This window comes from Glycine max, chromosome 19 (genome assembly GCF_000004515.6).
Source record: "Glycine max cultivar Williams 82 chromosome 19, Glycine_max_v4.0, whole genome shotgun sequence".
Lineage (NCBI taxonomy): Eukaryota > Viridiplantae > Streptophyta > Magnoliopsida > Fabales > Fabaceae > Glycine > Glycine max.
This window is the reverse complement of record NC_038255.2, coordinates 992110-1136288: the sequence shown is the minus strand read 5'-3', so window position 1 is coordinate 1136288 and position 144179 is coordinate 992110. Positions and strand designations below refer to the sequence as shown.

At 30.7% G+C, this 144179-nt stretch overlaps 14 protein-coding genes and 1 pseudogene across 26 annotated transcripts in view; 5 read left to right on the top strand and 10 right to left on the bottom strand.

The window, feature by feature from the left end:
• LOC100797235 (alpha-dioxygenase 1) overlaps positions 1-7395 on the bottom strand; it is an 8083-nt gene extending 688 nt beyond the window's left edge. Inside the window, exons 1-9 of the mRNA XM_003553894.4 lie at positions 7172-7395; positions 6662-6925; positions 5592-5741; positions 3960-4093; positions 3171-3384; positions 1452-1597; positions 823-1050; positions 511-713; positions 175-418 (exon numbers count right to left, since the gene is read on the bottom strand). Of these exons, the coding sequence (XP_003553942.1) occupies positions 175-418; positions 511-713; positions 823-1050; positions 1452-1597; positions 3171-3384; positions 3960-4093; positions 5592-5741; positions 6662-6925; positions 7172-7294 (1706 nt within the window). The 5' untranslated portion in view covers positions 7295-7395. The remainder of the gene's footprint in view (positions 1-174; positions 419-510; positions 714-822; positions 1051-1451; positions 1598-3170; positions 3385-3959; positions 4094-5591; positions 5742-6661; positions 6926-7171) is intronic.
• A 3911-nt stretch (positions 7396-11306) lies between these two features.
• LOC100794600 (alpha-dioxygenase 1) lies at positions 11307-18643 on the bottom strand. Its single transcript, XM_003553889.5, has 10 exons — positions 18333-18643; positions 17778-18041; positions 16952-17101; positions 16174-16307; positions 14056-14269; positions 13695-13840; positions 13021-13248; positions 12674-12876; positions 12174-12417; positions 11307-11763 (listed from the first exon to the last, which is right to left on the bottom strand). Exons 1-10 carry the CDS (start codon positions 18453-18455, stop codon positions 11538-11540), a joined length of 1932 nt encoding a protein of 643 aa, XP_003553937.1. The 5' UTR covers positions 18456-18643; the 3' UTR covers positions 11307-11537.
• Positions 18644-25740: 7097 nt separating this feature from the next.
• Positions 25741-30389, bottom strand: LOC100791805 (WAT1-related protein At3g28050). Of its 4 annotated transcripts, none has more exons than XM_006603766.4 (7): positions 30136-30389; positions 29971-30036; positions 29774-29887; positions 28642-28888; positions 27916-28074; positions 27673-27824; positions 25741-26035 (listed from the first exon to the last, which is right to left on the bottom strand). In XM_006603766.4, the coding sequence occupies exons 1-7, from the start codon at positions 30327-30329 to the stop codon at positions 25936-25938; spliced, it is 1032 nt and encodes a 343-aa protein (XP_006603829.1). In that variant the 5' UTR covers positions 30330-30389; the 3' UTR covers positions 25741-25935. The 4 variants fall into 4 exon arrangements, with proteins under 4 accessions (XP_006603829.1, XP_003553931.1, XP_006603827.1 ...); XM_003553883.5 differs by lacking the exon at positions 25741-26035 and adding an exon at positions 26320-26823; XM_006603764.3 differs by lacking the exon at positions 25741-26035 and adding an exon at positions 26961-27351.
• A 5808-nt stretch (positions 30390-36197) lies between these two features.
• Positions 36198-39965, bottom strand: LOC100790743 (WAT1-related protein At3g28050). 2 transcript variants are annotated; one of them, XM_014771932.2, is made up of 7 exons: positions 39660-39965; positions 39491-39562; positions 39263-39338; positions 38323-38421; positions 37868-38026; positions 37618-37769; positions 36198-36930 (listed from the first exon to the last, which is right to left on the bottom strand). In XM_014771932.2, exons 1-7 carry the CDS (start codon positions 39851-39853, stop codon positions 36768-36770), a joined length of 915 nt encoding a protein of 304 aa, XP_014627418.1. In that variant the 5' UTR covers positions 39854-39965; the 3' UTR covers positions 36198-36767. The 2 variants fall into 2 exon arrangements, with proteins under 2 accessions (XP_014627418.1, XP_003553929.1); XM_003553881.5 differs by having other exon boundaries at positions 38323-38569; positions 39225-39338; positions 39660-39961.
• A 1390-nt stretch (positions 39966-41355) lies between these two features.
• Positions 41356-42347, bottom strand: HSP22.3 (low molecular weight heat shock protein Hsp22.3). 2 transcript variants are annotated; one of them, NM_001402611.1, is made up of 1 exon: positions 41356-42347. In NM_001402611.1, the coding sequence occupies exon 1, from the start codon at positions 42275-42277 to the stop codon at positions 41684-41686; it is 594 nt and encodes a 197-aa protein (NP_001389540.1). In that variant the 5' UTR covers positions 42278-42347; the 3' UTR covers positions 41356-41683. The 2 variants fall into 2 exon arrangements, with proteins under 2 accessions (NP_001389540.1, NP_001235147.1); NM_001248218.1 differs by having other exon boundaries at positions 41557-42315.
• Positions 42348-45056: 2709 nt separating this feature from the next.
• On the bottom strand, positions 45057-48321 carry LOC100794437 (WAT1-related protein At3g28050). The gene is made up of 7 exons (XM_014771417.3): positions 48035-48321; positions 47858-47923; positions 47330-47443; positions 46688-46937; positions 46145-46264; positions 45932-46026; positions 45057-45426 (listed from the first exon to the last, which is right to left on the bottom strand). The coding sequence occupies exons 1-7, from the start codon at positions 48226-48228 to the stop codon at positions 45276-45278; spliced, it is 990 nt and encodes a 329-aa protein (XP_014626903.1). The 5' UTR covers positions 48229-48321; the 3' UTR covers positions 45057-45275.
• A 7972-nt stretch (positions 48322-56293) lies between these two features.
• On the top strand, positions 56294-59218 carry LOC100787206 (RING-H2 finger protein ATL46). Of its 5 annotated transcripts, none has more exons than XM_041012818.1 (2): positions 56294-58173; positions 59048-59218. In XM_041012818.1, exon 1 carries the CDS (start codon positions 56953-56955, stop codon positions 58168-58170), a length of 1218 nt encoding a protein of 405 aa, XP_040868752.1. In that variant the 5' UTR covers positions 56294-56952; the 3' UTR covers positions 58171-58173; positions 59048-59218. The 5 variants fall into 5 exon arrangements, with proteins under 5 accessions (XP_040868752.1, XP_006603824.1, XP_006603823.1 ...); XM_006603761.4 differs by having other exon boundaries at positions 59044-59218; XM_006603760.4 differs by having other exon boundaries at positions 59041-59218.
• Positions 59219-82141: 22923 nt separating this feature from the next.
• LOC100793916 (uncharacterized) lies at positions 82142-86842 on the bottom strand. Of its 2 annotated transcripts, none has more exons than XM_006603758.3 (7): positions 86398-86842; positions 86207-86299; positions 85736-85912; positions 84560-84730; positions 83961-84179; positions 83779-83867; positions 82142-83191 (listed from the first exon to the last, which is right to left on the bottom strand). In XM_006603758.3, the coding sequence occupies exons 3-7, from the start codon at positions 85893-85895 to the stop codon at positions 82418-82420; spliced, it is 1413 nt and encodes a 470-aa protein (XP_006603821.1). In that variant the 5' UTR covers positions 85896-85912; positions 86207-86299; positions 86398-86842; the 3' UTR covers positions 82142-82417. The 2 variants fall into 2 exon arrangements, with proteins under 2 accessions (XP_006603821.1, XP_006603820.1); XM_006603757.3 differs by having other exon boundaries at positions 86419-86842.
• A 3718-nt stretch (positions 86843-90560) lies between these two features.
• Positions 90561-97900, bottom strand: LOC100793387 (potassium transporter 8). The gene is made up of 8 exons (XM_006603756.4): positions 97328-97900; positions 96557-97049; positions 96147-96200; positions 93923-94183; positions 93776-93828; positions 93012-93135; positions 92661-92915; positions 90561-92122 (listed from the first exon to the last, which is right to left on the bottom strand). The coding sequence occupies exons 1-8, from the start codon at positions 97364-97366 to the stop codon at positions 91059-91061; spliced, it is 2343 nt and encodes a 780-aa protein (XP_006603819.1). The 5' UTR covers positions 97367-97900; the 3' UTR covers positions 90561-91058.
• Positions 97901-116423: 18523 nt separating this feature from the next.
• Positions 116424-120517, top strand: LOC100792866 (benzaldehyde dehydrogenase, mitochondrial-like; annotated as a pseudogene).
• A 136-nt stretch (positions 120518-120653) lies between these two features.
• LOC102663798 (probable serine/threonine-protein kinase PBL21) lies at positions 120654-123718 on the bottom strand. The gene is made up of 7 exons (XM_006604889.2): positions 123151-123718; positions 122822-122929; positions 122616-122729; positions 122068-122289; positions 121857-121972; positions 121318-121578; positions 120654-121216 (listed from the first exon to the last, which is right to left on the bottom strand). The coding sequence occupies exons 1-7, from the start codon at positions 123716-123718 to the stop codon at positions 120977-120979; spliced, it is 1629 nt and encodes a 542-aa protein (XP_006604952.1). The 3' UTR covers positions 120654-120976.
• A 1349-nt stretch (positions 123719-125067) lies between these two features.
• On the top strand, positions 125068-129476 carry LOC100778650 (pentatricopeptide repeat-containing protein At3g61360). The gene is made up of 4 exons (XM_003553860.4): positions 125068-125361; positions 126030-127581; positions 128344-128442; positions 129052-129476. Exons 1-4 carry the CDS (start codon positions 125173-125175, stop codon positions 129060-129062), a joined length of 1851 nt encoding a protein of 616 aa, XP_003553908.2. The 5' UTR covers positions 125068-125172; the 3' UTR covers positions 129063-129476.
• A 979-nt stretch (positions 129477-130455) lies between these two features.
• On the top strand, positions 130456-133269 carry LOC100500114 (VMA21-like domain containg protein). 3 transcript variants are annotated; one of them, XM_026126941.2, is made up of 3 exons: positions 130456-130627; positions 130774-130885; positions 132641-133161. In XM_026126941.2, the coding sequence occupies exons 2-3, from the start codon at positions 130792-130794 to the stop codon at positions 132859-132861; spliced, it is 315 nt and encodes a 104-aa protein (XP_025982726.1). In that variant the 5' UTR covers positions 130456-130627; positions 130774-130791; the 3' UTR covers positions 132862-133161. The 3 variants fall into 3 exon arrangements, with proteins under 3 accessions (XP_025982726.1, NP_001336996.1, XP_025982727.1); NM_001350067.1 differs by having other exon boundaries at positions 130457-130636; positions 132641-133269; XM_026126942.2 differs by having other exon boundaries at positions 130460-130630.
• Positions 133270-133874: 605 nt separating this feature from the next.
• Positions 133875-135211, bottom strand: LOC102660713 (RING-H2 finger protein ATL48). The gene has a single exon (XM_014771718.3). It carries the CDS (start codon positions 134727-134729, stop codon positions 134175-134177), a length of 555 nt encoding a protein of 184 aa, XP_014627204.1. The 5' UTR covers positions 134730-135211; the 3' UTR covers positions 133875-134174.
• Positions 135212-136805: 1594 nt separating this feature from the next.
• LOC100819460 (uncharacterized) lies at positions 136806-140916 on the top strand. The gene is made up of 3 exons (XM_003553851.5): positions 136806-137265; positions 137622-137671; positions 140548-140916. The coding sequence occupies exons 1-3, from the start codon at positions 136965-136967 to the stop codon at positions 140713-140715; spliced, it is 519 nt and encodes a 172-aa protein (XP_003553899.1). The 5' UTR covers positions 136806-136964; the 3' UTR covers positions 140716-140916.
• Positions 140917-144179: the final 3263 nt, after the last annotated feature.

Below are 144179 nucleotides of genomic sequence, written 5' to 3'. Positions count from 1 at the left end.
GATAAACCACTATCAATATTGTCAGGTTTTTTTTTCGAATCATAATATTGATATAAAGTAATTTCAATTAAAAATGATGATTAACATTGGTCGAACTTTCTATTCCTAACAATTAGAAGTATTAAGCCAATGTAGGTATAAATAGTTAAAAACAGTGCTTTTATTTGTTTTTACCTGCTTGACATGAATATGAATATTGTAAAAGCTGTCTCGCTAATTGCAAAACCCTTTATTTTCTTCTCTGCCATGAGGCCTACTAGTAGATCTAACTCTTCAATGTCATCACCATATACCTCTTCCAATACTTGAATTGCTTCTTGGTCATCTGTTAGATCTTCCCACTTGGAGATAGGTATCAACAATAAAGCCCTTCTGAATTGGTTATATCTAGCCACACTCCTCTCTCTATCCCTGTAAACTGCATCATATTGTTGGGTTATTTCCTAGCCTCTCATAATTAAAAAGAGGGTGTTTATTGTTTAAGAATAAAATTGCATTGACTTATCCTACTTTCAAGAGCAGCAAGATCTATATGATCTTTCCTTTCGGTTCCATCTATGTTCTGTGGTACAAGATCTCTGAGCCACAATGGATAGTTCCAAAGCTCTAGGGCCCCACAAGCTTGATGACCCATTGACACAAGTTGCCTTTCAACTCCTATTTTTGTCAATGCTTCTTCTCCTTGCACTCCAATCAAATTTTTCATAGGAATCCTATATATCAACAAATGCCAGAGATTTTCCTTTGTAAGCATTTCAAGAAAAAAAAAAAAAAGACTTTTTTTAATAGATGCTCACATGAAATATTGTAATATTATCATACTCTTTGATTAATGGTGGAGATTTGTTAGGTCCTGGGGTAGCAGATATGTCTCTCAATTGCAAGTTATCAGGCAAGAGTGAGTGTATTCTATAAGCACTCACAAATTCCTCAGTTAAAGAGTATGTGACACCATGATTTTCTGGTCTCTTAAGACCCACTAGTCCACCCAAGGCGGCTCCACCAACATGCCCAAATGTATCCTTAAATGTCTTCCCCAATAATCCATACCTGAAAATTAAAAAAAATTAAAAAATCAAATCCAAAGTATATATTGGACTTAACTTTTTCAGAAATAAATCATGCTTCATTTTAATCATCTTAAAAGTTTGTATAAAATAGCAGCTTTTTATTTCAGCTAACTATCGATTAACATCATCAAGTATTTTCAAAACAAAAGACACCATTGTTAAATATTTCCATATATGTTATGATATTTATTAAAATATATATAATATGTTATAATTTCTTTACAAATTAAATTATCTTTTTAATATAAATTAAAATACAAGTAAACAATTATTATATTAAGAAGATATAATCTATAAGTTATTGTTTTACGTCTACGAATAAGATACAAATACATTTTTTTTTTTGTGTGTGTGTGAGAACTATAGTGTTTAGAGTCTTACCAATTAGCATGCATTGCTGCTAGTAAAGTGTCAGTTTTAAGGAGCTCTACGGTCCAATCGATAGTATGAACCTTTGCAATCACAGCTGAGGTCACCAATCTTGCATGACGATAAACTTCTTCATCTTCCAAGTGAGGATAATTACTCTGAAGGAGCAAATTTTCACGAAGATAATTGCATATAGTTAGTATTTCCTTTTCCTTATTTTTAAAATATAGAAAAAATAATATTATATAAAATAAAATATTTTAAATTATTACATATTTTAATAATATAATTTATATCAACTTAAAAATGTATAATACATTTTAGATTAATTTAATAGAATTTTGTTAGATAAATTCTCTTTTTAAGATTATTTTTAAGACAATGATATTTTACATTTAAGCACCTGGTTTTATTAATTAAGTTATCATTTTAAGATTACTTTTATTTTTGAAATTAATTCAAAACATTTATGATTATATCTACAAATTAAAAAACTATAATATTAACTTTGTAAGAGAAAAAAATTATTTTAAAATGATTGTGATTTTAATTTTTTCACTTATATCTCTTATAATATTAATGATGAACAATAAAATCTATAAATTATTCAATAATGATATAAGAGCATCTACAATGTATTGTTATGTAAATGGTTGCTTATCAGAATTGTATGTCGTCTTATAATTTCACATAAATTTAAATATTTTACATGAAATTCACTTTAACATTAACGTTGTTGAAGTGAATATTAGTTTAATGTTACGGTCTTACCATACTTAAAAATATTCTATTTATGGTATAAATTTGTTAAGCAATTTATATAAACAACAATGCTTATATAAGCAACATCATGCCATCTGTTCCAATGGAGAAAACAAATTAAGCAATGATATTTAAAATTAAACAACTCATGTAAGCAATCTCATTAGAAATTTTCTAAGGTTAATTTTATAAAATTATTTTTTTCTTTCCTTTTTTATTACTTTTTTTTATCTGTGTAAAATAATACGAAACCAATATTATATTGTACGAAGGAAGTAGTATCTCTTGTGAAATAGTAACTATTTATCTTTTAGCACTTCTTGATTGATTGTAATGTTTTCTGAAGGATTATTTTCAATATTAGCATAGGTTATTAAGACGAAACTTTAATTATGATTGTAAAACAATACCAAAAACAATTATTTAAGAGGTTGATTTTTTGATACCCTTATATTTTTTCTTTATATCTTTTTTTTTTATCAAATTATATCATCATCTAAAAGAAATCAAATTATATCATCTATTATACTTACATTTTTTTTCTCTCAAAATGTCAATTAACATTGGGTGTCAATTTTTTTTTTTCGAAACTACATCTTAAAGTTCTGCCATTGTTTTTAATTAGCACTTGTTACATTCACACAAAGCTAGCGGTTTGAGGGATTTTGTTGGTGGGATTCTCTCCCTAACATCATTGCTCGTTTTTTGTACGTGATAGACAATGTTTTTTTTTTTTTTTTTTTTTTTCTAACTATAGGTTTAGGTAGTATTGTCTTAGTGTTTCAAGCTTCCTTTGCTTTGGTTCATGTCCTCCTAAGTTACTTTACTACTTATTATTTGTTATTAATAAATTCCCGGCTTATTCCTCATAATAGGGGTTTGGTGTGGTGCCAACCTAGTTGGGATAACTTCTTAAAATGACCAAACAAACATAAGCTAATTGTGTTATTCAAATGCTTCAACTCGTACCTTGAGAGCATCACATACTGCATTGTGCTCTTGAGTGAAAAGTGCCTGCAAGGTTGAAACACCAGCCCAACTATTCCGGACATCACCTGAAATTGCTGTTCCATTTTCGTTATGGAGAAGATGACCATCCTTTGATATCTTTATCTTCCCATCTTTGAAAGTTCTCACTTTCTCTAAAACTTCTCTATTGCTTCCATATATGACGCTTCCATCCCTTTTAATTATAACCAAATCCATGCAAGTTAATTGTCATATTAGATCGACTAATAACTTAATAACGGCTGATTTTAATCAACATAATTATATATAGAATAATAATACACATACATTTCATTATTTTAAACATCCTTTTCAGCATCTTTTATTTCTCTCTTCCTATGTAAATTCTAATATACATATATTTTTTCTCTTTTTTTTTTCATCACTCTAGTTATCAAATAACATATTAGATGTTTCATGTAACATTTTTCTTATATATATTAGTCTACTCTTCAAACGTCATATTGAAGCTATATATAATTCTCTCTCACACACATAACTTTTTAACTTTAAGCAAATTTTCGGTCTTCTACAAATTATTTTGGCTCATTTTTCCCCCCACGTATGCCGTAAATATCATTTTTTTTTTTTGGGTAGACAAATAAGTTTTATTATAAACACTCTGTATCACAAGTAGTATACAGGTAAAATACAAGTTACCATATAGCACAAGGCCATTGGCTCTCTCTATCGACCAAGCACTAAATGCCGCAGATATCATTGCTAAGCACAAAAAAAATAAAATCTTACCACCAAGGTGTACGGATGTTTGACGATCCGGATTTGATCTCAAAGAAGCCAGTGGGAATTTCCTTTGTCTTGTAGAACTTGAAAGATTTGAGAGGGCATTGGCTTGCAACTTCTCTTGGTGCGATGAGTTCAATCTGTATATATATGCATGTATGACAGTTCCACGAAAAGATAAATATCATCTTGATTATCTCTTAAAAAAATAATCTTCACGATTATCAGAACATGGAGTAAATAAAAAGAGCATATATAATTTTTATGTGCGTGTAAATTTTTTTATATTATGCTTTGTTGTTCTAAAGTTTCACAAAATCAACTAAAGGGAAGCAATGTTGAACGATTTGGCCGGTGTGCTTGCGAAAGAGACAACAACAATTACAAGGGAATTGAAGCAATGTTGAAAGGATGTTGGGTAAAGAAACAATGTAGATTATCGATAGATGATGCTAATTGTATAATTAAGTTCACTAACTCCATGTGTTATGTAAGACCATACATTAAGAACAATATTATTTGTTGTAGTAACTAAACTGAAGAGATGATCTCTATATTTTCAGGGGAATTTAGCATGAGATAGCTTACAAAGTTTGGTGAGGTGCCTTTGAAACACATAACATGCTTTATTTCCAAACACGCCATTTTTGCTACTAAGCTTTAAGATTAACTTTGTAACGCACCAGAGATCCTTGAATGTTACAAAGTTAATCTTAAAGCTTAGTAGCAAAAATGGCGTGTTTGGAAATAAAGCATGTTATGTGTTTCAAAGGGCAAAGCGAACTAGAGACAATTTTCCCTCAAGTAACCATAAGGTTTTTAGTAGTTTGAAATGGTTCACTGTGATTTACGGGACTCTACACAACTCCATTCTCTTGTGATGCTTATTGTTTCTTTTTACTATCATAGATTAATTGTCTCTAACAGTCTGGATCTACCTGTAACTTGCTACTTGATAAAATATAAGTTCACAAGCTTTGTTGAATTTTATTGCTCTGATAGAAAGATAATATTAGAAGCAAATTAAAACGACTCAGAATGATAATGGAACAAAATTCACATGTTTAAAGACAATTTGTTAAGCATAAATAGAATTGTGTTTAGAACATCATGCATTATGTAAAGGAAGCCCCCTATAAAATGGTCGGGTTGAAACCTATATCAATCTCTTTCTGGGTTGAGTAGACCTTAATTGTTGGATATATCTAAAATAAATAGAACACCAACGTCACACTCTTGAATGGTAAAACTCCATTTAAGATGCTCAATGGAGAACCATCTTCACATGCTTATCTAAGGGTATTTGGTTTTCTATGTTATGCATACAGAATGGAAAAAAAGAAGAAGCAATAAGTCTGCTAGCTGAAGCCAAAAAAAAAAAAAAAAAAAAGTGTTCGAGAGGTACCATGCTAGAGCTAGATAAAGGATATGGAAGTTATTTAATCTAGAAAATAACATTTATTTTATGTTAAAAGACATTGACTTCTCTCAGAATGAGTTTCCCTTTTGCCTAATCTAGCTTAATGGATGATATTAGGATTGTGACCAACTCACTTCCTATTAAATAATTTTTTGAAAAGTGTTTTTTTAAATGTTTGAAAATTTAATTATCGCTATACTAAGTATAATTATAAGCACCTGATTGGTGTCCTCTAGATGATCGATCCAATCATGAATCATAAACTGAATCCAAGAAGCTGCTATCACATTGAATTGCTTCCCAGTGTCCTTGTATGTCCTCCTAGCTAGTAGTTTCGTGGCTACCACCATTGGATCAGGCTTCAACAGCTGCACACAAGATTATGCTTTCAAATTAAATTCACCACCTTGTAAGGGCTCGACAAAATAAATTAATAACAAATTAAATTAATGATAGGCTCATCAACTGAAACAATTAAAATTAAACTTAATTAACACTAATAATTTTCATGTTCATAATTAATTTTTTGTCACCTTAATATTTGTGCGAATTTGTTTATTAAAGATTAATCTTTACTGGAAGGCTTTACTAATCACTTTAAGTAGAATTTCTTTATTCAAAATATTTATATTCAAGATTTTGTTTAAGGAAATCAAACATAATTAGTAATAATTTAAGATCTTAACTTAGTGGGGGCAACAAAAGTAGTTAGTAGCTATTATTATTGGAAAAAACATAATTTTTTTTAAATCAAATACTTGAAAAAAAAAAAGAAATTGAGAAGTGGTGGATTTAAATATAATAAACTAGAGAGGATAAAATACAAACACTTTTTTCTCAAAATATAGTCTCAACCAATTAGTTGCAGCTCATAAAAACTATCCATAATTCTATTAAGATTTAATTATATTTTTAGTCACTCAAATTAAAAAATAAATATTTATTTAGTCTGCAAATAAAGTTTTATATTTTTATTCTTTCAAATTAAATAAAATATTCTTTTTAGTTTCTCTCCTCAAATAAAAATTTGTATTTCTTAGTTCCTTAAATTTAACGTAACATTTCTATTTTATTTTAAGAGACTAAACCTTTTTATTTGAGAGACTTATAACATAATTAAACCTTCTATATTAAAATTAGAATTTAGGATAAAAAATTGTTATATTTCCCGCATAATCATTTTTTTAATAAAAAATAGTTTTAATTAGGACTGATATTATTTTTTTTTTTATAAAATTCATTAGCTTAATTGTATACATGTTTGTAGGATGAGATGTAAATTGTGGACCTTGTTTTTATGATCTACAGGGAGAATATTTCTGCCAAAGAAAGACCCTTGGCTGCCAGCAACTTCGTTGAAAGGGTCATTATATTTTCCATCATCTGTTCTGTATGGAAAATCAGAAGGGTTGAACCTAATTCCTACTGGTGTTGTTCCAACGTTGAAGAGGTTGTATTGTTGTTGAAGGTGACGACGAATGCCCAAGTATAATAGTCCAAAGAAAACAGGCAAACGATGCCATAACCCCAACTTGTCTATGGAGTGTACAATCTGCGTATGCCACATGCAAAGGAAAAAAAACGGAAGGAAGAATTAGAATAATAACCATGCAATCATGATCGTATATAAATTCATTAGATCAATTACTTCTACTAGCTAGGACATGAATACACATGCACAAACACATTAGAAATTAATCATGTAATAAATGATAATATAAACATAAGATTTAACGAAAATATAGAGATTAAAAACATTTTATTTTAAATGATAATTAAGATGAAGAAGGGATTGCACGATGAAGAGAAAAGCGTCTATTATTGTCATCCTAGCCACTGCTTCATGGAAATCTTTATGGATGAGTTGGTGTATAACTCTTGCTGCAAGAGCTCTAATGAGATCCGTTACTAGAGACCACATGATATTGCTCTCTTGTGAGATCGATGACACAACAGGGCTAATTCTGGCTAGGGCTAAGTTTGATGAAATGTAATAAGTATATATGTGTCTATGTTCATCATTATCTAAGGTCTCATCTGTATTTATAAGGGTTAGAGTAAGAAGTTTTACTGCCAATATTTTTAATTGCTTCGTGGCTATCAACTGACCATATATCTTCAAATATTGAGTTCAATGATCGCAACAAGTTGTTGAAAACCCCAGCTGGTTTTATTATTTGATTTTCTTTTTAATTCAAAACATGTTAAACATTTATAAAATGTTATATATTAGAAAATATTTTAATTTTTCTACATCATTTTTCTCTTACACTTATTTCATCTCCTTTTTCTTTTTTTTCCATCTCACTCTTCTATTACGTCATTTACTTTTTTCTCTATTTTTTTCCCTTTTTTTTTCTTTCTTTCTTTTCTTTTCATGCATTGACAGAGTTTATGGAGTGTGAAACATTATTTTTAAATGAGATTAAATTAAAAAATTAGTTCAAACACTTGACGTCGTTTTATTTTATTTTATTTTAGTTCTTCCATAAAAAAACTCGAGAGCTAGCTGTTGTTGCTAATAATTAATTCAGAAACACAGCAGAGTTCGAACCATTTAAAATTTAAAACAAATAAATTAATTAATGGATCAATATGTAATTGCATGTTGTTTAGTCAGCTATAGAAAACAAGAACAAAAGAGTTAATTAACAGTGCCAAACTAACATGCATGATAAATAAAGAGATTATATATTGTTAATTACTATTCAATGAGTATTAAAAATAGGAGAAAATGTAATAATGTACCTCTAATTTATGGTTTCTACTGCGATATTTGTAAATAATTTATTCTCGTATGAATTTAAACAGTGGAAACTCTATTTTGTTGACTAATGTTGAACTTAATTAAATTTTTAGGCTAAAGAAGAGAAGATTTTGAAATGTTGCTGAATGACTTGCTCAGCGAGCTATATTGGCTAAGCGAGACTCATTCGCTTAGCGAAGAAGTTAGACTCGCTTAGCGAGAACAAAACCCTAAAGAATGTTGAGTCAGAGAGCAATGCGTTCAGCGCGTCCAAACCCGCTTAGCGCACAACCACTAATTCTTGCTCAGCAAGACATGCTTGCTGATCGCGTCTTTGTAAGTCGAGAAACCCAAAAGTCTTTAAAACACTAAGAAAAAAAAAAGAGGGGGGGAGGGGGGGGAGAAAGCAACGTGGGAAAGAAGGAAGAAGACACCAAGGCGGAAGAGAAGACATTTTCTTCACATCTTTACCATTTCCTTTCATTCCTACATCATTTTTACCCTTGTATTAAGTCCTCCTTGTTAATGGAGGACTAAACACTTCATTGTTGGAGAGTTTTTCTACTGAACACTCTTGATGTAAAACTTCTAATTATCTATTTAATGTTATTGCTAGTGTTCTCTGCTTCTATCTATGTTTATTTTACATATTTGTGACTTGATCACCCATTTATATGCTTTGTTAGGTTTTGAGTATTAGAAAATGCTTAAAGTCCTTAGAATTTGGTAGAGCAACTAGAAGTTTGTATTTCTAGGAATAGTGTGCAGTAATTTAGTAAATATTGCATCTTGTGCGTAGTGCAGTTCGCTTAGAATGAGTTTGTTGAGGAATAAAAAATGAAACTAGGAAGACTAGACTCTTTCATGTGAGGAATTATGGTTAGAGTAATTTAACGGTGCAGGAACATTAGAGTAATATTAAATAGAGAAAAATTTATTTAGTTACATAAAGAGAAAATTCAGTAGACTCCCTGATGTTTTTATCTTGATATTTGTTCGATTATATAGTTTTGTGCTTGTCTTGTCATGTGTTTTTAAGTTTAGAAAAATTAATTCAAGAATTTAAAACATGAATGAGTCCCTCTACTTTATTTTACTGCAATTAAAAATGTTTACAAACTTACCGTTTTAATTATTACTTATGCGAATTGGTACAATTGCCAATATATACTTAACCAGTACACATTTCTTATATCTAAACAAAACTAGTACACATTAACACATACTATTTTATCCTGAGTAAAGAAAAATACAATTAATATTTTCACATATTTTTTGCCGTTTTAGTTTGATAATGTCATGGTGGAAAGTGCAATTAATTATATGAACGAAGACTTGTCGTGATGGCTTTAAAAATCCAAAGAAAGAAAGAAAAACTAATACACATACATACAATATTTTCTTTTTTGATGAGTACACATAAACTATTTTATCCTGAATAAAGAAAAATATAACTAATATTTTCACATATTCATTGCAGTTTCAGTTTCATAATGTCATGGTGGAAAGTGCAATTAATTATATGAACGTAAACTTGTCGTGATGGCTTTAAAAACCCAAAGAAAGAATGCAAAGCAAAACAAAAGACTTTTGATAACAACGATATTATACTTGATATTAATTGAGAAAATAACGTATCTGAATCAATTTAGTTATTTTGTAGAAATATTTGTTCTTTAATTTTAATCGCAGTTTTTAAAAAAATATTTTCTTCAAAAATAATTCTTACTGAAATATGCACTACATACATGCAATATATACACGAGTTTGTTAGAGGTGTTTCGTATATAAAGCCCTCGTGGTTCCTAGTTGTAATTTGTACGTAGAAGCAAGGTAATTTTCAATGATACTTATCTGGGAATACTTATTTTAGTTGACATTTATACTTTCATATTAATTACTTTTAACATATCATAAATACTAATGCAATACATGTACGTCAACAACCTTTGTCAACAAAAACTACTTTCATGGATGTAACTAGCTCTCTTAAAGAGTACCTATATATTCAACGGTAGGTGACACAATCTACGTATGTAGTATAAGCTTCAAGCTAATTCCAATACTTTACAAATCAGTCTACTTTGTACAATTTAATATACTACGTAACACTTACCCCTCTTTTACGTTCATTGTTTAATAACCTCTTCCAATACTTCTTCCTCTTTCTTCTTTTTTCTTCTTCTTCTTTTTAGTAAAACAATTTATTAGATGAAAAGAAACAAAGCTTGAACACATATATACCAAAGCTAAGTGGTATATATATAGTTTGAGACAGAGATCGACATAAAAAAGGCTAAGGTTTGAGCAATATATATAACGCTACTTAAACAGAATAGCAAGATACAATTTTTTTTTGAACACATCAAGATACAGATAAACCATTATCCATCAACTAAAAGTATTATTGTTTGAGAAATGGAGTTGCTGGAAATGGGGTCGCTTACTTGTCAAGATTTTTAGAATATAGTACAATAGCTTAGTTTACAGATTTTAATTTATTCTTTTTGGTAGGTGTCAATGTATATGCTTGGTTGAGTTAGAATCAGAGATAAGAGGGGGGAATGTTGCTATAAATCAGTAATAAGAAAATCTGGCTGGTCAGGGTATGTATTTGTAGCACTTGTGCTTAACAAGTTTGTAAATGTCGGGTAACCCTTATACCTTTTTCCTCTTCTTTAATGAATGACTAATTTTTTGCTGATAAAAAAAATTGTTTGAGAAAATTAAATACAAGCACATAAATAGATTGAATTTCAGAGTACAAATTGTTGTCCTTTGAGGCTTGACGCTGATGAAGCGCGAGTTTAAAGTCTAAAGACTACGTATGTATACACATTATTTTTAAGGATTTAATCAAAAACTGACCAGAAAAAAAAAAAGAAAAAGAAGAGAACCTTGGAGAAAAGTTTTTTTTCTCAATGTGTCAAAGTATAGGGAGAATGTCCCTTTTTTCAATGTGTCAATGTGAAAAACCATTATATTATTTCCGGTGATAGGGGATAAATAATTATATTAATTTTGATTAACCAAAAATAATGTCATTAGCAAAGCCTATTAAATTAGACGTTGGAAAACAGTTTAAAATAGTGACCAAACCATTTAAATTGTAAAATTATGCAACATGTACATACTTAAAAAAAAACAATTAACTAAATACATTTTTTTGTTGTTGAATACATCAAGATACAAACAGACTATTATTCATCCATAAACTCAAATGCATCAAAATATTGTTTAAGAAGACTAAATACAAGCACCTAAGTGGGCTGAATTTTGGGATAGAGATAAGATAAAGTATACACGAGTTAACTCAAATACAACAAAAGGATATAAACCGAAATACAAACACCCAAAATAGACCCAATGATTAAATTAAAGGCATTAATGGCAAAGAGATATTGTGAGGGCAAACAAATTAGTGAGGAACACGAAGATAGAGAGGTATATGATTTTGAGAGTTTGGTGGTGAGTCCCAAACAGAGAAAGCACTAGAAGAGTTTAACCACTTGTGTGACATTTCAGGATAGTGACGATCAATAACATCCTTTAGGCTCTCAGTTGTATTCACCCATTCCAGTCCTTTCTTGGTATATGTCTCTTCATTAAAGTTGCTTGTGAAGAACCTGTCAGCTTCTAACCTCCTGCAAATGGGCAAAACTTATTATTCATTACTATAATTTGCTTTACAAAATCCTTCACAAAAGCTCAAAGATCTTAGGCTATATGTCACACCCAATATGTATCCTTTAGAATTAAGAGCAAAAATTGAAGATTTTTATTTTTATTTTTATTTTGTATAGAAGAAACAATTTATAACCTACTAGTATTTTGTTTACTACCATGAAATGCTATAAAATAAGAAATTTCACATTTTTCCCACTGATCCTTTTATACACTGTTCAACTAATTAGTTCCACTGCTAATTATGCCTTCAATATTTCTATTACTAGTAAAGCTTACAACCTAGAACTGATATGATTGTTGGAAGCATTCAATTTGGAAGGCGTATATAAACATGAGTTAAAAAAAGGGTGCTTTTAATTGCTCTTACCTGGTTGCCATGAGTAGGAATATAACAAAAGCTGTCTCACTGATTGCAAAACCCTTTATTTTCTTTTCCGCCATGAGGCCTACCAGTACATCAAGCTCTTCAACATCATCACCGTATACCTCTTCCAATACTTGAATTGCTTCCTTGTCATCTGTTAAATCTTCCCACTTGGAGATAGGTATCAACAGTAATGCCCTCCTGAATTGGTTGTATCTAGCCACACTCCTCTCTCTATCTCTATAAACTGCAACATTTATATCTTATTATTGAGAGATATAAGCTGGGTAGGGTGATTTAGAGGGAATGAAAGAGGAAAAAAGTATGGATTCCATTTCTTTTACTAATAAAAACTAACGATATTAATAATTAATATTTATCCATAAAAAAATAAATAAATTTATATCATATTATTGGATTAGTTCCTACTTCCTAATCCCTTGTGCACATAATTTAATAATAAAGAGTGATTAAGATTAGATTAGAATGAAACTTTAACATACTTTCAAGAGCAGCTAGATCCACATGATCAGGCCTATCTGTGCCATCTATGTTTTGTGGTACGAGGTCTCTGAGCCACTCTGGGTAGTTCCAAAGCTCTAATGCCCCACAAGCTTGGTGACCCATTGACACAAGTTGCCTTGCAACTCCTATTTCAGATAATGTTTTTTCTCCTTGCAGTCCAATCAAATTCTTCATAGGAATTCTACAATACCAAATAAGAAAGATTTTTTTTATTAAGCATTCAGAGGAATTAAACTAACTATTTTTTAGGAGTGGTGCTCATATGAAATATTGTAATATATATGGGGGGGAAATTGTGATGCTATATAAAATGTTATTATCATACTCTTTGACTAATGGAGGAGATTTGTTGGGTCCTGGAGTAGCGGATATGTCTCTTAGCTGTAGGTTATCAGGTAGGAGTGAGTGCATTCTATAAACAGTCACAAATTCCTCTGTTAGAGAGTATGTGACACCATGATTTTCTGGTCTCTTAAGACCCACTAATCCTCCCAAGATGACTCCACCAACATGCCCAAATGTATCCTTAAATTTCTTCCCTAATAATCCATACCTGAAAAAACAAACTATATGTTAGACTAACAATTTTTTTTAGAAATAAATTATATGTTATTTTCATTATCTTAATGTTTGTCAAAATAATACTTAAGTTTGCCTCACTTTTTATTTATACTAAATGTGGATTGAAATCACCAAGTATTAATTTTCAAAACAGAAAAGGCATTGTTAAATACTTTTTTTCTACAAATATTAAAATTAAGTATATAATCTTATGGTTTTTTTCTTTACAAAATTAATTTGTTCATATAAAATAATATGACTTAAAAATATTATGAAGAGCACATAATATTTTTAATTTAATTTGTACATTCTGTGAAAAACGAAAATCTTGTATTTTTCTTGCTTGATTTTTTTATAGTATTCCAAATGAAAATATAATTTTGATCCATAAATTTTTTAAAAAGATACAAAGTTAACTTGTGGCATTCTGAGTCTTACCAATTGGCACGCATGCCTGCAAGTAAAGTATCAGTTTTAAGGAGCTCTACAGTCCAATCAATGGTATGAACCTTTGCAATCACAGCTGAGGTCACCAATCTGGCATGGCGATAAAGTTCTTCATCTCCCAATTGAGGATAATGTTTCTGAATGAGTGCATTAAAATAGAGATGGATGTACATAGTTAGTATATATTTTCTTTACATCTGTTTATATATAGTAATTGTGACATTAATTTTGATATGTATTGTTGGTGTTTAATAAAAAAAAAAATTAGCCAAATTAATGTAACCTTAATTAGTGTTCCTCTTCACCTTATTAAGGGTGTTAATTAAATGCCTCAATATATATATACACACACCTTGAGATTGTCACAAACTGCATTGTGTTCTTGAATGAAAAGGGCCTGCAAGGTTGAAACACCAGCCCAACTATTGCGGATGTCACCTGCAATTGCTGTTCCATTTTCATTATGAAGAAGGTGGCCATCCTTTGATATCTTTATCTTTCCATCTTTGAAAGTTCTCACTCTCTGTAAAACTTCTCCATTGCTTCCATATACTGCGCTTGCATCCCTATTTTTTTACAACAAAATCCATGCAAAGTTAAAGGTCTTATTCAGAGAGCTACAAGTTAATTTAATAATTTACTTCTAGTTTAAATTAATAGAACTATATACATAAATCTCAGCTCTTCAAAAGTCATAATGAAGCTATACATAAATTTACAGCACATGTATTATGTTGTCATTGTCATACATATATACTAAGTGATTCCAGATGATGAAATAAAATACAAGGTGCAAGGCTGCAAGCATAGTTAAAAAAATCATGTTGCGCACTAAAAATTCTATTTATTAATAGTTAGTTGTTTGATTTGGTTTGATTGATATAATATTTTATTAATAAAAATAAAATAAGACATTACATCATTACTAGTACTAGTATTTTGTTTTTTTAGAGAAAATAGTAGTATTTTGTTATTGAAAAAAAAAATACATTACATCATATCATTAGCATTGAGTTATTATATTTATATTGATAGTTTTGTTTTTAGTCGACAATTTTTATATCAACAAATTGAACAAGTTTAACAACTAAACATTTATATGTGATTTCTTTTTTGTTTTGTTTTCGACGTTAATAATTTGGTCATGTATTATTTTAATTTATCTTGGTAATATAGTTTAATCAGCATCTTGTATAAACTTCATATGGATTAATTATTAACAATTGTCAGAATTTATTAATTTTATCGATTCAAGTAATTTGTTAAGAATTAAGCTATGGATATTAATTTGATTCCTATTATTGCTCCCATCCCTTTTCCGTTTTTCATGAGGGTAGTCATCTTCCTATTCTTTCTAATGAAAACCTATGTGGAAATCCTCATTTTCCATGTTTTAAAGGCTTAATCAATGTTTTATTCTCAATTTTTTTGACAAATTTTACATTTTTTAATTTATCTATCAATAAGCACAAAAGTTAGGGGTAAAATATACCCCAAAAATATAAAAAGTTAAGACTAAAGTTTGCTAAAAAAAATTAAAAATTAGGGATACATTTGTCAAAAAAACTATAAGTTAGGGTAAAAAAATCTAATATGTTAGTAGTAAAATAATCAAAGGTAAAACGTGTTAAATTAAAAATTTGGATAAAATTTTATCAAAAATTAAAAAGTTGAAAGTAAATATTACAATTAAGTTTTTTGTTTTTTAAATTCCTTGGGCCGCCAATAATACTTTTCAACCCGTGTAGTATCTTTTTGTGACGTTCAACTCGCTCCACGACATTAATATCTTCAAACACGTTACAAGATGCAGATGCATGCACGTAGTATTAAACTTAAAAAGTACCCTTGAATCACAATTAATCTGTGACCAAGGTATGTATCAGATCAATCATGATAATAAAAAACAACCGTATTACATAAGCATATTATTACTTTCGGCCACCCCAAAAGAATAAACCTTTTTGTAGCATCCAAATGTTATTAATATTTATTTTTTGTTCCCTCATATTATATAAGCATATTAAACATGCATGTACACCTAAAGAAACAAACCACTATACAAGTGGCATTTTAACTTAAACTACTTTTGTTCATCTAAGTTATTATTGCTTTTCATATATATTCACACAGCGCACAAATTCATTTATTTGTATACATATACAATAACTACTTTAGTGATTATTTACGTATAATTTTAAAAAAAAAATCATACGAAGCGGTTAATTTTACCCTGAATAAAACGTATTGCATGATTATTTACTACTATAATGGTTCTTATCTAAAGATTACTCTTTGATTTAATCATTTTAAATAACCTGCCATAATAATAATGGAAAGTAAAACACAACCGGCAGAAGAAGTTACTATGTTTTATTGGTAGTGTGAGTTTCTTTATATCCTTTGATAGATTAATTGAGGCACGTGCGCCACCATAGATATAATTGCTTAAGAGAATTAAAAATCTTACCACCAAGGTGTACGGATGTTTGATGATCCGGATTTAATCTCAAAGAAGCCAGTGGGAATTTCCTTTGTCTTGTAGAATTTGAAAGATTTGAGAGGGCATTGCCTTGCAACTTCTCTTGGTGCGATGAGTTCAATCTATATAAACATGTATGAAAATTCCACGACATGTTAAATATCTTCTTGATTAATTATCACAAGATTAAGTAAATAAAAAGGCATAATTTTTATGTGTATTGATTTTAGTATTACTTTTTTGCACTATCATGCAATTGAAAATCACTTTACACTTGACTTTTAATAATCTTTTCATGCTTAATATAAAAAAAAATTATATTTCCATTGCATTTGAATGCTTTAATTTTTTTCCAAAAAAATAAAAATAAATTACATTTTCAGTTCATTCTAATCAAATTCGTGCTGATAAAAAAAAATTCTAATTAAATTCATTTAAAAACATTCTTATTTGTTTCCAAAATGTTTTGATATATGTAATGTCATAAATCTTATAAGAACAATTTAAGGTGGTTTATTTTTTGCCCAGTGGGCTAGTGGTAGTGGTTGATGATTGCATCATTGCATAGTTGACAGTCTAATATATATAATATATTACACTTGTGTGTGACGTGTTTGACTAGGTGAGATGTATATAAGACTTGAAAAATTCTGGACATAGATACGATCATACGAGAAAAAGATAATATATATATATATATATATATATATATATATATATATATATATATATATATATATATATATATATAATATAATATAAGGACCTGGTTTGTGTCCTCAAGATGATCGATCCAATCATGAATCATAAATTGAATCCAAGAAGCTGCTATCACATTAAATTGCTTTCCAGTATCCTTGTATGTCCTCCTAGCAAGTAGTTTCGTGGCTACCACCATTGGATCAGGTTTCAATAGCTGCACATGTACACAAAAGATTATACTTTCAGATTCCCCATCTTGAGAGGGATAGACAAAATTAAAAATTAAAATAATAGACTCATCAACTGAAATAGTTAAAATTAAGTTCAACTAGTAGTCTGAAATAATTGATGCATAGAAAAACATTATTTTTTTTGGATAAGCCAAAGATATTCATTGAATATGCACATGATGACGCAATACATGCATGCCCTAGTTGAAACCTCCAGCCCCACTAACAGAATTGTCTACAATCCAACATGTACGTATCAATTCCTTCCCCACACATCATGAGAACCAGCTTATGCAATTCAAATGTCTAGAACATTTACATAAAGATAATATACCATCCGAAGCTAGAAAATACAAGTATACCGAATCTTAACATATACAATCAAATCATGAGCAGACGCATATCCTAATGAAAATTCTAGAACAGTAATCTTTTTCTTTCTTATCATTTATTTTCTTGTCTAAAATATCTGGTATTTAGAATATATTAAAGCTTTTATAAATTAAAATATCTGGTATTTAGAATATATTAGTACTTTTTAATAAAATTATTTCACTATTAATTAGTTGAATCAGGTATATTTTAGGACTGATATTAAAAAAAATTACAAAATTTGTTAGCTTTGTATGTATATAGGGTGAGATATTAGTTATTGTGGACCTTTTTTTTCTGATCCACAGGGAGAATATTTCTGCCAAAGAAAGTCCCATGGCTGCCAGCAACTTCGTTGAAAGGGTCATTATATTTTCCATCAGCTGTTCTGTATGGAAAATCAGAATGGTTAAACCTAACCCCCACCGGTGTTGTTCCAACGTTGAAGAGGTTGTACTCCTGATGAAGCCGCCGCCGAATCGCCAGGTACAATAGCCCTAAGAAAACCGGCAAGCGTGGCCATATCCCCAACTTATCAATGGAGTGCACAATCTGTGTAAGCCATGCAAGTAACAAACATAAAAATAACCATTAATGATAATCATATATAAATTGTCAAGTAGTTAATCACTTTATTTATTTACAATTTCTCCTAATATCAAGAATTACAACAAAATTATAAATGCAAAAGCAATCATAATTTAAAACCTGGATAAAAAAAACACATTAGAAATCAACCAGATGATCAATGAACATATATCATATTATTGCTGTAATATGTATGTATATATATATATATATATCAAGGTAACAAGTATAATAAGATGGAGAGGGGGGTTGTACAACGAAGAGGAAAGCATCTATTATGGTCATTCTGGCCACTGCTTCATGGAAGTCTTTGTGGATGAAATGGCGGAGAAAATTTGCAAAAAAAGCTCTAATGGGATCTGTTACTGCAGACCACATGGTTGCTACTCTTTTAGATGAAACAAGAAGGCTAAGTTTGACGAAATGTAAATATGAATGTGTGTGTATCTTTGGCTAAGGTTGCATTTGTATTTATAGGCACAATTGGGTAAGAAGTTTAACACTTGCAATTTAGCCTCATGGCTACAAGGCTGACCATGTCTTCAGTCTTGAGTTCAAATTACCTACGCCATTGAAAGCCATAGCTGATCTTATTTTATTTTCTTTTTTGTTGAAAATATGTAAAATATTTATAAAATATCATTATATATTAAAAAAAGACTTTGATTTTTCTATATACCCCTTACTTTCTTTCTTTCTTTTTTCTCTGTTATCTCTATATTCTTTTCATTCATTTTACATTAATTTTTCACCTTTTGTGAGGAGTGAAATAAACATTATTTTAAGAAAAAATTTAAATTAAAAATTTAATCCCTCCATTTAACACCATCTTTATTTTACTGTTTTTACGCCAAAAAAAAAACCCTACATTTTATTGGTTCATACATGGAAAAACACTTTTCTTTAGAGGACATGAAAAAACCCTTTATGACTTGATATCGCCTTTGTCAAAATTTTAATATTAAATTTGGTCATATATTTGATACTACTTTTCGTATTAGTCATTTTAAGCCGTACATAAAAGAATATTCTAAATTCTGTTGTCTTTGTTTCACACATTATTTTTCATTTTAATACTTACATAAATAGAAATCCTGATAATACCGTTTATAATTTTAATAAATGATATGAATTAATTCTTCATGTAATGTTTCATGTAGAAACTAATCAATGAAAATGTAACTTTTCATATACATAACTAAATTTTTAATTTATCCTTGAAAAAACAGAAGGATAATATTAAGGACTAGTTGCCTTCCCTTGTTCATGGGTTTCGTTCAACCTGCACGAGGATCCGGTACGCCATTTTCTATTGGCAATGAATAGTGTTAAATTTGTAATTTTCCCTTAGAAAAACCTTAATATAAAGATTAGTTCACTATTATTTATTCATTGATTATAACCACAAAGATCAGGACTAATTAGCCAATTTACTATAAACAATATTGTTTTAGGGTGTGTTTGATGAACTTCCAATAGAATCACATGCAACCACATTGAACGCCAATCTGTCAGTTTTTTTTTTTTTTTTTTATATATAATTTATTTCCTTTCACCTTGTGGTGCTCTGCATTGAACTTATATTAATCCTAAGTCCAAACACACTGTAATTATAATTCACAGATTAAATTTTGTTTACTGCCACTAGGGGCTGCTGTTAATAATTTTTTACTCTTTCGATTCCATTATTGATTGTCGCATAAAAAGTTATATGTTCTAAAATTATTATTATTTAAAATTTTTAATGTAATATTAATTTTTTAATTGTGTCACTTTATTAATGATAAATTGATGATCTATGAAATCTAAAAATAATTAACTCTTTCATCTATTTTTTATTTATATAAACAATTTAAGATGATAACTATTTTAAAACTAACGAAGTATTTCGTAACATAGGAGAGGAGAGTTCGAGCCGTTTAGTTAGTGTAAAGAAAATTAATGCGAGGTACAATTGTACTTTAGGGAGCAATAATAGAAAAAAAATACCTAGTACAAAGAATCAAGTGATTGGACAAATTAAAATTAAATTATTTAAGTATTAGTTAAATTTAATTCTTAATAAAAAAATATTTTTTTATTACATTTTTTTTATTTATTGATCGAATTTTAAATTAATTAAAAAACTTTCTGTATAGGAAGTTTAAGAATGAAACAAAAGAATTACTCAGTACAAACAAAAAGCAGGTCCGGGTCAATAACGAACGCCGTGAGGAACTCACGTGCATAAAGCCAAGTTGCATTGCTATTTGCTAAGAACCCACGTGGGCTTGGGTTCTTTTTCTAATTCACCCGCCCAATATTTTTTGGGCTTGGTGCGTATGAATGGATTTAGGATAGACTCTGATATCAAAAAGAAATCTGGATCTAACTCAACCCCTAAAAGTTAATTCATATGGTGAAGATTGTCCTCACCTTATATTCTTTATCACACTATCTCTCGTCAATGTGGGACTTGAGTTTTTTTTTTAATTATAAATACCTATTTTTGACACATTTATGTATCACTTTTTCTTCTTTTAAAAAATGTGTTTTTAAATTTGGATTTTTCTTACCAAACTTTATTTTGGCTTTATATTTTTAAATTGATAAATTTATTCTTTTAAATTAAAAAATATGAATTTAGTTCCTCAACTTTCTAGCAATAAAAAAACACTATAAAATATTAAATTTAAACATGTAGAGGGACTAAATTTATATATTGGTTAAAAAAATTGTCAATATTAAATATAGGACCAAAATTAAGTTTAAGCAAAGATAAAAATACTAAAAACATATTTTTTTGCTTTTTTTTATATATAATTTCTTTGTAGAAAAATACTATTTGATAACTTTTTCTTTTTTCCAATGCTACAGACAGCCTGCAGAGAAACCTGGGGCTGCAGACTGAGGAAAGACGATTAGAGACGAAGAGTCATGAAATGAATAAGTCAAAGTCAAACGCACAATATCACCAAGTTTATCATAAAATCTAGCATCCAGCGGAAGCAAAACCTCTCATTCTTTTTCTTTTTCTTAGCACACACGTTTATAAAAATATTTATGCTATGTAGGTCAGCCTCAGCAGGACTTTAAAATCATACTTCAAAAATTCGGTAGATTTTAGAGTTTAAATAAATTTTTCTTAATTAAATAATATTAGTTATATATTTATATATAATAAATAAATATATAATTTTAAATTTTTTAATATATATTATATTAAATCGAATCAATGAATAATTCACTGGTTAGAACGGATCACTCATGAGATCGAATTTCTTAACTTTAGTTAAAATGTTGTGTGAGGGGATGGGGCTAGGGCACGTGTTGGGGGTAGGTGGGGTGTGAGTCTTATCATTTTAAAATAAATAAGTCATTTTAATACTCTTATCATTTTGAAATAAATATCATAGGTTATTTTACACAACAATTAATAAATAGATAAAAATAATAATTTTACAAAACAATCTTATTAAATAAATAAATAAGAATAGTATTAACATTAGATTAAAAAACTAAAGTAATATAAAAGAGATAATATTGTTTAAGAATAATATTAATATTTGACTGCAATCACTGCTTTTCTAATGGAGAAAACATGCAACTTTCACCTTATAAGTAATATAAAATAGATAATATTGTTTAAGAATAATATTAATATTTGACGGCAATCATTACTTTCTTTCATGAAAAAACATGTAACTTTCACCTAATATAAAATAGATAATATTGTTTAAGATTTTGTTCTTTTTAATTGTTAAATGATATCTAGGGTTATCTTACTTATCCATCCATTTAATTACACTTAATATTTTCATGGTTAGTATTTAAAAGATTGAAATAAATCTCAATGGAAATTTTGAAACTATAAGATTTGAAACATGCTACAATTATATTTAATTTACTTCATTTATGGTGTGATTTTAATGCATAAATTAATAATTGTTCTTGTATTGATGCAGGATCAAAAAAGTATTAATTGATACTCTCTTGACATTTGAAGGGGCAGAACAGTCACTCTATTAGAATAATCGTATGATAATTTTGAAATATGACACAGCTAAAATGCTTCAAATTTTGAAAGCGTTTAAATTGAGTGTATAAAAAAATCAAACAAAAACAAACAAGCTAAGGACGAAAGAGTTAGATATTACAAGTGGTGCAACTTGAATAATGAATACTAAGAATACGACAAAGCTGTTTTGACCTCAATATGTATTTTGAAAATAGTATAAGACGAAGCAAGAAAAACGGGCAAAATCAAATTAAATGAGAAGAAACAAATTAAATAAATTAAAGATAATGACAGAAAAAACAAAATTAGGAAATGTATTTTATTAAAAGCATTCCAAAGCATAGAGCACCAGTACTGCAACAAATTAATGGAATCAAAGGGCAAAATTACATCTTCCATGACCGGGTACGAGGCTACTACATATGTTTATTATTTTTTGTTTAGATAATGACTAATATTATTATATAATCGATCATAAACTTGTTCTTTATAGAAAATTAGTATTAAATTTGTGTCAGATAAGAGACACATGTTTGATTATAAATTTACAAATATTTATAAAGTTGCATGAGAAATTTATGTTTAAGAATTAAGTTATGTTAAATTTAAATACTTTTGCATTTTCAGAATGTAAAATGATAAAATAATTTAATTATTTTATATCTATATTGTAAATAAAATAAAAAAATTATTTATTTAGTAATATTAAAATTTTGTAAATAATATTTTGAATTATTTAAAATATAAAAATTAATTAAATTAGATGAAAACCATTAAATCACATATTTATTAAAATAAATTAATTGTTATTTTACTTTTAAATAGAAATTTTTTATTTCATCAGCATTTGTGTAGGATGAAATGTTATAGATGTTTGGTATTATCTTCTACTAATGAGACAAAAATGAGCTAATAATGTAGGTATTTTTTCCCTTAATATAATCAGGCAATATTAGCTACTTAGAAAAGTATATTAGTTATAATAAATTTTCAAAAAGAGTGATTTTTAAAAAAATATTTCAATCAATTTTCCATTAGAATTTTTAATAATATTATATGTTGTAAGTATATTTAAACTAACATAATATAAAATTAAATTAAATCTTAATATAAGATATTTTAATTTACTGTAAAATTATATACTTTATTGGGAAAAAATATATTACAGTATGTGCAATTGTAGTAGTATAAGTGCTTAATAATCATATTTTTAATTTTTAATTTTTTGTATAGAATAAAGATATTACATTAATTTAAATTATTAATAATGTTATATATTTTTGTGTTATATACTAAAAATCATTATACACATAAGTCTTATATTAATCATGGATAATATAAATTTTCATACATTTTTAACTGAGTTTACCATTTCAATGGTATATAAATATTTAAATAATGTAATATATATATATATATATATATCATTAATAATATATTCAAAAACATAAATTAGCTTTATGCTACCTCCATTTTTATTTATAATAAGCAAATAAAATAACTAATTTCTTGTGATTTCTTAATACCAATTTTTAACTTCATCTTATGTTTTTTTTACTTCATGGAAATTTGTTTTGAAGGTTCATTTTGCTAAAAATGAAATAAATAAATAAAATTAACATTGATAAATTCAAATGTATAGAGGTGGTAAAGCGAGCTAACCCACCTTGACGTGCCTTAAGTAGGGTGGGTTGGTCATTAGAAACTGGTAATAAAATAGAGAATTGACTAGCCAAAAACTTACTTACGAGAAAGAAAAGAAAAATAATAGAAAATAACATTAAAAAAAATATTGATTCATCTATAATTAATTCGAAAATTATCAATCTCAATACAAGTATTAAAAGAAACCTGTACAACTTTAACCCATAGACTAACTGTCCATTTGGCAGAGGAAAGAAATAAAGTGAAGAGAAATAATTAGTGAAAATAGAAATACAAAAGAAGGTTGATTTGTATGATTTGAAAGAAAGAAAGTAAAAATAAAATGCTAAAGTTGTATGGTTTAAACGAAATGAGAGAAATGTATTTAATAAAGATATATAAATACTTCCTCAATAAAAAAAGAAAGATAAAAATACTATAATATTCCTGACATCTTTAATGCAAGATATTGACTTTTTTTTTTTTACTTTATTCAATCGATTAAACGAATACTAGTATATTTAATCGATTAAGATTGTCAAATAATCATATATGAGTGATCCTGATATGCTATTAGCCTATTATTAACATAATTTAATTGTTTTTTCTTTAAAAAAATAATTTGACCGATTATAAAAAATGGTCAATAGTCGATTAAATTTCTATAACGAAGATAAACAAGGCTGTTACAGCCCACCTTCGACCTAATTCACACTAGTTTTTGGTTTTTCTATTACAGAAAACAGTCATTTCCATATGATGTAAATAAAAGCAAGATCTGAGAATCAGGTGCTCTTAGAATCATTTTGACCTGTTGCTTTGCTAGATAAAAGTGTAATGGTGTGTTCATTTGTAGAAAAAAAAAAGTGAAAAATGGAAGAAATAACATTAAAATGCTATGAGATTCATCTTTTTACACTCTATTTTGATTTAAAATTTTCATCTCAATTCATTTTCAGTGACGGCTCTAACTGTTCTTAGGTGTGATGACACAAGATCCACAACTAAAAGAGGTCCAAGAAATTTAAAAAAATTCTATGGTTGTATAATAATTTTTTAATATTATTTGATGTTTTTATAATTAAATTGAAATTATTATTTTATTTCATATTCCTCTTGTTTAAATTAAGATGTGGCATGTGATTAATTAAAAGATATTATCGTGTTGGTTATTTTTTTAATTATCTTCATAAGTTTATATTCATAATAGATTTGTTAAAACCGAGATCGTGATAACAGATTTGTTACAATCGAAAAGAGTCCAACTTTATTATTTCACCTAGAACCTATAAAATCTTAGGACTCTTTTTGTTTTCTTTTCATTTCTTTTGACTCGGTCGATGGGGTCCCAAAAGAAAAAGAAAAAAAAAAAAAGAAGGAGCATGGCATTGAAGTTTCATGGTCCTAAATTAAACCACGACCTTCTCCTTATGAGTTTCATTGCTTTTTAATCATCTCCACAATTTCAACTGAATTGGCGTGTAATTGATAAACTGATAAAGAATTTATGTTGATATCAATCATAAAAACTTTGATAATCTGTAATTGTGAGTGTTGAGTAAGAAAGAATCACAAGTAAAAACGTGAGTTAGAATGAAATTCTATATTTTTAAAAGAATTTAAAATCTCATTATTTTAATCAATCAAAATGATTCATAAAAATACCGAAAATTAAATCTCCTTTCAAATACTCTATCTAAATATTTGAAATTTTGAGTATAAACTATTTTCTTTAAGTGACATCACGGCTGAGACCTCAAATTTTATATATTTGGAGATAAAGTAGCAAAAGGAACCTAAGAAATCCTCCAACTTGAAATTCATACTATATAAGTTAGTCTTTCCTTGAGTCCCCCATCATTCAATTTCATATCTTTAAACATTTTCATGATGTAATTTGTCTTTCATTTTAGTAACTACTTTGGTTACACTTCCAATTTTTTTGACGGTTTTTTTGCTTTGCCCATATCACTCATCTTTCTCAAGTTTAAATGTTAGGGACCAAACAACAAAAAACACCAGTAAACAGTAATTGGAGGAATGTGTGTATTATTCACTGATAAAATAAGGAAATAATTCCATGCCACATAGCAAAGCTCCTTCAGTGAGGCTAATGCCCTCTGTCCATAACTGAATTCTAATATTCTGATACCTCTCCCTATCAACAACATTTCCCTGAATACCCTCAGATCCCCTCTCACGATTCTGGCAATTCTATTATGCCAGTTCATCCCTTCTTTTCTCACCCTTGTTTCTCCTAGCACACACCCTCCATATCTTGGGCCTCCCTCCTACTTCCAAGTCCAGACTTCCAGTCCTATCATTCAATTACATGAAGATATCAAAAAATATTTTCACAAAAAATAGAAGGATAACAAATAAAGGGTGGGAGAGGACTCAAGAGTCATTCTAGGAAAAAAAATGTGTACATTTACAAATAAACTCCTCCTAGCCTAGACACTTTCTTTAGTCCTTATTTTAAGTTTCATTCACTTCCATTCTTGAAATCACTAAACCTCAACATTTCACATCTGTTTCTTTTTTCCCCAATCAGAATCTACTCCTTTCATGTTTTGAAAAGAAATTATGAACTTATGATACTTCTTTGGGGCTTCATTCCTTAGAAATATTGACTATTGTATCTGAAGTATAAAGGTACATGATGCTCCCATTGTCTAGGCTGCTTCTGCAACTAGAACCTATAGTAAGTATGGGAGAATTGTATTTTCATAAATTACTGAAAGTTACAATGTGCTGTTCTGTGACAAAAAATGGTCTCTATGATTTTCTACAATGTCAAGACTAAAGAGGTGCAAACAGTTTATATTTGTCTTCTATACACTTCCACCTGTCTTCTATTCAGAATTTACAAATTTTTTGGTTTTGCAGAAGAGGAAACTTCTCATTTCAGCTGTCTATACACTTCCATCTATTTTCTTCGTAGAATTTACAGTTATATAGCTTTGCAAAAGAGGAACGTTCTCAGTAATTGATGATTCCTGGCTACCAACATTTTCCTCCTCCCCCTCCTCTTCCTTCTGTTCAGTTGCTTTGCCCCACATAACAGTATAAAACCCAATTGATATTATTGTGGCTCCAATTATACTGCAGCAGGAAGAATGTTATGCAAATGATAAGGCCAACATACTATGTCAATGAAATTGCTTAGCTTCTTTTCTATATCAGATATGCATCAGAAGCAGTAGAAACTCAAAGTGATTGCATGACTGTTTGGAACATTCAAAGGGTTTTAAAGACATCAATTAAGTACTCTGATTAAAGCAGCGTTTTGATCACTGCAGAATGCAGAACATGGAAAATAACAAACAAGTAATCAAATTAAAAAAAAAAAAACTGGCTAGTATATTATGTCTAAAGGCTAACAATGTCTGATTCGTGATCCAAGTCGGGATCTGACTATCATTTAATGATAAATGTTCATTGACATTTGCCCCCATCAATTGCAATTGGTCAGCATTAAACACATGTCTCGAACTACTTGGCCTATTCATTTGTACTGAAGGACTCGATTGTTGCATTGTAGGCACAAAGTTAGCAGGCATTTTGAGACTCAATTGTTGAGGAGCCCAACCAGGTGTTTTAACATGTTCTGTTTCTGTTGATGTAGCAATTCTGTATAAAAAAACTTAGCTTAACTTCATTTTTGTTGTTATAAATTTTTGGTTAGGGAAATAAGGGGACTAGCACTTCCACAGTGTCTAGTTGAGAATGAATTAAGGGAGCATAGTTCACTTTTTTAATGACTAACCGATTTACTACCAGCCAAACTTAAGTCTAGAATTTTTCCAATCCATTTTTTTTTGGTTTAACTCTGGATAATCATGCACAACAGGTATAAGATAGGGGAATAACAGTTGCTTTATTTGTCTGCATTTGCCTAATTATTTCACCATGATCTAAAGTAGAACCAAATGAGAAAGTATAAATACTAACCTTCCAACATATAGAGAATCACCAAGGAACATAACACCCATGGCAACCGCAATAACAATTGAGAGAGGCTTGAACATTGCTACATACACAGGCCCTTTTAAGTGTATTCCCCAAGCATATATTGCACTACTCAGGAACTTGTTAAATATTCCCTAATTTAAAAAAATGCATCATCAGCAAGTTGTATTAACTCAAGTGTATTTTTTAGGTGAAAGTGAAGAAAAAATTTCAGGGGTATATTACAGTGCAAACAATAGAGATCAGTGATATATCTGGTCTTATTTTCCATGCACTTGAATTTTTCTCCCCTAATAAGCCTACAATTGATGCTACAATGGCTGCACACAAGTTGTAAAAGAAGACCATAGATAGTTCATCCGGGAACTCCTTCAAGATTTCAACCTGTAAAACAAATATCAGAATTTAAAATTATTTCAGTACTACCTTAATGACTATTTCCATAAGAATAAACTATCAATTTCTTCCTCAACTATTACCTTCTCTCTCCTAAATAGTCTCTAAAATAATAAAACTATTTAAGTAATCCCCAAAATTTTGAATATTCATCAATTTGACCATAGTTTTTTTTAGATGAACATTGATAAAATTGATTTTAATTAAAATTGATTTTGAAAGGATATGATTTATGCTTGAAAGTTTTTACTATAAAAGCAAGTTAGAAGTAAAACTCAATATAAATTTTTTTGATCCAATGCAAAAGCTACCAAAAGTTGTTTTAGCTTAGAATCTCTTCTCTAACGAGAAACAACAGGTACTAAGTTGATGTATTTTAGAAAGTTCAGGAAGTTTTTTTTTTAATATTCAAGAGACTATTTAGCATGATATCTAGTACTTTTGGAACTATTTATGTAAATTGCTTTACTTTAAAGACCCTTTAGGAGAGAAGGTAACTCTTTAAGGATCAGTAATTTACTCATTTTCCATACACAGCAACAACAAATATATTACCTGGTAAACGAACCATACAGTAAGTAGTATATTGCAAGCTGTGAGCAGAAGGCCACCAATGACCCAATTTCTATCCACTGAAGTAAGAATGCCATTTGATTGTGGAAGTTGAATGGAAGGGGAATTATCAGCTATGATGACCGATTGGCCTTTGTAGAAAGTCACAACAAATGCACCTAATACTGATATTATGCTGCCCAATATCTTAGCTTGGGTTGTTCTACGTTTTACAGCTATCTTTTCCATCCTTAATTTGTGGTGGTAATAGGACAAGAAAAAACAAAACAAGAATGTGCCTGTTAGTAAAATTAAAACTGATTAATAAACAATTGACAACCTATGATTTAATGTCAAAAGTTAAAATTTGTACACTGTTAGTGCTTTTCTAATTGAACTAAAAGTGCATCCATGCATTCTCTAAAGCAAGGAAACTAAAAGTGCATCCATCCTTGATTTAAGTGAGTTAAATTAAATCTATGAAGTATTCTAGTTTAAATTGATTAAATGCATGTTACTTTCTTCCTTTACGCACTTTCTACTGAAATCAAATCCCTTTTTAGTACACTGTTATTGGATGAATTTAGTGTTAGTTTCACTTAAAAAAAAAAAACACTGGCTCCACTCTCTAATGAAACCACTTTATTCAATAACGAAGTAGTATGATAGAAAAAGTATACTACTGGCCTTTGTTTTTTCGAAATTATCACAAGAATGACCAAAAGGGTAAAGTCAACGTGGGAAAGCTGTGGGGTTCACATTCTCAATAATGAAACAGATCCGCCAGGAGTTGTACTTCTTCCATATAATATGAAAGTTTTATTTTTTTTTCCTTTTCTTTAAAGATATGAAGTAGGTTTGATACAGTATTTAAACTGTAAACAGTCTATCTATCTGTTTTATGAAAGTTTACCCTTTCATTTAATCTTGACTTTTAAAATAATTATCTTAAAAATTATATTTATTATGAATTTTGACTAATTGATCATTGATATTATAAAAAGAAAACTCTTATTTAAATAAATATCTATGATGCATATATTGTCTTCAAGTCAAGTGGAAAAATGAAAACTAAACATAAAAAAAAAACAAAAAAATGTCAAATATTTATATGATTCAAGATAGGGAAGGGAACCTGCAAATGACTGCAAGCACGAAGGTGAAAGCAGGAGTGAGGTTGCTGATTGCAGAGGAAAGTGTGGGAGAACTATACCTGATGCCAGCATACCCCAAGATCTGAGATGAACACCTGCATCAAAATCCAAAAGTCATCACAAAAAAAGAGAAAAAATAATTCTAAAAGGCTTTAGAAGCTGTGAGTTCCTTACTTACCCTATCACTCCAAGAAGGGCAATTTTGGATAGGATGGAAAAAGTGAGTGGAGGAACCACTCTTGATCTACAAAGAGACATGTTAAACAAACATTAATTAAATTGTAACTTCAAAAATTAGAACTCAGAAACATGTTTTTTTAGTTTAGATTTTCAGCAGCAAAACCTTCTGTAGAAAAAAGTGACAGGAAGTAGTACAAGAAAGGCAACAGAATAGGCATAGGTGACAAAGACATAGTTACTCATCCCTTGCAGTGTGGCTGCTTTGAAGAGAGTGAACAAGCCTGTGTTGTTGCATTCATTGGCAACAAGCACCACCAATGGCAGCAAATCCTTGTAACAGTGCCTTCTATCCATCATTCAGAGCCAGACCTTTCTCTGTTTTTTTTGCCTTCAGTCTTTGAGACACACCCAACTAGTAAGCACACTTTGGTAGTTTATATACCATATATATTAATTAATTATGATTTTGCATAATTACACATAATTTATGAAAATATGTCATTCACCCTAGCATATTTGGGACAACTTTTTTCCTTCAATTTTAGTTGTTTTTATGAAAAAACAAGTTATTGTTTTTGTGAAAACTTTATATTTTTTCAGCTTAATTTGGTAATATTATTTTAGTTGTTTTTTATGAAGAAAAAAAGTTATTTGTGAAATAAGCCAGATATTTAGAACATTAGCTAAAATTCAGTATAAGAAAAACTTGTTTTTTTAAAAAAATTATTTTCTATTTTTTCAGCTTAATTTGGTATATATTGTTTTAATTTAATTAAATATCCATAATTCAAGTTTTAAGTATGTAATTACCTTGAATATTTAAAAACAAAAATCTTATTATTTATATTGATTTTATCTTATTTAAATAAGATTATATTTTAAAAATACCTTAGATTGCCTCTCTAATAAAATATATATGATATTTATTAAAAAAATATTTTACTAAAAATGACTTTTTTTAGGTTTTTTTATAGTGTAGTACATTTACATTAAATTCATATTTTTGACTTTGTGTGCCACTTTCTAAAAAATCTATTTGGATTGAGGAAACGGATCCAACCCCACATGGCACAACCAATACTAGAAAGTAGAAAGTGATCCTTCTTAAGGATGGCTATGATGCAAAATGGACAAATAAGATAACGATTTCCTTACATTAAAATATTTCATAGTTTTTTTTTTCTTTAATCAGAATTGGATGCTGAGACTGAGATGTTAAAGTGGGTTTATGGGGAGACTCATTTTTGGAATGTGAGTGGGGAATATCAACTCACCATATGGAGACACCCAGTCAGGATAAGTGTGAGTCAGGTACTATTTTTTTTTTCTATAGAATTTTTTTAAAAAAGGAATATTGAAAACTATTGATATACTACCTTTCTCAAGTCTCAAAATACAATTATTTTATTTTTTTTTATTAATCTTAATAACTATCAAATTCCATAACTTTCAATTCTCCTCCGTTTAAATTAAAAATGAAAAACTAATGAGAAAAGTATATTTAATTTTCAGAAATTATAATTAAAATTGAAATAAATAATATCAAATACAAAATATTTTTAGAATTTTTTTATCAAAGATAGGTATTAGAAGTTTTATAACAACTCACAAGATAATTGGGTTTGACTCCTTTAATTCTAAAATTTAACTTTCTTACATTAATGTAAATATTTTTACACTAATAACCAATTAGAAATTATCTACTCCTCAAAAAAATAGAAATTACCTAATGTACAGCTTTTAAAATATTTATGATGAAGTTAATAAATTTATTGTGACAAACATTTGATTGGATGTAGGCATGAAATGTTTTTACATTATTAACAATCAAATTCATATTGTTATACATGAAACTAACAAAAAGCCTTGAAATATTTGCAATTTGTAAAACCATTAATCACATTCATAACACAAGACAAACTATCCATTGAAGATGAATGACATTTATCATTATTTCTATTATTCAATGGATGTTTTTAAAGAGTTATAAATTTATAATGTTATCCCCACACCCACTTCACACTCTCACAATAATTTCTACCACAAAGAAATATTGGAAAGGAAGAGAAAGAAGTGTGGATAAATATTTGATGGGATAAAAGAGAGAGATAAAAGAAAATGCATTGCTGATATAAAGGTGAAAACCGTGTTATTTTCAAAAGAGTGAAATTTGCCGATGTATTATTGCTTGCCATTTTTGGCATCATACCTTTTTTTAGTAGGAAGAACAAGACATAGGGAGGGACCTATATATCCGCCAATCCTCCTTTGTCCTTTCTTAACCATTTTCTTAAAAATTATTTTCTTCCTAACAGAGAAAAGGAGAAAATCATAAACAAAAGCTATTTTTCTTTTGAAAAAAAGTAATGCAATCTGAACGGAATCTTTTGTGCAATTATGAAATTGTGGTTGATGTTTATCCTAGAAATTTGTTTGGTGAAAGAGAAATAGTCACCTAAGATGATAAAGAGACAGAAAAAAATATATGAAATAAAAAGGTGGAGAGGAGATAAATTTAAAAGTGAGACTCACTTATTTTCATTCATCTACTTATTTTTTTCTTACACTAAATTTTTTTTATTTTATTTCTCACCTATTTCATTCATGTTTTCTATTGTCACCCACCTTATTTCTTGTTTATCTCTTTCTTCTCACCAAACGGTCATCCCTGATGTCTACACTATGTGTTCTATAAATTTTTTTCACAGGTTTTGCCTACAATTTTAGCTTCAAGTTTTGTTTGTTGAACTGATATGGATTTTGTAATTTAACTTTTACTCAATATACCTCCCAACCTAGCTAAAAGGGTTGGGGAAAAAAAAGAATTCTTTTGAAATTCTCAAATCACAAGACAAGTAATCTTTCCACACTACTTTTGTAACAAAAAAAATATCTGAATTCTCAATACAGTCTAAGGAGATTTTGAAATGTATCAGTCATGATGTGGTCCATATGGAGGACTAATGAAAGAGTACTAGAGGAAACTCACTATTTGGCTTACACTGTTTACTCAGATTCTGTAAAGATGCATCAAGTCTGGAAAGAGCTTTATTAATGTGAAAATGAAGAAGGATGTGACAAGAACTAGCTAGTTTCAAAAGCTTGGTGTGTTGGCAACACCAGATTAGGCACGAGATATTGATACATGAATTAAAATAGGTGACTTCCCTTTGGACTTGGTGAAAGAGTTGCTTGGGTTGCAACTTGGTAGGGACATATTAGAATGGAAAAAAAATGTAATTTGAAGATAAAGCCATACAGATATAGACATGTTGTGATGCCACTGTAAGAATATTTAAATTTTCACAAAGAATTGTGATAAACCTAAGATGATGAAAAAATCATATAAGCAAGATATAGGCAACAAAAATAAAAGAAAACCCAAGGTACTAATTTAACTATAAAAAATAAAAAAATAAAAAGAATTGAGCTTCTAAAATTGAAGAAACACAAAAGCCCAAACAAAAAGAAAGAAAGAAGAACAACAGACCTGTGTGTGAACTATGAAGTAACTTCAAAATAAGCCCAACATGAAGAATAAATCCAAGCAATAAAAAATAATAATAACCTGAGACTGAGGTTAAGATGGTATGCAAGTCACAATTATGCCTACAAAACAGATTAACTCAGTTGGACTTAAGGAAGAGTGTTACAGAATATACATGTCTCACATTGAGCAAAATAGAGAAAATTAAGTGTATATAAGTTATGAGTGCTTGAATTACACTTTTTAGACAACAAGATGACATATCTCATACCTAACCCTAGCAACCCCAACCACTCTCCTAGAGGGTTTGCACTTCACAATTTAACAGTACCTAAAAATTGAATAACTGTTAATTAAGTAGCTTGTTATTTTTTTAGGCTTAATGATAGAAAGTCTCAATAAAGATAGTCTTATGATCCATAAAACTAGTGTTTTAGTGACTTGTTTCAAGGATTTAGAAGCGTTAATTTTCAACTTATTTCTAAAAAACTTGAATTGACTTTTAATAGAAAGTCTCAATCTATCTTTTCAAATCTTTATAGCTAATAATGGAATTGGAATGTGATTTTATTTTATAGGTAAACAAGGGCTACTAAATAAAGCAACATGTTCAAGTCTGGACCACCGTAGCAAAACTAGATTGAGTAATCCATTTGAAATTTTGAATAATCAATTCCTTCTTGTTTTGACTTTTGATTATTTTTTTTTCATCTCTTAGATTCTGCATCAAGAAAACACAGAATTGAGACAACCATGCTCAAAGTATACTTGGACACCGAATAAAAAGTTTAAATTAATTAGCCAATTTTACCAGTACTAGAGTAGGTTATTGCTTTCAATATTCATCAATCATTGCAATCTTTTCTAAGGTACTTCCTCCAGCATTTCGATACATTACACAAAAAAGCTGTGCTATTCAAAAGGTTCCATTAGTTCCAGTTATGATCATATGAAGAAAAATTGTTCCCAATTAAGGATCGGAAGAAAAAAAATGCACTTAATAAGGATAGATATGCAAAGAATGCTCTGTGAAGGAAAAGTAGGTGCTTTAAAATCTGACATAGTCTTCACTTTCCTTCTTTTGTGGGGTGGATCTAAGGTATTCCCTAGCCACGAAATAGAGACTAATCCTTTGAAATACTTAAATCCATTTAAGAGTTTTATCTCTTTCAATATTTTTTTATTTACATAGACACTCGGAATTGAATCCCTGATCACATACTTAAGAGACATAATTATCCATTAATTATACAACATAACAATGGTTGACCTTCACTTTCTTGTATAAACAAGTTTGTAAGATAAATTAGTGTTCATAACACACATCGAAATAAAAAGAGATTTATTTTGGGTTTAAAATATACTACTGTAAAAATCAAATGGACACATACTCGGATATGAACTATTGGAGTATAAAGTTTTTTAATATTGTGAAGACTCTAGATGTATCCAAGTCGAGATCAATCTTTATTATCAACTCTTTGATGAGCAGAATTCTAAAAAACAAACTCTCCTTCTACTTTTCACGCTTAACTTTTTTAGTTGTTGTTTAGTACTCTTTACTTTTAGGTAGATCTTCTATTTATAATGCTAAAGAGATATGGATTTGGATCTTTTTTTCAAAGAGAGAAAAGAAATATTTTATTTTAAATAATTTCATATCTCTTTATCTTTATAAAAATAAAAAAATTATCTCATATCTTTTTTTAAGAAACTTCATGATATAATCCAATCCTAATATGTAGCAATAGAATAATATTCTTGTTTTATGGACAACTTCTTCATTTATAAAATAATATTTTTTAATATTAATTATATTCTTGGTGCTAGCAAAGAATATAATAATATTTCACTAAAATATTTATTTGATTAAATTAAATTTTCTAATTTAATTATCAAATAAATTATTTTCTTTTGCAAAGATTGAAACACCCGTTTGTTTGTGATCCTATAGGTTCAATACTAAATCGGTAGTAAATTAATTATAATCAATTTACTAATCAAGGTAAGCATCTAATAATACTCTTTAACATCAAAATAGTATAAAATAATATTTTTTACCTTCAAGAACTAGTAGAAGAATAATATAATATTTTCTTTCATCATTTACATCTTAAGGTTAACTCTAGATTATAGTATTATTGTCAAACTCTAATAAGCTAACACATTTAATTAATGAATGACAAGAAACTATTTTTTTCTTCCTTTCAATATTCCTCTAGGCCAAGGTCTTAGTTATCATAGAGCTCAAACTCAATATAAGAGTTGATGAATTCCTTCTTAATTAATCATAATTCTACAAGTATTTAATCATATCCAATATTCATTCAACTAGTGATAATCTTAAGTCAAATATTCATTAGGTGTCCAAAATTAAAACAAAACAAATAACTTGTTAATTACTATGATAATCTATGTTACTTAAAATAATATTAACATATTAATGGTTAGGAATCCTTAATTGAGTCAATTCAATGATGACATCTACATGTACATCATTTTTATATATAATTTAATAAATAAGATTTATTAATTTTTATCTAATAAAGACAATTATATATATTGATCTATTCGGATTATCAATATTTTATTCACAATAATCTTAAGATTAAGAACAATTAAAATTAAAATTACAAAAAACTTATTTCTCATTTTCATAATCTCTATTATTATGATAATAAATTTTTAATTTTAATCAATGATCTTATAAGTTAATTATTTTATCTGTCTAAAAATGATTAAGAAATAATAATAGTTTATTATTGAACTTCAAACTAATTACATGACAATTAAATCTTAGACATACATTATTATTCTCAACAATTAACCTACATTCATATTATATACGTATCCATACATCGTCATATTGAGTCTGACAGGCTACTAGCTAGACAGAAAGATGTCATTTTTTCCATAAAACACTTGAAGAAAGGTTGCTCCCCGTTTGTGGAAAGAACAGTATCGGTTCCATTCTAAGGCAAGTGTACAGTACGTATATATCACAAGTAACAGCATGCTATGTATAACCACCCTTAGTTTGCTCATTGGTGAAAGGAGACAAGAAAGAACTTTAACTGAATGCAATCCCATCCAATGTCATATATACTGAAAATCTTCCATTCGCTTTATTTTAGAGGAAAACAAGTCAACAACTTAGGTATAAGCAGCACAGGATCATCTTGGGGGACAATGAATCCAAAGCTTTGACCCTCAGTCATGTATGTGTACTATGCTGTTGTATGCCTAGAAAATGGATTCTTTATGTTTTTTTATGATGATAAGAATGTGGAAGAGTTTGTACTTGTCTTTTAAACATTCTTTTCTGATGTTTCAGTTCTGTGGCTTTGCAATAGAGGAACATTCTCAATAGTTGGTGATTCTTGGCTACCAACATCTTCCTCTATCTCTTCTTTTGCCTTGCCCCACAATACAGCATAAAGACCAATTGATACTATTGTGGCTCCAACTACACTGCAAAATGCAGAGAGAATTAATGTACAAAAATGAACATTTCAACAAACTATATGATCATATTGCACAGCTTTTTTTATTTGTATGCCAATATTTTATCAGCATTAAATGAACTGGTTCATTGTATGACTGTTTTGAGCTTATAATTAATGATATTAACTAATTAAGATGGACTTTGGTCATCGGAAAAGCACAAATTAGCAAGAAAATTGTCAAAAAAGGCTAGTTTGAGTTTGAGGATCTGTTTATCTATTTATTGTTTCAATTGATGTAGCAGTTCTGTACAAAGGACTTACCCAGCATCGGCAGTTCTCAGAAGGGAAATAGATGAGTAACAAAGTAAGAGGTTTAAGGGAGGATTCTTCCCCTATTCCATGAACAAATCTACCACCAGCTAGTCTTTTTATTCTGTCATTCTCAAATCCCTATTGTCTTCTTTGACACTATCATGACTCTTCCCATTAGCTAACTCATCCTCATCTTATATCACTCTAGTTTTTTTTTCTAATCCACTTATGTCCATTACCACTGTGTTTTCGGTTTCATTCATGACTATTTCATAAAGCACATGCCCAACAACAGGTACAATTTTGCGAGACCGCATTTGCTTTATTTATCATAACTTGTATAATTGCTTCCCTATGTTTTAAGCAAGAATCAAATACTAAAAAATTGAAGTAGTCATACCTTCCAATGTAAAGACTATCATCAAGGAACATAACACCCATTGCAACAGCAATAACAATTTGGAGTGGCTTGAAGGATGTTACATAGACAGGCCCCTTTAAATACAGTGCCCAGGCATAAACTACATTGCTCATTAACTTCCCAAATATTCCCTAAAAAAAACAAAAATGTGTCATCAATGAACCACACAAGCATAAAAAAAGTGTTTCTTATGGGTCAAAGTGAAGCAACGGTTTGCAGGATATCTTACAGAGCAAACAATGGATATCAGTGAAATATCTAGTCCTATTTTCCAAGCACTAGCATTTGGAACTGCAAAGAAACCAACAGTAGTAGATAATATGGTGGCAGTCACATTGTAAAAGAAAACTGTAGTTAGTTCATCCGGGAACACTTTCAAGATATCCACCTGCAAAGGAATTAAAACTTTTAGAACTTTTTTAAGCTTTTCCATAATTCCATATAAAGTAACAAGAAATATAATTCCATAAAGGATTTGGATCATTTAAAGTAAGGAACATATTTTCGAGAATAAAGTGCCAGTAAACGCTAATGAGAAAATCAAGGAACCAAATGCTCATATATCCATATGATCTTGTGCTTGTATTTTAAAAAATTCTACTTAGTATGATCTTATCAACCATCAGCAATTATCCACTTTAATTTCTAAACTATACCTCTCATTTTAGACAAGCTTGAACCTACCTGTACAATGTACCATACTGAAGCCAGAAAGTAGTCAGCTATCAGCAGAATGCCAGCAATAGCCCAACTTTCATCCTCTGATTTAAGAAAGTTAATTGGCTGTTGAAGTAGTAAGGGAAGATGTGTGAGAGCATTGATGATTGATGGTCCTTTGTAGAAAGTCAATACAAATGCACCTGCTATTGATATTATGCTTCCAATCACCTTAGCTTGACTACTTCTACTTTTGGCAGCTAACTTTTCCATCCTTAATTTTATTGAGACAAGGGAAGACAAAATAAGTGGATAATAGGCTTCATTGTGGTTAATGTCAAACACTTACAAATAGTACATTAAACTTGATTCCTACCATTGATCTGTTAAAATAAGGTCACCTATGATGAACTTGGGAACTAGTTAATTGTGAAAAAAAGTAGAATTTTATCCACCAAAGAAACATTAGTTTGAAAGTAAATAAAATGTGTAGTTGTTTACTTTGAAGAAGAAGAAAAAATAACTTCCAAAATATTCATATATGCATAATGCATGAGTCGAACTCTAATAATGGTGATGGTTGATGAATAGTAATTAGCATCTTGGTTATTAGTTATCTTTTCTTTAATCAATCTTTGTACCTCCAAGGAAAATGAAACCTTGATTAGTAGGCGTTAATCTGAAAATAGTTAATAAAGTGGTGGGGGTTCTAAATTGACCATTCCTTTTGTCACAAACTAAAAAATATGCATGTTTTTATTAAGATATTACATTGCGTGCAAGAAAAGAAAATATATGAATTGGACTTTGAAATAATTTATAGATATTTACGTTGCATATTATATAATATTCTCAGGTAGACAAAGAATTTAAAAACATAGCTTAAAAAGGAATTGCCAAATACAATTAACCAATAAAAGGAAGTGAACCTGCAAATTACGGCAAGGATGAAGGTGAAAGCAGGTACCAGATTGCCAATTGATGAAGCAAGTGCTGGAGAACTGTAGCTAATGCCTGCATAACCCAGTACCTGAGATGAACTTCTGCAAAATACAAAACAAGAACCAAAAATTATTATGTTATTGATGAGAATACATGGATCAAAATGAACTAACAGAAACAGTGAGGAAAAAAATTATACTGAAAGGCCTTGACAAGTGTGAATTTGAAAGTAAAGTGAAGCAAGTGGCTTTACCCTATCACCCCAAGAAGAACTATTTTGGATACTATGGAGAAACTAAGTGGAGGAACAGGAACCACTCTTGATCTGCAAAGAGACATGAAAAACAAAACATGCATGATAATTGATAAAATCATGCAAGATATATATGTTTGATTATGATTTGCAATAAAGAATTCTTAACCTTCTGCTGAAAAAAGTGATAGGAATGAGTATAATGGTAGCAAGAGCATAAGCATAGGCCAGAAAGACATGGTTGTTCATCCCTTGCAGTGTGGCTGCTTTGAAGAGTGTGAGTGTACCCATGTCATTGAATTCATTGCCTATAATCACCACAACTGGCAGAAAATCCTTGTAGAAGGACCATCCTCTTTGCATCTCTCACTCTATCACTCCACTTTTGTTTTGTCTAACAGAACTCAAAACCTTATTATAGTTTGGTTTATTAGAAGTTGTTTTGAATTGTCTCTTAAGTTATAGCCTTATAGGCACGTTCTGTGTAAGTCAACCCTTAAGGGCAATTTCAAACGTAGCTAGTATTATTGTAGTTACGAGTTTTATTTATTCTTTACTTTTCAATGAAAAGGAAAAATGATTGAAGTTAAGGATGCTGATATCAAATTCAGAAGAGGGTTGACAACATATTCTGACATATTTGTTTAACAGGAATTTCGTGATTTTTATTAAATTTTAACTAATAAAAAAATATACTTATAAAAGTGTGTTAAAGAATATTGATGGTTTGAATTAATTAACACAATCTTATTTTAACTTAACTTGTGTATTCGAATTTAAGTTTTATGTATGTAATAATATTGAATATTAAAAAAGAGATTTATCACCTATAATCTTAATTATCCTATTTGATTCAAATAGGATTATTTTAATCAAGAATATATATTTTTTATAAAATAAATTGTGTATTGGTAGCATTATGCTTAAATTTATAATATCTAGAATTATGTCACGGACGCATTATATTATTTTTAATTATATTATATTCTTTCTTCAAAAAAATTATGTTGTACTATGCATAATTGCGTTTAGAAAATATCTCATCCATTTTGTCATAAAATATATGTATTATGAATTTAGCAATAATAGCGCACTTAGCATGGACTGGGTCCACGTAAGACGGCACATACAAATGAAAATGATGAAAGATACTTCCACGGCCATGATTGAATTTGACAAAACCAAGAAAGAAAAACGACAATTAGGGACACGGATATAATATTAAATTATTTGGGAGTGGAATTTGGAAATAAAAGATAAGATAAAATTTCCACTTTTAATAAATATGTTTTTCAAAATAAAATAATAGATTAGCATAAAATTAATGTTTTATTTTCCATTTATTTTATATAGTTCTCTTCATTTAAAAATAAAAACTTTATCCTTTCTTCTCGAAATCCCCTTAGGTGCATACATTTATGATTTATCAAATGTCAGGTAGTGAAGGTCAATGCCCTTTCTTCAACGTTCCTCCATCCTTTTTAACATTAGGTACTAATGATCATACGAACCAAAGTGACAAATGACAATTCAACAACAACAATCGAGAGTTTTGTGATATAATTCTTTGGAGAATAGTATTGAATTATTATTTTTTAAATGAAGGAGTATAAATAAAGTCAATTTAAAAATAAATTAACATCTAATAATTGAGTTAATTTCGTCCAATTACTCTTCTTGAAAGATAGGAATCTTCTTGTTAATAGTAATGTCTTTTTGACTTTGCTAATGGGTGCCCGGCACAACAGGATTGAAATCAAATGTTATTTGTTTATACTTTACTATTATTTAAAAGGGGTGAAAGAAAGGATATAATGGATATTTAAGATTTAAAAAGAAAGATTTGGGTGTAAAGAGAGATGCAATTAGTAGTAACCAGACGTTTGAAGACTAAATTTCAGGTGATAAGAGAAAACAGTATATTTTGAGCATGTATTTATTTAGTATCATGTCATCCCAAATTTGATACTTAGATCATAAACCAAAATAATGAGAGATAAGTACTAGATCCGTGATCAACAAAAGAAGCGTCACTAGAAACTATTAGACACAAACAACATCACATCATCACTGAAATCCCATGTCCCAAACAAAGTGAAGATGCAACTTACAACTTGTAAACTGAAAGAAAAAAAAAAGGAAAACATAAGCAAGAACATATGTAATTGGATTGGCTGATGATGACATATGACATTACATTTGAGGCTTGGTGGGCTTCACATTCTCAGCAGCAGAATCCCTCTGAGCAATGTCAATAACCTTAGGCTGCCTCTTCTTGTCCTCACCAAACTTGCCCACCGTGATCCTCAGCACCCCATTTTCAAGCCTCGCCGTAACCTTCTCCAAGTCCGCATTCACCGGCAACCGGAACTGTCTCATGAACTTCCCGTTAGTCCTTTCAGCCCTATGCCACTTCTCGCCCTCAACCTCTTCTTCTTCTTCTTCTTCCTCTCCCTTCCTCTCGCCGCTGATACGTAACACGCGACTCTCCTCCACCTCGATCTTCACGTCCTTCTTTTTCATCCCGGGTAGGTCCAGCACTATCACGTGCGCGCTGGGGGTTTCCTTCCAATCCGCACGTGCCAGGGCGAGAGTCTCGGCTCCTCCTCTGATGTTGGGTATGTTGTTGAATGGGTTCTGTTCCAAGATTCCAAATGGGTCCTCGGATTGGAGCATCATGTCCCAGAGGGTGCTACGTGTGTATGGCATTAATGCGTTGGTGGTGACACAGAGGGACACTAATGAGAGAAGAAGACACATTGCTGCAATTGTAATTGTGCGAGCCATTCTGAAGAATTTTATGATTCCCCAAAGGTTGTCTTTTTTGGTCACTTATGATAGTTTTCTTGTATGTTATGTTTGAAAAGCGTGTTGGGTTGGTGTCTATATGTAGGGAGGTGTTTGGGTTTCTGGATACTTCTTCATTTTTATGTTACGTTCTGTGATTTGTGAGAACGAGAGAAATTGAGACATGTGTAGGAGAGTCTAGAAACTTAAGCGAGAGATTTCGAACGTTCACGAAGGAAGCTCTCTTTGTTTGTTTGGAAAAAACAGAGGATGAATATACACGTGGCAATGCCAATTGCCAACACAACTTCTTTTTTTTTTTTTTCTCAAGCAATGCTTGCTCTACAATGTACAGTAAAATCTAGTAGAACTATATACTACATTGAATTCTACATTGAGAACATTAATATACTTTAGTTTAAACATGTTTTTCTGACGTTGTAAAATGAATTAGTTTTCTTGAAACATCTGTTCTTTAGGTTTTATGAAATGAGGTAAATTTTAATTTCAGATTATTTACTTTTTTACTTTAATTTTTCCAAAACCTAAAATCAACCATTTTTTATACTTGAGTTCATTTGAAGAAACTAAATTTTCTTTTATAAGTATTACATGCTAATATGATATTGCAAGTACTACCAAGGGTAATGAACTAGTAAAAATCTTTCATTGACTTAAATATTCGTCTGTGTCACAAAGATGTCACTCAATTAAAGTACCTAATTTTTGTCCTTTGGTGGAACAACAACAATTGGATTGGATGGTATGAAGATAATAAGACCATGTTTTGATCCTCATCATGGCCGTGTGTACTCTACTGCCCTATTAGACCATGACAAAGAAAATAAAAGAGACTTAATAATTTTCTGTGATGTTATTAAGAGCAGTGAAAAGTTTGTACTAGTCTAGTAGTCTTTATGGCTTGCTCACACAGTTGCTCTTTAAAGGGCATCCTCTGATGGAGCTGGCCTCAATTGACAGCATGCTATGTATCACCACTTAACAGCTTTCCTTGATAGTGAAAGGAGATAAGAAAAGACAGTGAAACCACAATTTTGACCCTTATAGCCGTTTATAGTTTCCTGTTCTATGGCAAAAACATTGGTTCTTATAGTTTTCTATGATACTAAAATTGACTCAAGAGTCTTTTAAACACTACAACTTTCAGTTACATGGATTTGGAATATAGGAACATTCTCTGTAGTTGGTGACTCCAGGCTACCAACATCTTCCTCTATCTCCTCTGTTGCTTTGCCCCACATTATAGTATAAAAGCCAATTGAAGTTACTGTGGCTCCAATTTTACTGCAAAATTCAGAAACAATTTACTTAAATGAACCTTTTAAGTACAAAAATGAATATATTGCATATGACTGTTTCGAGCTTATAAAAGCTTTAAATTATATTATTTAAGGGTTTAAAAAACAATGACAATATTTGTTTTAATATGACTATTTAAGTACATTTTTCTTAACAATTATACACAAAGTTTCAGAAGTAAGACTCATGAGATTCCTTGAACCACAATTAATTTACAGCAACACTGAATGAGAAAACTTGTACATGAAGGCCTAAATTGATAAGTGTGGTTACCCTATCACCCCAAGAAGAAATGATTTTGGATATTATAGAGAAACTAACTGGAGGAACCACTCTTGATCTGCAAAGGGACATGAAAAGCATTAATAAAGAAATCAATCAAGGGTAAAAAAGCACACTTGGATATATGTTAATTTGTTTGTGATTTGCAATTAACAATTGACAACCTTCTACTGAAAAAAGTGATAGGAAATAGCAGAGTGGTTGCAATAGTTTGTTTTTTTAGGTTTGGTTTGATTCAATTCGGTTATCCATTTTATACCCATATATGGTTTGGTTTTTCTAAAGAACCAAACTAAAGAAAACCAAACCTCTTTATGAAAACAGTTCAGTTTTTTCTCTAAAATTATTTGTTTTTTTTCAAAGCAATTCGATTCAGATATGGATCGGTTCGGGGTTTTTTTCACACTCCTAGTTGCTGCTTTTTCACACTCCTAGTCACTTCACTTTTTTGGTCTCAGAAAACCTTTTGTAGTTCAGTTCAGTAAGCAACCTTGAACTGTATATCAAGATACTGGGATATTCCAACGGACGACAACAGATAACAAAGTTAAATCTGTGTTAGTCATTAACTTAGAGTATGAGATATTTTGTTTTGTCCATATTCCATAATAATTCTGCATTCTTTTTAGCAGAATGATGGCAATGTGGTGTGAATGAAAAGAGTCTCCAGAGCAATCATGGGAAGTCCGGAAGTGGAAATTGTTGTTCTACTGTACATGTCATTCTTGATGTGCTTTAGACTTCAGTGCATTTACAATAATAAAAAAAACTCCGTGACAAGAGGGTGTAACTAGTGGAAGAAGAGGGTGTTACATCAACCAATTCAAATCCAATTGCAAAGGATTGAAAATGAGTGAAATTGAATTAAGTTTAATTTGATTTAACTTGATAAGAATTGACTCAATTCAAAACTCTACTCAAATTTAATGTGAAAATAATTTCTCCTCAAATCCATTTAAGTTTGTGAGTAACTTGATTCATCTTATTAGCTCGATTGAAATTAATATTATAATAATTTACATTATTTATTTTAAACAAAAATAATAATTAAAAATTAATAACATAATTACTTCTAAATCAATTGTGTCAAATTATACATAATTCAAATTTAATTTATTTATTTAACTATATCAAATTTTTATTCAAGTTTAGTTGGTTCATGAGTAAGTTTAACAAATTAGTAGTGGAATTGAGACTCGAATTATATTAGAATTGGTTTGGTTTGTTGTCGTCCTCCATATCACCAGTTTTCCTTAATGGTGAAAGGAGACAAGAAAATAAAAGATAAACAAACTTTGTTATGAGGTACAAAAGAACATGTTCTTAAGATGCTAAAAGATAAATTAATGGCTGTTGAGTTTTCACTAGTTTTTAGACATTTCCATCTGTTTTCTTTTCACAAGTTTTCGGTTCCATAGCTTTGCAATAAAGGAACATTCTCAGTAGCTGGTGATTCCGGGTAATCAACTTCTTCCTCTATCTCCTCTGTTGCTTTGCCCCACAACACAGCATAAAAGCCAAATGATACTATTGCCGCTCCAACTATACTGCAAAAATGCAGAAACAATGTGCTCCAATGAACCTTTTATGTACAAAATTGAATATATTGCATATATGTCTGACTGTTTCGAGCTTATAAAAGCTTTAAATTTTATCATCTAAGGTTTTAAAAACAATGACAACATTGTTTTTAATAGTTAAGAACTTGAATTGAACTCTACTAAAATATATTATACTATTCTTAAATTTTATGTAATGATAAGAAACTTATGGTCTATTTGGGTAAATTTGTTCAGGAGTATTTTTAGGAGGAAAAAATAAATAAATTAATTAAAATAATTTTTTTATTAATTTAAATTAATTTATACATAACTTATCAATCATCTTTTAGAACTTATACAAATTAGTCTAGGCATAAATTAATTTTAACTTATAAAAAAAAAATTATCCAAATATGTCCCTATTAAAAGAAATGAAGAACTCAAATTCAACTATTACACCAGAGATGCTCTAATATATTTGAAATGCAGAAATTGAATTAGTTATATATACCTTCCAACATGAAGAGAGTCACCAAGGAAGATGACACCCATGGCAATAGAAAAAACAATTTGGAGGGGTGAGAATGATGCTAGATACACAGGCCCCTTTAAGCGCAGTGCCCACGTGGAAAGTATATAGCCCATGTCAAAGTGCAGCAGCAGTTAACTTAGAAAGGTATCTTACAGTGCAAATAATGGAGATTAATGAAATATTCAGTCCTACTTTCCAAGCATTTGCGTTTGGCACTGCAAATAAAGCTACAAGTGTAGACATGACTGTGGAAGTCACGTTGTAAAAGAGGACTATTGTCACTTCATCCGGGAACACTTTTAGAACATCAGCCTGTAAAATGAATATATATAGAAAAGTACACGAAATAGTTAATTATATAAAAAGAGTAAATATGTAAAATTCTTTACATTATATAATATGTAAAAATTAAATTCATGAGAAGTTAGTTTCTGTTTCACAAAATAATTTTTATTTTCACAAATAATTATAAAAATATCACCTTATTTCTTATTTTTGAAGTTTGATGTATATAAAATAACTGACATCTGTTTTCACCATACAAATTTATGAAAATAGAAAATAAAGTAAAATAATGTGATATTTTGCCAATTATTTGTAAAATCATGAAATGAGATTTTGCTTGAATGTACTTTATAATAAAATTCTACACATTTGATGAAATGATCAATGGCTATCAATTATGCCCATTAATTTCTGAAGTATAACTTTAATTTTGGAGAATCCCAACCCTACCTGCACAATGTAACATAATGAACCTATTAAACATTCAGCTGTGAGCAGAATGCCAGCAATGACCCAATCTGCATCCCCAGATTTAAGAAAGCTAAATGGATGTTGAAGTGGTATGGAAAGATCATGGGAATGAGCTTTGATGATTGAATGGCCTTTGTACAAAGTCAATACAAATGCTCCTGTTATTGATATTATGCTTCCAACTACCTTAGCTTGACTACTTCTGCTTTTGGCAGCTATCTTTTCCATCCTTAAATGCGTGGTAAGAGGATAAAAGAAAAAAATAAGTGGACAATAATAGACTGAGATATTCACCACTATCAAATATCAATAGTGTACTTTGTTTTAATTCATCATTGCAAGCAAAAAAAAAGTAAGCATATATGAAATGTATGTTTTTCTTTTTTAGCTGTAAAGAATCGAACACTCGAACATTCTACTAGGAGATAATTTATAACACACACACATCCTCTTAGCTTCAACCAATTTAGCTAGAATTTTTTGGTAATGTAATATATGGTTTAATTAAAATAATTGTTAGATATCTTGCCAAATAATATAAATACTCATGCAGGAAAAAAACTAAAACAAGAAATAGTTAAGAATTTGTTAAATATAATTAACCAATTAAGGGGAGTGAACCTGAAAATGATGGCAAGAATGAAGGTGAAAGCAGGGCCCAGATTGGCGATTGATGAAGCAAGTGTTGGAGAACTGTAGCTAACTCCAACATAATACATTATCTGAGATGAGGTTCTGCAGGCAACTCATGGCCATCAAAATGCAAAACAAGAAACACAGTTTCAGAAGTGCTACCGAATACTGATCAACAATCAATTTCTCATCCAAAATCCATCAAGTTTCAAAAATTATTTCTAAAACCAGTGTTTTAAAAACCAAAAAACAGAAATAGTTGAGAGATGTTTTCTCATCTTTTTCCTTAATTCCACACTCTCCTCTATGCCTTGCACTACCTCCACCACCACCAGAGAAATCCTTGTTTAGTTACATTTTGAAAACTAATAACACTTTCTGAAATTAAAAATCAAACACGTTGTAAAACTGAGAAGATTCCTGGACCACAATTAATTAAAAGCAACACTCATGACTAGAAAACTTGTACAAGAAGTTCTTGAGTGACAAGTGTGGTTTAAAGCAAAATGCCATTACCCTATCATCCCAATGAACATGATTTTGGATGCTATGGAGAAACTAAGTGGAGGAACCACTCTTGATCTGCAAAGGGACATGGAAAGAAATCATTCAAGCTAGGGTAAAAGCTCAGTCATATTATATATATGTTAATTTGTTTGTGATTAATTTGCAATAAATTAAAATGGCCAATACCTTCTTCTGAAAAAAGTGATAGGAAAGAGTAGAGTGGCAGCAACAGCAGAAGTATAAGCAACAAAGACATGGTTGTTCATCCCTTGCAGCGTGGCTTCTTTGAACAGTGTGACTAATGCTACCAAACTTAATTGGTTGCCTATAATCACCAAAACTGGCAGCATATCCATGTAAAAAGACCATCTTCTTGCCATTTACTCTTTTGATATATCTCACACAGAAGGACAAAAAATTAACCTTGTAGTTTTATTTTCTTCTTTTCGTTCTTCACAACCAACTAAAGGCTTTATTTAATAATTCATTTTATAGAGTACAAAATTACGCTATGTCGCCATACACATAATAATTCTGCACGTGTTTTACTACGCAATCGGAAAGATTCTCTAAAGCATTTGTGTGGTGGCAATTGCAAATGAAGAAAATATCCTTTCCCCAATGATATTTTTTATTCCAGATATGTAATTGTACTTTTCCGTGTATTGAGATAAAAAGAGGAGAGACAAATATAGAAAAATGACTAGGTAAAAAACATTGATAAAAATTGCAAGTGATTGGATGAAAAAAAGAAAGAAAAAAGAAAATAGATATAGAGGAAGAATCTCAAAGATGAAGAGTGATTTTCCTTAACAACAGAAAGAAAATATATAGGACTCCAAGGGAATATTACAAGAGGGTGTAGATACTAGATAATGAGAAGAAGAGCTGGAAAAGGTTAACTTGTTGGAAAAATTAAATAAAAATGAAGGAAAATAAATACGAAGAAGATGCACAGTCTTGAATTAAATAACAAAATAACAGTAGCAAAATAAATTTAATTGACAACACATAAATAATGCATTATATCATACAATGAGCACAAGGAAAAATTAAATTAAGGGAAAGAATTAAATAGTCTGGGTTGAAGCGCGTAAACGCTATCCTTAGATAGAAAACGCCCCCACTGCACGGGTAAGAAATTCTGATTGCGCTCCTCTCCCAAGATACGACAACCCGTTGGTTCCGATCGTGTGCAGCGAAAGGATCCCCGAACCTTATGAACACCAATGCTCTTACTCACAAGAAATAAATTATTTTATAAGAGAAGAAATAGAAAATTTTGGGAGAAAAAGATGAGACCGTTGTTCTGTCATGTTTTTAGAAATGAGGAAAGATAATATATAGGCATTTTGCAACAACAAAATATGACCGTTAGAAATATGACCGTTGGAAATATGACCGTTGGAAAACCAACTTACAGTTGTCACGACAAACGTAACAAACTAGTTGAGTCATTAAAACAAAATCTTAAGAAAATCTAAAATAAATATTTTATTTTATAAAATGGAATTAATATATATTTATAAATTTTAAATTAAAACACAAATATTTACCAACATTCCCCCACATAACTTAAAATTTTAAAATATATTTTCTAAAAGATAATTTGTATAAAAACATAAGAGTAAGAGCATGTGATATTGTATTTCGGTATAAGGAACCTTCCGGGTTTGAGCCTTATACCTAGTGTTTATGAATTTCCATCCGAGAAAAATGTAGTGACTTGATTGTCTTGAACTACATATTCTTTAACCAGACTTTAGTACACAACTCCTACAATATTGGTGTTCAATTAGGTTTTAATCAGTGGTAGCGCGTTACACGGTCTTGTGCTTGTATCTTGTTTCGTGAGTGTCACTTAGAGATTAGCCCATATCTCACAGTGGCGGCCCCACCACCACACTCACTAGGTGAATCCTCAAAGAGTGAGTTGTGACCCCCACCCCTACAATAATTGTCATCGGATTCATTAAGAGGTATTTTTTTTCCACCAAAAATACACATATATAAATACCTCAACCTTAATATTGACACAATTTATAATACACCTCGTCATAGGAATGAGAAACGGAACAGCTCCGTCAAATTTCATTTTGGTGTACTTTAATCAACAAACAATTTCGTTGTTACCCGTTGAACTCCATTCATGGGATCACCAATCACTCGGAGACGGGTGTCCATTGTTGTAACTAAATAATGGGCTTTAATCTCATTCCCCTCGACGACTCAAATACTTGTTGACATGTCAACCTTTTTGTAAGCGGATCTGCAATATTATTTTTTGACCTAACAAAGTCAAGAGAAATGACATCATGAGAAATTAAATATCTTATAGACTTATGTCTCACTCTTAAGTGTCTTATTTTTTCATTAAAATTTTGCTTGTCACTTTAGATATAGCAATTTGACTATCACAATCCATTGGAATTGGAGGTATACGCTTATTTAACAATGACAAATTGCATAATACATTTTTAAGAAATTCAGCCTCATTAGTAGCCGTATTTAAAGCAATAATTTTTGCTTTCATGTGAAATAATAATTTGTCTGGTAGATTTTCATGATACTACACAACCAACTGAAGCAAAAACATAATCACTTGTCAATTTTATTTCATCAAAATCAGAACTTCAATTTTGTATCACTAAATCCCTCAATTACTTTCCAATCTACCAACTGCATGTGCAATATCAGACAAGCTTAGAGAAGTTTGTCAAATGCAATAAAGAACCGATACTTTGAGAATATTTATGTGAAGAAAATCCTTTACTCAAATTTTTCTTTAATTTGATGAATGAGTCATAAGGAGTAGAAACATATTTCACATCAAAATAATTAAACTTCTTTAATATATAGCTTTTCAACATAATAAGATTGGGTAAAAAATCATACAATCATTTTTTTCTATAAGCTTAATACCCAAAATCACATCTACACAACCAAGGTCTTTCATATCAAAATTTCTAGACAAGAAAAACTTCACATCATTTATGAAATTCATTTACTACCAAATATCAATATGTCATCCAGATACATAAAATGACGCATCCATTATCGTCAAATTTTTTCACATACACACATTTATCACTATCATTAATTTGAAAATCATACAAAAGAATAACTTAATCAAACTTTTGTGTCAATGCTTTGGAGCTTGTTTCAAACCATACAAAGATTTAACAATTTATTTTTCAAGAAAAAATATTTTCAAAGAAAGTCACATCTCTAGACTCCATAATAGTACCATTAGAAATTTCAGATACTTCTGAATTAATAACTAAGAATCTATAAGTAGTATTATGTAAAAAATATCCAACAAAATATAATTAATATTTTTTTTTCAATTTTCCTTTTCTTATTAATAGGGATATTAACCTTTACTAGACACCCCCACACTTTAAGATATTTCAGATTTGGTTCTCTTTTTCTCCATAGCTCATAAAGATTTTTCTTTTGTTTATAAGGTACTATTTTAAGAATACGACATGCAAAATATAAAGTTTCACCAAAGTGTTTATTTTATTATTTTTGTGTGTTATATTTTCACAGGCTTATCTTTTATCAATGAGTTATAAATAAAGAGACAATCAATTAACATATAACAACATATAACAACAAAATACTTGCAGTAGTAATAATAACGTTAAACAATAAAAATTAAAAACCAAACAACAAATGTCCTGATTTTAAAGACTTGTGTTCACAAGATCATTTGACCAAGTAAAATATAGTTTTCTAATCATATAGGAATGAAATTAGAAGTATGTTTTTAGTTTTTCACATAAACTAATTCTAAAAGCATTTTCTCTTCAAAACAATCATTAATAAAGAAAATATATTTTAAATTTCAAATTATAAGAAAATATTTTTCAACAATCTCTCACTAATGTAAAATTTAAGGAAATGAAATAATATAATAAAACATTTTTAATAAAGCATAATACATTGTGTCTTCATCCATTAATTTTTCAGACTTACTAAAGGGGAGTCAATCATATTCATGACAGATATTTTGGCAAAATAAAATCCTACTGCAGAAAAGACTATGCAAGAAGAAAGTGATAACTAATTTTTCTCTCTAAGACTGTTGGAAAAATTAAATAAAAATGAAGGAAAATAAATACGAAGAAGATGCACAGTCTTGAATTAAATAACAAAATAACAGTAGCAAAATAAATTTAATTGACAACACATAAATAATGCATTATATCATACAATGAGCACAAGGAAAAATTAAATTAAGGGAAAGAATTAAATAGCCTGGGTTGAAGCGCGTAAACGTATCCTTAGAGAGAAAACGCTCCCACTGCACGAGTAAGAAATTCTGATTGCGCTCATCTCCCAAGATACGACAACCCGTTGGTTCCGATCGTGTGCAACGAAAGGATCCCCGAACCTTATGAACACCGATGCTCTTACTCACAAGAAATAAATTATTTTATAAGAGAAGAAATAGAAAATTTTGGAAGAAAAAGATGAGACTGTTCTGTCATGTTTTTAGATATGAGGAAAGATAATATATAGGCATTTTGCAACAACAAAATATGACCGTTGGAAATATGACCGTTGGAAAATCAACATACAGTTGTCACAACAAACGTAACAAACTAGTTGAGTCATTAAAACAAAATCTTAAGAAAATCTAAAATAAATATTTTATTTTATAAAATAGAATTAATATATATTTATAAATTTTAAATTAAAACACAAATATTTACCGACATAACAAACAGGCACCATTAATGGAGAATTTTGCCACTCATAACAACAAGTGAAAATGTTTCAAACTATTTCATCCATTTCACACGTACGTGACACATGCTTCAACTGCAACGGTAACTGTGAATACATTTTTTGGATTTTTAACTACTTTATCTTGATATTCCTGGACTTAATTAGAGGGAGAAGTAAAAGGTTTAACGATAAGGAGAAGGGGTCGTTCAAAACCTCTTGGTGGACTTCAGTCTTCATGCATCGTAAGAAAGAAACCATATCCAACATGTAGAGTAGTGCAACACTGCAATGGATATATGCATGCTCGGGATATTAGCTATTTTACCCTAATATTAACACTAGCTAATATAAAGTAATTAATAGTTTTTGGTAATGTGTGTTTCTAACGATGTGCTTGGGAAGTTTGGTTTACGAGATGAAGAAAGGAAAGGAATATCCTTGATTGATATGTTTATGGTAACTAATTATTAAAGTTTTCTTCCTTGGAAGTAAGACTAACAATGAAGCAAATCAACTCGAAAATAGTTCGATATTCAATTCGATAATTGACTAAGTTCATGAATCAAATGAACTGAACTTGAGTTTAAGGTTGAGTTCATTAAATACAACCAGTTAAACTAACCTTATAGGCAATTGCTTCCTACATCTTCATATTTGCTTCCTGCATCTTTTTAACCTTCAGATAGTCTAATTCAAAATGTAAGTTTACATTAGGATTAGTCTTTCCAAAATATAATCCGGAATGTAAGCTTTTACATTATGGAATGGGTAATCCAGAATTTCGGATTAGGGTGCAGGAAGCAAGTCTGGAGGTGCAGGAAACAATTACCAGCCTTTATATATTGTAGTAGAGAAAATGGGCTTGCTATTAGCATGAGGCCTGATCCACATGCTGGCCCAAACAAGTGTTTGCATCTCAATTGTCAAAGACTATTGGGAAGAACCTGCTTTTAGCTTCTGTTGTGCATGCAAACATTTTTATTAAGGACATATTCCAAATTATTAAATTATTACCAAGTGAAGAAATTTGAATGCTTTATACGTCTAACAGTACTCAGACATTTTTTCAACACAACCTCTTGATCCTCCTTTATCTTCACCGGACGTTCATGGTACGAAATAGTGACGGATCCAAGACTCTGAGTCAGTAGGTGCAAATTATAAAAAATAAAATCAATGGGTTTAATTATATAAATATAAATAAAATAAAATATAAAAATATAAGATTTTATTTACAAATTTAATGAATTTTAAAAAATGAGGAGGTGCAAGTACACACCCTCAGTCTAATGTAGGTTCGCCACTGGTACGAAATCAACAATGATGTGGGTTTCAATGATAATGAATATAAGAAACTAAACTTTTAATAGCATTGCTTTCTTCTTATTTTCATTGTCCAAGAAACTTAGATAGTGACCCCAACGGTGGTTAGTTTACTTGCTTGAGGAATTTAGTTAACACGATACGATCATTTAGTGGAGAGAAACCTAAGGCATTGGTGGACCATGTTGCATTAAATCCTTGTTCTACACACTAAGAATTCTCCTCCTATTCAATGATAATGATCCAATATCTATATTTGTAATTGCCTAGAAAAGTCTTCACCCAACTTTTTAAGAATTAAGAAGCACTATCTTGTCCTCTAGGCATATCCAAATAACCGTTTCTTGTAAGCAACATCCTAAATAGAAATGCTCAAAAAAATCTAAAAATATATATTGATTTTAAGCCAAAGTTAGAGAGGAAAAAATAAACAAACACATTTCCTAGTTCCTACCATACTTAACAGAAGATATACATAATGAGTAAATTAAAGACGACTCATAAGGCATCCCCGTTTCCTTTTGTTTTAACCCCTCTTTTGGCTAATAAGTAAATAAATTGGGTGGCATGTTAATGTTCAAAAGATTAATAATGAGATGTCGCAATCCTTAATTTCGAATTACAGTGATACTAGCATGTAACCTAACGAAAAGGATCATTAATATGAATCAATTATTCAAACCTTTTGGTTGACAAATTCGATTTTAGACTTAATGTATTTATCAAATGAGAAGACCAACAATAATAAGCAAGTTGATAAATTTGTAGATTTTCCACAATTGATTTTTAGAGAAATTGTCACTCATTTGAATTATATGTTTTACTTAAATTGCCCTCAAGAAAGTGTCGTATGGTATTAAAGAAAGAAATAATTATTTGATTAAATTTATTCTAGTTCTAGTGGGAAATTTTCTCATTTTAATCTTATTTTTTATGTTTCCATTTAAGACAATAAAGAAAGAAATGATTAAGAGTAGATACCATAATAGAAAATTAGAGTTTTTACTGTTAGAATTTTCTTTATTTGGTCTTCTATTGATTAGTGTATTTTATTTTATTAAAATATGAGCTTGATGTATAACTTAATATATTTGTCCTTGTGAGCTCAATTTTATTAAATGATTCAATTTACACTTTGGGAAAAACTATGTGTATATGTTTGTTGGGTTAAGCTAGTGTATAAGGCCTAATGAGTAATGAGCTTAATGTAAAATACATTAAAAGTAAAAGTAAGGATTGTGACGTTTGCAATCTTTTACCCAAATACACACTTAATATGATTGATAGATATAAGGTTACCCTCCTACTATAATTTGTACTTGTACATTTGTAATTAACTTTTTTTTATAGAGTTAACTTTTGATCCTTAAAGAAAATATTTAATTAGAAAAAGAGTTATACGTTGATAATGTAAATCTTTTTATATAATCATCTAATCACATAGTTTATTAAATTTTAAAATAATTATTTTAAAAAAAAATTAAACAACGATTATGATGAAATGATAATATAAATCTATTTTATATTTTTAGTATTTAGATATTAAACTCTTATTTAATTGCTTATCATTTTATTATTATTTACAAGAATTAGATATACACTTGTCGTAGACACGATAATTATACGTATAAATATGATTAACTTTTTTCTTAATAACAAAACTAAATAAATGTAATTATATACAATAATTCATATGTGGTTAATAATATTAAACAATCTAACGGTTGTTAACTTCGTCTCACAAATGACAAATGATAAGAGTAAGTAAACATAATTGGAATACTATGATTATGTAATTATTTTTTAATCATTAAATATAACTGAGAGTTATATATATCGAAAGTAATCTGTGTCATATGGTATTCATATTTTGTTAGATTAATCAATAAATCCCTTAATTATTTATTAATTTTTAATGAAGTTTTTAAGCTAAAAAGTTGTAATTGAATCTCTTTTTTTTAAAAAAAAAATTAAGTCCTTAAAATTTTTTAAATTGCACCAAATTATCATATCATATTTTTCGATCCTCCTTTTTTTTTTCTGGACAGTTTTAAATCCTCATAAGCCAACTTTAAAAATCCAATCACAAAATTTTACAAAATCAAGAACTTCATCATCCAGTAATTTTCTTTTTTAATTTAAAACTTAGGCATGTTTTTTAGAAATTTTTTTAATTAATTTTTCATAAAAAAAAATTATGAGCGATAGAAATCTTAATTTCTCAGGTTAATTTTTTTTTATTTCAATAAAAAAATATCATATTATTCTTTCTTAAAATAAAATAACTATTAAAAATATCACATGATTTTTTATTTTCAAAAAACTCATCTAAAAATTTAAAAAGAATAATCAAATAAATTTTATTAACATCATCATCAGAAATCATGAAAAAATATCATTTCTACTAAACGTTCCTTACTTAAAAGTTTTCTAATTAATTCATCATTGATTTTGAATTGGTACAAGATACAAGGGCTAAGATGAGTGAAGCACGCGCCATGTGTTGGTAGTGGGATTAGAATTTTACTTTGTATCTTTCTGTCATCCTTTACCTCGCACTTCGGGAACTGCTGCCACTTTCACCCTTTGGATTCTTTACTTCTCAAACACCAAGCAATTTTGTCCAATTTGGATCACACACACAGATACAGCCGTTTAGAAAGACCTTCGAATTTCACTTTTTTTTTTTTCTCCTCTCACACAAGATAGATAGGATTTTCTTCTGCTACCTTCAAAAACATCACAACAAGAAGCAATAACACCCCCTAATACGAGTTAGGTGAGTTCTCAGTTCAACTCATCGTGTGGAAAAAAAAAGGAAGAAAAATAAAATACTATTTTTGTAATTTGTATGTGATAAAGTGCCCATCTTGATGTATGTACTTCTTCACTTCTTTGTATGTGTCCCTAGTTTGAGTGTAAACTAAAACATTTTGAAGTGTTTAAGGTGTCACAAGATGTGACTATGATTGTGTTGGGTGAAGGAAACATGGTTTCATGGTTGTGTTGTTGTCTTTGTGATCTGTGATATTAGATGAGATGAGATGTCAGAAAACATGTATCCTCCTAGGTTGTTGGTTTTTGACCATACCCATTTGAAGATGGCATGGGTTAAGCATCAAATCCGGCAAAAAGATGGTTACTTGAGCTACTCACCACCCCTTTTGTCTTCATCTTTTTCTTCACCTCCATACCCTCTTGGTGCTACTTTCCACAAGGATTCATCATTGCCTTCTTCAACACCACCACCACCACCACCATCATCTGGCACTAGAATTAGTCCTGCTGTTCTATTCATCATAGTGGTTCTTGCTGTCTTGTTTTTCATCTCTGGCCTCCTCCACCTGCTTGTTAGATTTCTCATAAAGCACCCTTCTTCTGCATCTGCTCAATCCAACAACAGACACCAAGAACTTTCCACATCTGATGCTCTTCAAAGGCAGCTTCAGCAGCTCTTCCACCTCCATGACTCTGGCTTGGATCAGGCTTTCATTGATGCTCTTCCTGTTTTCCAGTACAAGGAGATTGTGGGGTTGAAGGAGCCTTTTGACTGTGCTGTTTGCTTGTGTGAGTTTTCTGAAAAGGATAAGCTCAGGTTGTTGCCTATGTGCAGCCATGCCTTTCACATAAGTTGTATAGACACATGGCTTTTGTCAAACTCCACATGCCCTCTTTGTAGAGGAACACTTCTCACTCAAGGGTTTTCCGTTGAGAATCCTATATTTGACTTCGATGATCTTAGGGAGGATGAGATGTGTCCTTGGAATGGGGAGAATGGATTCAATACCCGGCAGAAAACAGTTGTGGTTGAAGAAAGTGTGGAGAAAGAGAAAGGTGTTTTCCCTGTGAGGCTTGGGAAATTCAAGAAGCTAAGTAGTGTGGAGGGGGGTGGGGAGAGTGAAGTGGGAGAGACAAGTAGCAGTAATTTGGATGCAAGAAGGTGTTTCTCAATGGGGTCTTACCAATATGTGGTTGGAAATTCAGACCTAAGGGTGGCTTTGAACCATGATGAAATTAGTAAAGGTCAAGTCACAAGGCTCAACAAAGGAATGGAACTTGATGATGGGAAGCTTTCAGTGGAGGATGTGGAAGGAAAGAAGATTAGTAGTGTCAGTAAAGGTGACAGTTTTTCTGTGTCCAAAATCTGGTTGTGGCCAAAGAAGGGGAAATTGCCTACTTCTTTGGATGGTCAAATTGGCATGCCAATGCCATCTTTTCTAAACACAGATTTTCCAAGGATGAGGGATACAGAAGGGGCATGAAAGGTATCCATCCACATGTTTTTTAATTATTTTTTTTACTTCTTATTTCACTTGAATTCGTTTCAATCCATTGATTAAAACTGGCTTCCCCTCCTTACTTGTCTTACAATTCCAAAAAATTTTGGTGTGCTAATTTTGACATTGTGATGACTGATTGTGCCACATACTATTGATGTATTATGATTGTACTTTATGAAGATATAAGAAACACTGCATCTGTTTTTCTTTTATCAAACAGATCTCAGGACTCCTTGGTTATAAGGTTCTTAAAACGGTTCACAACCGTGATTTCGGCCACAACATTAAGGTTTTTGGGAGTGTCTTTTAATCTTAATTTCGATTGCATTTGTCTGCAATTTCATACAAATATCAAGGAATATGACAAAATTGCAATTATAACTGCAATTTAAAACCTTAGATTTGTCATAGTAAATGTTGATCTCAGGTTATTTGGTTATGCAAAGTTTAAACAATTAAGCATATATCATGATATCCATGTTAGATTCATTAACTCCCTAGTCCAACAATTTTGTATCATTTATTTTCTCATAATAATAATAATAATGTACAAAGGACAGATCTACAGTAGCTGAATGAATATGGTTGTGGAGTGTAGCCTGTTTCAAAGCCAGACTTGTCTCTTTCTGTGTCATTGTTCTTTTACCATCAATCAGGGTGTCTACTTTGATCATGAGGAGTGGCAGGTTCACTTGCTTTCTTTGTTTTTTAAGGCTTTTGGTTTTGTCTAATCTCTCTTTTTTCTTCTTTATTATTATTGCCTAAACTTACTTTTTGAGAGAGGGTGAAACTGAAATGTGAATGCAAACCTTTTCTTTTTTCTTTTTTATCTTCTAATATCCTTTTGGCTAGGAGGCAGTTGAGCACTGATTGTGGGGATCCATGAAAGCTGGCGTCATAGAATCTCTTTTTTTCCTTGTGATGAGTTTTGATTCAAAATAATTTGCTGTAGTTCAAACGTGTGGGCCATTTTACAGTACACCTCACATGTGTCCATTTTGCAATTAAAGACAGAATTATCTTGTATCAATCATAATGGCAATCAATTAGTCCATGTTAGTTCGGAAAGAATATGATAATGAATTTGCTCAATTAAGAATACTACTGGTCCTAACTGGTCACACCTTGCTTTGGAAAGAAACTAAATAGAAAAAAAAATACAATAAGAGAATTTATGTAGAAAGAAAATGAATAATTTTTTTAGTTGTTCTTTTATAAGTATGAGATTACACTTTCTGAAGAGGTAATCATGTTCTGAGTTGAGTGAGATTACTATCAATGACAATTTTCCCTTTATTTAACACTATATTTGGTGGAAAATAAAGTGAAGAGATAGAGAACAATTTTTTTTCTTCTGAATATGGTTTTAATATGGTTTTTCTAAATAAATATGTTAACATTATTCTTTGTTTTTATGTTATTATTTTTAATATATTTGATTAAATACTGTACATATGTTTTGTAAACAATAAAATGAATATTATTTAATCTGAAAAAATAAATGTTTATTCATTTACGTAAATACTGTGCATTTTGTTTATCACACCATATGCCTAAACAAATGTTATAAACTTTCTTTTCTGACCAGTAGTATTTTACTTTCTACTGAGGCAAATACCAAAATCATAACAAAAACAGAGCACCTCAAATAGCAAAAGATGTCGGTTATCCCCTTCGTTCCATCCAAAGGGATGTGGGATGCTAATAAATTGGTGGAAAATGATGGATAGATACAAATATGCTACTTTGACATATAGACAAATATAAAAGATAAAAGAGATAAATGTAATTATAATAAATAATAGGTTTAAATGTATTTTTTACCTCTTAAGTTTGGAGTGTTTTTTTTTAGTCTTCAAATTAAAATTTATATTTTTAAGTTCTTCAAATTTATAAAATATTTCTGGTTAGTCTCTTCTAACTGATTTTTGGTAATTTGAGTGTATAATTTGTAATAATTTTTTATTGCAGAATTAAGAAAAACATTTTATAAATTTAAGGGATTATAAATATATTTAACCCTAAATAATATGATGGGATGATAGTTCAAAAATAATAATAATGAGTATTACTTACAATAGACTAGTATCCATGTATCATTATGGCAAAAGTACTCAGCTCTCAGAAAAGGGAAAAATGAAAATCTAGTGAGACACATGTCGTATTTTTTCTTTCTCATTAGTTGCTCAGTTGAGTCAAATAAGGAAGATTCTCTTCATCTCTTCAATTTCTCTCTCATTATTTCATATGTACTTAAAACAGTGTTAGTATTAATGATTTGATGGAATAGCAACCATCCAATACAACACAAGGTACTAGTCGTGTTCTTTGTTTGGGGTATACGTATTGGTGTCTCAATTTCATTTTAAGAACCCAAATACGTAGGTGAAATTATGACACATTAAACTGAATTTACTAAGCTGTTTTCTTTTTTAAAAACAAGGTTAAAGGAAGAAAGATTATAAGGTACGAAGCAATTGGTATGATATACAGAAATGATGCATGTCTTTGTGTAGTGGATAATGTTTTCATTTGTTTTTATTACCTGTATCCCAAAGCCTAAAAGGTTAACAATAGTTTAGCTTGATATAGTGATAATCCAGCGATCATCGTGGTAGAAAAAAGTGGGAAGCAAGAATAAAATGGAAATATTAAAGAATACTTCACTATCAAACTTTGAAAAGAAAAAGTTGTTAGCATAAAGGGAAAAAAAATACGTTATAAAGAAAAAGGGCGAAATGAACTTAGAATTCCAATCGGAGAGGCACAAAACCAAATTGGTTAAATTAAGAGGAAACTCATAAATTTTAATCACAATTGGTTAGTGTCCTTTTTTATATCTAGATTGCTTGTGGTGGGTGACATCTTTCTTGTTATTGTAGCTTAAAATTTTAACTTGTAGTAATGAGGGTTGGAAAGAAATCAAAGAATTGTTATGATGTCAACTTCCATAAGAGTATGTGTCCTCTCATGTGAAATGAATTGAAATGTCTTCAATCTCAATGCATTAATTAAATAGAGAAACAACCCTCCAACCGAATAAATAATTAAAAAGAAAGAACGAAGAAAAGAAAGAAATACTAGGTCTACACACGCTTACCCACAACGGTCTATACTAATATACAATTCATCCAATGCATTCATAAATGATGCTGCATGCTAGTACATGTTAGTATTTTATATTTCATTTTATAATGTATTTTTTATTAGAAATAATTTTATTCGAGTAAGACGTACTATTATACATAATAATTTTTTTAAAAATATTTAATATATTTATATAGACAAAATCCAAACTCGAGATTTTTATTAAACTGAAATAATTATGCATTAGTTAATTCATATGTTTGGTGATTAGTATTTTATATTTTATAAATAATAATATTTTTCTCTCTTTTGCTATGTTAATTATTAGTATAAAATTTGTTAGGTAAAATTATATTTTTAGTCCCCCAGTTTATCTCCAGTTTTGGATTTGGTCCTTCAGTAATTTTATTTATAAATTTGATTCCCCATTTTCTAAAATCGTGCAATGTTGGTCCTCAGGTCACAATGGGATGTTGATCGTTAATAAGTGATGTTGTCTATCATCTTCTGATTGGTCAATGAAAACAAAAATTCATTTCATCTTTCATTGAATTAACATCCCATCAAAACATGACATGTAACAGTTATCATCCAATAAGAACGTGACATATGACAGTCAACATTACTAGTTAATAGTCAACGTCCAATTATGACTGGATAAACCAATATTGCACAATTTTATAAAATAAGAAGACCAAATTTATAAATTAAATTATTGGAAATCAAATTTATAATTTTGTCAATTTGTTATATACTTGTAAATTCATATGTTGGGTACCATTTGTTGGTTGGCTCCAAGATTCTGCGGTCAGAGTACAACTGTGCATGCTGCCGTTGAATGTTGTGAACGAGCTACTGTGACAAAATCAAGTTCACGCTCTTCTAGGGCGTAATAGCCACTATCAGTATCAACTACTAAGGAGCAAATAGGTGCATAAAAAAAAATAGGGGCAAGAGACGATACTACTACGGTGTGAAGGTGCATCATAATATTGTGAACTTGAGATCAATCGAAGGGTCTATGAACCTAGTCCACAAAAAACCACTTAAATAACTGGACCACGCTAGCCTTCGTCTAAAAAAGTATTTAGAATTAAATATATTATAGTTTTTATAAATAATATTTTATTCAATTTTTGATGTTTTAAATTTTTTATTATTTTTACTATTTATAAAATTATAAGATAACATTTTTTTTACATAACAAGCATTTATTTAGACCAATTAAAATGGGTCACCCCACCTTTCTTGGGCTTAGACTAAAAAAGCCCACTAGACTAAAAGGCTTATATAAAAAAAAAATGTTTTCATGAGATCCTGTGGGTTAGGGTCATCCCATAGGTTTTAAATTTAAGAATTTGGCTTGAGGTTAAGCTAAAGATGTGTTGATCAAGACTCTATTGAAAATATTTTGTTCAAGGCCAATTGAGTTGAAGATGTTCTAGGAGAGACTGAGTTAGAGATGCTTTGGCCAAAGCCAAGATAAAAATGTTTTGGTTGAGACCAAGTTGAATAGTAAAAATGTTCTATTTAATATCGTGTTAAAGATGTTTTAGCTAAGGTCAAGGTCAAATTACTTTGGCGGAGGGAAGGTTGAAATTACTCTAGTTAAGGTCAATCTAAAGATGTTCTGGCGGAGATTAAGCTGACAATGTTTTGTTCGAGGTCGAGTTAAAAATGCCCTTGTTAAAATCAAGTTAAAGATTTTCGTAGTTGAGATTGAGTTGAATGTCCTATTTAAGGTTGAGCTGAAGATGTCTTGGTCGAGGTTGATGTGAATATGCTCTAATCAGGATGAAATTACTCTAGTTATGATTGAAATATATTTGAAAATATTGTAATCAAGACCGAGTTGAAAATACTTTATCGAAGGTCAAGTTAAAATTACTTTGATTAAGTTGAGATAGAGTTACTTTAATTAAGACTACGATAAAGATACTTTAACCAAGATTAAAATAAAAATATTCTAATTAAAATTGAGGTGAAATTACTCTAATCTAGACTAAGTTGAAATTTTTTTTTACGAGTAGCTGAAGAAAAAAAAATATTTCTAAAATATTCATAACATGTGAGATGATCCCTTATGCCAAGGCCTAGCCCCTATCCCCCGTATTAAGTGGGTAAGGGACTTTTACACCCTTCATTTGGTGGACTAAAAAAAATTTATAATTGTTATTGAGGTGGATCGATTTTAAAGACTAAAATGATCTCTCAATTATATTATAGGACATTTTAAAAATAAAAAAATATTGGTAAGTTTAATTTTAATGTACTTTAAGTGTAATTGTTACAATATGAATTAATAAAAAATATCTAAGTATAAATTTTATTATAACTATTATACAACCTAACAAATTAATCATATGTGATTAAATAATAGTATAAAAAATATATTATCAGTACATTCTAATTAAATTCAATAATAATTAACATAACATGATTAAACATATGAAACATTTTCATTAAGTAATGATATAAATTATTTAAAAAGATTGTGAAAATCAAAATAAATATATTTTAAAAAGATTAGAATGAAATAAAGTCGTAAATATAAAAAAATAGAAAATATTTAAGTTAAAAAATTATTTCTTTAAAAATAGTCCAAAGTAAACATAATTTAGACAATTAATTTTAATAAGATAATATTATGTTCAAAGCTTATATTTCTTTCGTAAAAGACACTTTTTTTAACTTCCAAAACTTTAGCCGTGAAGCAGAAGCACCATGACAAAGGAGTAATGAAGGAAGCAACTTCATATCATATCACGGATATTCCTTCCTCCTTCATACAAGTTACAACCTTCACCTCACTATTACTTACGCCTTAATTATTTCTTGTTGCTAATTGTGTGCCTTTTCCACTTAAAACAAGTGCTCCATTAATTGTAGTCTTTAAGAGCTCCTCTTCTCAAGGTTTTAAATTACAATAGTGATTTCCTTATCTTTAGGCATGAAAAGTGAATTTATACCCACAGGTATCGCCTTGAACCCATCTTAACTTTGACAAAGTACCTGCTTTGATTAGGTATGGACATGAGTACGAATGTTATTCGAACTATTTAAGCAGGAATAAAGTTGAGAATGAATACCAAATTATCCCTGTATCGGGATTTATCATATTACATTTTTTATAATTTTTTGTCACAATATAATATTATATATATATATATATATAATATTTTATTGTTATAATTTTTGAAAATATAAATCAATTAATAGTTAAATAATTAAATAAAAAACTTAAAAATATACATTTAATTAAAAATATAATTAAATTATTAATTTTAAATTTTAATTTATTTGTTATTCATTATATTTATATATTGTTTGAATTAAAATATAATTAAAAACTTAATATATATAATTTATTTAAAAATATATAAGTAAATTAAAATTATAAAAAAAGAATATAGTGCATTACCTTGTGAATATACCCAAACCCAATAAAATCCAACAGGTTTGGAGATGGATATTAAAATTTTAAATCCATCTTTTTTATACTCGTATTCATATCTACCCTGTCTTTTTTAGGAATATTGAGAGGATAAAATCTATCTAGTTGTTATCCAGTTACCTTCTTTGATATTGTGAAAAATCACAAATAAATACAGTTAATATAGTCATAATTGTGATTGTGAATATCTCCAAAATCTTGACATTATGATCAAAATCATATATGTAGATGCTTTTTTAAAACCTTGCTTCTCCTTACATTCCATTGATTTGGTTTTTGTGAGAAAGTTCATGAAGGAACTTATTATATATTTTTTTATTAGGGTTAAAGATTATAAGTATCATTGAATCCATTGAATCAGAAATTAATCTTCCTCATGTTACATTATTGTCGTTGGCCAAAATAAATTATTTTTACTCATGTAAATACAATAAGATTTTACACTATTGTATCAACCTTCGGGTTAACAATCTTATTGTTATTAAAGGCATTAATAGAGTTTCAAGATAATATATATTTTTGTCTTTTTTAGAAAGCTTAAGTTAAATAATTCATTTATGGACGCTTGTTCTTTAGATAATGTTTGCTTCACCTTGTAAGCCGTTGCTTATACATTTATTAATTTAAGTATATCTAATTGGTTGGATCTCTTAGTGAGTCATGCAGAAGAGTATGTCTTGCAAACATTTGTCAGTGAGATAATAATAAAATGGGCATTGTATATCAAAAGCTTTTGATATATTATGGATACGGAAGTTCACGGGTTTTAATTTGTCGATTCAATACATATAGCATTCTCACCAAACAACACTGTTCAATCAACAAAGTGTTTTGTTAATTTTTGTGATTTAATATTTCAAAAGCTTTAACGGCTAATTAGCCACATTTTTTTTATTTTGGCAAGGTAAGATAGCCAAATAGATTAGATACAGCTTCGTGACTTTTTACTTTTGTGCTATATGTAGCTTTCTCTGCTCTCTCATGTTCTAATCAATGTTGGAATCAATCCATTTAATATTTTTCAGAGGAATATATATCTTTAGTCCCAATACATATCTTTAGTCAAATTAATATGATCAGAATTTTGTATTTTTTATATCGATAAATTTGATCTTCAAACAAAAAAAAATGAATTTAGTCTCTTCTATTCTTCTAACTTTAAAAAAACATGATAAACTTTTAGAAAGGAAAGACAAAAAATTCACATATTTGATTTTTAAGGTTTGAATACTAAACTTATTTATACGAAAAATATAAGAATCTTGACCATATTAACCAAAAATATAGGAAATCTTTTTAAAATAAATTTTTCTTTATTTTTTAATTATTTTTTCTCCCTTATAACTTAGTAGAAAAAAATGAGATGAGATGTGGTGTTTTCATTATTATATTTATAAAATCGCTTCTTTATCTTTTCCTTACTTATGCATCGTGTTCCATATATAGTGTTCATGCAGCCTTTGCAGCATGCCTCCTTTCTAACATTGAATGTGTTGCAGTGATGTAACATTGCAGAGTACTGTTAGATACTCTCGACGAGATTCTTGGTTGAAAAAAATAAAAATTTAGTTTTCTTGATTAAAATCAATAATGACAGTAACAGAGAAGAAAGCTTTAAAATGAAAATTTTAGCTAGAAAGCTAAAATGAATTTAAATAATTTCTCTTACTAATATTATAAAGTAATATTTTAAAACTTGGACCGACTATTGACCCGATAGCAATAATGGATAAGTGGATTAACAGTTGAATCAGTGAGTCATTAATTAAAAAGCATAAATTAATATATATAATATTAGATATTAATATATTATATTTGTCGTATTTTTATCAATTACTTAAAATGGTGTGGTAGTTTAGTAAGTTTCTTTTAACCTATTAGGTATAAGGTTCAATACAGGGAGATCAAATAAGCCAACAATTATCTTGGACAAGTCGATAACTACTTCGAACAATCCAGCAATCTATTCTGGATTTATTATCATAATCTATCTCAGCCGGAACACCAGCATCTTAAATTTATTTAAACATTATATAAAAAGATCATTTCCATTTTCTAAATAAATAAAAACTAAAAGAAACCTATTTTGGTTCTTAAAAACCGATAACCAATAGATAAATGTTTAAAGACTAATTTAACTAGCAATCAAGTGAAAATGTAAAAGCTTACGTTATGTTGACTCTAATGACCATAACTGTAGTAGAATAAGAGACAAAGACAAAAAGGGTGGACGATGGTAATTGGAAATGATAAACAGCCTTTGGAGAAAGAATAAGGAGAAAATTGATGGAATATTTAACTGAAAAGATAAAAAGGAATGGTGGAGATGGATGTTGGAATTAGGCACTGGAAAAAGAGGAGAATAATAACAACCAAGAAAGTGAAACTGTTGGCATAAATAAAGGAATGAATCTAATCCACGTTGAATTCTCAGCACACTTTTTTTTTTCGTGGCTCAAAAAGAAATTACGAATGTCTTCTAAATTACTGAATTATTGAATTAAAAATTAATTTCACTAGTAACATAACATGTGAATGTAATTGATTAAAAAAATTATGTTGAATAGATGCTTTTTTTCATTAATTGAGTTTGACACCAGAAAGAACATAATATTGACGAATTTGACTTCTTTGTTGTGGCTTTTCATGCCTTCAAACATTGACTTGTTCTTGAAACACACACATCATTGCATGAAACCCATAACTATTATTTTGTGTGTTAGTGCTCCATGCCACCTTATCTTATGCATGTATGTTGGAATAATGTCTTAAACAAATTTGGGGCGTTCACATTCCCCTTTTTATCTTTCTTTCTTTCCTTTTTATACTTTTCTCCAACGGTTAATTCCAGCTAAGCAAATCAAATAATCTTTTTATTTAATATAAGTATTTTTCTATAAATAATTTTAATATTGGAAATTAGTTTCGTAGACATAGGTTTCAGTAACTGAGTATGTCTCGTGATTTAGTCAATGCAACGGGATATTATTATTCTAATTTATTGAGAATTCTACTGTTAGTTATTGCTTACTTTAAATAATATTACGTGTTCAATGATACACCAAAAAAGAATATAGTATTATGTTCAATTAAATATATTAAAAAAATAGTTTATAAATTGATTATCCAATTGCACACTAAAATAGTAATAATAATAATAAATTTTATTGATTTTTATAATAATCTTTGTAAAAAAAAATCTTAATTTATGATCAGTCAATACTATAAACAAGTTAATGAAAGTCATAAAAATAAGTAATTAAGATCTAATAAATGTATAATAGGAAAGATTATATTCAATTGAATAATTAAGAATAATTTAAGACAAGTAAAAATATAAAAAAAAGAATTATAGAAAGGTAGTAGTTAATTAAATATATGGAAGAACCACTCAATGCTGTCAATCCCAAATGCTGGAAAGACTTTAATGGCATTTCATAATAAAATTGATTCTACTTTCCTTAATATAGTAAGCAAAATAATAAGACAAAACAACAACAAACATGATCGAAAAAAAAAAAGAATAGAAAAAACAAGTAACATAATGAGTGTAAAAATTTAAAAATAATTAAAAAAATAAAAGTAATTAATTTAAAAACAGCTAAATGTGTTATTATACTTTTTTTGTTTCTTGTTTTCAGAATATACAACAAAACAATACTAATAAAAAAACGAAATAGAAAAAAACCTAACTATGAACAACGCGGCGCATTCCGCTGATTAGCGCTGCATCATATCTGGATTTTCGAAACCGGCGGCACGTGCTCCCCACGTGACTCCTCGCCGTCGACGGCCTTCTCCGGTGGCGGAACGGAGACGAAGCGCGCGGAGAAGCCTTTGTATCCGCAACCGTCCTCTTCGGCGATTCCGTCGTCGAAGTTGAGCGCGTAACTGAGCGGATCGTAGCGGAAGGAGCAGTGCTTCTTGTAGTTGTTGTTGCTTTTGAAGCGGCGAATAACGGCGTTCCACCGCCGACGCCACCAGTACCGGCCCTTGTTGTTCGCCGGCGACCGCAGACTCTGCCACCACCACGACGACGACGACGTCGTTTCGGAGGGGAAGCACGGAATGCAGAAGAAGGCGATCTGCGCGTCGACGTCGACGGCGTCGGTGGTCGCCGCCGGTAGTACCGTCATCGTCGCCGGAATTGGATTCTCTCTCTGTCTCTCTAATGTTTGGGTTTGGGAGAGAGTAGTGAATAAATAGGGTGACGGTTTTTGTGAGTGTTTGAGAGTGTAACAGATTCACGGAAATTCCGCATTTTATCAGTAACGGGTGCATAGTAACTGGCACCGGGAAATGCCGGTTCCCAACTTCACTAGTCACTGCACTCTCAAGCAGTTTTTTTTTTTTTTTTTTTTTAATTTGTAGTTTCTTTTTTGATTTGCTTTTATTTAAGTCATTTTGACTTCTTTTTATTTAATAGATAAATATATTAAGATATGTAATCTTTTTTTAACTAATAAGAAATCATTCCAAATAAAAGAAAAGTTACCAAATAAAAAAACTACTAAGAAATCATTTTTTTGATAAAATCTAAAATAATAATTATAAGATATATAAGATTTTTCACATACATCTATTTTTTTTATACTATGGTATTGATACGAACTATTTTCCTTTGGAGTGAATCTTCATCAAATTCCATAAACATACATGTGAATATTTCTTTTTTCAATACGAGGATTACAATGCTCATAGGTCCTCTTTAATCAATTGAATTATACCCCTTCATATTTCACTATTTTCTATTGATTAATTGATGAAACTTAACTTTAAGAATTAGTATTTTTGTTTTTTATGCATCAATTAGCATTTTTGTTAAGTTTATGAACTATACAATTAATTTTGATTATTGGGAGATTTGCTAATGAATTAAATTTCTCTTCCAAAGTCAATCTCAACGGCTAGTCTTTCCTTAAAAGGAATAAATAAAGACTAAATTTTGAAAAAATATTACTAGTCTTGATAAAATTCTTCACATTTTTTATTTTATTTCATACTGTACTTTTCTATTTTTACATTTTTTTACATTTTTTTACTAATTCTATTTTTGCATTTGAATGATTTGATAGTTGATATACAATACATAGATTTTATATGGAATAAATTTTATAACTATATAGCTAATTAATTAATGTAAATATATGTGGAAAATAATAAATAAATATTTTTCTGATAGGAAAAACTATTTCTTAGCTTAATTTTTGAAAGAAATTACCTTCTTTTGTCTTTGTATAGCACGGTAGCACCCAGGTTTGAAATGGAATGGTATTTCTATATTTTTACGTATCCAACAAAAAAAGGAATTTGAAAGCACCAAGAATACTCTGCATTTCCTTATCATGAATATTGTTTTAATTTTACATGGAATTTGAAAGCCATTACAATACAATACGACCAAAGAGGAAGATAGGTGGAAAGAATGCAAATATGTCACTAATTTATCAATACTGAACAAAGTCATAATGTCCAAAATAAACTTCCAATGTATTTTTTTTTTTACAGAACTTCAATGTTAAGATACTCCTTTTTTTTAGTTTACATTTATTATGACATATACGTATCTACTAAGATTATTAATTGCTTTTCATATATAGATAAAATTGATGGGTGAAGAAGATACTTAGGTATCCACGAGTATCTTCTTTTTTTGGTGATAGATCCACGATATCTTCGACCTCGGAAATATAATATGCACATATATATATAAGCATAAACAATATTTTAATTAATTATTCCCATTATGGTTAATCGAGCATATTTATTATGGTCACGGACCATGCTTTAAAATATTAATCTGGTTTTCGAAGATTGCATAGTTGGAGTATGATTCAATTGCACTGCATGTTCTAATTTAATTTGTTTATCATAGATTAATTAATTCATCAACCAAAATAAAAATCATTGGTTAATCATTAGTATGGCTCGGTCGTCGACATATTTTATTAGGCATGCACAACTGTGATTACAAGAAAACCAGCCAATAATATGAACTCTCGTGCCAAATCCAAAAGTATCCCTTATGTATGTCACAAGATATAGAACTAGTGGAGTATTTTATTATCATTTTCATGTGTCTATTATCATTTTCATCCAAATAATTTTATTTACAATACGTCTCTTTCTTCTTTTTGAATTATATTAACAATTTAGAAAATATAATATTTAATTAAATAAAAATAATAATAAATGCATTCAGTAAAATATACCCCAGAAATAATGTTAGGTAAGTTATTGAAAATATTAATCCACCCTAAAACTTGACTACCTGATCTTGAAGATACATATCCTCAACTCAATTAATTAGTGCATGTTAATTCGGTTTCTAATTTCGTTCTCCAAAATTAATTTTGTGATTGGATTAGGATTTTTTTTACATTTATGTTTATTTTAATTTTATCCATTAGATTTGTATTAAAACGCAATAATATGTGTAGTAATATTTCCAATTGCAAATCAAATATAGCCTTATTAGTTCAAATTATTCATTATTTAAGCAATTAAGAAGAAGAAAAACTCATTATTTAAGGAACAATATCTGACATACATCTGCTCATTAAAAAAATTACTACACTACAAGGTATTCAAATACTGTATCGGCTTACAGTTTTACTAAGGACCGATTCTTTTAAAAAATATATTTTTCATTTTCATCAATAGATTCACTTCTAATCAAAATATAATAAGGATAAACAGTGATTCATAAAAGTGTGATACACTAATAAATTAACTTTTTGAAAGATGAAAAATTTTAAATTTAATTCTTGAATATATAAAAAATATAATAAATTAATCTTGTCATTATATATATTTGTGAGATTATTTTATTCTTAAATTGTAATGTTTAAGAATCAATTTGACAATAAATTAATTTTTCAATGATCAATTTGATATTAAGTTTAAGATCAATTTGTCATTCAATCATTTATAGGACTAATTTATTACATTTTTTATATTGAGAGATTACATTTGTATTTTTAATCTTTTCAAGAAATTAATTTGTTAGCGCCTCGTACTTTCAAGAACGAATTTTAGTATTTACCCAAATAATAAATATGACTTTCTTATTTATTAAATAGATTCGTTTTCTAAATATAATATCTCTCTTTTTAAAAGAATAATTATACTCCTATTTTTATACTATGCACGCCTTGTTTCCGTTGCCCTTAAGTCTACTTTTGGATTCTATAGCTTCTTCATAGTGTCGTAAACAATCTTACATAGAAAAAAAAATTAAGCTCAATGGTAGATCCAGGACCTCAGGTCAAAAGAGGCGGATTATTTTAAAAACAAAAATAATAATAATAATTATCATACATTAAAAGATAAAGACATGAATATTGGAACCAGATTCAAAAAAATGTCAAACCTCTAAAAATTTCATAATTTTTATAACAAAAGAAAGTTGATGGTGTCTATGGTGGACAACTTTTATAAGTATCCATCAAACACCATTTTTTAAGAATCCTTAGATTAATACAAGTCACACACTCTTATCATGCACAGCGACACCAGAAACAATTCTCTCTTTACTCTCACTTCCTCTCTGATTGCTCTTTCTCCTTTTCGGTGGTCCATCATCACCCACCATTGCCATTCCCTTCTTATCACCATTGAATAATGTCCATCTAAAATCCTATGCTATCCAAACAAAACAATTCATTAATTAATAAAAAAGCAAATCTGGATATGCAAAATTACTATAATCATGAACAACATCAAACTCTAATAAGTAACATCAACATATAAGAAATGCAATGGGTTTGGGTGATTTCTTGACCTCGATAAGTCGTATACAATAGCTATCAATGATAGTCTGTTGTGACAAAAATCGAGATATGTTGATGGTGAGTGGTGTCCATGGAGGGTGCTCTGATTGCGCGATAGAGGCTTTGGGAAACGATGGTTCAAAGGAGGAAGATGCTAAGGTTTTGGGATGTGACGAGGAGCCTTGACGGGTGCCCCATGGTCGTTAGGAGGAACATTGATTTGGGGAAGAAGGGAGTGGAGAAGGGTTGGTGGAGAAGGTGGCATTTTTTGCGATGGTGTGTGGTGATGGGTAGCCGGAGACAGTAAAAGAGTTGCTAGAGTGGAAGGGAGAAACAACCATCGGACATGAAGTGAGAGTAAAGAGGGAAATGCTTTAATGTGGAAGGTACATGGTAAGAATGTGTGCCTTATAATAATCTAGGGGTTCTTAAAAGTGGTTCTTGATGGACCACTTATCAAAGTGGTTCACCCTAAACACTGTCAACAAAAGATATTAAATTTTGATGGACTAATAAAATTTACTGAGTTAAGTAAGAAAACATGTGACCAATGCCTATAAGAGTATGTGTGTTCAACTTTCTATAATAGATGTGAAAAATATGTTTTCAACATAACATACAACATGCTAAAAATAAACTTGTGTCCTATGCATCCAAAGCTCTTTATAAAAATCCAGAGTTCAACCTCAGCCAAATCATTTTCAGCTTAGACTTTATGGACCTTTCTATGGGTACTTTTTTATCATGCAGATTTTTTTGTTCTTGGCCCAACTGAGCTAGGACTAAGTGAGCTAGACTAAGTCATTTTGACAACTCTAATAGTATGGCAATTACTTAAGACATTTGTTAACTCATTGACAAGTGTACCAATTTGTCACAAGTAGTAAACTTTAAAAAGGAAGTCTGAGTGTCGAGTCCATGGGGACTTTGTTTGTACTTGAATTGATGTCTACCCAATTTGTAACCAAAAGATAAGGAAGTGCAATAGAGATAAGGAGAAAGAAAGAATTTGAAATTAAAAAGACAAGAGTAACAAAAATAAACAAGATTTATGCAAAAGATAACTTTAGTATTTAAATATGTTGGAGCCTAGCATGCCTAACTATTCTTGATGCAATATTAATGTTTTTCTCTATTAACTGTTTTCCCGATTTTCACTCACATCTACTAAGACACTCAACCCTGATCCCTCATGATGAAGAGCCTAATTTATCTATTGTCTCTCCCAAATCCCTTTGTAGAGATTGAATAGTTAATCACATTAAGCATGGAGATGTATGCAGAGGCAAAATAAAGTCATTTTATCCCTAGCAATGATTTGTTTAGATGCTCTTTCTCAGTTCTTTAGAAATTACCATTTCCCAATGTATAATCCCTAAAATTAATGCATGGATGATCAGACCATACAATAAAGATGAAGATCAGAAAAGAAGCAATAAAAATAGAAATTGCATTCAATAGATAATAAGAGCAGTTATATTACAAGGGTGTTGGCTGTCAGGCTCCCAATAGAGGGGGTTTAGCCTCTCATAGTCATGAGAGACTTTACACTTCAGGGGCTAATGTGGATGGAAGAAGGGGCTAGATGACTAAGAGAAAGAAAGGGATGAATGACTAAAGAAGGAGTATTTCCCCTAAGGGATAGACTCAGGCTTTGGATGTCTTCAATAGAGAGCTCTGAGACTCGGTGTGTCTTTCCTTTTTGCTTCCTACTCCTTTTATAGGTATAAGGTATCTTACTTTTCACGCTGACTTCGTGCTAAGCATGCCATTGGGCTTCTTCATGGGCCTTTTCCACGTTTATCTTAAGGTTTCCCACTAAGCGCAGGTGCACGCTAAGCCTGGATTGCGCGCTAAGCGAGCTATCTAATTCTTTCGATTTTTCTTCAAGATTTTTTCTTCTAGTTTTTGCATCAATTTTCTTCTAAAGCACTTGAAATCTTCTTCTTTTGACTGTTTCTTATTAAAAATTGAAAAAATATTAATTTCTTCATTATTTCATTAAAAACAATAGTAAAGTGAAGAAATTACAATCATTATTAACCAAAATTGACTATCAATTTAACTCAAATTTCGCAGTTATCAATTCCCCCAAATTAAAATCTTTGTCCTCAAGCAAAAGACAAGTTTTGAGTTTACAGACACATGAGATAACTGTAAAATCTTTCCAAACCTTTCAATAACTGATCCCGAGCTTGCATTTGTCTTGATCTTGTGATGGAAGCATGAACAAATGCACATAGAGATGAAAAAGGTTAGCAAGTAAAAACTTCATCAAGGCAGAATTATCACATTTTATTCCTCACAAGGCTAGTGTTTCTCTTAGCGCACAAGTGTCTTGGCTAAGAATGTTTTTAAATTCAACAATTGAATTAATGTTCCCAACTTTGCATTTCTTCTTAATTAAGGCTATTATACATACATAATGTGGATCACTAAGGGATTTTTTTAGGCTTGTAACGTGGCTGGGCTAACAAGGAACTCATGATTTTTCTTTGAAATCAAAGTTAGGTTCTAAGAGAGCACATATCTCATGTTTTTCTGATAACCCATGACTTTATATTTCACAACCCCCAACTTTCATGCCTTCTATTCCTAACAAAACGCAAAATTTATCTGGCACTTAGTTGCTATCAACTCTTTATTTGAAACACAAGGATTTTTTTTAGAAGAAACAAAATTAAACTGGTACTATAGCAACTTATCAAACTTTACATTTGAGTGTGTGTTGTTACTGATGCTCTTGAAACAAAATTTTTCACCAAAAATCATTCTCCCCCAAATTAGGGGTAAATTTGTCTTGACTCGTGATCTCCTACGACTTAGAATAAGGTGGTCATTAATTTCATTCGACTCAGGTTTCAAAAACAATTTATTACATTAGACTCAATAGGGTGCAAGGGATTTATTCTAGTAGCATGTTAGCTATTTGGCTTAGTGGCTAAGAACATCAAAACAAGGCATTGATCATTTCCACCTTATGTATGTACTCAAACAATCTCAGAATCATGCAAAATCAGGAAATTAAGGACAATCGTTCTCTCATAGTTATAAGGTCACACATCTCACCGAACATTTATGAAGTGCTTGGCTTACCATACCATGATTTCCATTCAGACGTGCTAACCTCTTTACTCTTGTGCTTTCGATTCATACTTCATCACTTCATAATAACGCCTACTAACAAGAATCAGAACTTTCACAATTATCTTATCAGTATGCAGTATCTCATGCATCAATTTATCAAGAACAAGTCATAACTCATTACTAATTTCCTATGTCTCTATCATGCAATTTTTTTATTCAATGACTGAAATTAAACTACTGGAATCAAACTGCTAAAATTAAAATAAAGAAAATAATAAAGAAAAATAAGAAAATTAAAGAAAAGAAAAACAAAGAAAAAATCCTGATCAATATGGGCCTCAATCTAGTGTGGGCCCTGAATCCCAAGCTCTATGAGCATCACTGATGTCCGCAACGTAATCATCATCAACTTTAACATCTGCGATATCATTATTAGCAACACCAGAGGTGTCACCCCCCCTAACAGAAGGAAGTTAAACTCCTGACCAAGCAACCTGGCTAGGAGCTGCTAAAAGGAGAGATGGTGAAGGCTCTTCATCAGTAGGTATTGACCATGGTGGAGGCTATGCAACATAGGGAGAAACTGCTACGGCTGAGAAAAAGGCAGAGAAGTTTGGCTGGTATATAGAGGAAAGACATCTGGAGAAAAGACTATTGGTGGAAGAGCTGGTGGAATGTTTGGAGTGGCTCGAGTCCTGACCTGTTTTGGCCCCAGAAAGACACTAGAAGAGTCTACAGGATTCACAACTAGCTTGGCTTTATCTTATTCTAAAAACACAAAATTCAGGTGTCACCCAATAAGATTAGCTTTTTGCTCAATTTCCTTCACCTTAAAACAAGTCTTGCTATTACTGGGATGCTCAATTGCCTCAAACAAGTTGAAGGTGGCTTTTTGGTCCTCCACACTCATCTCCAAGTTGTCATTCCCCATTTCCATAACACACTTTGTAGTCAACATGAATGGTCGACCCAGAATCAAGGGGATCTCATCATTTTCTTCAATGTCCATGATTACAAAGTCCACTAGAAAAGTGAGTTGGTGGACTTTGACCAGGACATCTTCAACTACCCCGAACGATCTTGTGATGGAATGGTCTGCTAGCTGAAGTGTCATCCTCATAAGAGTTATCTTCAGATTTCCGATTCTTTGGCTCATGGATAGGGACATCAAGTTGATGTTTGCTCCTAAGTCAATGAGAGTCTTCCCTGCGGACACATCTCCAATGGAGCATGGGATGGTCACGTTTCTTGGATCTTTGAACTTGTGTGGTAGCTTCCTCTAAATCACTACACTACAATTTTCCTCTACCACTATGCTCTCATTGTTGATATATTTCCCTGTCTTTGTGAGGAAGTCCTTCAGGAATTTGGCATATAAAAGCATATGTTGTAAAGCCTCTTTAAAGGAAATGATGATCTCCAGCTTATTGAAGATGTCCAAAAAACGAGCAAAGTATCGCTCCTTGTCTTTCTTGGATGACACCAAGGGATATGGAACTTTCTTCATTGGGATTGAGGGTATCTCCTTTCTAGCCTCCTAAGCTAACTGGCTCTTGGTCTTGGTCTTAGTGGTCGAGACCTCATCACCACTATCCTTACTCTTATTTTTTTTTCCTTTTTCTCCTTCTTCTCTCTTTTTATTTTCTCCTTCCTCATCACTCACATCCTCCTCAATTCTCTTTTCTTTTTCATTATTTTCTCTCCTAGTGAGAATTATCTTACAGTCCTCCTTGGGATTCTTCTCAGTATTGGCCACAAAGGTTCTAGTGGGTCTTTCATCCATTTGCTTAGCTAATTGGCCCATCTGCATCTCCAGATTCTTGATTGTTGACTTAGTGCTCTTTTGGTGTGAGAAAGTGACTTACATGAACTGCGACAACATTTTTTCCAGCTTGATGGTTTTCTCATATAGGTTGGGCTCTGGGTTGGGAGGCTGATGGGATGGACCTCCTTGGTTGAAGTTATTCCCTAAATGGGATCTCCAACCTTGGCCTTGAGTTAAATTTCTTTTCTGACTGAATCTTGGTGGTCCTCCTTGATGAAATCCTTGAGGATTCTAACTATCCATATAGTTGACTTCATTAGATGCATCGTCTTGGACCATGCATGAGCTTGACTCATGAGCGCCACCATAGATGTTGCATCTTCCAATGTGCATGACTGAAAATGGAAAAGGTTGCACTGCATGCAGCTATTGAGGGAGATTACTCAGAGTTACTGTGAGGGTCTTTAAGGTCTTGGCTAGGAGCTTATTTTAAGTCGACATAGCATCTTGAGAGGTGAGCTTAAGAAGAATTTTCTTTGTGGGTGTATAGGCTTGGTCACGGAGGATGTCGTGATCACTGGCTGCTATATTCTCTATTAGCTCTATGGCTTCTTTTGGAGTCTTTAGTTTAATCTTTCCACCGGCGAAGGCATCGAGGAGCTGCTTGGAGTGGGGTCGCAAGCCATCGATGAATATGTTGAGCTGGACTGGCTTGCTAAACCCATGTGTAGTTTTCAGAGTAACCCATGGAAGCAGTCAAGTGCTCCACTCAGCGATTCGTCAGGGTGTTGGTGGAAGGATGAGATTTTCACCTTCCCTTAACGGCCTTGGACTCTAGAAAGTACTTCTTCAGGAACTTCTCCACCACCTCTTCCCATGTCTACAGGCTATTCCCTTTGAATGAGTGGAGTCATCTTTTTGCTTCACCGGCCAAGGAGAAAGAGAATAGGTTGAGGCGGATTGCATCTTCTAGAACTCCTGTTATCTTCACCATGTTGCAGATCTCGATGTGTGTGGCAAGGTGTGCGTAAGGATCTTCACTTGGTAGGCCATGGAATAGATTCCCTTGGATCAATTGGATAAGGGAATATGGATATGTGATGTTGGCCGCTTGTACGTCCGGTCTGGCTATGCTGGTGAAGTACTGAGATGTAGTAGTGCTAGAGTAGTCCTCTAGCATCATCCTCTATGGACGATCTTCTGTCATGATGTATTCTTCAGAGAAAAGATGTGTACTAGTGATAACTGCTAAATAATTTTACTTTGATAATAGAAAATAAAATAAAATTGTCTTTAAAAATAATTATTTAGCAGTTATTTGTGTTTAATTGTTAAGAATTGATGTTTTGTCAAATCCTGATTGCAGATATAAAAAATGGAGGAACTAAAAGCAAAAAGTTGGAGAAATAATGAAGAAAAGAATAAATCATAAACAAGGCCCAGCCCAAATGTCTAGCTCAGCGCGCAGCTCGAGTTGAGCGCAACGGAAGACGCAGGCGCTAAGCGAGAAGCAGGCAATGAGCGCAAAATTCAGTACCCGTGCAACACGCGCTAAGCACACATAACAGAACAGAACGCGCTGAGCGAGAGGAGCTCGCTAAGCATACGATCCAGTCTACGTTGAGCGAGGAAGGGAGCGCTAAGTAAGCTTACGAAAGCCCAAAGTCCACTTCAGCAGCTATAAATAGAGAGTCAGGCCAAGGGAAAACAACAGACCCCAGAGACTTAGAGCTCTACCATGAATACATCCTAAGCCTGAGTATCTCTAGCAGGGTAAATCTTTCCTTCCCTTCACCATTTTCTCCCTTTCTTTCTTTCACCCCTCTTATTCCATCAATTCTCATACCCCATCCAGTGTAAAGCCCTCAATGGTCATGAGTGGCTAAACCCTTAGTTAGGGTCTGGCAGGCCTAAAAAGCCAAGCGATGTATGATATACTCTTCACTATTTATCAATGCAATACCAGATGTTCTCTATCCTATTATCTTTTCTGTTTATCTTTTATGCATTATTCATCTTTTCATTCTTTTAGGGGTTAGGTGCTCGGAAGAGGTTAATGTCTAAATAAAATTTAAAGAAGGTATGCAAGCATTGTTTTAGGGATAAGACGCTCAAAAGAAGGTAACTTCTAATAGAACAAAAAGAAAAGATATCATGAGAAAATCATTGCTAGACATAAAGGTATGCATGCATTTTATTTGTTGAATATTTTCAAAGGCATTTGGGAGATGGATAAATAAAATAGGTTTGTCATTGTGAGGCATGAGGGGCAAGTAAATGAATAGATGTGGGTAGGATAAATTCACTTGAATTGATAAAGAAAAATCATAAAATCATACATCCTAGGAAAACAAGGCAGACCAAGTCCCAACATTATCACATCTTGAATTTATCTTTTTTTATCTTTATCTTAATCTTTTATTTTTCTTATCTTATCTTTTTTTATCTTCTATTTTTAATTTTTATCATCTTTTAATTTAAATCTTTTATTTTTTTATCTTCTATTTTTATCTTTAAATCGTTACCTTATATTCTATCTTTCTTTATTTGTTATTTTAAATTTCTTATCTCTTGCTTGTAAATTGAGTTTGCATTAATCTAAATACAAACGAAATCGTTGTGAATTCGACACTCGGATTTCCGAATACTTTACTACTTGTGACAATTTGGTGCACTTGCCAACGAGTTAATAACTGGTCACAGGAGAGGGAAAGGATGATTCAAATGAGGGTCCTCTCTCTCATTGATTAATATGCACCTCTTGTTGCTTTCTCCTTCTTCTTACTACGTTGTTTCTTCTACGAGTTGCTTCGATCTCTAGATTCAAAGGAACAAGGTTTTCCCCTGCAGATGTACCTCGCATACAAAAAAAAGAAATACTACCGTGCATGTTATCAAGGTAAAAGAATTGAAATAGAAATCAAATAAATGATAAAAGAATAAAGAATGATTGCCCGCAAATTGGGGTTTGTAACAACCAAGTACGAAAACCAAAGTTCCCGGCAACGACGCCAAAAATTTGTTAACTCATTAGCAAGTGTATCAATTTGTTACAAGTAGTAAAGTTTAAAATGGAAATTCGAGTGTCGAGTCCCCAGGGACTTTGTTTGTACTTGAATTGATGTGTACCCAATTTGTAAGCAAAAGATAAGAAAGTGCAATAGAGATAAGAAGAAAAAAAGAATTTGGAATTAAAAAGACAAGAGTAAAAAAAATAAACAAGATTTATGCAAAAGATAACTTCGGTATTTAAATATGTTGGAGCCTAGCAAGCCTAACTACCCTGATGCAATATTGATGTTTTTCTCTATTAAATGTTTTTTTTATTTCCACTCACATCTACTAAGATACTTAATCCTGATTCATCACGATGAAAAGTCTAATTTATATATTCTCTCTTCCAAATCTCTTTGCAAAGATTGAATAGTAAAATCGCATTAAACATGGAGACGTATGCAGAGGCAAAACAAAGTCACTCACTCTATCTCTAGCAATGATTTGTTTAGATTTCTTTTTAGAAATTACCATTTCTCAATGTATAATCCTTAAAACTAATGTATGGATGATTACTCAATCTATAATATAATTACGGATTAAACAATCTGTAATACAAATGTATTTACTAATTACTGAATCCATAATGCATTTGTGTATAATACAAATGCATAATAAATTAAGTAATCCATAATACAAATACATTTCTATTATGGATTGCTCAATCCATATGCACACCACTTCTTGTTTTGGCACTGTTTCGACTCCAATCACTCCCTTTCCAAGCTTCTCAGACTTAATTCAATGGTCAATCGCCTTTGGCTCATGCTCTTCAGCCATGGGTTCCACACTGCTCGCAGTTAATAGGAAGATGGAGAGAAGAAGAGAGTGAGTGAGGTGAGAAGGGTAAGATAGAGACTTTACAAGTTTAGGAGATGCACCAAGGAAAAAAGGGATGCGTTAAATAATTGTGGAATAACATTTTCTTTTTTTTTTTTAAAGAACATTTGCTTCTTTTGAAGTGGTTATGAGATCATTAAGAAAGCAAATTTGCATTCGAGAATTATGATTAATACGAAAAGGTTATGCACAAACTCTTACTTTTTATACGTGTCATTTTATTAAAAATAATTTTACATTTTCAAATTAAGTTCCCAATTCCCAAGTATATATGGTCATATTTTTTTAACTGCTAGATTTGAATTTGTGGATTTTTATGCAACTTACCTTCCTACTATGTATATCAGTGTTCATTTGCATTATAAATGTGTAAGAAACATCAATTGCTGATTCTGTCATTAACAACTATATCTTTGAGAATGATTTAGCACACACTACAATTGCTTGCAAATAAAATCCCTATTATGTGTATGTATGATGAATTTTTTTAAAAAATTATTGTATTGGTAAGAAATAATTCTTATAAAAAGTAATGATTAATCTTTGTTAATAAGCATACATAAAATAAGTATTTTATTTCTAATGGTCAATTATAATTTGAATCCTGAATCACATGGTAATTAAGAGATATAAGTCATTATCATTTGTGTCAATCCTTGTTGGTTATATGTACCATGAGGTTGCATAATCACATTTTCCCTTTTGGTTGTTGTTTTTTTTTTATTTGGCTTTGAGCTATTTTGATTTCTCTAAAACACTTGACTCCTTTGGTTTTTTATCTGTTAAATAAAGAAAGGTAGTGGCAAATCTAATTCTAATTCCCTCGTAAATCCTACTCTTTCTTTTTCTTCTTTTTCAACAATTCTTCTAATCAGATTGTAAATTAAAAGACAATTTTAGTAAAGATTGCACTCAATCATTAGTACTGATCATCCTCATTTACAGGATTCACTCAGAAGAAACTTTTCAGGATTAGTGTGTCCTCTAGCTCCCTCCCTATTTCTCTCTCTTTCTCTCCCTTATGATTTTGATTTGTGATTGTAAGACTAATTAATGTGACATTTCTAGGTAGAGAAAATGAAGCAAGAGAAATGCTCTGTCTTTCATTTTTTTTTAGCTAAGTCCATGAGTTCTATCACTTTGATGCTATGATGAAATTATCACTAATCTTCAATAACCATGGGAGTAACCGACATAATTTAATCTTGGGCGGATATTGTGGTGAGTGTACTTTGGATCCCCATAATCTACAGCCTTTATCACCATGGCTTCGCGTCTTCCATCATGCTCTTGAACTGCACCAAACACAATCTCATTTGTCTCGCAGTTCTGTTCATAATAACCTTGAGGGGTGGAAGAATAACGTGTGTGAACTTGGTGCTGATGTTGGAGCTTGACCTGTTGTTGGTGCTGTTGATGTTGCAACTTGGGATGCTCTTGTTGATGTTGCTGATGATGTTGTTGAAGTTGTTGATGTTGTTCTTGATAATCACCACCCTCCCACCTTTTCAAGTAACCCCTACTTGGCTTGAAGTGCTGTGGTTTTTCAAGCTCTTTGGTCATGATAGGATATGTTTCCCTAGGTGTGGGTGTTTTAGTTTCTAAAGAAGGAGGAGGTTCATCTTCATCTGGAATGACAAAACTCTCTTGCATGGGCCATGCATTGGGATATCTATTAGCATACTGATACTGCTGCTGATACTGATGATACTGCAGTGATTTTCTTTTGGATCCTGAGAACAAGCCCCCCAGAATTTCACTCATGCATGTGCCAGAGTTCAGGAATAGTCTTCCAAGGGAAACAAAGAAGCCCTCATCTTGTTTCTCAAATTCATCTTCATTTGGAATCAAAGGAGGCCTGACTGACTTTGTAGTAGGAGGAGGCCTTTGCATTTGCTGTGCTACAAATGGTGCTCCTTTCTTCCTTGAAGGAGCTCTTGGATCCTGAAAATGAAGTAAAATTATTATATTTTCTAAGGGCTATAAGGTCGGCTTGGTGGTTAAAGGCAGAAGGGGGGAGGGAGAGGTCGTGGGTTTGAGTTTGAATTTCTCTTACAAACAAACTAACAACTAGTATTGACCGATAAAAAAAAACTGATATTTCCCAGTTTATATACTAGATGTTTAATAGGCATTCACAGTCAGATGCAAAGTTTTTATATTGTTTACTAATTAGAAATCATTCTTAGTATAACTTTTAAGGTAATTGTTATAAAAGTCAACAAACTTATCACAGATGACGATTTGTGATTCGATGAACAGTGCAAAACACTTTTTAACTCTCATTACATGTATTATTTATTCATATACTATAACATGTTTGATAAACATATATTCTGTTCTGTGATCAAGAATGCAGAAAACTATTCAACTTTAGGATATACAGGTTATTTAGGACTTAATTAACTTAGACCAAGGAAGAAATTTATACCTCAACCAAATGTTTCTTTGAAATTTGTAGGTTTTTAAACTTGTTACAATGGTTCAGGACAACATGCTACGGAAGGAAATAATTGACAAGTGTTACTCACATCTGGAGAAGAAAACATAGCCCTCACCCTCCACTGCAGCAATGCCAACATATAGCCAAAGAATGCAGCAGCAACAAGCACCACTATTCCTATAACGTTGATGCATAGCTTTTGGAGATCAACATGCTCTAAAATGGTATACAAATAAAGATACAGGAGATTATATTACAGGTGGATCATACCTAAGTTGAAACTATTGTCATCTTCATCATAACTAGTGCAGTCATCTTGATGGAGTTGAATCTCTCGGATAGCATGGTTTCCTCTATCCACCACCAGAAGAGAGCAGCTACTACCAACATAAACTACATCAAAGTCATTTGAAAACTTAGCATCCTCACTTGGACCATCAACATGACCTCCTGCATAGCCCCTTTTCCCACCTGCAATGGTGGTAACCCCTGTACAAAAGGCACCTCATAGAGTTAAGTTAATTAAGAAAATTAAGTTAGTGTGACATAGAGATTGGTCGGGGACCATATAGTCTTAGACCATATAATAATTTCTTGCTTGAGAAATTATAACATAGTTCAGGACCATGTGGTCCCACCCAATCTCCACATCACACATAGCTATATTTTTCAATTTATATATAAAAAAAAGTTAATATAGTTGTCGGGAGTCGGGACTACATAGTCTTGAACTATATAATAATTTCTTGCTCCGAGAGTGTGTAGAAAGATGGAAATAAAGAGGTCTTGTATTTTTAGAATTTCTGCATATTGGTCCATTCATTTCATTCTTATACAGGTTGAGAGTCCAAGGAATTACATGTATGTACCTTCATCACTGATCTTTCTGATGGCCATATTCAATGTGTCTGCTATGTAGATATTCCCTCTGTCATCCACTGTAAGTCCTTTAGGGTGGTTCATTCTAGCTTCTCTAGGCCTCCCATCTATGTGTCCAATATTCCCTTCAGCTGATCCAGCAAGCAATTTGGGTCTGCTATCTGTGGTTGATCCATTCATCACAGCAAAATCAACAAAATAGAAAACCATTTTGGATGGCACTCAAAAAATATAAAATCTCAAACCTGTTAGGATTTTTTTATATAAATTAGCTATCATATATCATCAATAAAAAAGTACCAAATTTTCCTTTGATTTCGATTAACTAGATTTAATTTTTGACAAGATAGAGTTTGACTTTGTTTAAAGAAGCTTAAGTTACTAGTTAAACATAAATGAGGTTATAGTTTGCAATGTTTTATGTAGTCCTATTCACTGTCACGCACTCCAAAGATTAAGTACTCAGTTGGACACTGACAGTCTAACTAATCATGTCAATAAGCTTAAACAAATCTAATTAAGAAGCTAACATAACAATATCTGTGTGTGTCTTTGTATCCGTGTGTTTATATTTTTAACTATCAGATGGTGTAGTTGTTTTCAAGAAGCTTAATAAAGTTACAGAATCAAATTATAATGGATGTGACATTCATATATGAAGCAAGAATAACCAACAAAAAAGTTAAAGGACTATAGTGGGGTAAAGAAGCCAAACTGGTGTTCTATGTTTTAAGATTTGTATCTATTTTATTCTCTAGGTCTTCCTTATTTATTTGAAAGAAAAAGATTGCAAAACATCATGCAGGCATATTATACCTTTTTTTTTGGGGGGGGGGGAGGGATGATTAAAGGCATGTGGTACCTTAAAAAGTGAAGGCTTCCGCTTAACAAAAGTTCATTAAGAATCTTTACAACAGCTTAGTAGAATCAAAAGATGGCCCTTGAATGAAGCAAAATCTATGTACAAGGTAAAACTCAAACTGCACACATTCTTAAAGAACAATGCTTGAATTTTGAATATAGTACTTTGGTATAATGAAGCTAGTGAAAGCCACAATACTAAAGCACTAGAATCTTCTATACAAATCAACATGGCAACCAACAAAACCAAAGAAGAATAAAAGACATAATCAAGCTTTTATACAATTTCAGCAAAGGAAGCTTACATCGGGACATTGAGCCAGAGACCTTGTAGATGTTACTGTTCTCAGAATCCAGTACTAGAAATTCACCATTTGGAGATATTTTCACTGAGTGTGGCTCAATTCCAAGCTGACTTCCGTCGAATATTGTTTCCACACTGTAGCCACTCTCAAATTTAACCATGGAGCGGCTGTGTTGCACTGAGAAGTATGATTACCCATTATGAATGACCAACACGTTAGCACTTTGAAAAGACAAGTAAATAGTACATACATTTAACAATGTAAATGATTTTTACAGTGTTATCCAATCACAAATCCTTATGTATAGTAAGTTTATTAGCTTTTATAATAACTTCTTTAAAAATCACAATAACCATAATTTCTTATTAGTTAACGGTGTAAAGCTTTTTACAGTGATAATGCATAGATCTTATTTAAACACATTCTACTAACATGAGAAACAGGAAAATGAGAACTCAATGGAAGATCTACCTCTACCAGGTTTGGTTGTGGACTTTACACTTAGTGACCATAGCCATTTAATAAGAGCAGAAACCACGTTGGAAACAACCCCAGTAACAACTTCTGCATGTCACATGAAATTTAAGTATTTAACTCATGAACAAGAAAACTCTAATGGGAAGAAAATTTAACTCAAGAAGGACATAGTTTAGAGTTTAGACTTTAGAGTTTGTTGCACTCACTAGCAGGAGGTGGTGTGGCTGAAGTTGGAGAGAAGAGACAAAGCACAAGTACAAAGCCAAAAAGCAGAACAGAACAACTCTTACTCATTGTTCCTTTACCTCGGTTAAGAGCACCCCAAATGTGAAATGCTCATACGTGACACATCACTTGTATATGGATGTCTAATATAAGCTATTCTTCTTCACATGAAATGAAATGAGTCCCAACCCTTTTTCAGAAAAAAAGTAAGGATTAAGGAGATAGACTTGTAGTGTTGACAGAGACTTGGCAGAGAGGCAGAGGAGACAGAATTTAGAACTGATAGTGAGATGGAATCATATGGATTTGTGTTTTTGATTGTCGTGTCCTTATAAGTTTACCCGACAAGGTGGTTCCACAAAGCTTGAGTTTGCATAAGTTTCTCATTTCATCTTTGGCTCCACTCCCAAGGGTGAGCCAACATTTAAGTCACCACATGCCATTTTTTTACATTAAGTTCTTGTATACATTCATAAATTTATGTCACATACTTTTATGAAACTATCATATGATGTGTTAATACTTTAACATATTATTAATAGGTTATCTTTCATGTGTGGATTAACCAGAACCTTACCATTTAAACAAAAATATCAAAACAGTATTTATTGTTCGATAAAAGATACATGTTATTTGAAAAAAAAAATATTATTAAAAGGTTAAATTTCTTAAATATGACTTATATTAGTCATGTTTTATAAATTATTGGACAATACTAAGATAATAATGTGAAATTTTATATTAATAATGTCTCAACCATGAAATTCAAGAAGATATAATAATGATAATAACAAACTAAAAAGCAATTGCTCAAGATTCAAGATAACTTACCATAGGCTTAAATGAGTTTGATATATATGTTTCCTAAAAGGTGATTTTCAACCATGCATATGACATAAACAAAATTAAAATTTGTCTTAAATCAATTAATAAACCACAACAAATTTCTTAAGAGTATGTTTGGATGGAGGAATTTAAAATTCTGAGAAATTTTAAATTTTAAAAATTTTAAATACTTTAATTAAAATTCTTTTATTTTTAAAATTTTGTGTTTAGATAAAAAGTTAAAATTATGAGGGTGAAAAAAAATGAATGAAAAAAATAAAAGATATGATTGGTGTGTTAGTTATACATATTCCTCTACGCTCAAACCTGATCGATGTTTCACAATCTCATATGGTGTTTTTTGAAAAAGACTGTAAGAAGAGAATTTCAATTTCTCACCTTTTATAAGAAGATTGAAATTTCAGATTTTTAGTTGTTTAAAATTTCTGTTTTAAAATTCCAAAATTTTAAATTCTTCACAAAAAAATATTCAAACAATGAATTCTAAATTACAAAAATTCAAATTATCTAATAAATTACTTTCTTCAATTAAAATTCTCTATTCAAACATATTCTAATTTATTTCATTTCATGCCTAACTACTTGCGTTGCAGCTAAGCTATATTATTCCTAGATGATAAGTGTAAGTTAACCAACAAAATAAAGGCAAAACGTTATGGATCCAATACTACTGAATATTGTGTGGCACAATGACTCATAAAAGAGAGTTCAATCAAATTAATTACAAAAACCAAAGCAAGAGATAATTGCTTTTTTTTTTCTTTTTAATTTTCATGCTCTCTTTTTCTTTGGTTAGATTTCTTACTCAATATTAAGGACATATATTGATGTTTTTGTTAATGCAACCTGTCATTTTAAGAATTTTCTTTTGCAAGTTCTTCGAATCTGATTTTCATTCTTTTCATTTTGTTTTCTTTGGTGGTCAAAATAGAAACTCAAGTTCTTTTCTTAGTCAAGCATCGTCTAAGTTACGCAACTTGTAACTATTACCAATCATGACAGTGAAGCCTGTTTTGGTGTATCATCATTTTGAATGATTTTGGTGTTCTAATGCCTGCACATGCAGAATTAGAGGCTCCATTGCTGCTCACAGAATATAGTTTTGAAATATATATTTAGATACAATAATAGAGTTTAATTTTATATATTGTTCGTAAATATAAAGAAATTTATATTATTAATCAATTAGGATTCATTATTATTTTGATGTTTAAAGTTATTAATGTAATAATTAACAAATTTATTGTGTTGGAGATGTCAAGTATGACCTAAATAATATATATATATATATATATATAAAGTAGAGAATTATATATAAAGTAGAGAATTCTTATCTCAATTAATTTTTAGAATTGAATTACACGTAAATTTAAATTTTAAGATGATATTAGATTTTATCATAAACCACACACTACCTCCAATAGCAACCAATGATTTCAGTTACTGCTTAAATATTTACCTACAATACGTACCTAGCTAATTAACTTGCATTCATCGTCCAGTTTTTAAAACATTGACACGGTTTTCATTATAAAATCATTGAAGATTGAACCTAAAAGCAAGTGTCAAAGGGGCAATTGATCCATTTGGTGAGACAATAAGCATCAGAATTAAAATAGGAATGAAGAAAGCATATTTATCAAAAGAATAATAAATAAGAAGTTAGCGCACAGACAGAAAATACAAAGTAAAAGTTTTCAAATAAATTAAGAGGTGATGGATTAGTAAGCAAAGAAAAAGATAAAGAGAAAAACTTATGAAACGAAGAACATCATCTTTCTTAAGATTCCCAAATGCGGTTGCCAAATTTCTTTAGGAATCTTAGAGTTCCCTTTCTTTAGAAAAGAAAAATGTTAAAGCGCTATCAAATATATTTGCATTCGTTTACCCGCGTTAGGTACAACAACATTTTTAGTAGAAGTTGTTGCTTAAAAAATGAATCAATGATAAATCAATAATATGAGAGGTTTAACTCCGTGTTTGGGAATCTTAAGAAAGACAGCACCAAAAAGGACATCTGAAGCTAGGTTCTCAGTGTTTTGTGTCTCGAAATGATGTAAACTCCGTCGAAACACCTACAAAAATATGCATTTGCCTTTGTGCCATTGAATGACAACACACACATGAAAGCATGAACATATATCGAACCTTATGGATTTACATGATTATAAAGAACTATGAATTTTTTAAAAAAATATTTAAAATTATATAAGAGTCAATAAAAAAGATAACAAATAAATAATAAGATTTGAAAAAAATATAAAACCAAAAGTACAAAATATTTTTTTTTCAATCTTTTAATAGTTAATTAATTCTAATTCCCTGCTCTCTCGTGTTTCTCCACATATGTATTTTCTCGTTCCAGCTCTTGGTATGAATAATAAGTTCAAAATTATGATTTTCGTTAACGGATAATATTGAAGATGAGAAAATTCGTCTATTAATTCAATTGGAAATTTATTATAACGATACGTGGTTTACTTTTTGTAATGGTTTATAGTGATAATTATTTTATGTTAGAAATCTTGGGGGTTTACTGGCCTTATAGCCTTTTAAATTTATACTTTTGAACATAACATTACTCAAAGCTGCACAGTGGTATTTATTTAGATTTGTTTAATTTAAATGGCATTTTTTTTAACTGACTACTATAACTTGATGAATGCTGTAAAAAAATCTATAACTTGATCAAACAATATATACTGGGAAATACTCATTAAAATATATAAATGAGAAATAATTCTCACCCCTTAATTAATTTTTAAGGTTAAGTTAAACCTCTCATATTATTAATTTATCTTTGATTCATTTTTTAAGCAACAACTTCTACTAAAAAAGTTGTACCTAACGCGGGTAAACGAATGCAAATATATTTGATAGCGCTTTAACATTTTAAGGTAAAAAAAAGTGAGAAAATAAAAGGAGAAAAAATAACAGAAATGAGAAAGACTTTTAGTCCAATTTTTTTTATAGTTTTGCTTATAATTTTTTTAAATGTCTTTATTTTTATTTGGTGAAAATATAACATATATTTAAATACATATTACATGATAATCATTTTGAAATGAAATATAACCTGACATGTCAAGATGCATGAAATGTCATGTAAATACATGTCACAACTTACAGGGTATTATAATAAGAATTATTTTTAAAACTTTAAAATTTTGTAAATTAAAACTAAAATCAATAAAAAAAAATATCTTGTAGAAACTAAAACCAAAATTTTAAATTTTCCATATTTGAAGCTACACTTTTAAACTATATCAAAGCTATATTAATCCATTGAGTTTTCTTCTATTCATTCAAAAGACTCATTACAGTATCTGTTGAAATCTCAACTTGAATCTACATTTCAGATTCAAGCTAGAACAACAGGACAAGAAAGAGCTTACTAGACACTGGGGGGACTAGTCCCTACAGACAGCTTATTTATGTACCAAGAAAATTACAAAACAAAAGGTGAATACGACAGGTCGGCAGCACTTGTCAAGAAGCTTTGGAGAGTATCACTATACAAAATGCCACCATTTATCATCCTGTGTAAGGTTGACCAACCATATAATCTCACTAGTTACAAAACTAAACTAGATATATAAATACTAGGAGATATAAGGTTGGTTTAATTTGGTGGTGAAGGGAGAAAAGGAGGGATAAGTGGTGGGTTCTAACCCTCTCTAACAAAAACTAACAAATTAACAACTAACATTTGTTGATAAATATATATATATATATATATATATATATATATATATATATATAATCCAAAACTCATTCATACATGATAGATCATTCCCACCTCTAAGGTAGATGCATGAGGTATACTCAATGCATATGCTGGTCCTCTCGAGTTTCTCCTTAAGAAATCATATCCATAATTGATAACAACTTTTTTCAACCAGCTTGATCCACTTTTTGCTCTAACATATGAGTGACTCAATATGAATGCCATTCCAGCCTCTTTTGCATCCATTAGCTCAAGCAACTCCTCTCTTGCATCCAAATCAATCTGTGGACTGTCTGGCACAACAAACCTCACTCTCTTCCTCACTTTCTCAGGAGAAGACTTAACCTCCATCAACTCTGAAGGACCTTCTTCCATTTGAGAATCTTGTTGATCATCATCTTCAGTCATCCTTATTGAACCCTCTAAGTTTGATGCTGAAGTCCCCACAACTGTCATCTTTGTATCTTCTTCAAAGCTCCCAAATCCTAAGCCATATTCAGATGCATCTGATCTGATGAATTCAGCTATGCTGCAAATAAGATCCCTCTCAAACTCAATGTCATCCTTGTGAATGTCGCGGTAGCCATACCGCGCTATGCACCGGTAAAGTCTATACTCCTTTGGGCCAACTCTACCCACCAAGAACCTTTCTTCAGGTCTAACATGTGGCACTTGGACTGATTTAATGCAGAGGAAGATAACAACTTGGTGGAAGGCAGGTAGATTGGTAACAAAGTGGGAGAAAATAGCTGGGATCCCAGATACAAGCTCAGTGTGTATGAGACCAATTCCCTTGACCCTGACAATGCCTAGAGAGGGGCCTAAACTGAGGAGCCAGTTGATTGGAACCTTGTTTTGAACATCAAACTCATACTTCTTTAATGTGCCATAGTGCCACACATACATGGAAATGAGAAATATGAGGGAGAGGGCAATGGGGACCCAAGCCCCCTCAAGGAACTTGATGAGGGATGCTGAGAAATAGAGTGCTTCAATGGAACCAAAGAACAATATGAAGCAAACTGCTAGCAGTATGTTCTTGTGCCAGCACAAGACTATAACTAGAGACATTAAGCAAGTGGTCACCAGCATGACAGTTATGACAGCCAAGCCTGTTAAAGCAAAAAAAATAAAAATTCATTTAAAAATAGTTTAATTTCTATATGTACTGTAAGTGTAAAAAATTTAACACAGTGAATCTGAAGTTATCTTATTTGATACAAACTCTTTTTTTTTTCTGCGGATCTATTGTAATAATGAGAAAAATTTTGGCATATCCGCAAAAAATGGTCAATAATGTCAAAATCAGATAAATTGGCCCAAACCAACTTACTAATGGGTAATGGGATGGCGAAATACATTACAAAATTTTGCTTTGGGCAATGACCTAATTAGAGGAATAATTGGAACTATTATATCAAGCCTTTTCATAACAATTTTTATTGTAAAAATCAATAAACTTATCATACATGGTAATTTTTTTATTGAATAACAATGTAAAAATCCTTTACACTATTAGTGTATACACTGTTTACGCTTAAAAATATTTCAAATTTAATCATGATCAATTAAAAATACTTCAAACAAGATCAAATTTAAGTTATCAGGTTCATAGGCATCATGAAATTATATCATGGAGGGATAGAGTACCTGCTGCATTTCCCATGCGTTTAGTATCTCTAAACCCAACTGTAATAGCCAGGCAAAGCAGCATCAAACTCCAGTTGATCTCAGGAATGTAAATCTGGCCATGCATTTTGGATGATGTGTGAATTATTTTAACTTTGGGGAAACATCCCATAGCAGAACATTGTTTGATTATGGAGAAAGTCCCTGTGATGACAGCTTGACTTCCAACCACAGCTTGAAGTATGGCTATTGCAAGAACAGGCCATCTAAGTTTTACTGAAAAGAAGGAAAAAGAAAAGTAAGCCAAGCAGCAAACTAAACACTATTATTTCTTTGAATATGTGCTTATAGAGAAGATCACAAAGAACTTACCAGGTACAGATACATAGAACCCAATTCTATAGTCACTTTCAAGGGAATGATGTCTGGAAAGATATGCAGCTTGTCCCATATATGCTAGGATTAAAGAAGGGTATACCAAAAAGGTGAATGCAATCTGCAGGTAAATGACTTTTAGTTAAACTATTGATTATCATATCACCCCTTGGCTTCTAATCAAGTAACCATCTACCAAAGCATGATGTCCATGAATCATGCATCTATATGTATTAATAGTCAGTTAATGATTAAAAAAGAAGTGAAATTTAATTAGTTGTGCATAATGCAGAGGAATTTCCTTCTGTATGAAACCAACAATTTTGAAAACTAGTAGAAATGTTACCATAAGGTTCAAGCATGTTAAGTATTGGGTGGTGTTACTATTACAAATACAAACAAACATACCACAAGATGGAAGTGCAGCAAGTATGAGGGAGATGAAGAACAATTTTTAACTGCCAGCATCTTCTTTCAATAGAAAAAATCTTATTTTTTTCCATCTTGGCCTATGTATAATTTAACTTTTGACCTTAAAGAAGTCGGTTCTGTCTGACTCAATACACCAAAGTTTTTTTAGTAAATGTATACTTATTTTGTGTTTAAAATATTAGATATCATTAACATCAAATCACAATGAGACATTATTGCTTACAACCTTAGCTGTTTTACATTTCTGCACATGGAAAGTATAGTTTCATTTCTGCACAATAGAGTAAAACTGTACAAGTAAACATCATTAACATAATGGTGCTATGTACCTTAATTGACAATTGTGAAAAGTGTCCTAAATCAGCATACATGGCTTCTGAACCTGGAACACAAAGGTGATAAGATCAGAGAAAGACAAAGCATATGTCAAGCAAAAAAAGCAGATTAGTACAAAATTTGCTACACTAGCTCCATACCTGTTATACACAGTAGAATTCCACCCAAGGACATCCATCCTCCCTTTTGTGTCTTCTTCAGAAATTTGAACATGTAATATGGGGAGAGAGCTTCATAAACATGTGGATTCCAATGGAAGATATTATAGACACCAATAGCACTGATACATAGCAGCCAGGTCAAGACAACAGGTGCAAAGAGACTCCCCACACGATGAGTACCATAATGTTGAAGGGCAAACAAAAATATCAGTATTACACAAGCCACTGGAACCTCCACATCTGCCATAACCAATTAACCAATAATTAGCTCCAATCTAACACATGGAAATTTTCTAGTTTTTTTTATTGTCAATATAAGAAAATTACAATAGTCAATAGGGACCAAGGCTGCTGGTATTTTCTAGTTTTAATGTTTGTTAAAGAAGATATACTATAGAGGACCACCAGAAATCCACTAGGGTTGGCTTAGTGGTGGGATTTCATAGTTTGTACGAAATTCTAAGTTCGATCCTCTGTTATAAGTGTAAAATAAAAGAAGAAAAAAGAAAACATAGTAGCCATCAAATTACAATTATTTTCTGATTGCTTAAAGCAGAAGCTGATAATTATATCAAAAGCATATTGATTAACTTGCAAGTGGTAATTTCCCTGCTAAATAAATCATCAAGTGGACATATCAGAACATATTAGAGGAGCCAAGTGTTATTATCACCCTTTAGAAAAATGACTACTAGTAAGAAACCAATAAACAATTGACAGCAATTACGGAGGACATTGTAAATCCAGTATTTGAGGCGAATAACAAATATCTTGTTATTAAGGTTGTTAAAATAGTGATTCAAATGATTTTTTATTGAACACAAGAATATGATACAGATGTCAAGTTATCCAAGGAGACAAAAGTTAGGTCAATTTTAAAAGTATGATCAGGGTGACTTTCATTCTAGTATTTCAATTTCAACAGCATCCATTCTTGAAGTTGACAGAATTAGGTCTAGATTTAATAGGGGCAGAGGATCCATAGATAATCATTATCTATTACCAATAGTGGAATTGCACACACTGTCCATGACCAGTCTAATGGTGGTCATACCTAATTTTGTATCCAATCAGATATCATCAGATGACTGCTCAAGATTGATCCACAGGGATTTATTCATCTAAACCATAGTGCTTCATATAATAACCTATTGAAAATTCAACTTTGCAAGGGAACTATTTTTTTATACTTAAAAAGCTCTGGCTAGTGGGGTTAGGCTATATATACATCTTAACCAAGCTTTTCATGTGTACTTTTTTTTATTCTAATCAATATAGTATCAATTACGTATTCAAATACAGTTTTACCATGACAGTGACTTGGATTTGATCAAAGAAAAGAAATTTCCTCTGATTTGTATCTATGAGGACCTACAATTGGGCATGCACTTGTCTTTTGGTTCTCCCTTTTTGTCCACTAATTGGAGGTCCTGTGATGGTTCAAATCAGATCTTATTCATGCATTAAACAAATCTATTGTGATGCCCAACTAGAATATTTTCACCATTAATTAATATCTTCGCAGCATATATGCCATTGAGGGAGCATAAATCCTAAGAGAATGCACAGCCAGCTAAGATAACTTCAGTATCAAATATTACAAAATAGTACACAAAATGAGAATTATTCTAAATTTCTATATTATTGTGGGAACATATTCCCGAGATCGATTTGTTCAAGATACCTACCGATTTGAAACCTACCCATCAAAGCTAAATTCTGGAGAACAAATTCAAAACGTTTTACTATAGGTTATCTGCAATTGTAAGCTAGATACAAAGTATCTGCAATAAAAAAAAATTGATGACTGAATAAAGAATCTTATTGTATATTAACAAAAATTGAATCCAATTATCTAAAAGACTTGTAGCTTAGCTGTAAATAACTCTCAGGTGGTTAAAGCTTAACCTCTCTTAAACTAGACTATATTAGTACTCCATTAAAAGTCGAGAAATTCTATGCACCCTTGAAATTCAAAGATTTTGGTACTGCTATTGAGAAACTCTATCTTTCTCTTGTTGTGTTCAAACTTCAAACTCATTCAACTATTAGGCAAAAAACATCTTATATAAAAATCTTCAGATTTCTGTGGGTACCATAGCAATCCTCAAGGCTTATGGAGAAGAAAAAAGAAGAGAAATGAAAGGCCAAGAGAATTTGAGAACAAAACTATTAACTGTTTGTGATAATAAACAAAACTTACATCTGTGCTGTTCTTTAGACATGGAAAGCTCCAATCCTGACACAGCAGAAAAAACTGCACAATGACAAAAAACCACACAACAAAAGTGAGTTAGTTACTAAGACCCCATACAAGTAGCACTGTTTACAACCAAGGTTTTAAAAAAACTGTTACTGTGATTTCGGCTGCAATGTCAAGGTTTTGCAACCCCAATTGTTTCGCTATATCAAAACCGCAACCGTAATTTAAAATCTTGCTTGCAAATAAATAAAAAAATCACACAATAATATTATTATCATAACAATTCACAAATCCGAAATTGCTGCATTTGTCTGTCGCAATACCAAGGATTACAACGAAATTGTGACCGTAATTTAAAAAAACCTTGCTTGCAACAAAAATCACACAATAATATTATCATGACAAAATACCAGATATTGCTGGTGTGAGCACACCATCCCCAATAACCATGCAAGTCCCTATCAAGGCAAGAACAAGTAGCACCCTTTGCAGCACCCTGTGTTTCTCCAACAAGTTCTTCAGCCCCAACCCAACATTTTTCTTATCAACAGGAACAGTTCCATTATCCATGGTGTACTCAGTTAAGTCCTCATCTGCAAGCTGAGTGTTTGGCAGCAAGCTAACCCGGGCGTGGCGACACAGCAATGAGTAGAGTGCAAAGGTGCCTCCTTCACCATTGTCATCAGCTCTCAGCACAATGAACACATACTTGAGCAGTGGAATCAGTGTGAGTGTCCAGAACACAAAAGACAACACTCCATAGATTTCTTCATTGGTGTCTGAATGCTGAATATCCTCAGCAAAAGCGCTTTTGTAAACGTAAAGTGGGGAAGTGCTCAAGTCTCCATACACTACCCCCAAGCTTTGATAGGCCAAAGTCAACACCGTCTTCCATGATTCTTCCTGCAATCATCACATCACCACCACCATGATCATGCTAAAAAGAAAAACTAATAATACTAACAACTAACATTTATCGATAAAATAAAATAAATAAAAAATAACCACCATGACCATGGTCATTTGATAATCATAAAGCAAAGATTATGAAACAAATTTTTAAAAAAAAAACATACTTTGTATTCTACAAAACTAAGTTAGCTCAAAGTGTCACATGGGACACACATTCAGCCACACGCACGCTCGCGCACAAATACCCACCTGGCGTTAGTCTTAATTACCTTAATTGTGTTCCTGTGGATCACAGACTCAAGATCCATGATGGGGTTGGATTTCACAGAACTAGACAGCAGCAACCATTATTTGTTTCTTCGGCTAGATAAAGAAGACCCCTCACTCAACAACAAGTCAATGAAAAAACAAAAAGAAAAAGGAAAAAGGAAAAGAAATTCAAGAGACAAAAAGTGGCTTTGGTAATGGTACAGTGTAAGCCCCTGCTGCTACTTTTTCTAGTTTTCTTCTCCCACCACCCTCTTTTTTGTTGGTATTTTAATATTAATATTTATGAAAAAGGGTGTGCTGTGGCTCAAATCAAGAGGTACAAATGCAGACAAAAGAAGAACAAGCACGAAGCACAAGCAACTGAGGAGTTTTAGAGAATGGTGCTGTGACGAGGAAGGGGTGTTGGTGTTGGTGTTGGAGTGAAGGATTAGTTCAGAAAACTAGATTAGAATAATGATGATTGGGTGGTGGAGTGTGTGTTTTATGTGTTGGAGAAAAGAGAGAGAGAAGGAAGGTGTGTGTGTTTGTTTGTTGCGAATTGAAGGTGGGTTTTTGGTTGTGTAAATAAGGTACATGTGTTTTATTCATGAGCAATGATATTAGGAGATTTCATTAATTTTTTTCTACAAAGAAACTTGCAAGTAATTTTAATTTTAGTATTTTTTAAGTTTTATAATCGCCTGCTCAATCAATTAAATTGGATTTGTTAGTAAACACATCATTAATTTAAATATTTTTTTTCTTTTTATGACATCATATCATTTATTACTCCCAATGATCTTAAATATATAAAAATAATAATTCGTACTAATTAAAAAAATAATTAAATGCATTTAATTATATCAATTTTAATTAAAAATTAAGTTAATTTTTTTTCAACTTACACTCCATTAAAAATTAATAAATAAGTAAATAATCATTAGAACTAAAAATTCAATTCAATTAAAAATATTTCAATAATGGTAGTAACATTAAATAAAATAAAATAATTTAAAATTTTAATCTTAAGTTTGTGTTGGTTGTTATACAGTAGTTGAGATTCTAGCAAGGAGAATATTAGGGTGCTGAATGAAATATCAACTGAACAACTACCACTATTACACATGGTTGTTTGAGAGAGATGAGATGATATCTATGTTTGAAGGAGGGTGGGTCATGAGAGAGAAGGAGCAGTAGCATTAACAATACTCAACAACATGCAGTAAATGTGACAGTTTTCAACTTTGGACAATTTGGACTAGTATGATGATGATCACCTAATCTGAATGCTTCAGAAATTAATGTCATTTAAATATACTTTTACTTTTATTATTTCAAATTACTTATTTTAAAAATTACTCCTTTTATTTATTTATATTTTAAAAATATTAATTATACTAGTTGTTGTGATCAAATATTTCTTTTACTTAAATACTATGATTAAAATGTTAGGTATAATTATTAATTATTAATTCTTTGACTAAATAAGATAATTAAATATGAATATGAATAATTATTCAACTGGGATTTAATTTTGACAAGAAAAAGCTCACTTCAATGGAAAGGATTGAGATTAGAATTGATTATTTCATGTCTACTTTACCATTTAATTGATGCGTGTTTTAAGAGGAATTAATTAATATAATATTAATAAATAAATAATTAAATATATTTTCAATTTCAACTTTACCATTTAATTGATGCATGTTTTAAGAGGAATTAATTAATTCAAGAGATAAGAGGTATAGTAGAAAATTAATTTTAAAAAATCATGAAAATCAGAATATTAATTATATTTTTTTAGTTTCTATATCACAATCTTGAACACCAAACAAAAAAAATAAACAGAGGGAGAATGTTTTTTTAGAAATAATATTTCTTAAAATGACAATTAGTTTAAAACAAATCAAAATTCATAAATGGATGGGTAGGTAATTTAAAATCAAAAGAGTGTTTTAACTTCTATTTAATTTCGGTTGAAAAATCTAATTGATCATTTTTATTAGGTATTTTATTTTAATTATGTTTTTTTATCTACAAGACTTAAACTTATCTTATTTAAGGAGATTGAACTTAGTATCAATCAAATTAATAAATAATTAAATATTTTTTAAATTTCAACTTTGCCATTTAATTAATGTTTTAAGAGGAATTAATAAATACACGAGATCACTAAAAAAAAGTTTTTTTTTATATCGTGAACTAAATTTTAATAATATGCACTTATAATCTTCAAACTAATTTGTCATGGAAGCCCTTTTTTTATATAAAAAAAAAAGTAGAAACTTGCACAAATTAGCTAATATAGGAAAGTCCTTGTGAAAGCCACCTTATATTTAATATAAAAAAATAGCACACTCATTGATATGTTTGTCAACAATGTAAAATTAAGCTTATAGCTTATTACTATTTTTTACATCAGCCGTAGGATAAAAATAGATTAAGCTGTTTAAGAGAGACTTATGACCTAACTTACATGAAACTCAAGTCAAATCATGCTTTATCAAAAAAAAATTAGGCCTAACAAGCTATTCTATTTTAAAAATATAAATAAACATTTATTGTTAGTATTATTATTATTATTATTATATTTGTTTTTATAATGTATTAAAATCTTACATTATTTATCTTTTTAAATGTTAAACATGTTGACCAACATAAAAAGTTAAGGTTAAGCTTATAAGTTTATTGAAAGATAAATTTGTATTACAAAAAAATACTCATTTGATTTCTATAATTATATAAATTATAGCTAGCTTTTAATCCATAACTTGAAATTTATTATCTTTAATCTAGTACAAGCACGTTAAGATCTCTTTGAAATGTTGTGGTCACACAAACTTTATCTTTTAATTAGTTATTATCATTTTGTAACGATAAATAAAGTCGTCAAAATGGATCTAACTTAGAGTCCAACCTAACCCACCTTTAATTTGGGTAGGAAAAAAATGATTTTTTCAATTAGCTTGAAAACACATTAAATCTTAAAAATTTGTTTATATTATATAATTAAACAAGTTGGACTCGATTTTTAGAAAACTAACATACATGTTTTTATTTCTATGTTAGTGTTAAGTTATCCCAAATTAGGTCATTAAATAAACTTATAAGACATGTTTGATTTTTATGTAGGTTTGATTGACCTTTAAAAGAAGCTTTTGACTGATAAATTATATACTTTTAACCAAAAAGTCTGACTATATGTTGGTTAGATGATTAAGAAAGAAGAAAAGGAAGGTAAGATCATGGGTTCAATCCTTTCTTTTGACTAATAAACTAACAAACCTACATAAAATATAGGTTGATTGAGTGATTAAAAAAGAAGAAAAAAAAAAAGAATAAAATCATGGGTTCCATCCGGAAAAAAAACTAACAAATTAAAGAATAAAATTTGCCAATAAAAAAAATTGTGTTAATTGTTTACCTTAAATCAGTCAAACTAGCTAGGTATCAAATTTTGCATTTTCCCGTTGCATAGCATAACAATATTACATTTTTTATAACCATGAATGTTTTTTAATCAAAGCGAAAGGTTAGTTTCTTAATGTAGAGATTGATTATGACTTTATGGATTGCGAGTGAAAAAAATAACACAGTCAATCAATTAAATTAAAAAAAAATATATATTTTATTTTTAATATCATATTTAAAATAATTATTATAAAAATCAACAAATATAATATATATATATATATATATATATATATATATATATATATATAATATGTTTATAATTAGATACTTGTATAAAGTTATTTTATATTATCTATTTGTCCACAATAGAATATTTAATCTTATACTATTTTAAATTATTAAAGTGAATTTTGTCTCTTTTAAGTTTGTTTTTCCACACAATCCGACGTTAGCTAACTTGTTTTAAGCGATTTAATTGTCTATGAACTGCTTGTCTCAGACCTTGTTAATTATTTTTACAATATAAATATAAAGTTAGATTTCACCTTATTCCTCTATATCTCTATCGAATCGCATCATAAATTGTATAAAGATAAGATGAACGTACCTATACCTTATTCCTCAATCGAGCAAAAATTTCAAGTGATATACATAAAGATTTTTTTATCGCTTTTAACGTGTTTCAATTCAAACTTGTAGAGACTCAAATAGAAAAACTAAGATTTTGGATCAACCCTGAAGATTTGTATCGGGGTATTTTTCATTTCACAAAGTTAGGACTCAAGGAAGATTTCAACAAGAATATGATACTTGATGGAAATGGATCGTGCCACAGACTTTCAAATATCCTTCTCGAAATTACAACAAATTAATATGAATATATGTTTTTGGTCTTTCAATTTTAATCCTATTAAATGTGTAAAAAAATTAATTTTAGCCCCTCTTAAAAATATGACGTAGAACCATTAACTCATATCAAGATCCACGTAACACCACTATCACATATGATGGTGAGTGACAATTATTTCTATCCACTCAAATTAATGAACTCAGTTAAAAAAACCCAACTAAAAGTAAAATATTTTGAATATAAAGAACTAAAATCCAACTTGAAAATAGACTGAAGATATATATAACCTTCTTTTTCAAATACTCGGTTCAAATTATTGAGTTGTCAAGAAAAGCCTCATAAAAATAGATCCAAGGTCAAAAGGTGAAAAGACTAAAATAGTATACTTAACATGAATATTCTTTACGTACATTGATGATTTGACATACTTTAGACTTATTATTTTACATCATATAAATTAAAATTATAAAAAAAATGTAAATTCTAAGTGAAATCAACTAGTGAGTTTGTTTAAGAAAATATTTAAAGCTTTCTCACCACTCTTTTTTTTTATCACTTAAACCGATTACATATATACATTAGAAGTAAAATCTCATGTGTAATAGAATTTGAAACTAGCAAACGTTAACTAATACACCTGAATTATTATATTAAAATATATAAGAAGTAATTTGATATTCATTTTTTTATATAATATTTTAGAGTATTTAATAAAATATATGAAACATTACGTAATCAATATCTCAAGATACACGTTGTGACGGCAGCTTTCGGAGTTTCGTTGAACGAGATTTTAACAACCACCGAACCAAACCAAGAAGCACGTAGAACAAACTAGTAGTAGTAGTAATTAAATTGTGGTCTTAAAAGTTAAAACGCATAACACATGGCACGAATCTTTTTCACATTGAGGAGTAAGAAGCCTCGAGAAGTTTAACCCTCACCCAAAATCCCACAAGCAATTTGTGAAGAAAGCTACGTGTGAGTGTGATGGAACCACACAACTACAAGCCCTTGTAGTAGTGGCCTTGCTTTTGTCCAAACCCTAAAATCATTTGTGAGCTACCATACCTCAATAAATTGGTATATATAATATAGATATTTGACCACTAGGGTCCCACGGAATACTCTTTATAGGTCTTACGTTGAATTAGAATACAATTTTTGTTGTGTATTTAACTAAGCACGTCATTGAACCTACTGCCATCATAGTTACAAAACCATTAAGAAAAGTAGAAAACCTCCACCGCATCCTTCTAACCACTAGTAATTAAAAAAATATACTAGCCCAAGATCCCATTAATTAGTAGTGGATGTTATTTTCCATTCTTTCAGTGTAATAGCGAAGGGAGTTAATAATTGTAATTTATTATTATAAGAGACTTTGGAGATGATAATTGATAAGAAAAGTCATTCTTATGAATATTATTGTTTGATAAAGTGGGAGATAAGTGAAAGTGACCCTTAAAGGGCCATTCACTCACTCTTATCCTACTATAGGGGGTAACTTGTGAACGTGGAAAGAATTGGGACAGGTGGCTTTATTGTTGGAAAGTGGCCAAGGAGTTATGTACAAAACAATTACGACAAATTGGCTTTAGTGTTAGGGTGACCACTTTCCCTTTGTCCTCTAAACTTGTGAATGGTCATGCTCTTGCCCTCTCTCAAGTTTTTGGAATATCTATTCTTTGCTCCACTTACCTCTCTTCCTATCAAATCCCAATTATCCTCAACTTCAAAAAGAAGCAAACCCCCTTTTTTTTCTTCTTCTTTTTTGCTTTCTTTTACCCCCACAAAAATCTAAAACCTTTTCTTCCCACTTTTCCAAATGTATTCATATTTATATTTATATGTAAAGCATGAAACCAGACGCAAGATATATGGTGGGTATGATCTTAAACAAAAGAGGTAAAGGAAATGGTGAGCACGCAATAAGGTTTAAACATTGCCTAGTTTGACACGTTACAATTGAATTATTATTTTTTATGTTATTAGGAGTTGAACTGTTTGAATAGAAATAAGGTGTTATTAAGAATATTTATAATTAACTGTTTAACTAATCGCAAAATTAATAGGAATACAATTTAAGTATTTGAAAAGAAATGCGACATTAATAAATAATTATTTGTTTGAATGATATTAGATTCTATTTTCTTAAGTGTTAAAGTATTCTGAATGAAAAAAAAAAAGAGTTCACCAAAAGTTAATTAATCAGATTTTTTTATGAAATTAAATTAATTATCAATAAACATCGATAAATATTTCGTATGAATAACATAATATAAAAAAAATACTCTTATTTAACTACTTAACTAATTACAAAATTAAGAATATGTTGATGTTAGATAACACAACTCTCTAAGGAATTAATTCTAAAGCTAAATAGAGACTCAAGAAACGTCAATGAACCGTACTATGTGACACTGAGCTTATCTCTTTTTTATTTATTTTTTCAACTAAATGCTTTGCATTTCTATGTTATTTTCACTTATTCTTACTATCCGTTTTATTTTCATTCATCTTATTTCTTTCTTCTCTGCCAACCAAACATTACATAAATTCTTTGGGTGGATGCATAATACATGCTAATGTTCCGAGTTATGAATTGAACGTTACTGATTAAAAACGGAAAGGTAAGCTAGATCAAATCTTGAACAACAGTAAAAAAAACCAGTTGAAGAAGGTGGTTATTTTGGCCACAAATTACTAGTGGGTCCTACAGAGCCATTTTAGAGCCCAAAAAGGGTACACGATGCCACTATATTAGACATAGACAGCATTTGACATTATCATCATTTTCACCATGCTCATCAAGCTAGAATCTCGTTCGGAATCTTTAGTGGTGCCAAGTTGATGCCATCATCTCAAAACTACAATCAATACCCGATAAGCTGACTGAGGTAACTTTTTTGTGTGTGCAATATGACTCACACAAATTCCTTCATCTTGATCATCGAGTGTGTATATCATTTCGAATGAAATTGCCTTAAATTTGGATTTAAATCTCCTAAAATATATTTTTGGGGAGAGATGTTCAACTTGTGAAAAAAAAATTGAATTTAAATCTCGTAAAATATATTCTTTGAGAGATGAAAAGTTTTATATTAACTAAGTCATGAATTCAGAATTAGTTTCTGTAACTTATTTGATTGGTCAATGAAAAAATAATACATTTCATCTTTTATGAAATTAACATCCGATCAGAACATGACACATGATAATTATTATTCGATAAGAACATGACACGTGATAGTCAACATTCCTTTATAGCAATTATAGGGATCAACATTGTATGATTTGATTAAATACGAACATAAAATTCGTGAATAATTTTACAGGGGAACAAAATTTAAAATTAGAAACAAAATAGAGGACTAAAAATGTAATTTTGTCAACTTATTTAAAGGATTAAAATTTATAAGAATACTTTGGGATCTCACAAAAAATAAAAAAAATCATTATAATTATTGCCAAAAATATTTTTAAAAAAATTATGGTTCATAATAATATTATCTAACTTGAATTAACTTATCTCAAAGAAAATAAATGTCATCTCTAAAAAAAAATATTTACTATATTCTTATATATCCCACTGAAATCAAGGGAGTCCTAAAAATCCGGTCAATTAGTTTATGACAATTATTTTATCAATGTCTTTATTTTTTTATGCACTGTATATGCAAAGTGCCAAAGTGAGATTCCAATAATTTATTTAATCAAGCATTGGTCTCTATAATTGCTATAGAAGGAAAGTCCTCACAGGCTTACGCCGGTCGCTAGAGTGAAAAAGATACTCTAAGTTGTTTTCTATTTTCAAATGCTGATTATTGCACTTATTTATCATGCTAAACAAGTTCTAAGTAGTATTAATTTCATTCTTAACACCTTGTCTATTTTCTGACACTAAACACGTTCATTTGGTGGCTTAGTTTTCTTCAAGAATAAAAAATCCTCATAATGTGTTATAATTTCATTCTTAACACCTTGTCTATTTTCTGACACTAAACACGTTCATTTGGTGGCTTAGTTTTCTTCAAGAATAAAAAATCCTCATAATGTGTTATGTATTTGTATGTAAAATTCATTCAACGATCTGCCGGCTAATAATCGTCAGATTGTGCCGACTATTTTGATTTAAATATATTGTTAGTATACAATTGTTGAATAATCTCTATTGAAAATTTTCTCTCTGATTATTCTAAAGTTTTTTTTTTTGTTTAAAATTAATTGTTTCAATAAAAAAAAATAAGAAAGACAATATTTTGTCTAATCATAATTTGGATCTATACAGATAGGAAACCAAACCCACTAAATTATACTATGTCTTTTTATTAATTAAATATGAGCTAATGACCTCAAATTCAGGATTATAATGTAATTCTGGCCACTCGTGCTTCCTGAAAAATGTAATCCTCCATAAATAAAATTCTCTTCCATATCAACTAAGCTAAGCCAGAAGGTATGATTAGATCCCTAATAATTTTTTATATAATGGATTCGGAATATCTCATTTCAAGTATTTTGAATATTAGGTGTCACGTCAAAACATAAATTATTTTGTTATTATCCAATAAAAAAATAAATATAAAGTATTTCTTTTTAGAAACCTTTCTTATTATAAATATTTAAAGTTGTGTATGCCTGGGATCTAACTTGCAAGGTCTCGTACACAATCTGCAAGATTCTCTGTTTCCCTTGAATGAGACTGTCTACCTCTTTCTTTGTTTTTTTATTTTTTTATTCCAAAAACGTTAAAGTGGAATTCACTGAATAAGATGGAAAAGCAAGATAAGTTATACATACATGGATGCAATCAAAGGATCTATTGTTCACACAATGTTATAAAATAAAAAAAAATTTAAAAAAAAACTGTAGAAAAAGAGTATTATATTATCTGTCTGAAACAAAGTAATTAACTTCTTTTTAATAATAAAATAGCAATATGTTATGCTACTCACACAATCCATGAATCGTTATACATAACTTTTGTTGGTTTCACTTTCATATAAAATGATTCTTTCACTTGAGACATTAAATCAGATTCTTATTTATAAAGCCATGATATAATTTTCGTTTGAAGATTTAACCTTTTTTCTTTTGTGTCTAACCAATTGACCTAAAGTAAAGGTAATTATATTCAAAAACTTATTTTTATATGGTTTTTTTAAATATTTAATAAGCATAAACTGATGAATTTAAATCTTCAAATAAATGATAACTAGTACTTTAGCCTACGTAATATACAAAATAAATGTTATGTAGTAATTAAAATTTATAATGAATAAATACTTTTAAACTTATAAATTATATTAAAATTAAAATTTATAATAAATAAATATTTAAAAATGTAAACTATATTTTAGATTTGTGGTAAACAATTTATATTATGGTACAATTTTTTAATTATTGATGTTTTCTTTTAAAAAATTATTGAAATTCAATTTTAAAATAAAGGTGAAGTTTTTGGTTACAAAAATAAATAAATAAAATAAAAGGTGAATAAAAAATTGAAAGAGATCAGTTAAAAAAACCCTAAAAATGATATTATTAAATAGTAATTCCTAAAAATGCTCCAGTTGAAGAATAGTCAAAATAATTATTCTAATTTATTTATATATAGAAGATAAGTATACTAACAGGTTGAATTTTAGTGGAAATGACTAGTATTCGACAATGTGAAAGTGATGAATCAAGTTTAAAATCTGCATTTGAAGAAGTATCAACATTTAGTTAGTGCCTGACACAAAAAGAGGATACTTGTTAAAAAACAATATAATAAATATATAATTTCAAAATAACTGCAATAAAAATTCAATACAATATTAATTATAATGTCAATATTAACCTGTTAGATCTAATCAGCTCTTAGATATTTATAAGCTTCCACAGGACACAATGAATGAGAAGAATAAGGTGCCCTACTCTCCTTGCAGTATAAATCTGACAAACTGAGGATAAGGAAGCTACACTACAAAGAATGGATCAACAATCAACATCAAGAAAACAAGATATTTTACACTTGTTTTTACAATATTCATAATTAGCTACATATAAATTATCAGAGGGAGAGACAAATTAACTAGTGTTAATCATTAGTGTTCTTTGGATACATTTTTCATAAGTATTTATAGAAATAGAAAATAAAATAAAAAAGATTAAAATTTTCTCTAAATTAAAATTAATTTAATTATATGAACTTAATTTTTATTGAAGTTCTCTCAATTTCTCTAAAAGCTAAAATATATAAATTAATTTTAATTTATGAAAGAAACTTAATTAATTCACTTTACTTTTCTATTTTCTTTTCTTACATACATAAGAACTTATTAAAAAAAAAAGTTATCTGAACAGAATGGTTAGATTTAAATTGTAGAATACCGTTAAATATATTGATGAATGATAATATACTTCTTCAGTTCTTTGAAATGATATGTTTTTATTAATGATGAATGTAAAACAAGTACTATAAAAGATCTGTTTCTCTTGATCTTGATGATTCTCTCCTTATTTGTGTTGTGATGCTTCCTTAATTATCCTGTGCAAGATCTATAGTGAGGAGAATACGCCAGGGTACCATATATTCTTCCCATACATCATCATTTATAAGGTTAAACTTAATTAAGCACATGAGATTAATTAAGGCCATTTTATGGGATGGACATGCAAAACTTTGTTGGGTTACAAGTGTGAGGTAAAGTCTCACATCGGATAGAAGTGAAAAGATTGAACACCATATAAGTGAGGAGTATACCCACAAAAGGTTTTGAGTTAGAGTGTAATGTCAGACGACTCCCTTATAAGTGACTCGTGGTTTATAGGTGTACATCTCGAATCTCCCCAACAAAACCTGTCATAGCCCATTGTCTAGCACTTCAACGTGGTTAACAATTAGTGAAAGTTTCAGTTCCAACACATGGAAATTTCTCCTTGCACGATCTGACAACCTGATGAGTGGTGTGGTGCCTATTAAATTCAAACCTGCAATTGAGGTTATCTATGCACTCTCTAAAACTGAAGGAAAGCAAGGCAAATGTTTTTTATTTATTTTTTTATGTATGGTGTCCTTCTATTATTCAACCGTGTAAATTTAAAATATCAATGAAATTAAAATTTTAAAAAAAAACTCTTGTTTTTTAGGGAAACACGAGAAAAAAATAAATTAAAACGATTCAGTAAGTTAGTAACAAAAGTTAAAAAATAAAAAAACTATACTGTACATCAATTCAACACCCTTCCTGAGGATTTGTAAAATGTTGCTTAATTAATTGCTTTGGATTGTATTGAATAAAACTTGTATATATCTATAATCAAATTAATTAGATAGTAAAATGAAAAAAAAAATTAAAGTGAATTGGATGATCGAGATTCTTATAAAAAAAATTCCATCCAATTGCAATTGCAAACATCCATTTCTACAAGGATGTTGATCTAGTGTTTGATTTAAGGAGAATTTAGCTTAACAAAGTGATCAAGAATTTAGAGTTAACTCTCATTTTTTTTATAGACGTGAGTTCAATTTTACTTAATATATATTATTAAATTTTTGTTTGGTGGGAAGTTCTCTTTAGAGAGATTTCATATTGCCCAAGGTTTAATTGAATTTTTTTTATTAGCAAACGTTAATTATTGATTTGTTAGTTTTAGGTTTGCATAGTAAATTTCCGGCTAAGCTTATGATAGCTATCTCAACATTTCGTTAACATCATGCTTCATAGTACTATATGCCTCCTTATTCTAGTACTTATATTTTAGGGGTAAAGGAAAATGCAAGAAAATAAAAGCTGGGAAGTTTTCATTAAAAATGAAATCTTGTTTAGTTTAGAAGTTTAGATAAAGAGAGAAATATGAGGAGGTCAATACTTGTTTTTTCTAGGTCAGAAATTACGGATGTTTTATCTCACCCATGTTGTATGATTGAAATTTTACAAGTTGAAAATCAGAGTTTAACTTTTGATTTTCTTCTCACTTGTTTGTATTAAAAAATTGTTTTCTAAAACAATTTCACATTACTTAACAATGAATACTTAACAATGAATGTATCATTTAAAGTCTATTAAGTTTTGAAAATTGTTTCCAAAAATAAGTATTAAAAAACTAAAAAACAATTGGAAGATGTTTTTTTCCCCATAATCTTCTGCTGCGGTCTTACCTCAAGGGTGTGAGTAATTATTGGAGTGGTGTGTGCTGAGGCATGAATTCTGTTGGTTTTGTGAAGATTTATTCTTGATTTAAAAAACTAAAGAATTTTTTAAAATAGAAAGCAAATACAACTTAAAATTCCTCCTATTAGTTTCTAGTCACTTTTCTAATATTGAAAATTCAAAAAAACTTAGAAAATTTGTAAATTAGGATTAAGAATTTAATTAAAATGCCCAAAATTAAACAAAATTTTAAACCGTTACTCAATTACATTTCACAATATATCATAAATTTGATTATTTTTACAATAATTATCTTAAAAGTTATATATATTTATAATTATTTCTAATTAATTAATTAGTTACCATTGAAAAATTGTTTACGATAGCATTGCATGTGAAAGTTAAACTCTGTATAACTAGACTGTACTTGACATGTTCGATTGTAATTATGTTGATATGATAAAAGTAGCAAGTTATTTTTTGTTTTCCTTCCTCTTTTCTCTCTTCCGTTAAAATTCAGATTTTTTAAATTAAGCAAAGATTGCGTGAAGGAAAAATAGCAGATATTTATGAAAGGAATGAGGGAAATAGAGCAAACATAAAAAAATATTCTACTTTCTGATCAATATAAATTAAAATTCTGTATTCTCTAAAAGCAGTAGGATCAAACCCTCCTAACATGCTCAGCCCAAGTTAATGCAACTTGCACAGATTTTGCCAAAACAAAACTATGTACTCTTGAAATTGGTTCTCAGTAACATCGATCAAACGCTTCAACATGTTTTTCAAGTTATGTTTCCTAGTTTTGAATTGCTTAACTTTGTCTAGGTTTCCTCCAATAGGTTAAGAAATCATTGTTGTCAGGTACGATCCAACTCGTCAATTAAATTCTCATCTTTCCATGTATATTCTCTATTTTTGTTTGAAATGTAAGATGAAAAAATTAAATATATAATTTTTCTCAAATATAAAAAGAAATTCAACTAATTTTTATCTTATTTAATGTTATTACTCCTAAAATATTTTTTTATTTAATTGATGTGCTAGTTTTAATGACTATATTTTATTTTTAATATCAGGTTTCAATTAAATAAGTTGAAAAAAAAATTAAAATTAAAATTGATGTAATGAAATATGATTAATTAACTGTGTTTAGGTGATGTTTCATTTTTATTTTCCTTACATTTGTTACCAAAATAAGATAAATTTTCCAAATTCCACTTTCTCTTTCTTATCTTTTCTTAAATTATACAAGTTTGTAAATTTTTTTCCAATATTCACCATATTTCTATGTTGGCTGAAAAATCGGGTTTGGTTACCCCGACTTCTGAATAAGTCTCTTTTTTTTTTTACTTTAAATTATTAAAATAATACAAATAAGAATCAAAACTTTTAATAATAAAAATTATTAAAATTGTCTAATAATATATTTGTTTTATTAAAAAAATTAATTTTTTAAAATAATTATTTTCTCCAATTTTTTATTAAAATAATTTTTATAATTTTTTTAAGAGATATACAAGTTTCTCTTTCTTATCTTTTCTCAAATTATACAAGTTTATAAAAAAAATTTCCAATATTCACCATATTTCTATGTTAGCTGGAAAATCGGGTTTGGTCACCCCGACTTCTGAATAAGCCTTTTTTTTTTACTTTAAATTATTAAAATAATACAAATAAAAATCAAAACTTTTAATTATAAAAATTATTAAAATTGTCTAATAATATATTTGTTTTATTAAAAAAATTAATTTTTTAAAATAATTATTTTCTCCAATTTTTTATTAAAATAGTTTTTATAATTTTTTTAAGAGATATATATAGATAAAGAAAAATCAAAAAATTTGAGAAAATTATAGTATAATTTTTTAGTTACATGTATATATTTTTTTAGCTAAATTTATGTTCACGGGAAGGTTTAGAGTAATGTTATAATTCTAAAAATGTGATTGTCATTCTTGATCCCATCAATGTCGCTGTTATTCACTTACAACTCCTTTGGTTTACTGCCACACGAATTAATGTGACAATGGAGATGAGTGGGGTTCTGATTCAAGAGAAAGAGGACTACAAAGGGTCATCAGGTTTTTCTATGAGATGGACGAAGACGAAAATGAACGGGAAAGTAGAAAAAATATATGAAATTTATCGGCAACATGATCATAACAAAAATAATTGTTCCAGCATACCTTAATCTTAAGTCTTTCCTTGACCAAATATAATTGTTTAAGTACTTTATTTATAATATAATATAATGTTCTTCTATAAATAAATTGTTAAACAAAAAGTATAATCTTATGACATAAACAAACAAATTATAATTAGTAAGATAATGATATTAAAAGTTTTAATTTTTTCACTAAGCAAATATATTATTAGATAAAATTCATATTTTAAAAAAATGTTCACCTACAAAATATCTTATATAAATTAAATAATACAAGATAAGTAATTATATTTAATAATATTATTTTCTTACTAAAAAATTATTTTAATAAAAAAGTATTTTTAAAATCAATTCAAAATATATTTATATAATATAATATTTGTATTATTTTAATAATTTAAATTAAAATAAAAATATAAACATATAAATTAATTTTAAAAAAAGAGGTTCATACGGATGTCGGGATAGTAAACATAAAAATGTAGTGTACATTGAGAATTTTTTTACAAACTTTGTATAATTTGAAAAAAAAGATAAGAGAGAGAAAGCGTAGTTTAAGAATTTTTTTTCCTAAAATAACATCTATTGGTCGTTCATTGTAGCACTCATTATTATTAGTTGAAATTTACATGAGTAGTACTAAATTGGAAGCACAATCCTCTACGAATAATCATCTTATTTAGCATGACCCACATGATTTGAATCTAATAATAATAAGTGTGACCAAATGGAATAGGTTGGTCGCATGTTTTATTATTAGAATATAATATTAATCCTTAATTTTGGCGACAATTTTAGTGTCCCTTAATCTTGTGATTGCATTCTTAGTATTCTAGAATGCTAGTGACTATATTATATCATAATTTTTTTTAGATTAACTTCTAGATATCTTCTAGTTGTTAATAAAAAATTAACATATTAAGAGATTCATTTAAGAAGCTCTCACAATAAATAGTTGTCCATATACAAATTTAGGTATCAAAACTCTTTTTTTTTTCCTATGTGAAAGACTTGTGAGTGTCCTATGATTAACTCATTGGGCCAGAGACTAATCCTACCCACGCCTTGTGATTGTCGTTAGCTCAATAAAATTTTATACACAAAGAAAATCAAACACTAGTTCTCTATCTTAAATCATTACACCAATCATATGAGTTCAGGAATAGAGACTTTAATCACATGCTTAAAAAAAATTATTTCACAATCATACTACACCATCTTAATTGCTAATGTTACATTAAGTATGGTAATATTTGCCAAGCTTTAGATAATTTGGTGCACAAAATCCAAAGAAAAAATGAATTGTTGTATATTGAGAAGAATATGATCAGATATGGTAGATAGAAATGGAATCATTCCTTTTTGGGTTCCACGGAGTGGCTTAAAAATAATCATCTGACCCCACCGATGACTGGAAAAATGGCCCAATAATGGCCCAGTGGCCCACAGCCTTCATAGCATTATGCAGGTCCATACTAACGGAAGGTGGCCCAAGAAAATAATAAGGTACAACCAGAAATTCTAAATTCTACCGAAGTCCATCGAACCAACCAAAGGCAACTAATCTTAAAGGATTCAGCCCCAGAGAACGTGCAGAAACCAAAATAGTACGATATAGTTTAAAAGTAAAATTGTTTGATGAAATGTGTATATCAAATAAGATAAATTTTATTATTAATAATTATAAATTATCTTAATAATTATGTTTACCAATGTTTTTTAAAATAATATTGATCTAAAACTGTTTACATTAATAATTCATGAAAATTAAACTCGTATAGAAAAAGAAAAGAAATAGTTTTTATTAATTATATTAAAAGTTTTGTTTACCATAATATCTAATTGATTGAAAATATAAAACTTGTTATATTAATAATGTGTAGAAGTTTAACTCGTATAAAAAGAAATAAAAAATAAAAATAAAGATATTAAAAATTATGTTTATCACAATTTTTTTATTGAATGACTATTTAAATTTTTTTACATTAACAGTAGTACATGAAAATTAATATATATATATATATATATATATATATATCACTTTTAAAATAAAAAAATTAAAATGTTATGATAATTTATGATAAGAAGAAAAAGCTAATATATTTTTTTAAAAAAATTACATATTTTATTGATAACGTTGTCATTAATTATTATATCTTTATGTTTTTTCTCCCAGATTGCATAGCAATAATTCGTTCCTATTTCTATTTAAAGATTTTTTTGTATTCTTGTCCCGTGTTGGTGCACGGATTCTGACTCAGTGATTGCTAAAATCCAAAACGTGTTATTTGACGATTCATGTCATGGCCTACGTGTAAACATGTTGGTTGACAAAAGTATGGCGTATAAGGTACGTAAATCCAAAGAATTAATGACATGTACAAGATTTTATTGTATTAGAAAATATTGTTGATTTATAACCTAGGAAAACAAATATTTTTGTTTCACTTTTTCAACGCATTACTCACTTTTTAATTAGGGGTAGATTTAGATCAGGTTGTCTGACTAAACGCATTTGTTGCATTTATTTTAATATCTTGATATAGTCTTCTTGTTATCATTTTAGACTTAATATAATTTATATTTTTTCCAAAAAAAAAAATTTATTATCACTTATTCCTTATTTTTTAGTCACCTTTCGTCATCCAAAAAGATAAGTGCATTAAGATCTCTTCTCTAAAGTTCTAGACCTGGATCAATATTATTAGGATTCACTACTCCACTTCATTAAGAAGTACTGCCAATTTATCACTTTGTGCATGAATTAATTAATACAATTTACAAGATTATAGAAAAGGTAAATAGTAAAATTTGTTTCGAAGATAAATTAATTTATGAAAGATGAAAATTTTAAATTTAATTTTTCTAAATATGTAGAAACTGTGAAAAATTAGTCTTTATATAATTTAATGATCAAATCGGTCCCTAAATTTTGCATCTTAATGTCAAATTGATCAATAAAAAAATATAACTTATTGTTAAATTAATCCTTGAACATTATAATTTAATTAATAAAATAATCTTAAAAATTTAACAGCATAATTAATTTGTCACATTTTTTATATATTTAAGAATTAAATTTATATTTTTTATCTTTTAATAATTAATTTTACCAGATCACATTTTTGGAAATGAGTGACTATTTACCTTAATAGGAAATAATGTTTGGGGAATGGGGTGTGACCTAAAGAGATAAAGGGAAATAAATGAAATAATAGGGTAAATGGGCTTTCTACTTAGTAGCAACACCTTTTTGAGATATTATTATGGAAATTGCAAGCAATCAAGCATTAAGGGGATGCCACGGCCAATTTTATTTATTTTTTATCGATAAATATTAATTATTGGTTGTTAATTTTTTGTTAAAAGAGAAATTAAATTCTTGATCTTTTCTCCTTCTCTGTTCTTTTAACTGCCCAACCAACATTTTATAACTCCACTAGCAACTTTCCCCCCCCCCCCCCTGTACTGCAAATATCATTGCTAGCTTAATGAAAATAAAATATCTTTTATAAATGAAAACTCAAAATTTCTTTTCCATGAAAATAGCGTTTGTGGCCAGCAATAACGTCAAATTTTAACTCAATTTCATGACATCAGACATGGTACCCACTACTAGTATCAAGTAAATATCTTTTTCATTGATCTGTTCTTGTTGGCTCCAAATGATGGCAGAAATCACTTACTAATCGATAGTGAAAAACAAAAGTTTGGTGCAAATTGGCAAATTGCTGAATGATAAGTGGTGACTTGCTTGTGAGAGTAGCATGGTATATTAATTTAATCATATAACTAAGACTTTGCGATTGACCATTCTCCACTCAATGAATAAAATTGTACAAAATGAACATCATTATCTTCTTTTCTCATTCTCAACTAAAAAATAAAGTTAAAAATTGAAGGATTAAATATTTTATAAACTCAACAAATATGAAAAATTTCGCATTTAGTCCCATGACAATAATGTCATTTTGATTTTTCATTTTTTGAAATTTTGTCAAGTGTAGTTTGTGTTTTTTCGCCACCTCAATCGATAATGTTAGTAACAGCGACAAGACTTGACACAGTCACATAAATGAAAGACTGGAAAGAGATTATTATTTTTTTATTTGAAAGGGGAAAGAGAGATTATTTTTTGAAAGGATTAAAAGTGAACATTTTCTTAGTTTAAAAGGGTTTTGATATTTTTTTATTTAGCCAATGAAATTATAACATATATGCGTCCATATTACTTAAATATAATGGTAATATAATATTTCTATTTCAAGCACTTCAACTATAGAGATCTTACTTGCATAGTTTTCTTTTTATTTTATTTTACATATATTGATCCATGTTTGTGTTTGAAAGATAATAATAAAGTTTGGGATGCAATATTTTTAAAATATCATACGGCATCACACTTTAGTTAATGAATCTTTATATAATTGGTTAGAATTTATTGAAAATCAGGTTTCAGCTTCTCATTCAATATAAATTAGGAGAGAATCATTAAATGAGAAGCAAAACCTACTAAAAATGGCAATTTCCAATAAATTTCAACCAATCATAGAGAGAGTTTTAGAGAGAGAGTGTCACTATCATCTCTCATTGCTGATCATATCTTAACATTATTGACTAAACTTTCAGGCCTATGTTCTCACTGGCATAGAAGTATAAGTGGAATTGGTGCTTCTGCTGCTGCTGATGTGGAGCCTAGCATAGCACCAGTGCAAATTGATCATAGTCAGCTTCTAATTGATGGACAGTTTGTTGATGCAGCTTCTGGTTAATATCTTACCTTTATGTACTTAAAACATTGTTGTTTCATTCATATGAAAACATTACAATCTATTCTATAGAAACTTAATATAACATTTTAACTATTTTACCTTTGTTAGGAAAAACTTTTCCAACCTTTGATCCTAGAACTGGAGATGTAATTGCCAATGTTGCTGAAGGTGACACTGAAGACGTAAATCGTGCTGTTCGTGCTGCTCGCAAGGCTTTTGATGAGGGACCATGGCCAAAGATGACAGCTTATGTATTGAAACATCATCTAATACTTATTTGTTCTACAAATTTCAATATGGAGCTGTTTTGATGCTGCATTTTTTCTTTTGGACTACAAGATGCTACACGTTTTTTATATTCAACAAATTTTAATCATTATCTTTGATGACCTTCTCTAGGAAAGATCGCGTATAATTTTGCGCTTTGCTGATTTATTGGAGAAACACAATGATGAAGTTGCCGCAATTGAAACATGGGATAGTGGGAAGACTTATGAACAGGCTGCTAAGGTTGAAATACCTATGGTGGTACGCTTATTCCGATATTATGCAGGTAATTCCATTATCTTTGAATTCTTCTATTTTGTAGTTATAGTATTGTATAACAAGTTGATGTTCTTTGGTATTCTTTCTGTTTTCTTCAGGTTGGGTGGATAAAATTCATGGTCTAACAGTTCCGGCTGATGGACCATACCATGTCCAAACTTTGCATGAACCAATTGGTGTAGCAGGGCAGATTGTTCCTTGGAATTTCCCACTTCTTATTTTTTCATGGATGGCTGCACCTGCATTAGCTTGTGGTAATACAGTTGTAATAAAAACTTCAGAGCAGGCACCACTTTCTGCCCTTTATGTGTCAAAGCCATTTCTTGAGGTAGCCTTATGTACCACACCTATAAATGTTTCCATTTATGTGTATACTGGCTTGGATTTCACTTTTGTGACCATCTTCTTATTCTTTTATAGGGCTGCAATCACAATTAAATTCCATACCTTCGCTATCGTATATGATGACTAGTTCCTCTTTTCTGTTCTTGTATGGCTTGACTGTTAGGAGCAGAGGACTAGCTAACTACACTAACCTATATTTGATAATTCTTCTCTGATTCTTATTTCCTTTCCATGGTATATTTATTGTGATCATACAACGGATAAGGCTTGACACTCATGACCCATAACAGAAAAAGATAATAATGATAATAGAATTGCAAATAATAGAATAGTGGAAACATGCTATTTTGTTATAATTGTGACAGTGCTGTCGGACAAGGGATATGCTGGTGTCTTCTGCACCCTCTTGGGCCTACTCTCCCTTTGGACTGTATTGCTATCATTGACTTTGAAATCTCTACCCTCCAAAAATGAACCGAATATTCTTGACCGAGATGAAGGCTACAGAAACATTTTCTTCTTCAAGCTTAATTGTTAGCTGTTACCAATGCTAGATCAATAACCTAAGCCTAGCCAAAATAAAATTAACAAAAAAAATACCTCTTCCATTAAAGAGAATGTGTATAAGTCTTCAATGTTACAATTGTCACCATTATTAACTGGACCTCTAGGAAATCGAAAGCTTCAATTGAAATGAACTTAAGCCTGCAATCTCAAAATTGCTTACCACAAATAGATTGTGGTCCTGCATGTGTCTATACCTTTTTAATGGTCCTCACTGATGGATTTGATTCAATAGGCAGGACTTCCTCCTGGTGTTCTGAATGTTATCACTGGCTTTGGTGCTACTGCTGGTGCATCGCTGTGTAGTCATATGGACGTTGATAAGGTACTTCAAAAGATTTAGAGGAAGAATTCTTGAGACTTAAAAAAATGGGTAAAATGTGTTGTATGTATTTCAAGAATTGGTCAAAATTGGTTTTAGTCTCTATATTGTAAAAACAATGGCTTTGGCCCTTGTATTTATGAAATGTTGTGAATTTTGTCCCTGCTCAAGTCAAAATAAAGTATAGGGTTAGCGACAAAATTCACCACATTTTATAAATATGAGGATCAAATTTTTTTTTTTTAAATTTAGGGGTTAAAACCAATTTTGAGGGAACTAAAACACATTTCATCCAAAAAAAATATATCTTCATTTGCCTTATTCTCTCTACAGTCTACAATACAAATATGCATTAATTTATGCCGCCTACATGGCCTAATAGCTAATAGTAAACTAAAAGTTGACTGATTTTGTTTTTGTAGCTTGCTTTCACAGGATCTACTAGCACTGGTAAACGTGTACTAGAACTGTCTGCACACAGCAATCTGAAGTAACTCTGGAGCTGGGTGGAAAATCTCCATTCATTGTGTGCGAGGATGCTGATGTTGATGCAGCTGTTGAGGCTGCACATTTTGCTTTATTTTTTAATCAGGTTTGATGATCCTAGTTTATTTTATGAGGAGTGATAACAATACACTCTACTTAAAATTTATTGAGAACTACAAAAGCATTAGCGAGACTCATTAAATAAAAAGTGAGATCCACAAAATTTGTGATTTCTAATAAATTTCAGCCAACAGTAAAGAGTGTGTTCAAAATAGTATGTTAAAGACTGTGTTGGTAGCATTTCTCTTACGTTATTATTCACAAAAATGAGAACAGTGCATTCTCAATTTTTATTTATTTATTGCATGATGATCCAATATGGTTCAAGCTGTTTTGTTTTGCTTGTCTACAGGGGCAATGTTGTTGTGCTGGTTCTCGCACATTTGTCCATGAAAGCATATATGATGAATTTGTGGAAAAGGCTAAAGCTCGTGCTCTTAAACGTGTAGTTGGAGACCCTTTCAAAAATGGAGTTGAGCAAGGTCCTCAGGTATCTATGACTACCTCCTATCTTCTATTACCTAATGAACCTTAAATCAAAGAGAACCTTTGGTTGAAATAAGAATAACATCCTAAGTTTTTCAATATCTTTGGTTATAGCAAGTAAGAGAACCTTATGGTTTTGCAATTTCTCATTCATACTAACAGAGTTTTCATTTTTTTTAACTATGTAGATAAATGCTAAGTAGGTGGCATCTTAAAGGGTGATGAATTGATAATTGTATGTGTTTCAGATTGATTCTGCGCAATTCGAGAAGATCATGAAGTACATAAGATCAGGCGTTGAAAATGGTGCTACACTGGAATCTGGTGGTCAAAGAATTGGCTCCAAAGGCTATTACATCCAACCCACTGTTTTCTCAAATGTTCAGGCAAGATACTTACAATTAACAATGGTTTTATTTCTGAACAAGTAGTAACATAACTACAAAACAGAAGTAAATAACTAAACTGATTTCCTTGTTATTATTACAGGACAACATGTTGATAGCAAAAGATGAGATATTTGGTCCAGTACAATCTATCTTGAAATTCAAGTATGCTATAAATCATTCGATAAAAGTGCTATCATGTTTGTACTTTGACATTCTTCAGTAGCTCCTTCTCTTAAATCCTACTTATTCTGTTTTGAAATAAATCATAGGGATCTAGAGGAAGTGATAAGAAGAGCCAATGCAACTTCCTATGGCCTGGCTTCTGGAGTTTTTACTCAAAATATGGACACTGCCAACACCTTGATGCGCGCATTGCGAGTTGGAACAGTATGGATCAACTGCTATGATGTCTTTGATGCAGCAATACCTTTTGGTGGATATAAGATGAGTGGACAAGGGAGAGTAAGGGGAATCTACAGCCTTAGAAGCTACCTTCAAGTTAAAGCTGTTGTCACTGCTTTGAAGAATCCCGCATGGTTGTAGTTTTCCACACTAAGTTTTCATGTTCATAATGTCTTACCTAAAGAAGAACTAGCATCTTTCATGGAACATTCCTAAGGCATTGAATTAGCCTATGTTATTGCACAAATAAAGGTTTTCTGTGTCAATCTTTTCTGCCTCAAATTACCTTCTGTTAGAAGTTAGAACCCTTGGTGTCAGAAAGCTTAAATAGGCTTAGATTCTTTTTTGCTAAGAAACAGACATAGTTGAAGTATACTTGCAGCCTCAAGTGAAAAAAAAAATTCCATAAAAAAAGTTATTTTATTCATCAGATCAACAATAAAAGTATTTATGCATAGTTGAACTATACTTGATTAAGTTTGGAATTAAATAGGCTTTGATTCTTTTATACTAAGAAAAAAGGCAAAGATTTCATCAACCAGTCTTATGTAATGGTCCTTAGTAACTATCACAGGAAATTAATACAAGTATTTTTAGGATTCAAGTAATCAATGAATCTAAATACAAAATTCCGTTATAAATAACGAACAAAAAATTCTCTTAAAAATTTTCAAACCAATGTCCATAAATCTGATTATAAAAGTGATCTCAAATAATTAATACTTTTATGGATTAGAAATATTGTCAGCTGGAGTTTCTGGAGTAGAAGCCTTCCTCCCTTTTGAAATGAACAGAGCCTCTTCTAGTCTTTTGACAACCTGCTCCATGGATGGACGTTGTTGGTTGAGGGCTGTACATGATAGTGCTAACTTAAGTGCAAAATCAAATGCTTCTTCAGAGTACTCTCCTTGAAGTTTAGGGTCAGCAAATCCTGTTATCCTCCCATCCCTGGTGAATGCTTTTGCCTAAGAAATGAAGTATGTCATACAAAATATGCACAACGGATCAATTTTTCAAAGAAAACTCATGAAATAGTATAAGATATTTAAGATTCATGGTTTCTTACCACTTTGTTCAGTGGCATTGGTTTCTTCAGTTTCAAATTTATAACCTTCTTTCCCGAGAGGATTTGTAGAAGTACCATTCCAAAGCTGTAAACGTCACCTGATGAATTCACATGGTGGTTACTTTGGTACTCGGGGTCAACATATCCAAATGTTCCTCTCACTTCAGAGCTTACATACGTTTCGCCCACCTCAATAACTTTAGACAGTCCAAAGTCTGATAGCTTTGCCTCAAATTTGGACCCCAGAAGAATATTTGTTGGCTGCATGCAAAATGTAGGTAACTCTATTAAATATCCATTATACTTGAGACCTTTCATTGGTTTTGTATACATGAGAAAGTAGTTTAGGACCCAAAGAAATGGGAAAAAAGAAAGTCCTGAGTGACTGAGTGAGACTTGACCTTATAATTGCATTATATTGTCAACAATTGAATAGGATTCCCTAAGTTTTAGATATAGAAGCATTGATCCATATCTAGAGATTTAGTAACCCCAATAATAAATCTGGAACATGTCATGTTACAATAATAAAGATTGACCTTGATATCACGGTGAACAATGCATCCTCCTTGGTAAGTATGTAAGAACCAAAGACCTCTAGCACAATCAATTGCGATTTCTAGCCTTTGTATCCAGGATAGCACCTTGTTCTTGCCTGATGTATTCAATTGTTAAATCTTCAGAGAACATGGATAGAAGAGTAAACATATTCAAACAATCATGCCAAAAAAAGGGTAAAATTATAATTACCAAATAGCCATTCTGAAAGGCTCCCATTGGGACATAGTTCATAAACCAGAAAACGTTCATCTCCCTCAACACAGTAACTCAACAAAGCAACAATATTAGGGTGTCTGACATGAGATAAGCTTGTAATTTCTCTGACAAAAGTGTTCACATTTCCATCATCATTGATTATGTGCTTTATTGCAACATTCAGATTATTTGTCATTGTACCCTTATAGACCTTACCTAAAATTGAAATCCATTAATAAGATTTCCTTATACATACAACTTCAATCAAGCTTGGACAATTTAAACAAATAAGTGGATGTCTTCAATTGGTTTGGCAAGGCAAAGAACCAAGATTTTAAGTTTTTAACTCTAGAAACACTTATCCAATTCCTGTAGCTCTTATTTCCCAGTAATATGTATCTGTATTATGCCTAGACATCTAGGAAATTTAGATTTAACTGTCTTATTGTATTTTGCGATTTTGTCTAGACTCATTCATGACTAGGTTAAATAATTTTTTGTCACCACCAGCTTTTCAACAAGATGAGAAAAAAGAATCTCACCTGAAGTTCCTTTCCCAATGATATTCATTTCATTCAGATGGTTTGTGGCCGCATACACTTCCTTAATAGGAACTCTAGGACAGGCAGTTTTCCTTAACATGTCTCCAAATGTTACTGTAAAAAAAAAAAAAAAGTTCATGACATGAGCATAATAACCTTAATCTATGATACTATCTAGCATGAGTTTAAAATAATTGTGGACTTACCTTCTTTTTTTGGTGGGGCTGATCTGAAGTATCTACGAGACATGAAGCATGCAGTGATAAGTATTATCAATATAACCCCTATGATTGCTCCAGTCACAATCCATATACCTTATTCCACATAAAAGCAATGATGATCAAAAGAGAGGATCACACCACAATATGCATATTTGGAAGCACAATCATTGAAACATTTAAGCACCTATATTCCTCTTCATCTTCTGATTATTGCCTTCTGTGATTTGATTTTCTGCTAGAGAAAAGAAGAGTGATCACAAAGGTTAACTAGCACTTCATATAAGATAACAATCCAAATTTATGTGTACACTCACCTGAATAAATATGTTGTGCTCCAAGGCATCTCAGAACTGTTTTGACATACATCACATTTTCAATTTTGCTGCTTATCAATGTCACAAGAACTGCAATTCTACAGAGATCAGCTTCAATTTTTTCAGTTTTGGCATTGGTCTTTCTGGAATCTGTCCCTCCTATTGTATTCCAGGTCTTCAGGCACAAAGAACATGACTGTTGACAGTTTTCATCTAAACTTCTAAGCTCATTTCCTAATCTACTCCTAACATCAGAAACCAACAAGTCAGAACACCCACCAGCACCACTTGTTAGGTTCTCAATTCCACAACCAAAAACATCATCATTCAAACTTTTCATTCTAGACAGACAATTTCTTTGCTCAGTAGAATCTAAGTAAATCTTTCCAGTTTGATTTGCCCGCCAACCGAGTGCATAGATGTAAGCATCGAATGCTGCTCCACAGCACTTGTTATGAAGGATTTCATCCCAGTCTCCCTCTTCACTTCTTGAATCATTCAATAAAGGTGAAAGTTGAATTTTGAGGCTGCAACCTGTATCCACAGCCTCAGAAGTTGCCGACTCCATAGTGGTGATCAAAATGAAGATACAAACAAGCAATATAGATGTTGGAAACACAGTTCTATTCCAATTCCAAAAATCCATAGGGAGTTCATGCATTTTAAGAAGAATTCACATTCAGTAAATGCAATTCTTCTTAAATGCAATTTTAAGAAGAATTCATGTAACTAAGAGTTATAGTAATAACGACCAACACTTGTAATGAAGTATAAGCATTTTTTGGTTGTCCGAAAATGAGAGAGACAGAAAAGAGACTCTAACTTCCTCATATTGAGCATTGGATTGGTTAATAGTCTATGCAACCACTTGTTGGAAAAAGCACATAATTGGAATATCTTGTTGATTGTCATTTTAAGAGTTTGACAAGCAGTTATTTTGTTTGTTATTAGAACACTCAAATGAAAAGCATTTCAGAGATTTGGGTGCATCGTCCAGATGGCAACATAAACAAAACAACTAATTAACATCATCTTTTTGCTTGTTGTGTGCCATGAGCATTGTTGCCGGCCAATGCAAGTCTAAAGTTATTTAAGAAATAGAATGTTACTGTTCCTCACCCTTTTCACTTGCCATGTTTATGACATTATTAAAATAGTTCTCTTGTTATTTGAGAATTAGAAGCATCCATGCAAAACTAGATTAATAGCTAATGGAGATATGATAATTAGAATTACAAATTAACTTCCTGTTACCATATTATACAGAGACCTTCAATTTTTTCAGTCAAGATAGTCATATTTCAGCATGGAGACTTAACTAATGAAGCCTGAATAATTATCTACCCATTCCCCAAAGATGTTACAAATAAATAACCCCTCCAAATGGTACCAAATGTAGCTTACACTTGTACTAGCTTTTTCACCTTGTTTATTTAAACTTTTTAATTGAAAGATATATTTAAGAAAATTCATAGTAAGTTATTTGTAAAAAAGTAAAACTTTAACCTGTAGTGCTTTTTTCAGAAGTTAATAAAAATAATTTCTTAAAAATTATATAAAAAAAGCCTCAAAAATCACGTTTTTTTAAAGTTAAAGAAGCAGGTCTAATTCACAGAAGGCAATTGCTTCCCGCACCCCTTTGTTCTTCCTGCACCTCCAAAAAACTCAAACAGACAACAATACCCCTCCATCCAACCACCCACCACCAAACACCGTCGTTGACCACTGTGGTGCAAGAAAGAAGTTACGAATGGCATAGAAAGGTGTAAAACACAACAACATTCTGGAAATCCCTTTCCGGAATAGTGAAAAAAATTAACATTCTGGAAAGGAGTTTCCGGAATTGGGATTTTACCATTCTGGAAAGGGGTATTTTTGTTCTTTAGGAGGCGCAGGAAGCAAAAAAGGAGGTGCAGAATGCAGATGCAGGCCCAATCCTGATTTTTTTGTGGGAGATAGAGTGCACTTTGGTGCCGGCAGTTCAGTGCAGCTTCGGTGACTGAAGAAGTCCATGACCGTGAAATGGCTTCCAAGAGCATGAAGCAATCGAAATATCTGCACTTGTTTTGCAATTTCAATTTCAATTCCAATCCTTTAACCCATCAACGCTTTTCTCGCCTAGACAGCACCAGAGAGAAAAGCACCATAGGTTTGAGGCAGCTCGTTAGAAGCTTCTCAACCACTGAACATGTGAATCTTGATAAATTACAGGTACTCTTGCTTAAAATTTTCAATTTTTTCATCTGGGTATGCTTTTTTGCAACGTTAGACGAAATGGGTATTGTCCAAAATTGCTTGTTGAAAAAAAGTGTTGTGTTGGGTTAACTGTGAGGTAGTATGAGACAACGGGATGGTTGAAAATATGAAAAAAAAAATTGAAATTAGCTTTTGGAGAAGCCAAAATTCTTAATAAACACTAGTAAGAAGGAAAATTGAATTAAGGTTCTCCTGTAAGCTCAAATTAGCTCAAAATTCTTAATAAATTGCAGGTACTCTTGCTTAAAATTTTCATTTTTTCATCTGGGTATGGTTTTTGCACGTTAGATGAAATGGGTATTGTCCAAAATTGCTTCTTGTTGAAAAAAGAGTGTAGTGTTGGGTTAACTATGAGGTAGAAGGAGACAACGGGTTGGTTGAAAAGATGAAAAGAAATTTAAAATTTTGGTGGGATATTCAAATTGTTTAAATTAGCTTTTGGAGAAGCTAAACTTCTTGATAAACACTTATAGGAGAAGAAAAATGAGAAGGAAAAAATGAATTAAGGTTCTCCTTCGCTCATGCATAAGCTCTTTCCTTTAGCTTCTCCGAAAACATTGTTATAGTATTTCTTTATTTATTTGTCTTGTGTTGCTTAGTTGGTGAAGTTTAAAATGTCTTAGGTGGAGAGAGAAATGGGAATCAAGGTTAAATCCCAGACAAGAACAATGTTCTATAAGCACAGCATAAATGGTGACGATTGTAGCGATGGAAAGAAGTCACCTATTTTTTTTCTGAATCCTATTGATACTCCTGAATCATGTTCACAAGCCACAGTTGATGTTGACACACTCACCAGAACCATCAATGACCACCCTTTTCCATTGCAACCCCTTCAACCCACACTCCTGCACCTCCTCCCTCCTTCCACCTTCTCCACTTCCCTTGTGGAAAACATTCTTGGCCGCTTGTTTGCTTCACATTCCAATGGCCTCAAGGCCTTGGAGTTCTTCAACTACTCCCTCGTCCATTCCCACTTCCCCCTAAGTCCTGCTTCACTCAACATGACCCTCCACATCCTCACAAGGATGCGTTATTTTGACAAAGCATGGGTCCTGTTGCGAGATATTGCAAGAACCCACCCTTCTTTGCTCACCCTTAAATCAATGAGCATTGTGCTCTCCAAAATCGCCAAATTCCAGTCCTTTGAAGACACCCTTGATGGGTTTAGAAGGATGGAGGATGAGGTGTTTGTTGGCAGGGAGTTTGGCACTGATGAATTCAATGTGCTTCTCAAAGCATTTTGCACACAGAGGCAGATGAAGGAGGCCAGGTCTGTGTTCGCGAAGCTGGTGCCACGGTTTAGTCCCAATACTAAGTCCATGAATATTCTGCTCTTGGGGTTCAAGGAATCAGGTAATGTTACTTCTGTTGAGCTTTTCTATCATGAAATGGTCCGACGCGGTTTTAGTCCCGATGGTGTGACCTTTAATATTAGGATTGATGCTTACTGTAAGAAGGGTTGTTTTGGTGATGCTTTGAGACTTTTGGAGGAGATGGAGAGGAGGAATGTTGTCCCTACCATTGAAACTATAACTACTTTGATTCATGGAGCAGGGTTGGTTCGAAATAAGGACAAGGCATGGCAATTGTTTAAGGAGATCCCTTCAAGAAACATGGTTGCCGATGCCGGTGCTTATAATGCTTTGATTACTGCTTTGGTTAGAACTAGAGATATTGAATCTGCTTCTTCCTTGATGGATGAGATGGTTGAGAAATGCATTGAGCTTGATAGTGTAACTTACCATACAATGTTCTTGGGATTTATGAGGTCAAGAGGGATTGAAGGTGTGAGTAAGCTTTACCAGAAGATGACTCAGAGTAATTTTGTTCCGAAAACAAGGACAGTTGTGATGTTGATGAAGTATTTCTGTCAAAATTATCGACTTGATTTAAGTGTATGTTTATGGAAGTACCTGGTGGAGAAAGGATATTGTCCCCATGCTCATGCTTTAGATCTTTTGGTCACTGGATTGTGCGCAAGGGGCTTGGTGCATGATGCTTTTGAGTGCTCCAAACAAATGTTGGAGAGAGGAAGACATATGAGCAATGCATCATTTCTGATGTTGGAGAGGTTTTTGTTGCAGGCAAGTGACATGGACAAGTTGAAGGAGCTTGACCAGATGATTAAAAAATTGCAAACTGTCTTACCACCATCTAGAGGACATGCTACTGGTATTTCTACCTCCGGGGTTATAATGTAGCATCATAATATAACTATTGCCACCTGATTTTGGTGGATTTTTCCTTTGAGTTAACATGTGTATTTCTTTGAATTGCGATTGAATTATTTATAGTAATGCTAATTAAAATCAAAGTCTTCCGAGATATTTTTTTATTAAAATCATCTATACATTTTTCAAGTTTATTTATCCTCCGTTAATTTTCTTGGAAGCTCTTTAAACTACCAATATCCTCAGCTTACCCAAGCATGGATATTTAAGCCTTTATTACAACTCATGCAATAAATAACTACTTCACTATATCCCAAACTACAGCATTAACATGGTAGCATTTGACCAAGCCACCTAAATATTTATATTCAGCCGGAGGGCAGTTTGATTTGTATGAGCTATTGGTAGTTGGTGATAATTGGATGAAGCTAGAATCTCATTCAGTTGGTAATTTTGAGCTAGCAATTTGGTCTTCAACCTTATCATAACTTTTTCCTTGCAATTTGGAGGGTCTTGAGCTAGTCCTTCTGGCAGTCATAGAGCATGTACCAGCTCCTATAGTGGAAGGAGTGATTCTCCTCTAAGCATGCTTTTACTTGATTCATACTAATAATAGAAAGGGGTAATATGCCATGTTGCTGTTGTTGATGGTGTCCTGCACAAGGGGAATAAGAATTCTTCTGCAGCTAATTGGTCAGTCATATGAAGCTTTAGATATTTGCATCATGCATCCTGAACTTGTATACCGGAATGTCGCTTACAGGACAAGTTGGTTATGCTGTAAATGGCATGCAGTCAACCAAAGAAGCACGTGTTGATGATACAATTTACCATTCTCGAAGTCCCGATGAGCCTCTTCCAGGTATAGCTATTATCTTTCACCTTGCATCTTCAAACATCGATTTGTTGACATTTTTGTTGGAGACTGCAAAATTACTTGTCATCTATTATTCATTTATGATGGTTGTCAAACCCATGCATGTAGGCAATTCATTCTGTGCTTTGCTGCATAGAATCTCTTGAATCATGTATACCTCATTCGCATTGGCAGCACTTGTAGGTGCGCTAGGTAATGAAATTACTGAAAATAGAATGAGTCCATTTAATTGCTTGACCATTATTATTTCTCCTGTAAAGAATAAGTACCTTAAATGATCAATCTGATGTGAAGTTACATTTTGTTCTTTCTTCCTTCAAATGTAAGAGAATGTTATTTTTTTAGTATCTATAGGTGCATCTCTTGGTCCCAAATGTCTTGTTTTTAAATTATTTGATCATTTTAAACTGTTGCTTCAAGCCAGAAAAACAAATGGTGTTCTCTGGTTTTGATGTAGCAGATGAATCTGATTTTGAAGGCATGGGACTTCGTGATTGTGGCTGCATTTCGCTGCTACTTATTATATATCAGTTTTTACTATTTTTACTCAAGAAAATCACTTTTGTTAACACTTTTTCCTTCTTTTTTTATCAGGCACAATTTAAATATTATGAGATTGCAATTATGGATTTATGGTACTATTCTTTTGCCTCATTTTCCCAATTGGAATTGATATTGGTATTGGCATATCAACCACTACCACGAAAGCAGTCCAAAGGAACTACTAGTTGAAGGGCTTCTGCTATCAATCAGCATCTGCTGGGATCCTCATTTACACAGCACTTTTTGATCTTCTTGCCACTGACTTTATGAACACAAAAATGCTAACGAGTTTTAGGCTAAAGTTCATTTGAACTATCTATTTTTTACGGAACCCTCTTGATCAAACTATTGGTTGGTAAACTTGAGTGAGCATAAAAGTTAGTACAATCAAGCATAGTTATTGTACAATCTAAACACAGAACAAGTCACAACTTGTAAACCTTAAATTGAAGAATGATAGTGAAGTTGTAGTGTGATGCATGGATTAGTTAAATGTCTATGATAAATGTAAATTTAGATTAACATATGATGATCGTAAATTTACATCAACAAAATTACATCGCTCGTGCTATTCTTTGTTCTTGGACATTGTTTGATTTTATTTTATTTTTTACCAAAAATAAATTAGGTTCCTTAATTATTAAACTGAAAAGTTTAATCAGATCCTTCAAGAATATTTCAATTATTAAAAAGTTCATTTAGGTTCTCTAATTATCTAAAAATCATTATTCCTAAAACAAATATTCTCGAGAAAAGTACTAACTACTGTGTTAATTATAAGTGGGATCTCATTTTTGTATTTCTTGCATTTTTTTTTCACTATTTGTAAAAATATACGAGTTAGTGGTTAAAGAGCAAAACAATTATTTCTTGTCATGGGTATAGGGATAAAAATTCAAACAACAATTATTTTTTTATATTGCACACACTCCTTTAATTATTTAAAATACATATATTAATATTCAGTATCCATTTCTCTCTATATAAATTATATAGCTATCTCGAACGAGATCATTTCTAAATGTTATTCTTTGACAAAATGGTTTTGAGATCTTTTCTTTAACGAAAACATTTTTTAGGATTTTTTCTGAAATACTTATGTTTTTTTTTCTTGCAAGATAAATACTTATCTCTTTCAACCTATATTTTTAATATTTTTGGTTCTTCCTTGAATTTTAATAACATTATGTTACAGTATAAACTATTTTCCATAAATCTAAAATATAATTCACATGTTCAAAAATATTTATTTATTTATTTATTCCAAATTTTAATTATAATTTAATCCATATAGTTAAAAGTATTTATTATTATAAATTTTACTTATATAAAATAAATATTTATTCTGTACATACTAAAATATTAATTATTGGATAAATACATTAATTACACTGTATATTCTTATAACAAAGTTACCATAAACATTAAAAAAATCTCATGTACTATATCAAAAATAAAATAACCTCAATCCAGAACGATGCGTTTTGCTGACTCTTCTCTTTCCCCCAATCCCTAAACCCTCTTTCTTCGTTTCAGTTCAATCTCTCTCTGTCTATTCCCAATTCGCAAGTTTCACTGCGCAATCACTGCATATACCTATTCATTTGGCCACGAACTTCACATTGGGGTGGTAGCAGTAACTTTCTCGCACCATCTGATTCAAAATTTGCATCTTTATTAGTTTATTTGCAACTCTATTGATGAATCTGGTTGGAATTTTGAAATTTAAACAAGTTTTTTTTTATGTTTCTGTTCTTTCTTTTTTGTTTATAGGTATTTGAGGCAAGAAAAATGGGAGTGATTCAGAAGTTTTTCGTTGCATCACTGTTCATGTGGGCAATCCCTATTGCAATTTTATATGCTTTTAACCATAATATACTTCCTGGTAAGATTCTAAACTACTTAAGATTTTTTTGTGTTGTTGCTATTTTGAAGTGGGTGTTGTTTTGTAGAATTGTGCTCAAATTTGTGTGTTTTATATATTCTATCTATTAGTTTGACTGGAAAACCTGGTGAAGTTCCTTTTAAGGGTGGAAATCTGTATAAAAGTTTCTTGTAATTTTCAAGAGATGGTATTTTTTTTACTGTTTTTTTTTATTGTTGAAAACTGAAAATGAGAATATTGGGCCTTGTTTGTTTACTATGTTCAAAAACAGTTTTTTGCTTTGTAAGATTTGTTTGTCCCTGAGCACGTTTGAAAGTGATTTTCTCTTGAGCACATTGCTTTTTTTCTAATAGTTTGTCCCATGAGCACTTTAAAATAGAAGAGAAAGAGAAAACACCTCCCAGATGTTGTTTTGTCTTGTTTTAGAAACAATTTTAAAAAATTAATAGAATTTGGATAAGAAATTGAGTTCTGAGTGGCGTCAAATTATTTTAGGAAATAGTTGTTAAAGTGAAAAAGAGAATCAAGCAAGCCCTTGGTCTTGACAATTGATGATCTTGGAGGAAATGTTAGTGCTTGTGCTTCTCATACAATGCCTGACATAGAATTTGTCTTTTCAAATCATCTAGAAAATTTGATCTATATACCTATATACAAAGCCTCCAAAGAAATTGGTAGCTTTGCCCATATCCCATATGGTATAGTATATACTGTTGTACAAGAAGGTAATTTTCTGCTTCTGATGGAGTTTATTTTGCTAAAGTTTGTAATACAATTATTACAATGGAGAAACCCGTATCATCCGAATCCTTATCTGTGGTCGGAAAAAGTAAACTGTGATAACTGGTAGTTGACTTGCACATTGGAGTTAGTTTTTAGCATTTTGTGCAATTTGGAAATGGTTTTTAAATGGTGATACTCTTTTTTTCTTTTTTTGTCTCTTTCTCTTCTTTCCTGCTTATAGACTGAGGAGAGAGGATCATACAAGAAACAACCAATCCATTTCCATGCATCATTATCTCTGGTATTTAGTTAAACCAAGTATGCCATTCACACCCCATTCATTAGAACTAGAAATTGTTGTTTGAATTGTTTATAATCTGTAAAACTAGTTGGGGAGATCAGTTTCAATTTTTTAATTTTCATGTGAGAGAGAGCAATGATTTGTTACTTGGATATGCCATAATTGCTTAAACTCAAGCATTGAGGTACTGAAGAAGAATTTATGGTACTTAAGCACGTATGAAAACAGCAGTTTGTCAGAGCTTTAAGTCAGTTCTTCAAAATTCTGACCAAATCCGCTTAATTCTTTAAGCAATTTTCTTACTCTTTTAATCAGTGTTCTCTTGTCTTACAAGACTGGCATCTAATAAATGTTCCCATACTAAGGCTGTCATATGTTGATTTAACCTTAGTTATTTATGGAGTGGTTCTTCCTCGATGCCTGCTGAGAATGGATATTATCAGTTTTTATCGAGTTTAATTTCATACACTGCCAGTATAAATATTTTTACATTGTTTACCAATTAGACAATAGCCAAGATATGGTTTTGAAAGTAATTATTGTATAATTTAACAATCTTACCATATGTTAGTACATGATTGAATGACAATGTATCAGTGTGTCCTAACTTATGATTAAATTCCTTTTCATTTCATTAACTTTTCCCAGCTAATTGGAAATTAGGCCCCATACAAAAAATGGAATGGAAGTTGCAAAACTACCACCTTACTGTGTTTCGTTTTTTGTAACAGGAACATCCAATTTGTCCCCATACTCTATGACACTAGTGAGCGGATTTCTTGCTGTCATATCTGTCAATGTGGTGATAGCATTTTACATATATTTGGCAATGAGAGAACCTGCGGCGGATAAACACGAGCCTGATCCTAAATTTCTTGCTGAGGCCAAAGCTAGCATCAATCAGTCTACAGGGGATGCTCAACAATCCCAGACTCTCAAAAAAGAACAGTAGATGTGATGCAGGACTACAAAAGGGTGAGAATCTTAGCTTGGGAGGAGTTGTTACTAGATCAAGGTTGAGGAACCTACAAGAGGATATTAATATGAAGATGATTTCACTTGTGGAGAAGGATGATAGAGGGGACTTGAAGATCATAAATTTGGTTCTTTTGATTAATGAATATTTAGCTTGCTGCCAATTGAGAGTGTTTCTCTTTGGTTCTTTCTTGGAACCCTTTGATTCTTATCAAAGAATTCCATTGCATGTGGCGAATCTACCTTAACTCATTAATTCATCCGAATTGAGACACTATTATTTCATTTCCTTACCTTGATCCATTTTTTTCCCTTTTCTTAATTTTGTAAAAAAAAATTCAAATTAATGATGCTGAAATTTGATCCTCATTAGGGGTTTTATCAAGATGGTGTTTCATCTTTGGGTGGAGAGGAAAGAATGGGGATAAAGGGAGAAGGTCCTGAATCGTGTGTCAATATGCATTCGGGATTGGTTACACCTTTGTAAAACTTTTGGCTTCTAGATTGGTGAATCCGGAATGTAAGTTCACAATCTTTCAAGGGCCAAGCCTGAAAGGCACATGTGCATGCTCGCTCAAATGATCTACAATTAGATTATCTAATTTTGTTATTGTGCTTTTCAATGCATTGGTGAAAGTTATTTCATGTTTGATTTATCTACAATTATATATTTTTTACTAGTAGTGATTTCAAGTCACAAGACAGTGATTTTATAGTTGTGTTAAGTTCATTTTGAAATCATTTAGTTGAAAGTATTAATTTTAAAATTTATTTAATTTAAAAATAACTGTTGGTAGAGGAAAAGGTTTAACCCAAAATAGTTAGACAAAACTTGGATATTATCAATATTGTTGGTGCTATTATCTGATCAAAATTAGCATTCAGACTTGGTGAATATTGGATGTTTTAATTATTAAGATGAAAACAACAGTTAATAAAATAAAATGTCTATGAATAACCCTAACATTTAATGAGTAGGAACCAAAATTATTTTTACCAGAGATCAAGGAAGTTTTACTTCAGTTAACAATTCAATAATCTACCGTGCAATCAACGAGATGCTTGTGCTTGAAAGATTAAAAAGAGAACGAAAAAAAAAAACAACCAAATGGAGCAAAACAGCATAATATATAACTATGATAACACTAGAAGACTCATCGTTCATCATTCTTCAAATATCTCAACAATACTCATTTTGACCTCTCACAAAGCTGCAAATTTCTGCAGCTTGAAGCAAAGTGGTAGCTGATATCTGATTTCCAATTGAATCTACTAGGTGCTCTCTTGATTCTACTCCTCTCTGACCAAGTTGTGACTTCCTAATGTTGGATTTTCTCTGTCAACATTTCTGGATGGAACATTTTCTTGGCTTTCTCTCAACTGCACCAAAACCATATTGTCATGTTGCTGACTTTGGCTCTCCCTAGACCCACTATTTGGTGCAACAGAGTAGTCATTGTTGTTACCTACAACTTGGTTTCCACTATGAGAATGAGCATTACACCTGCAAGTTGGACAAATGGGTGTCTTTAGAAGCCATGCGTCCACACATTGGGCATGAAAACTATGCTTGCACACAGGTAAGAATCTGCACTTATCTCCTGTGATTAGGTTCTCCAAGCAAACTGCACAATCCACAGGGCTGCTTGTGTTGTTGCCTTTGGAATTGTCAACATAATCATAACATGGAAGCTTCTCCAAGTCATCTATAGACATGCTTCTTCCCCCATTTGCTCTCCTCTCAACCATTGATCCTCTCCTAGCTCTCTCGGAAAAACAAACATGAAGTAGGACCAGGAACACAAATCCAACAAATATTAACACCACTGTTACAATAACTGTCATTGTCAACACTTTTAGCACCAAACATGTAGATCAATTGGCAGCATGAGGTATTCCAGTTTAACCAGTGATCTCGATTTTGAGTTTTGTAATATGCCTATTATAATAATAAAAAAAACTCTAATAAAACTCAGAAAGAGAGTTTTGTTGTCAAAGCGTCTTTAGTTGTCTCACTTACTCGAGCATAATTGTCTTCCTGTAGGAGATACCCATAATCTCAAATCATTGTCAACATTAATGTTGAAAATGAAAAAGAACTTACAAATTTTCTAAACATGGATTCATAATGCTATATATTGTATGCTAAATAACATTGAAAAAAAATGCAAATCTCTCTCTATTCAATGATTGTGTAAAGCAAATTCTTGCCAGGACCTATCATCAAGTATAGCAAGAAAGTTTATGCAAAAAAATATGCCATGTAAAGTAGAATTGTAGCACAAGAAAGAGTGAGCTGATTTTGGCATAGAAACACAAGTTTATTTGTTCTGATGAGCCTGGGAATTTCATTTATAAGAAGTTAAGAACATAGTTGTACATCTTGGTTTTTTTTTTTTGTCTTTTTCCACCTTTTTTTGTCTTGTGTATTAGGTGAGTGTGGAATGTTGATGGAGTGGGTGGGAAAGTAACCAGTTTTTACAAGTGGACACAAAAAATCACGGTTAGCTTGCACTTTGAACCTGTTCCTCTTCATCTTCTTTCCCTTTTCTCTTTACTTTCCCTTTTTCTGTGTTTGGTTTTGGCAGTATGTACCCCATTTTCGTATTACAATAAGACATGGGATAGTACTTAAAGGCATTATTAGTTCATCTAAAATAAAATAAAAAAATTATAATATTATTTCTGGCAAATCCGGCTCTTAATCAATGTTATATTTCCAAGTTTATATAGGCGAGAGAGAGGGAGAGGTAGAATCAAACGACATTCAGTGTTAAACTTTTGTATTTATATTATTTTTATCACTATTTACTTAGTTATCAATGGTTGAATTGAATATGTACCAGGTATTTTTATACACTTCAATTAATTAATAGGTTAACTCTAATTTGCATTTGTTCAATTTTTTGTTTGTTTGTGATTTCAAGCTTTGGCAGTAGGATTATGATGCCTCATTTAGCTTTGGACAAGGATGGAAGGAGGAAGTCCTCCAATGAATACCAATGTGAAGATTGGAGATGAAAAATAAATATTTAATTATTATATTTCATTTTTTGTTCGTTATATACATGTTGAGTCATTGTTGAATATTGACTTTGGCACAATCATGTTTAAGTCAAGTAGAACTATTATGGATGACAAAATTTTCCCTTCAAATATTTAACGCAATTGCGTACTCAAGATTCGAACCTGAAATATCTAGTTAAACTAAAACAATCTCCTATCAATTGATCTACATAATTGGTGGTAATTTGTGGGGATATACAATGGAAAGATTAGTTGAGATATACCATAGAAATGTATTTTCGTTACATATATCGACAAAGTCTTTTCGTGATACACAATGAAAATATGATATTTTTGTTGTGTATCTCAACAAGATCTTATCCATCCGTTGTGTATGAGGACAAGAACTTATTCAAATATACTACAAAAAATTAGGGATGTTCAAAAAATGTAATTTTAAAAAAATAACTATAACTAGTTATATAAAAGTAGGTATAAAATTATAACCAATTTTATAGTTATGGGTATTTCAAATAACTTATTTATATTTAAAAAATAGTTATAGTTATAAAATTATATCTAGTTTTATAGAAATTTTTATTTCAAATAAATTGTTTTTAGATATAACTTGCTATATAATTGGTTGCATACAACTAATTTTTTATCCATATTTTAAAAATAATAACTAGTTATATCAAATGATATCCATATTTTAAAAACTAGTTGTGGTTATAGTTATAATGCCCATTTATAATCTAGTTATTTATTAGGTATGATTATATTTATGTATGTACCCAAATCATGAGCACCCCTAATGGAAACTTATTTCCATTATGTGTGGGAGTGTGAACTGTTAGGGGTAATTTAGTAAAAGAAATTAAAAAATACAAATTTAGAGGGTTTTAATAGCAATGTGGGCGTGCTAAATGATGATAGAAGGCCCATTTAGGATCCAAAAAAACCTTCTGGCTTGAAGTTGGGTGCGTTCTCTCTCTCTCTGCAAAAGAACAAATTCGATCATAGAAAATCAATTTGGATTTCAATGCCTCTGGCTCACCGTTGAATTGAATTTTGATGGCTCAACAACCGTCACCATCGTCATCGCCTCCACGGCGGAAAACTCCTCCGCCACCGCAGTACGTGGAGGTGAATTGCAGAAGCTCCGGCAAGACACGGCGGTTTGCGGCTGGCACCGACGCGGGGTTTGCGGTGGCGCTGATCAATCGGAAGCTGAAGGGAACGCTGGTGGCTGCGTCGCACATAGAAGCAGTGAAGGATGAAGAAGAACCAATCGCTTTTGGCCCCACTTCGCTTCTTTCTAACTTCGGCGAAGGTTGGAAACTCCAAACTGTTACACTCACGGATCTTTCTTCAGGTAAGTTGAATACACAAACTAAAAATTGCATTTTTTTTAGTACCTCAAATTAAAATTTGCATTTTTTTTTTAGTTCTTCGAAAAATGTTTTTTTTGTCCCTCCTACGGTTAAAATAAAACTGTTCCAAATTGTGCACCAAACTGCCAAAAACTCGATGGGAGGACTAAAATAAGCATTTTTTTTTCCAAATTGAGGACTAAAAAAAACAAATTAAAATTTGGGGAGCCAGAAACAAAAGTGACCCTAATTTGAGGGATCAAAAACATGATTAAGCCTTATTTCTTGAATGGTTACGAATATTAAAATGATTGTAATTGTATTATCATTTAAAAAAATTCTCTTCTATTGTTTGCAGAAGTGGGGGATGGACAATTTCAACAGATGGCAATGCATACACCAGGACTAGTAAGTTTATTTTCAAACAAAAGGGGAAAAAAAGAGTACTTTAAAAGTTTTGCCCACTTTTGCATACATGTCATTTTCTTAAGCTAACTTTTAAATTTACAATTCACCATTTATATTTTATTTCACTTAGGATAGCTAGTATTAGAAAACTATAGTTGAGAGAATTTTGAGAAATTGTGTCTAAGAGACCGAATGAGTATTCTCATTAATGATAAGCTAGTGCAAAGAGGTTTATATGTGAAGAGAAAATGAGCGGGTCATCACCACACTGTTAAAGTAGCAAAGCCTAAGAGTTAAGATAGATGCAACTGTTATAACTAATACTAACGGTAACATACTAACAGCAACTGACCTGTACCAACAGCTAGGGATGCCCGATACAGACCTGTATACACTAATAATCCTCCTTCAAGCCCAAGGAGGATGAGATAATTTTGCTTTTTAATTCCAGAAAGAGGGTAGGAGATAGTGTGGTAGAAACTTGAAGCTTGGGAGGTAGTGTTTGAATCCATAAGATTTCTGAGGTAGCTGAAGCAAGGCTGCAATATTCAATTGCAGTAGGTGGCCACTGTTGGATAAGTGGCCTCGATAACTTAAGAGGGGGATCAATTAAGTTTCATAATTTGCCCACTAACAAGCTTTAACCCCCACCCCTTTAAATGATAGACTTAGAATGCAGAATAAGAAGAAGAAGAAACAATCAATTTAACAATGTTGTTTTAAATGCGTAAGATAAAATTGATTGCAATAAAATAAATGAGATAAGGGAAGAGAGAAATGCAAACTCGATTTATACTGGTTTGGTTATTTTCCGTGCCTACATCCAGTCCTCAAGCAACCCACTTGAGATTTTCACTAACTTTGTAAAAAACTTTTTTACAAATTCTAAACACTCAAAGAATCTTTTTCCCTTATGTCCAGAAAACTCACAATTCAAGAGACAACCAATCTCTTGATTACAACTTACTTTCTGAGATGAACATAAAGATTTCTCTCCTTTAGAGTGGATAATACAATTTGATGTTCCTAGATGAACTCTCAATAGATTTGCAAGTGTTTGCCCAAGAGTTGTTGAGAGAGCATTTGACAATGAAGTTCTCTTAGAATATATCTCACTTGTTTTTTGAAGTCAAACACACACACATATGTATAGACCCTTCGTGTCTTTTCAAAATGGTTTGAAGAGATGTGTCTTTTCAAAAAACTTTTTCTGAAATTCTTCATTGGTAATCGATTACACAGTTATATTTTGAAGGGTCATGATTTTTCAAATTGAATTTCAAGAGTTCCGTTGCTGGTAATCGATTACAGCTTTTAAATTCAAATTTCAAAACCCTTCTAAAAGCTATTTTTTCAAAATTGTCTTCTGGTAATCGATTACACTGCCTGGTAATCGATTACCACATTTTTGGATGTCTTGGAAATACTTTGTTTTGAGGCAAAACTTGATCTTAAATTAATCTTGAAGCAATGTTTGTTTGTTGAAGCAACCTTGTATTAATCTTGAAATAATGTTTAACCTTTGAATGTTTGTTGAAGTAATCTTGAACGCAACCTTGTTTGATTATTCTTTGGCATCATCAAAATCATGTATTCATACATTCATAGCCACAACCCTTTGCTTTTTGTGCCACTAGAAGACTGGATTAGGCCTGAGAAAAATGCACATACTAGAGGTTGTCCTGCGATCATCAGAATTGGAACCTTGGAGACATCATAGTTTTCTTAAATATTTTATATTCTTATATGGGCTTGGGCATGAGGCAAGAGGCTCGCTTAAGCATGAGAATAATCTCGCTCAAGCGAGGCCTTCTGATAGGTCTTGGACTCTTGGTTTAGCTACTGACTCTCCTCACTTAAGCGCACAAAATGTCGTGCTTAAGCGAGGCCTTCATGTTCTTCCTTTGTTCTATTTACTTTGCTCAAGCCCCATTTTGCTTAAGCGAGCTCAACTTCATCCATTATCTTTATAATTCCTCTCGCTCAAGCACTCAAAATCACTCGCTTGAGCGAGGCATGTAAGTGGCTCCTCATTTTGTTTCTAACTTGGCTCACTTAAGCGCACAACATGCCATGCTTAAGTGAGAAGGGCTCAATTTCTTCAACCGATTTAAATTCTTGTAAAAAGTCCACAAAAAGTCCCAAAAACTTAAATTCTAAAGTTCCAATGTGATATTTCACACTTCAACCTAATCTTAAGGTAAAACAAGGCTCAATGTATCAGAAATGCTAGATAATTGCCTCAAATCACATATGAAATTAAGGTATATTTAACGATTATCATACATCATATTCATCTGATAGGCCCTCAACAATGACATCTAATTGCTTGAGTTGAGATAAGATCACCAACAGCAAACTGGGAATCAACGATGGCTTTGATGTGAAAGAGAAATTTTGAGTGAGTGATTTCCAAGTTTAGTTCTTTGTAGTTCAGTGTGAAGTAGTTCAATTGTGAAAATGATTGGGGATTCACTCTCACAGATGCAGCACAGATTCTTGATACCATATGAAAAATATATTTCAGACCTCAGAGAACTTTGAGAAAATGAAAGTGTATTTTCATTAATGATAAGCCAGTACAGAGAGGTATACGATGAGAAAACGATTGGATCACAACCATACTGTTACAATTCCAAAGCCTAAAAGCAGATGCAACTGTTCTAACTAACATTAACCATGCCGACTAGTATACACTAATAGGAAAGAACAAAATACTAAACATTTATTTAATTAAATTTAATAAAAAAAATTACCTCAATCACATTATTTAAACACTGTTAACCTAACATCTATTTTCTTAAATTTTTTATTTTTTACCATTTCAAGTGCTGACTTCTGAGCTTGTTTTCCATTTATTGACTTTCATTCTCCAGGTTTCAGGTGTCCCAAGTCCTGCAAGCAGGATATCCAATCCAATCAGCTTTGTATATCTTGTTAAAATAATGTTTGCTTTTATTTTGATTTTTGTACTTGGTGCAATTTTTACTTTGTTTCTCGATAACCTTCCTGCATTCATATTGTTTCTTAAGTCAATAACCTAGTACCTTTTTTATTGCTTGAAATGTATTATGTATATATGCATTAAATAAATTGTTCAATCTATAGCCTTTTTGTTAAGGACTAGAATTCAAACTATGGAAGGAGACGATGTCAGAAACTGAACTGTGAGAGCATTGTGTCTCTCTTGAACATTTCAATATTTCAACATTAATTTTCTAGGGGCATGTTTTAGAGTGGTTGTATAGAAGATGTCAATTTATGGGAACAGTAATGGATTCCAGCTCTTAAGGCTTTTCTATCAGAGTGCAAATTGGGCATCATTCCAAAGGTAGAACTATTTCCTGATGGGCTCTATGCAATGGTCTAGAAGATAAACTCTTATTATGTTGCTAGAAAACAATCCTCCAGATTTACATGCTTCAAAATTATGTCCTATCATTGGAGGATTTTGGACAACAACTGTTAAATCAGCAGATTTGTGTGATCATAGGACAAGATATTGTCCTCCATCAGGTGGTGGAGAAAGCTTTCGATGGTCAATGTGCATGAAAGTCACGATTTTTGTTGAAAATGTGAAAATATTAAGAGAACGTACAAAAGTTTCATGAACTTCAAACTTGATATTGAAAGTGCTTCAGTCATTATATCAAGAAGTTGTCTACCAATTTCTTGACTTAAATCAATGTCATCATAGTCATTTAATTTAAGTTTTTGTGTGTGTGTGTGTGTTTTTTTAAGAGAAGTCGTTGTGTCTTAAAGCACTAGAGATTTGTCATCTCAATTTTATCTTACATGAACTTTAAAGTTCATATAAAATGAAATTGAGATGACACCAAAGATTTATCATCCTATTCATTATGTATAATGTTGTAATATACTAATTTTTATTGGATGTGCTTAAAAATATTTTACATTAACAATGCATATAAATTAAATTCTTATTTTTCATACTTTTAATATCATTATTTTAAAAATAAATTAAGATATTTGATATTATAATATATTTAATATTTATAATAACTAGATTTTACTCACAAACACACACATATAAGTGCAAGTATAGAGCTAGTTGAATACTATGTTTAATACTTGTATTTGGACCTATCTCCTTTAAGTTTTGCAGGTAAATATTCTACCTTCAACATAAACCCCGTTGAGTAACATAGGGTGTAACACTCTCATTTTTACTATGCCTTATTATAAATTAAAAATGAAAAAAATACCTTAATTTAATCGTATTATTTCAAATACTATTATTAAAGGAGATGTTTTAAAATGAATATTAAATATATTATTCTATAGCTTTGAAAGAAAAATTATCCAATACACAATCTAAATGTGTTATTTAATAGAATAAACATGTAAGATTCTTTTTTTTATCAGCGAATTTAATAAGATAAATAAATAAAGCCTGGTGAAAGAAGAAAAAAACCATTATTTTTTCCTTTTTAGATACTAGAGTTATTCCTTTTGATTATAATTATATACACACATTAGCTACAAATGGTACCACTGATAGAATTGAACCACAAAAATTAAAAGTTCAATTGGTTTATAAATGATATTTTGTATTCAGAAAGCTATAAAATAGGAAATTTTTTTTTTTAATCTTAATCTTAAAATTTAATTGTACGCATGTATAGACTGTTCAAATTTGGTAGAATTAAAATGAAAAAAATCATTTGAATCAATAATTGTGGTATTATAGTTGAATGATTTTACTTTATTTTTCCTTTCTTTTCCTTTGTGGACATCAAAAAATAATTGTATATCTAATAAAAATCCAATAAGAATCATACTTAAATATATATGATAAACAATTTAAAATTCTGGGTGTAAATTTTTTTGCATGATCAACTAGCAAAAATTATTATTGCTATAAATTTTTAAGATAATTATCATAAAAATTTGACTACTTTACTACATATAATAATTTGAGATTGAACAATTAGTGCATGTATGATTTATTTCTTATATATTTAAAAAAAATACTAATTACACTAATTAAAATGACAATATTTTCCGTAAAAAAATGACAATATCTTTTTCTTATTAAAATATTTTTACCAAAAGAATTATAACATCATTTGTGAATTAATTTTGACCATCTATTGTTACAAGTAATTCTTTTTTTTAAAAGAAAAAAAATACTAATCTCATATCTTTAATAATAAGACTTTCAATACAGCTTAGAACTTATTCAAATAATTGGTGACTAGCAAAATATCTAAACACTCAAGCAAAGAAGTGAGTTACTTAATTAGCTTGTCGCCTAATGATGACATTTGGAAGATTACAAGTAACTCTTAGGGCAACCAATTGTCGTTGTCCCATAATGCTCAACCTGCATCCGAGACACATTATCATAGTCCATCTCAATATTCAGGTACAAGTAATTTTTTAACTTTACATATGATGAAGGCAAAGAGTGAGGTTTCAAAGGAGGAGGAGCATTTGTTACTAAGAAGTATGTTGAAAGTGAAGTGGAAAGCAGAACCAGAGGTGGCCTCCCATGGCGTTGAAGAGGTGGAAGGGCATGTGGAAGGTGAGGTGCAGTCGTCCTATATGGGGAAGCTACTCCAAAATGATGGTCATGTGCCATTCTCAGCCTTTGAAGGGAGGTGTTTTGGGGTATCTGAACTAGAATTATCCCTACCCAAATTGGTTGATGAGGATATATCGAGATTTAAAGAGGTTCAAATTTTTTATGATGAGTTTCGGGACTAGTGTAAACCATGGAAAGGTTCTTTTATGGTGAATGTGCTATGCAAGAATGTAGGGTTTGTATTCTTCAAGGAAGTTGAGGAGAGACTAGACGAAGAAATGCTCTATTAAAATCATTGATGTTTGACAAAACAATTATCAAGTCATCATCTTCACATCTAATGAAGACTACAATAGGGTTATTTTTTAGACCATTATATAATGGTTCAAAGATGAAGGTCGCTCTTTCAATCTAATGTTGTAGTATGCAAAAGATTGGTGGTTTGGATTCGTATTCTAGAGCTCCCTATTGAGTTATTTAATGATGAGTTCCTGGGGAGAGTGGGTGCAACTCTTGGCAATATGCTCAAGATTGATAGAGTGACAGCGATCCAATCCTGGGGATGTTTTGCGTGAATATGTGTAGAGCTTGATCTAAATGAACCGCTCTAACCTAAAATAATTGCTAAGGGTTATTTACTTAATTTTCAATATGAACATATATATATGCCACAGTAACAGATGGACATAGTTGTTAATGAGCCAATCATTGTAACAAATCCTGCTAATCATGTTGAAGATGTTGTTACGAATGTTACAAAATTGAATGTTAAGTCAAGCATTTATGGGCCATGGCTCTTGGCGAAAAAGAATATTAGACGAAAACCCATTGATGTAGGAGGGAAGGAGAAAATCAGTTGGATACGTTCCAAAGAATATGGAGATGTCAAAGTCAAATATTCCTAATCAGTATAAAGGCTCTCGATTGGTTGTGTTAAACAAGGATGGAGAAGGAGCTAAA

What these genes read in the sequence shown, in the direction of transcription:
- LOC100794600 (XM_003553889.5), bottom strand. Translation starts at nt 18,455, where the DNA reads ATGTGGTCTGCAGTAACAGATCCCATTAGAGCTTTTTTTGCAAATTTT. An exon ending in ATCTTGAGGACACAAACCAG is followed by an intron (nt 16,308 to 16,951) that starts GTCCTTATATTA and finishes ATGTTTATATAG; the next exon opens with ATTGAACTCATCGCACCAAG. An exon ending in AACATCCGTACACCTTGGTG is followed by an intron (nt 14,270 to 16,173) that starts GTAAGATTTTTA and finishes GTAAAAAAATAG; the next exon opens with GGATGCAAGCGCAGTATATG.
- LOC100791805 (XM_006603764.3), bottom strand. Translation starts at nt 30,329, where the DNA reads ATGATGGATAGAAGGCACTGTTACAAGGATTTGCTGCCATTGGTGGTG. An exon ending in GTCACTTTTTTCTACAGAAG is followed by an intron (nt 30,037 to 30,135) that starts GTTTTGCTGCTG and finishes GTCTCTTTGTAG; the next exon opens with ATCAAGAGTGGTTCCTCCAC. An exon ending in GATTCTCTATATGTTGGAAG is followed by an intron (nt 27,352 to 27,672) that starts GTTAGTATTTAT and finishes TTTTTTATACAG; the next exon opens with AATTGCTACATCAACAGAAA.
- LOC100790743 (XM_003553881.5), bottom strand. Translation starts at nt 39,853, where the DNA reads ATGCAAAGAGGATGGTCCTTCTACAAGGATTTTCTGCCAGTTGTGGTG. An exon ending in CAGTATGGTACATTGTACAG is followed by an intron (nt 38,027 to 38,322) that starts GTAGGTTCAAGC and finishes ATTCCTTTGCAG; the next exon opens with GTGGATATCTTGAAAGTGTT. An exon ending in GATAGTCTTTACATTGGAAG is followed by an intron (nt 36,931 to 37,617) that starts GTATGACTACTT and finishes TGCATTTTGCAG; the next exon opens with TGTAGTTGGAGCCACAATAG.
- HSP22.3 (NM_001402611.1), bottom strand. Translation starts at nt 42,277, where the DNA reads ATGGCTCGCACAATTACAATTGCAGCAATGTGTCTTCTTCTCTCATTA.
- LOC100794437 (XM_014771417.3), bottom strand. Translation starts at nt 48,228, where the DNA reads ATGGCAAGAAGATGGTCTTTTTACATGGATATGCTGCCAGTTTTGGTG. An exon ending in ATCACTTTTTTCAGAAGAAG is followed by an intron (nt 47,924 to 48,034) that starts GTATTGGCCATT and finishes GTCCCTTTGCAG; the next exon opens with ATCAAGAGTGGTTCCTCCAC. An exon ending in CAAACGCAAATGCTTGGAAA is followed by an intron (nt 46,027 to 46,144) that starts GTAGGACTGAAT and finishes CTGCGCTTAAAG; the next exon opens with GGGCCTGTGTATCTAGCATC.
- LOC100787206 (XM_041012818.1), top strand. Translation starts at nt 56,953, where the DNA reads ATGTCAGAAAACATGTATCCTCCTAGGTTGTTGGTTTTTGACCATACC.
- LOC100793916 (XM_006603757.3), bottom strand. Translation starts at nt 86,506, where the DNA reads ATGAGTAAGAGTTGTTCTGTTCTGCTTTTTGGCTTTGTACTTGTGCTT. An exon ending in CACAACCAAACCTGGTAGAG is followed by an intron (nt 85,913 to 86,206) that starts GTAGATCTTCCA and finishes CATACTTCTCAG; the next exon opens with TGCAACACAGCCGCTCCATG. An exon ending in TGACAATAGTTTCAACTTAG is followed by an intron (nt 83,868 to 83,960) that starts GTATGATCCACC and finishes TCAACGTTATAG; the next exon opens with GAATAGTGGTGCTTGTTGCT.
- LOC100793387 (XM_006603756.4), bottom strand. Translation starts at nt 97,366, where the DNA reads ATGGATCTTGAGTCTGTGATCCACAGGAACACAATTAAG. An exon ending in GCTCACACCAGCAATATCTG is followed by an intron (nt 96,201 to 96,556) that starts GTATTTTGTCAT and finishes GTCATTGTGCAG; the next exon opens with TTTTTTCTGCTGTGTCAGGA. An exon ending in GTCTAAAGAACAGCACAGAT is followed by an intron (nt 94,184 to 96,146) that starts GTAAGTTTTGTT and finishes TGGTTATGGCAG; the next exon opens with ATGTGGAGGTTCCAGTGGCT.
- LOC102663798 (XM_006604889.2), bottom strand. Translation starts at nt 123,718, where the DNA reads ATGGAGTCGGCAACTTCTGAGGCTGTGGATACAGGTTGCAGCCTCAAA. An exon ending in CCTTTCAGAATGGCTATTTG is followed by an intron (nt 121,973 to 122,067) that starts GTAATTATAATT and finishes TGAATACATCAG; the next exon opens with GCAAGAACAAGGTGCTATCC. An exon ending in TTGTTCACCGTGATATCAAG is followed by an intron (nt 121,579 to 121,856) that starts GTCAATCTTTAT and finishes TTTTGCATGCAG; the next exon opens with CCAACAAATATTCTTCTGGG.
- LOC100778650 (XM_003553860.4), top strand. Translation starts at nt 125,173, where the DNA reads ATGGCTTCCAAGAGCATGAAGCAATCGAAATATCTGCACTTGTTTTGC. An exon ending in TGAATCTTGATAAATTACAG is followed by an intron (nt 125,362 to 126,029) that starts GTACTCTTGCTT and finishes AAAATGTCTTAG; the next exon opens with GTGGAGAGAGAAATGGGAAT. An exon ending in ATCTAGAGGACATGCTACTG is followed by an intron (nt 127,582 to 128,343) that starts GTATTTCTACCT and finishes TGTCGCTTACAG; the next exon opens with GACAAGTTGGTTATGCTGTA.
- LOC100500114 (NM_001350067.1), top strand. Translation starts at nt 130,792, where the DNA reads ATGGGAGTGATTCAGAAGTTTTTCGTTGCATCACTGTTCATGTGGGCA. An exon ending in TAACCATAATATACTTCCTG is followed by an intron (nt 130,886 to 132,640) that starts GTAAGATTCTAA and finishes TTTTTGTAACAG; the next exon opens with GAACATCCAATTTGTCCCCA.
- LOC102660713 (XM_014771718.3), bottom strand. Translation starts at nt 134,729, where the DNA reads ATGACAGTTATTGTAACAGTGGTGTTAATATTTGTTGGATTTGTGTTC.
- LOC100819460 (XM_003553851.5), top strand. Translation starts at nt 136,965, where the DNA reads ATGGCTCAACAACCGTCACCATCGTCATCGCCTCCACGGCGGAAAACT. An exon ending in ACTCACGGATCTTTCTTCAG is followed by an intron (nt 137,266 to 137,621) that starts GTAAGTTGAATA and finishes TATTGTTTGCAG; the next exon opens with AAGTGGGGGATGGACAATTT. An exon ending in CAATGCATACACCAGGACTA is followed by an intron (nt 137,672 to 140,547) that starts GTAAGTTTATTT and finishes TTCATTCTCCAG; the next exon opens with GTTTCAGGTGTCCCAAGTCC.